The sequence below is a fragment of the Patiria miniata genome, unplaced genomic scaffold, assembly GCF_015706575.1.
Source record: "Patiria miniata isolate m_02_andy unplaced genomic scaffold, ASM1570657v1 HiC_scaffold_1, whole genome shotgun sequence".
NCBI classification, from domain to species: domain Eukaryota; kingdom Metazoa; phylum Echinodermata; class Asteroidea; order Valvatida; family Asterinidae; genus Patiria; species Patiria miniata.
The window spans coordinates 12,106,224-12,247,609 of NW_024037047.1; the positions used below are offsets into that span (position 1 = coordinate 12,106,224).

The 141,386-nt window shown below is 40.0% G+C and overlaps 6 protein-coding genes and 1 long non-coding RNA gene across 11 annotated transcripts; 2 read left to right on the top strand and 5 right to left on the bottom strand.

The window, feature by feature from the left end:
* Nucleotides 1-4,535: 4,535 nt before the first annotated feature.
* LOC119723417 lies at nt 4,536-16,412 on the top strand. The gene is made up of 5 exons (XR_005270545.1): nt 4,536-4,547; nt 7,289-7,290; nt 13,653-13,702; nt 14,785-14,863; nt 15,369-16,412. It is a non-coding gene; the product is annotated as an uncharacterized LOC119723417 (long non-coding RNA).
* Nucleotides 16,413-21,386: 4,974 nt separating this feature from the next.
* On the bottom strand, nt 21,387-32,618 carry LOC119723423 (adenosine deaminase-like). The gene is made up of 9 exons (XM_038194049.1): nt 32,453-32,618; nt 29,761-29,822; nt 28,360-28,482; nt 28,006-28,259; nt 26,629-26,762; nt 25,423-25,566; nt 24,523-24,620; nt 23,642-23,771; nt 21,387-22,658 (listed from the first exon to the last, which is right to left on the bottom strand). Exons 1-9 carry the CDS (start codon nt 32,489-32,491, stop codon nt 22,569-22,571), a joined length of 1,074 nt encoding a protein of 357 aa, XP_038049977.1. The 5' UTR covers nt 32,492-32,618; the 3' UTR covers nt 21,387-22,568.
* Nucleotides 32,619-37,787: 5,169 nt separating this feature from the next.
* LOC119723425 (F-box/WD repeat-containing protein 7-like) lies at nt 37,788-44,805 on the bottom strand. Its single transcript, XM_038194065.1, has 3 exons — nt 44,716-44,805; nt 42,171-42,214; nt 37,788-40,763 (listed from the first exon to the last, which is right to left on the bottom strand). Exon 3 carries the CDS (start codon nt 40,754-40,756, stop codon nt 39,209-39,211), a length of 1,548 nt encoding a protein of 515 aa, XP_038049993.1. The 5' UTR covers nt 40,757-40,763; nt 42,171-42,214; nt 44,716-44,805; the 3' UTR covers nt 37,788-39,208.
* A 3,110-nt stretch (nt 44,806-47,915) lies between these two features.
* LOC119723430 (nucleosome assembly protein 1-like 1) lies at nt 47,916-68,139 on the top strand. Of its 3 annotated transcripts, none has more exons than XM_038194088.1 (14): nt 47,916-48,050; nt 51,832-51,877; nt 53,190-53,296; nt 54,434-54,533; nt 55,376-55,517; nt 57,872-57,979; nt 58,749-58,794; nt 60,009-60,151; nt 61,236-61,375; nt 62,008-62,176; nt 63,276-63,392; nt 63,888-63,911; nt 66,672-66,734; nt 67,933-68,139. In XM_038194088.1, exons 2-14 carry the CDS (start codon nt 51,852-51,854, stop codon nt 67,966-67,968), a joined length of 1,221 nt encoding a protein of 406 aa, XP_038050016.1. In that variant the 5' UTR covers nt 47,916-48,050; nt 51,832-51,851; the 3' UTR covers nt 67,969-68,139. The 3 variants fall into 3 exon arrangements, with proteins under 3 accessions (XP_038050016.1, XP_038050024.1, XP_038050006.1); XM_038194096.1 differs by having other exon boundaries at nt 47,925-48,105; nt 57,872-57,964; XM_038194078.1 differs by having other exon boundaries at nt 47,926-48,105.
* Nucleotides 68,140-72,835: 4,696 nt separating this feature from the next.
* LOC119723445 (rho guanine nucleotide exchange factor 39-like) lies at nt 72,836-89,852 on the bottom strand. 3 transcript variants are annotated; one of them, XM_038194125.1, is made up of 11 exons: nt 89,785-89,852; nt 87,075-87,182; nt 84,595-84,788; nt 84,100-84,315; nt 81,900-82,018; nt 80,703-80,773; nt 79,527-79,690; nt 78,274-78,474; nt 77,171-77,425; nt 76,253-76,399; nt 72,836-75,317 (listed from the first exon to the last, which is right to left on the bottom strand). In XM_038194125.1, the coding sequence occupies exons 2-11, from the start codon at nt 87,136-87,138 to the stop codon at nt 75,171-75,173; spliced, it is 1,578 nt and encodes a 525-aa protein (XP_038050053.1). In that variant the 5' UTR covers nt 87,139-87,182; nt 89,785-89,852; the 3' UTR covers nt 72,836-75,170. The 3 variants fall into 3 exon arrangements, with proteins under 3 accessions (XP_038050053.1, XP_038050037.1, XP_038050045.1); XM_038194109.1 differs by having other exon boundaries at nt 87,075-87,198; XM_038194117.1 differs by lacking the exon at nt 89,785-89,852 and adding an exon at nt 89,696-89,715 and having other exon boundaries at nt 87,075-87,198.
* A 4,131-nt stretch (nt 89,853-93,983) lies between these two features.
* Nucleotides 93,984-107,784, bottom strand: LOC119733713. The gene is made up of 4 exons (XM_038207390.1): nt 107,624-107,784; nt 104,301-104,540; nt 97,659-97,985; nt 93,984-94,292 (listed from the first exon to the last, which is right to left on the bottom strand). Exons 1-4 carry the CDS (start codon nt 107,697-107,699, stop codon nt 94,054-94,056), a joined length of 882 nt encoding a protein of 293 aa, XP_038063318.1. The 5' UTR covers nt 107,700-107,784; the 3' UTR covers nt 93,984-94,053.
* A 10,968-nt stretch (nt 107,785-118,752) lies between these two features.
* Nucleotides 118,753-133,852, bottom strand: LOC119723466 (macrophage mannose receptor 1-like). The gene is made up of 8 exons (XM_038194137.1): nt 133,727-133,852; nt 127,458-127,540; nt 127,132-127,161; nt 124,950-125,114; nt 124,558-124,643; nt 121,820-121,970; nt 121,509-121,640; nt 118,753-120,850 (listed from the first exon to the last, which is right to left on the bottom strand). The coding sequence occupies exons 1-8, from the start codon at nt 133,834-133,836 to the stop codon at nt 120,774-120,776; spliced, it is 834 nt and encodes a 277-aa protein (XP_038050065.1). The 5' UTR covers nt 133,837-133,852; the 3' UTR covers nt 118,753-120,773.
* Between the last annotated feature and the right edge of the window lie 7,534 nt (nt 133,853-141,386).

The window sequence follows — 141,386 nt, forward strand, 5'->3', positions numbered from 1 at the left end:
CAAGGTTCACAACCTTCTGCACACTATTAATTTAAACCTCCCCAAAATTTAAACTCCTCTCCGCAAATATCACCAAAATTACTAAGTTCTCTGTAACTCCACTCCCCGCAGGGTCTGTGTGAATAAAGTCACAAATTTAAATTAAATAATTTCTCCAACCTTTGGTGACGTTTCATGTCCTCACGTTACTTCAAATTCATACTACACTCTTCAGTAGCAGGTTCACTAAGTTATCTAGCACATCAAAATTATTATTACAATACTACCAATGAACAATTACATAAATACGGCATAAAAACAACTGACTTCTTCCTGGTAGTTCTCCCCACCCACTCTACGGAGACACTGGAAATACTGTAAGCTTAAGCTGCCTTCAGTCCTTCTGCTGACTTCAGTGCCGGTGGCGTCACCTTCGTGCGTCCATCCTCGTAAGTTAGCATCAGAGTAGGCCGTCTGTAAATTCATAATTTTAATAAACTCTCACAATAATTTTGAGTCACTATACAAAATACACGCCGAATCACCAATCAAATGTTCTTTAAAGCTTTTCCTAAAAAAGGTTACCAAACTGTACTTCGATCTCATGTCACTTAAACTTTTCTTATTCTTAAATAAACACAATTAAAGCGACATCTGATATACACATCAGGTATGCAACAATCCTCATAATATATAGCCAATCTACATTATCTCAAACGGTTCAAAATTCTAGATTCAATCTTCACCCCGGTGAATCTCATAACGACAAATATAATGAAGATAAAACAATATCTTCTTCTTTGGTAATTAAAGCAAGTAAATAAATAAAGCTTCAACTTACGGTTGCTGGTCAATGTTGCAGACTTGTCTCCCTCACGCCGAAGTAAAAAAACAATCAAGCAGAAATTTGCTTGAAAAGCACTCTGAAGATATATATATTGGTTGCACTGCTAATTTCACAAGCCAAATTGCTTGGAAAAGAAAATATCTCAGGGCCTGGATTGCCTTAAAGAATCAAAATATGTCGCTAGCAGCAGAGCAGAGTGATGGCGCAAATACATGTACATGTACACAGCTCAGAATCATGGAGACAACTACCTCACTTTCCCTTCACATTCCAGCAACCTTCCACCAATTACCATCTCTTTCCTCACACTCATTCAAACTTAACTTCATTCCCATTCTTATTTAAACCAAAACTCATGAATATGCAAAATATCTACCTTACCAGAGTGGAGATACCAGGGATGTGTGTGGGTGCATGGGTGTGTGTGTGCTGGAATTTACTACCTTACGGAGACATGAACACAATAGGGAACAAAAGATTGTATACGTCTCCAGAAGAACATTTCTATAGATGAATACGTCTCCACAAGAATTTCACGAAATAGATATATAGATTTTACTCAAAAACTAGGAATTTCCAAGGTAGGTTGATCTGTCGCAAATGGAAGAGTTTTAGAAAAGGGATATTTAGTCCAAATTTCAGCCAGCCGTGGTTGACTGATCAAGGTAACAATAAGAACACATTCCACACACAATACCTCTAGGAGCATCTTCCACGTCTCCACAGGAATACAAATTCCTGGGTGGGTGTGTGGACGTGGAAGATGCTCCTAGAGGTATTGTGTGTGGAATGTGTTCTTATTGTTACCTTGATCAGTCAACCACGGCTGGCTAGGTTTGGGCTCTGACAGAATTATTCACACTACCTATTAAATAGTCACAGATACAAGAAAAGGGTGGTTTTATTGTGACAGTGGTCCGGCAACAGAGGTCGCTGTTGTAACTTCCGCGGAAAATGTGAAGGAAAAAAAGATTGACGCGCATGATCTAAATCGACGCGCGCGCTGACCAGAGACCGACTATTTTGTTTTGGCCTAAACATATTTGGTACACAAAAGCATCATTTTTATATTGAACTCGTCATGTTGCCATAACCGATTACCTTTACAAAAATTTTGTCTATACAATATTTGTACATCCTTTTTATAAACCTTTTTCCAAAGTCATGTTGTCTAATAGACTTTGTTGGCTTCCAACTAATCTTAAAGTTTTGTAGCAATTGTTAGTTTTATTACAAGACGCGTCACAATCAGACCATTAACAAGCCAATTTTATTGAAAATTTTGTTATTTGTGTACATTTAGCACGGGTGCTTTAGGTGAACGTTTACTGGTTGAGGTTTCTCAAACATTCGGAACAGATAAGACTGGATATTGGCCAGTGCTTCATAGCTGGCTGTATTCATCACTCAGAACGTGACGGATGGCATTTGAAAAAAAATTCCCACGGATAAATGAATTGATGAAAAAAAAATCTAAAATGACCGTTGATAAGAACTAGACTGTAATCAAGCAAGCCCGATTAAATCTAGAATCCAACAGATGTAGGTAGGCAAATCTTCGCAAACGAGTGTCTTATACTCAGACGTGCACATCAGCTCAAAGGCGCTTCCTCCAGGAATTTAGCTTCAGTAAATAGTTATTTAATGACTCCTTACAGCGGTGGAAAAGATAACAACGGACACCTCCACAGTGGTTGAGAGGCTCACAACGGACACCGCTTCAGGTCCAATTCGATACCCTGCACAAGGCAATTTCAACTCCCCAGTTAAGAAGTTGGATTTTCACATTGAATCTTCGGGAACCGCTTACATAAACTTCTACGGTGAAACTGGGAAGCTGCTCTTTGAACTAAGTAAGTTTATTTAACCAAGCTCTCCTATTGCGAACGGCTCGTCGTGATCTTATTATGTATGGCAAAATGCAAAGACTGTTTTACTTTTATTTTGTGCAGTTTTAACAGATTCATCAGATGTTCTCGAAAACGTGTTTAAAAACATGAAACAAAATATCTGACGCATATCGCGATTTGCAAGAAAAACTAGCTCGCAGTGGAATAGTGTCTAGTTCGACATTTCAATTGTAACTTTCAAGAGAAATTATAATTTCTGTGATGTATAGTTTACTTATAAAATAACATGCATCGTTTGAATATTTTCTCTTTTATTAAATTATTAATAAAAATGGCCGAGAAAAGACAATTCTTTTGCTGCGATGACCCAAAGAGGCGTCGTTACATTTTACGTTTTTAAAGTCGTTGGCGTTCTAGTTGCTTAAGATGCGTTCCATCCGTCTTACGTTTTGTGAAATGCGTCGTATACATACACAGTGGCGTAAATCTGTGCCGGCGAGTGGGGGGAGGGGGGGGGGGGGGGCTGGTGGTGTAAACCACAATTGCTGTTTAAATTCGAAAGTGGGGGGGGGGGGGGGGGGGGGGAGGGGGGCTGAACACCGCATTACACTAGGAGCGCTGCTCAGGATGATGTATATCAGTACACATACTCGCGCTTACATCACAACGGCGCATTTTAAAAGCTTTGGTATTTTTCTCCACTTTTCAGTGCTATTATGAATACATTTTGGTTGTTGGGATTTTCGAAAAAACCTCGAAATCCGCATTTTTTTCTTAACACGAAAAAAGTGTGTGTGTGTTGACAAGTTTGTTTATGGTGTAAATCGGGGACACACACGTGCAACATCAGCGGTGAATAGAGGACATGGAACCAAATCAAGGACGACCTCGATTCGAAAACGTGTACAAAAGCAATGAGAGCTGTTGCGAAAAAGTACAAACAAAGGTAAAAAGAGGAAGAGGAACATAAGAAATCCTCGATTTACATCATAAACAAACGTAGGTGTGTATGTGTTCATCTTTTCAAACCGTGGACGAAAAATACCAGAGAACAAAAGAACAATACCGCAAACTAAACAAGCTGCGGTAAAATTCATACAGGCCGAAAGTGGTGAAAAAAATAATGTTTTAAATTCCTCTAAAACACCAGTTGAACTCGATTCAGTGTAAGTTTCTTGCTAAAACGGTGGAAGATCTTGGTGTTGATTGGTCAATGATGCAATGTTAATATCAAGTGTATTTTCACGTGACTGACATGTTGTGCGGGCCACTTGATGCGGTAAACCTTCAGTGAAATCTGTTCCATGACGTGTGGTTTCGAACACCGGTTTTCGAACTGACTTTTCAGAAAAGGTTTTATGTTGTGGTGCCCTTTTCAACTTTGACCTTATGCTAATGAGCGTGCTCGTTCAGCCATTTTTCTTGTTCTCGTGTCACCGCGTGGTGAAAGTCATTCGCAGTTATCGGAATTAAACTTTCTCCGTGATTTTTCCAGCTCGGAACTTGCTGAAAGTATCAGCATTTGTACAGTTGTATCCAGTTTTTATTCTACTTTATTTTGGATCGTGCAGTTGACGATCTTTGAGCGAACTCACCTCGTTTGAGGGAGACTTATTCTCGCGAAATCGAGAGGCACTTTTCGCGGGCCAACTCGCCCCCACGGACTCCGCGTGTGCTTACCCCCCATTGGACAGCTACTACACGCGTATTACCTTGCTCGCTTGGACTTCGACGTCGGTCCAAAAGACGAACTATAGGGTGGGTTGTTGTGTTCATATTTTGAAAAGTACAGAAAATAGCCCCCAAAATGTAAACACAAATGGTGTAATGCCGACGTACGATACTTCCAAAAAAATGGGGAAATCGCCGCGGTGGACTCGTGACTGTGGATGTCCGAAGGTTATACCGGTATTTGGTGGTATATAAGCAAGCACCAGTCAATTTATGGGGGGGGGGGACCAAGGGCGGATCCGGAAGCAAATATTCAGAGAGACGACTAGCAAGCCGGCTACTTCAAATTCGAAAAGCGTCTACACTACTCTGCGGGTATTCTGAAACGACCAAGACAATTCTTGGTTGGTGGAATCTTGTGTTATGATATTAATGTCCTATAGGTTTCTAATACTGTTTCCTGCCTTTTATATGAAACAAAACATGAATTAATAATACCAAGGTTTTAGATAATTATATTATTTAATAATATTTCATTATTGTTATAATCAGTGTTGGATGTCTCGAGGCCGGCCTTGGCCTCGAGGCCGAGGCCAACGAATGCGCTGCACTTGGCCCCCCAGCTGACACGGTGGACCTCGCCATTGTCAGCGAACAAACAAGAACATGGCTTAGACAACTGGACGGAATAGCCTGACCTTCTGCTGCCTCAAACGAAAGAAGAAGAGGCCGATTTTCATGGCCTCGGCCTTGGCCTTGGCCTCGGAGTGCAAAGCCTCGGCCTTGGCCTCGGCCTCGGAGCCTTCCGGCCTCGGCGAATCGGTCGAGGCCGGCTCGAGGCCGCCCATTTTGATTACGAATGACTAATTCGTTCCTGCGAACGAATTACTAATTCGTTCGAACGAATTACTAATTCGTTCCCACGAATTAGTAATTCGTGCGAACGAATTAGGAATTCGTGCGCGAACGAAATAGCGATTCCTGCGAACGAATTCCTAATTCGTGCGAACGAAATAGCAATTCGTGCGAATGAATAGGAATTCGTGCGAACGAAATAGGAATTCGTGCGAACGAAATAGTAATTCGTGCGAACGAAATAGTAATTCGTGCGAACGAATTAGGAAATTCAAAAAAAAATTCCACCCTGTCCCTTCCCGGGCTTCATACATATACAATGTACGCACGAATGAACTGGAAATGGTACGTAGACTAGCATCTTCGCCTAGCCTGCGCTTCAGCTTTCCACGTGCGTGCAGGCGTTATAACTGTTACCGCGTGCCAGACTACATAAGTCTGGCACCAATCCCATCTGCGTACAATAACATGTGGTAGTAGACTAGTCTGGTTGCAGTGTTGTACAAAATTTTCTCGTTTCGCCTCTGTACCCCGATCTTTAAAAATGATTTGCGGCAAGGTGCGGCAAGGTGCGGCAAGCTTAATCATTTCTTTTTATAGGCCACTGTTTCAGTAAAAGTCTGAACTTTCTGGGTACGATCGAGTGTACTAGTCCGTACCATTTTTTTTCTCATAAAGATATGATAAAAACAGTTACGATTTATCAAGTAGATTTTATTTTTACACGGTATTTTAAATGAAAGTTCCGGCTCACATGGTAATGTTTGGCGCAAATGGTCGATATGGAAAGCGCGATTTCAGAATTCGTTTTTCCATCCAAATGAATGCAAAGTTCTGAATGAATGTTTTAATAATAGGAGTCAGTATTCCTCGTGGTACCAGGATACTTTTTTGTATTTTTAGAGCCATGTTGATACTTATTACATGTATAAGCACTGTTTGAAATTGAATAATTTTGCGTGGTTACAGATATACGGCCAAAAAACTCTGGACTCCCTACCTCTTGCCATGATCTTAAAATTCTTCGAAGCCATTGGATTCAAATCAGATGATCCGAGAATTCATGGTCATGTTGATGAACTGAGTGATATCATGCACGCATGTTCTGTGTTGCCGTGTTGTTTGGAGCGGGATTGGCCATTGCCAGGCTTTGTCTGGTACCGCGGTATTAACAGTGATAATGCGTGGACACTTATCCCGTTGTGTGGAGCGGGATTGGAACTATGCTTTGCCAGTGCGCAACGGCGGGCCGTCTGGCATTGTCCGGTTGCATCGCGGTGTTTGCTCGGCGCGCGCCTGGACAGTGCGAAGGTCGGGGGATCGTAACTTTTTGTTATGAGTGGTAAAAACCTGATTCAAAAATCAAGTTGTTGTTTATTTAATGGGGATTCCTATGATCTGAAATATTTTGATAGATTTTGAAAATAAGATTTATAAAACATGCTTAAAGTAAATAATGTAAATCTTACAGAAACTCAAAATTTGGCCATTTAAATTGTTGTATCTCCAAAGGGCAAACACCTATGAGCCTGATTCAAACGCCATTGATTGTTGTTGTAAATTTGCTTTACAGTGATACAAAACTTGAGATTTCTTTCTTTAAAAAATAAAATTCGCCGGACTCCCTACAAGAGGAAACCCATTGCAAGCTGTAAATTTGTAAGCCAGGCACTCCAAAACTCAGTGAATTCAACTAAAAAGATGTTAAAACTCCAACATAATCTTAGCCTTGTTTTAGTGATTTATATTTTATTACGTGTTTTGATAGCTGGCCTCGGCCTTGGCCTCGGAGGTGGTGGCCTCGGCCTTGGCCTTGGCCTCGCGGTTGTGGCCTCGGCCTTGGCCTCGGCCTCGGAGGTTGTAGCCTCGACTACAACACTGGCTATAATTGTACAAGTTTTGTGAATAAGATTAATTTCAGTCAATTCCGATATCTTGCCCAATTGTCCCACGTTGACCAATGGCATTCCAAATAACTAATCAACATCTCAGTCCACATTTCTGAAATGACATAACAATTGTTACAATCCATTCCGATTGGCTGGCGGGCGGGGTCGCATACAATGTGCATATTAGTATACATCAGACGTTTGACCGTGGCTCTGCACACGTCTTATCCTCAGACTATAGCTATTTGTTTCGAGGAGATCTTTATCGATATGACTAAATCCAACTAAATGAGTCCTATGTCACCAGAGCTACTTTGGAGTAATAGTAATACATGTAATATTTTGTGCAAATTGTACACAACGGAAATCAGTCGGACCAGTCAACATTTTCACCCATATCATCAATCCGAGTGATATATAACTAAAGAGCAAAGTATGTTTTCTCTTTATACATGCATATGAAAAATTGTAAATGAAAAATGTCCCCACGACTGTTTTCGTACCCCCCGCGAGAATTCCTTAGGCTGTTTATATATGTTAAACATGATACCTGCAGGTACAAAAACAAGCGATCGAATTTCTGTGGCAATTTGTTCAAATTCATGGCACATACTGTACTTAAAGGGAATATACATCATTTGCTTTTGCTGTAATTTTCAGAAATGGATGGAATTGGGGGGTTGGAAATATATAGCAAATATAGTAAAACTGACTTTTTTGAGCTTTTGGGTTCGGAAATGCTATAAAAACCAAGAAAAACAATCATTTTCCTGTAGTCTGGTTCCCTGACCATTTAAGAGAGAAACAGAGCAGTTTACATATATTGGGGAATTGTAAGGTCAGGGAACCAGTCTAGCTGGCTTGTACCCGTTCATAGGTGTGTAATCGATTGCAAACAGGTGCCAGTAGGCCTATTTGAAAAACGCTGATCGGCCGATCAGCGTTGGAAATTGCTACAAAAATACCACTTTTCTTGAAAATGACAGTATACCAGGTGCCATGATTTTACAGGATGCTTTACACTGTCATTCACTAACAGTCCAGCAAGGTATTTCAAAATGATTTGGTAGTTTTATTTTTTGATGGTTGCAAATGTTGTATTTTCCCTTAAAGAAGAGATACAACATTTGCAAACATAAAAAAAAAATGATGAAATTACCACGAAATTCATTACTGGACTGTTAGGGAATGACAGTCTAAAGCATCCCGTACAATTATGGGTCCTGGTGTGCTGACATTATTAAGTAAAGTGGTACTTTGTATCAATTTCCAACGCTGTTCGGCCAATCAGCGTTGGAGAAAACTATTTTTCTTCTAGTCCAAAACTGCTCCTAATTTTTCATATTTAGTTATTGCAATTGATTACACACCTGTGAAGGGGTACAAGCCAGCTATACTGATTCTCTGACCTTATAATTCCCCACGTCTATATATTGCTGCGTTAGATCTTAAGTGGGGTCAGGGAACCAGACTACAAGAACATGGTTGGTGTTATTGTTTTTCCAGCATCTACGAACCTAAAAAGTAAAACAAGTCAGTGTAACAATATTTGCTTTAACATACTACTTCTCCGCTTTGGAAATCAAAACATGCTCTCAATTTTACAAAACTTCATGTTTATTTCTTTATGTCATATCTCAATATAGGGCTGGCCACAGATCACACTCAAATTAGTAAGCCATTTGCTTCTTCGAACTTCATTCAGGATGTCATTCCTGGAAACTTCTGGATAACTTTCGATGACACCAACGATAATGTAATTGCGGGAAAAGAAGGAGCCGTGGACACTGCGACAATACGCAACGTTGGCAACCCGGGCGTTTTCAGCATGCAGGTATCTTCGGAAACATCTGCTGACTGGGATATTTACTTTCCAACTAATTAGCGATTAAAAAAGAAAAATCTGCGATCGCTGATGTTTGAAATTGATGAATGAACAACTAAATTTTAAAATCCGTTTATCATCAAAAATGCGAATTATGTAGTATATTACCAATGAGTCGAGGAAGCACTAAATGGGTATACATAGTGAGTCAGAATGATCTGGACCTAAGTTCACCATTTTGTGGTGGCAAATAGAGTATATTGAGAAAAACTGAGTGTTTCATGTAAATGGTTATTACCTTGTCTTCCACAGGAATTTTGAATTTTTCAAATTAGTGACTGTGGTGAGGAGTTATGCCATTTTCATTGAAGTGGCTCATTGTCCAGTCTGCACACGGAATTGGTTTTGCCTTTTGTAAATGTGTCAATAACTTCAAGTGAGTCAGTCACCATGTTAGGTTTTTATTTGTTATTACTCTGATTCCACCAGCACGCGATTTCAATCAATTTGTTGGACCATGGAACCGTGGTCAGAGTGTTTTTAGCGTGTGTTCTTTGCTGACGCTTTTCTTCAAAATGGTACAATAGATATACGTGAAACTTTCACCAAATATGTCCAAAATACCAGCCTATATATTAAATTATCTCATGTGCACTTGTCTTGATAACTGCTACATATTTTAATATGTTGTTTAATTTGGGTCCAGATCATTGTGACTCACCCTGTACATCGAGATGGAAGAGTTTGTTCACATTTTCAATTTCGCCCCTCGTGGTATTTTGAGGTTCATTGCAAAAAAGTCCTTTTCTACATTGCTATACATTTCTTTAGAAATACAAAAGTACGAAAGATGCTCACTTTTGACTTTTGCCCCAGTTACCATATTACCTTAATTGATTTGTACCATACCTTGTAAAATTATTCATGATATCATAAAAATCAAACAATTCGATATGTCTTCTATACTGATGCAGACAAAACGATGTACAATATTTGACACGTATCAGTAAGGTCAAGACAAATTTATCTTTACACATATCAGTGCCTTAATGTTTGAGTAAAATAACTTGTGATTTAAGCGTTATCATTGTATAATGAGTCTTGTTTTAAATATGAGAGAAGCTGTACATATAAAACTTTATCTTAAATTGCTTAAAACTTTGTTTGACTTTATTTCACTTTCAAAAGTTGTTTTTTTTTCCTGAGTAATAATTTATAATTGAATACCGTAAACCAGTGTTGTAGTACTCGTACTCGAGTACTACTGGAGTACTTTTTTAAGTATTCGTACTCGTACTCGAATGTCAAAGTACTCGTACTCGATACGACGGTACTCGTACTCGAGCAGCAAAGTTCTCGTATACTCGCACTTGTCGAAATTGTACTCGATCATCAAAGTACTCGTACTCGAATAACAGTACTCGATAAAACAAAGTACTCGTACTCGAATAGCAGTACTCGATAAAAAACCCCGAACGGTATAGACACCGGCGGCGGAACCGGGGGGGTAGAGGGGGCAGTTGCCCCCCCACTTTTGAAAAGGTAGCTATTTTGCCCCCCCCCCCACTTTTTACCAGAAGCGATTTTAAAAAACGAGGTTAATTAAAATGATACATTCATTAACAGGTAAAAAAGATTTTTGAACACGTGTCTCATTTACAGGGCCCTATTAATAGTATTATGTACTACAATGTATCTTTTGCTCAGAAAATATTGGTTAAAGACTTGTGGTCAGAAATTGCCTCAGATCGCACCACAGAGCATCTAGAATCCTTTTTTTTTTTTCGGGGCCCTTAAGCGGGCCCCGAACCCCACGCCTTAAGGGCTTCGCGCTCGCATCAGTTCTGATCAAGGTATGTTCCCCCACTTTTGAGAAGCGATTGACACCCCTGATTGGGGTTGCAATTTGACAGTAGGCCTTATACCTAAGTGAGTATGGCCACACAAAATTAGAAAAATGATATGAAAAATAGGGATATACCGCGCGAAGAGAAAATAGTCCACATGCATAGGTTAACAGACACTACGTAAGTCACACTTTCGTTTCGGACCAACTTCACACTTTTCCATTTGCTTTCATTTTGCTTTAATCCTGCTCCGGGAAGTAACTGGACCTTGCCCCACCACTTTCAAAAGTGTTCCGCCGCCGATGGGTATAGATCGTATCGAATACCCCCATGTTGGCATAGCAACAGCGCGGCGACGTACGCACCGCAAGCTAGTCTAGCTAGCTAGCTAGTCGTATGGTCGTACGTACGTACGTGTAGTGTACCGTACCGCACGTTGTACGTTTCATTGCCGTTCAAGGTTCAAGGTTCCTTTATTGTTGTTGTTGGACCACGGAGACCTGTTCTTGTACTCGGAAGCACAAGTACTCGTACTCGCACTCGGCAACCTAGGTACTCGGCAGCACTCGGTACTCGGAATAAAGTACTCGACTACAACACTGCCGTAAACTGGGGTAAGTTAGGCACCCTGGGTAACTTTGGCAGAAGCCTAACCACGTACAGCATTTTTGTTGCGCGGTATTTCTGACAATTTTATATAAAATTGATACTGTAAAAGTTATTTTCTAACAACAGTATAAATATCATTATTGTTATAATTGTACAGGTTTTGTGAATAATTATATCATTCAATTCCGATATACTGCCACAGTTGCCCCAATATACGTGGAAACTTTGGCAGCACTTTAGGAGGCTCTATTCAAAGGAACGAACATAAATATTTGTTGTTACTAGGTTACAGATTAGGGCCCAGCTGCAAAAAAAACCCACAAAAGGAAAAACAGACATGCAATATTAGAGGAGGAAAACCTGCCAAAGTTACTCCAGTTGACGATAGTTTGTAAACATTTTACGTTATAAAAGCTTCAACTTCATGTAGTGCACAATAGTCTCATGTATCCATCGATTCATCTGCCGAGTTAATGAATACATGTAACGATGTATTTGCCAAAAAGTTGCTATATTAACTTTGGTGACATATACAATTGATGTAATTTTTGTACCCTTTAAGAGCCAAGTTATCATCAAAAAGGTTTACCATATGGAGACAAGGTAGATTAGGGAGACATTTGAATATCTTCCTAATTTTACCGTCGCAAATAGGCAAAATCGATTCCTCGATTGATGCAAATCCAATACTCAGTTTGGTGAGGGTAGGATAAGTGATTTACAGTGCAGGGTAAGGCGGGCAGGCTAAATACCCCTGGTTCATTTACCGGGAGACGGTATTGAGTACCGAAGTGTGACGTCATTTAAAATAACAAAGCGTAGTGCCAGCTTCGATTCCATGGGCGCGTGCGCGTTCCTTACACTAACCCCTGGCCGTGATGATGACATAAATGACGCTGATTGGCTATTCACAGCGTACTGCGCGCGCATTTCGAAGATTGCACGCCGGGCGCGCCCATAATGCGCTCGCGTGCTTTGCACGTAACGTCACGTACGAAAAAAAAAATTATGGGTGCGTTCGATTAGCTTACACGTGTAAGTTTCCCTTACACGAGAGCGTTCGTTTAGCCATCACGTGATTCGGATAAACTGCAGCCTAATTATAATGGCACATTATAATTAGGCTGCAGTTTATCCGTTTTACGTGCCGCCACCATCTTTAAAATGTTAAAAGTTGTGATTTTGAAGAATCAATCCTTTCAAACATAACATTTGGACGTTGCGTTATTAAGCAAAGATTTGTATTAAATGTACGTACCCCTTTCGTCCCTGTACAAGTAAAGATACAGGGCTTTTTTAGCGAAAAACGAGGCTGCCATAATTTATATTGTACAGGCATCGCGACTTTTGAATAACAATTTTTTTTTTCGTGCGTTCGATTAGCTTACACGTGTAAGTTTCCCTTACACGAGAGCGTTCGTTTAGCCATCACGTGATTCTCGTGTCTGCTCCGGTGTCATACACGAGTACCCGATGGTTCAGTATATAGGCCTCAAGTATTATTTGTATTTAAAAAGATTTAATTGTCTTCGTTGTAATTGTAATCAGTGGCTTGGGAGGATGTTTTAAGGGAGAGATAGAGCCTTAGAACCATTCGGTTGATATATCATTGTAGTCTATTTCCAACAGTTAAAAATCCTTATGTTATTACTGCCTTGTAATGATAGCAGTTGAAAATTGCATTACGACTGCAGTAATGATAGCCAAAACATATTTTTAAAGGCACGGGGAGGGGGGTATTGCCCTACAAATTATGGTGAAGTTATAGTAGTTTTAAATATTTGACCTTAAACCTGTTCCAGAATTTTTCATTCTTGAAGTTAAAATTTGAATATTTTTTTTTTTCATATTTAAATATGATTGTTCACACATACACACTAGTGTTTACAATTAAGGCCATTTATTTTCGAAAAATTTAGTATTTGATTATTTGAAACTGCATTTGACCTATTTGAACATTCAAAACTTGGCTTCAATTTTACACAAGTGGCCATTTGCCTGCAGAAAGCACACTGTACCTGTCCAACATTTGCATGCCACACGAGTGTTTTGCAATAAATAATTTACAATAACTAGTCATTTGCTTTAACCTAGGATGGAAACAATGAAATGATGTCAACAAAAAAGTTACTGTCAACAAAATGTGGCATCTGACAATAGGCCTAAAGTTTTTCTGTTGACAGCCTGGGAAAATACTGAATAGTCAGCTATGCTATTCCAATTACCGTTGAAAAGTAGAGCTCTAAATGTTTCTTGTTTTATTGCTTTGTTTTCTTTCAGATTCAGTGTGCGAAACTTGTTTTATGAAACATCATGAAGAGCTGCTTCAGGTAAACACTTATTAATCTCCATTTTTTTGAAAAAAGGTACATCTTTGTATTTTGGGTCATTTTTGCCCCCAAAAAGCAAACATTTTACCACATGACTTGAAATACATTTTTACCAGTGTTGTAGTCGAGTACTTTTTTCCGAGTACCGAGTACTTGCGTTGCCGAGTATGAGTACTTGAACTTCCGAGTACAAGTACAGGTCTCCGAGCACTTGAACTTGTACTTCCGAGTACGAGTACGAGTATGAGTACTTCCGAGTACGAGTACGAGTACTTCTATTTCCAAATACCACCATAGGGCAATACAAACCTACTCACGGGTTGCTGTTAAATGTGTTTGTCCGGACGTGCACAGAGGAAAATCAGGAAACTTCGATTACTCCACAAACGCAGCCAATCCACCATTTCAAACTGTAAGTATCGATAAGATAAGGCTGCTATTCGAGTACGAATACTTTGATGATCGAGTACAATTTCGACATGTCGAGTACGAGCACTTTGCTGCCTGAGTACGAGTACCGTCATTTCGAGTTCGAGTAATTTGACATGCGAGTACCAGTTCAAGTACAAGTACACTTAAAAATGTACTCGAGAAGTACTCAAGTACCGAGTAGGAGTACTACAACACTGGTTTTTACCAAAAATCCAAAGAATCCAAATATATGTCACATTAGAACATCAATCACGTTGGACCTTTTCAAGTTTCCCTAATCAACAGTAGTTTTTTTTTCCACAGGAAATCTAAGTAGACTCTCTCTTAATCAGAAGGTGCTCTGTCACCCGCAATAGTACCTTGTGCTACAGATACTTGCATTTTAAATTTGGAGCGATTTTGACTCTTTATGAATTGATTTTCTTGTCAATATCTCTAAATAGGATAAATGGTTGGAAAATAACTGATAGTCAACTGACATTTAATATTCTCCTTAGAATTTGCATAATGTAGAATTTTGTGGTCCATAATTATCTATATACATTCAGTTTTAAAAAATGTGTCCAGTTGGTTGTTTTAGTGCATGAAAGTGAATTTTAGTCAATGTGATTTTATGACCCTTGCATCGCTTGTAATTTCCTCGATTTCAGGATAACAAACCACGTCGTCTGCTACCACACATGAATGATGGGATGGTGAACCATGACAACTGATCAAAATAATGGCAAGGTATGAAGGCAGACTGAAAGAGTCAAAGTAAAGAAGCCGGTGTGAAAACTAAAATTGAAAAAGAAATTGGCATTTCAGCAGAAAACTGTGAGGATAAACTGAAAAGCTTAAAGAGATCTGTAGTAATCATTGTTTTTCGCTTTGTGTGAAAGGCATTCCATTTGTAGCAAGATCACTTGTGATATTTTGTAGTACAAGGCGCTCCATAAACAAAGTCACTTGAAAGGTCAAATAGAGCATGTTTGCATTGCATGCACCCCAAGTGTGTGCAGTTGTGTAGCTTAAATGGTCTGACAAAATGTTAAAGTTATTACACTTCAAATATCAGATGATCCAAGTGGAGGTTCTAATAGAAGCCATCCAGAAAACAGTCTCTGAACCGAGGTGAATGTTCACAACAAACTGTCAGTAAATTATTCTTTTCCCACAATTGCATTGTAAAACATAGTCATATTCCTTTAATCCCTGAGAAATATCACCCATTTCCTCTTTTTTATTTTTGCAGATTTCAAGAGACATCTCGTCTATTGGAGGTGTTCAAGGAAACGAAGCCCTCACCGGTGAAAAAGAAAGCGGTCAAAGAGTCAAAAGAGGTCCAGCCCGCCCCCCCCCCCCCTCCCGCCCTGCTTTTCGAATTTGCAGCACTTGCAGTGGCCTGAAATTTAGGGGAAAATGTTCTTGGGTCCAACCTTGGTGTCCCCTAAAAACAAGATGGTGCCTTCCCCTGCCCTCCAACCCCAACACTGAACAAATCCTGGCTCAGGCTATCCACGGCATTTCAAGTGGCTGTGTGAGTTGCCTTTTCTTGTGCAAGCCTGGATGAAATTCCTATATGATCTTTTCAAGCTTTTGGGTTTATCCTCACACGTACTTTGCTGCTGGAATGCCTATTTCTTTTTAAAAAAAATTACTCACAGGCTTCTTGAACTTTGACTCTTTCAGTTTACAATTAAGAGATTGCATCGACTAAAATTCATTTTCATGCACTAAAAACAACTAACTGGACACCTTTCAGTAGACGGAGTTTTGTGACTTGAGTCTAGTTGAGTCCTTATCAGAAAGTTACTCCTGTTGAGTTGAGTCATTAATTAGTCAAGAAGGCCGAGTTGAGTCACAGTTTGTGGTCAAGTTGAGTCAAATTTATGTTCGAGTCAATTTGATTTTATGATATTTCAACACCTTATAATAAATTTATAAATAATTTTTGACTGGAAGAACATACACAAGACACCCATTTATTATGAAGATCCAAAGACGTGAGTCCCATCCATGTCAATACAATGTATGTGCATTTTTTTCTTCTAAGCCCTCGAACACACAATACAATGTTTGTTCAGATATTTTGTAAATAATGTGTTCATATAATTATTAAAGAAGTATTTATTTGTCGGCTATATACACACATCTTTAAACAGTTGCTTTTTTGTTTCCCTGAACAGAAAATTTACTTATTGTTTTTATGAATAAAGGAGGTATTAATTACTAATAAATGAATCTTTATCATGTACCGACATAATCTTGTAAGCACTAAATAAGTTTAGAGTGTCAATGAAAAATGAAATAATAGTTATAATCCATGGATGATGCACAGACAATTTTTTTATTTTCAATTTCGAGAAGCACGATATGCAAGAAAAAACGTTTTTCAAGTTATGAAATGTCCAATGATTGTAGGCTGAAGCAATAAGTTATATACTTCAATAGGCAAATGGAAGTTTTTTTTCCTAAATGTATTTCTTGAAAGTGTGTCAATAAATATATAAAAAAAAGACACTGTGGCAATATTTTTGACGGGTTTTGTCTGCAATTTGTTGTCATGGACTCGACTCTCGATATTATGGCCTAAGTTCAATTTATCAATAACAAGCTTATGAAATGAACTTCTTTCAAGCCGAAAATGCCTCAACTTTTGGAACGAATTCCAAACGATTTAGGATGAAATTTACGTTTACATCGGTCTTTATGACATACTTGTTGATAATTTAGAGCAAACCTATTGATTCTCTCATTAATTTATCGTATTACAATGATCTAGAGCTAATTAAATTAGCCGGATCGCCGCATCTCTATTTTCCCGGTGAGCAGACGACGCTGTGTGTACATTCACATTTGGCCCCGCCCCTTAACACCTTTGACCTTCATTTTCCCAGCATGCCAGGCGAATACACCGCAGCGTTTGATTAGCCTCATTGCGTGGCTTTCCCTGAGTGTAACCCCGCGTATACACGTGTAAGCTAATCGAACGCACCCATTTTGACACATTTAAATTACACAATTCCAGGTGTTAAGATCGCGCAAGGCATGATGGGAAACAACATGGCGCAGCAAGATCGTACCCATGGGGAACGAGGTTGGTGTAGTGCAAACATTGATCTCCATGTACTGTGTATATGGAGATCAATGAGTGCAAACGAACGGAGTACGCGCGCGTGTTGGTTGGATAGGACATCGGGAAGTGTTTGTGCATGAATGCGCGGCCGAACAATGGCGGCGCGTTTACTGTCAGACGGGTAAACGCGCATTGTGCTTTCACTTTGTTTACTTTGGAAAATGGATTATTGAGTGAAATTTTTCTTACAGGAGGGAGTTCAAGCGCTCCTCCAAAACAATCTTTAAAAAAATAATAACTGAACGATGAAGAGTTACCCTCAATCCCTCCAAACAATTTTTCCACACTTTCTTGATATACACTTTCTTATTATGCATTTTCGAAATTCAAGAACCCCCCCCTTTCCTTTTCCCTTATTTTTTTTTTAATCCCTCTTCCTCCCAAAAATGATTGCAAGTAAATTGCCATTTCATTTTTGGCACATTGGTCATTAGAGCACACTGAATTACTCCATCAACGAAATTAATAAGTGAATTAATAATATGCTGAAATGACATCATATTTTTTTAACTGAACGCTCACACGAGAAATTGTATGGAGATCAAATGATTGATATATTTATTAAAAAACCTGAACATAAACCAATTACAATCTAAAAGGTAAAAAAACCCTTAATTTTACAAAGTAATCAGTAAAAACTTCTTCCCGTCCCTAGATTGATCATGGAATGACATCGTTTACCTCTTGTGATATTGTGTGAAAGGAGATGAATCACAAACCAAAATAGTACTATACTAATTTTGTCAAAGAATAATTCCAGCTATGCACGGTCTTGTTTACAATTAAATGTTTAGCTATACTTCTGAAAATAAATATAATTACTTGTAAGTGTAATGGGAATCGTTTTTGTGAGCGAATGACGGTGTATATGGCTATAGCTAGTAATCTTATATAACGGCGTACACAACATAATTTCAAACCGTAAAAGTACTCATTGCTTTCTTCACCATACAAACTGTCAATAATGTGACAGTCATCTTGGGAGCTCATAAAAATACTTGCGTTGAACTCCACAACTTCTTTCCAAAACCAAAACCAATCAATGTTAACAGTTCCACATCGTAAAAATTGATTAAGTCAAACGCTCAGATGCCTATCACATCGCATGTTCCATTCAGTGGATGATACAGTCGATTCCATCCCTAGCCCTCCGTGAAGTTCTCCATTTTCGTCCGGCTCAGTCCTGCAGCTGGTGGGTTTTGCTATATGGCTTTGCTGAATTTCTTTGTTTGATATGAAGGTCAATCGGCCAGTTGTGCAGTAAGTTAGCATAAACCATCTCCTCGGTTTCTCTTTATAAAAAAAAATAATACATGTAGAAACATTTCGGTGGGCGTTAAGCCAAGGTAGCTCTACTGAGTGGAGCGCTGGAACTTCGCCCGTGCAAGCTTGTACGGAGGGTACCGAAGTTCCAGCGCTCCACTGAGTAGAGCTAAAGCCAAGGCAGACATAATTCAATCAGATTTTGCATAAAAAAGTTATAAAGGTCATTCGAATAAACTATTTTAAACAAGTCAACTTTTGTTCATTGCCATTGCCGGATCAGTCATGCACGTTTAGGCCTATGTCTTAAAAAAACATGGATGGCGACCAGCATGACAGGTCTAGATCGCATGGAATTTAAACAAAATATCTCGCTAGCTACCACACAGGCCTCCATTCTCCTCAAACTCAGAGCGACAACATTAACGATATTAATAATAATTTGCTTTGTCATTGCCATGTTCATATTCCTCCATGTTGTATTGTTGATGTACCCTAACGTGGTGCGGCCCCCAACGTGGCGCACTTTGATTTTTCGCCTGTAGCGCCTAGCTAGAGCAAAAGTTTTAACTGAAATTTCACAGAAAGTGACATTTCATCAAGTTTTAAACACTCCCGTTCATAAATCGCGAGTTTATTTACCCGTTACAAAGTTAGAAGATAAACTTATTTTGGCGTGATTTTCCGATTTTATTTTCAAGTGCAAAGTGAACACTTTGAAAGTGCCCCGAAAAAATAAGAAAATAATTTTCTGACAAACATCTGGCTGTGTATTAAAGTAGAGATAATAATGATTTATCAGAATTTATCAAGTTAACAGAACTTCTTAAATGTTAATTTGGAATTTTCCGAGATTTATTTAAGTGCGCCACGTTAGGGAACACTCCGCGAATTTGTGCCCAATTTCCGGACGCCACCGTTTTTGAATTTCGGATTAAATTTTATGAAACCGAAATTGTTCACAGAGGTTAAATAGCACGCATTAATAAGGTAAAAGTACCAGTATGTTTATACTGCATGAATTTGAGGTTTGTCAACAAATAGGTTTGTCAACACTACTCGAGGAAAGTTGGGTAAGCTTCGAAGTGCGCCACGTTAGGGAACACGACTATATAGGCCTCGTTTAAAAAACAACTTACTTGCGAATAATTGTCCTATTCTTCAACGCTCCTTACTTCCCGACTCCAGCAATCTAATGCTGCGCACACCTTGACTATACTCTTCATCGATTTTGATCAATTTAGATCTCTGTTTCTTTTATTCTTTCAAAAATGACAAAGAAACCGAAGAAAACCCAACTTCATTTTTTAATCCTCCGTTCGAAAGTGTACACAACTCGAATGCGAAAATTGTGTTCTTTACCCTTTTCAAAAAACGCGCGCACGAACGCACGTTCGTACGCGATGTCCTATCCAGTCTGTGTATATGGAGATCAATGGTTCTCGGGCTGAAACACGCGCTAATGTCTTACACCATTGATCTCCTGTGTATATGGAGATCAATGTTTTACACACATTTTGTGCGTGTGACGTATTCACTTCGGTACTCCATAAGGTCCCATTTCCCGCAAGTTACTCGTGTTATCATAATATCACTATGTTGATAGGACACCGAGCAATGCAGAGATAGAGATGTATAATATTTGACATTTTGAATTTAATATCAGTAAAGACGAGGCAGCATTTCTTATTACACTTCTGTATTTTGATACAAAAGAAGACACTATTGGTCCTTAAAGCTATAGTCCATCATTTGCAGCAATCCGAAAAGTAACTGGCGTAATTATTGTTGAAAAACACACTTGGTTGAAAGATAGTAAGTGGACTAAACTCCCTGTGAAATTCTTTCTGGCAAGCTGTCATTTGAAGTAATCAACGAAAGAAGGCCTTTCCAACGGTGCGTCTTATTTAAAGACGCACCCGTAGGAAAATTTAAATTAGTAGTTCGTTTTGTTATTCGGCGAAGCGCGCGCAAGCATTGGCACGACGCACGCTCGCGCGCGGTTGCTATGATTCGTCCATAAATAGAATAAAAAGACTAGATCGGCAGCGCGTGCATAGCGCATACGCACGGCCTTGCCTGGAGGGTCACGTGCTGGAGGAAAGATACAAATTATTGCGCGCTAGACGTGACGAACGCAACGCCGTTTACGCGCACATTGCGAGTTTATTTTCTGTTACTTGAGACCTTCAATGCTAATAATAATTTTATACACAAGAAAATAAATAAGATAACATCGTTCCCATAATGTTGAAACCCCAGTCTACTCTTGTTTATTTCAATTATATCTCTTGAGCATGGATGCTTATGATTATGACTAGGGCCTACTTAGCAAAATTGGTTGTCTTAAAACAGGTTTACTTTGCAGAAAATAAACTGATTATCCCGTAGCCGAAATGAAAAGCGGCACGCTAATGTGTAAGCGTGCGTGAGCGCAGCGCGTAAATACTCGGTGCGCATTTCTAGCTTCGCGTTGAGCTAGGTCACGTGCTAGAGGAAATATCATACATTTAGCTCCATTACTTTACGTTAGTTTGTTGCGCGTCCACGAGAGACAACAAAAATGGCGGAGATTTATCGCACTGTGAACGGGCGCGTGTGGACGCGCTGCCGATCTAGTCTTTTTATTCTATATCTATGGATTCGTCGGATCGGTGCGCGACATCGTGTAGCTGCAATCAGCTCAGTGAGAACGTGCATGTCTCGGACGCTGAATTCAGGCCCAATTCAAAACATGATTCAGCAACTTTTGATTTGGAATTGAGATCCTAAAATGCTGTTTTTCTCGGAATATACAGCTGAAGCTGAGCTGAAACTTCATCAGGTTAGTTGTTCAGTATCCTTCATAAGATTCTGAACACTTTTGTTGCTTCAAACGAACAAAATGCACAAATTACAAATGATGGACTATATCTTTAAATCTGGAATAAACAAAAACAAATCGATTAACAATTTTTCAATCTAAAAATGTCTTGGCTTAAATTTAAGAGATGCTGACAATTACATATTACAATACCTCTTGTTTTTTTTCATTATGAATTGTTAATGTTTCCTGAATAACATTCAGTTTAATAGTTTGTAAGTATTTTGATGTCACATAAAATCTTGGGCCGCATGTAGTATCAAATAGTCCCACTTATCCAATGTTTTAGCTGCACAGAATTAGCAGAACATGTGCTGTGCTTGCTCCAAAGGTTACCATAGTACATTGTGTAACTTCATTGAATTAGACAATGTAAAATATCACTCATTATAATTACTCTTAAGAATTAAAAATGTTGCACTACATATAAGCAAATAATCTATTATTATAGTAGTAAAGAAAAGACAAGATTTCTTTATACATTTCTTTAATTTGATATAAAAAGAGATGCTTTTGGTCCATACATTTAGAGTATTACAAATTTTGGTCTAAGCGTTATCATACACTGTATAATGAGTCTCCGTCTGAAATGTTACATGTTTTCGTCCAACACAGTTAAAATCCCTAAAAACTGTTTTTGACTTTTTCATTATTATATATCTAGTTAATATAGTTTCTATATTAACCGTATAGTTTATTTCACTTCTTTAGCCTGTGGCTTACAAGACATATTGTTTTCAGCACCCATATTCTCAAACTGAAACTCTTGCAACCATTCATTTTATCAAGAAGCAGGTCAGCGAAGTATCAAGGCATACCAAATCGTATGCACTTCTTAATGCAAATTACAACTAACCTATACTTTTTATTCGTGACAGCACGTGTCACATTCAATCTTTATATTTTAGAACAATGATATTAATTCCCATTATTTTGCAACAATGGAGGATGTTTGATTTTTGTTTGTTTGACTATCCTGATGCTTGAAAGCGGAGTTAAATACGAAGTACATTTTGGAAGTATTTTTTGAATTTCCAAATGAAAACTTTCAGTAAATCGTTTAGTCTAAAATCAGGATCATCTTCACTTTTTATATATTTAGCACTAAAACAGCAGCAATTTTTTTTTTTAATGAGCGCAAGCGTGTGAGTTTCTGCGGCTCAGTCTATAACATCGCCTGCAAGTAAATATTAAATCAATCGGTATGCTGCCCTCAAGTGTTGAATAAGCTCCAGTTTTTCCTGCTTCGGCAGGAAGGACGCACGTGCTGCGTTCAGAGTCTGGAAAAAAATAAAACGATTTAAGAGACTTTATTTGAGTACTAAACAAGACAAATAAGGGGAATTCTTCTCAATAAAGAATAGCTTGTTTGTTTTTGTTTTGCGTATGTCCAATAGCTACAGGCTCAAAAGACTACTAGACTGCTGTGTAAACCTAAAAGTTTTGACCCAAGAAATCATGAAATTTACTTTTAACCATGAGATACTTTCAATTTGTAGTTAGTTTAAGATTTCCTTCTTAAAGTTAATAAAATGTGTTGAAAAAGTAAAGCAGATAAAAAGATCGATCATTATTTTGTTTTGTACATTGATGTTTATCCAGTGGAACAATGAAGAGTATTCTCCCATGTTTGACATTGGGTAGTCGGTGCAAAGATGCCATATAGTTCGCGACGTATTACTCGAAAGTCTGACAGCTAACATGTAAGTGAGAGGTGTGCAGCAAAAGCTAGGATGTTGTAGCGTTTTCCAGCAATACATTTCTTTTGAAGATTCTTTTTATGCGCTGAAGATTTCCGGTATTTGTTTTGTTTCTCCATCACCCTAGGCTTTGACATGGGTTACGCCCACGGCTTTTAAATAGGCAATTTTCAAAAACTTTTGATCATGGTACACGGGAGATTATTGGCTCCATTTAGGGGTACTACTACAATAAAAACTGTGAACTTATTTCTGACATTATAATGCGCTGCAAAATTGCTGGTTTGGGTTGGACATCTTAATTCTTATGTCAAGCTCCATGAGCGCCCATACAGCTCCATGTGGCGGGTACAGCGTGAGTTTAGGATAATGTGAAATACGGACTCATTGGTAGTATTGCGCATGCCTAAGTATGATAATTAGGAGAGTGATTGGTCACATGAGAGGTTGTCACCAATAATAGGGTAATGGAGTCCGATTCATTTATCCATGCCATGCCATGCCATGTCATTCCATTCCATTCCATGATTCATTTATTCATTGATTGTATGAAGACTACGAACCGCTTGTACAGCCTGCTCCTCAGACAGTGGAAAGTACTTCTTAGCAATCTGGAACTCGTCATTGATGGTGTTTGCAAAGACCGTTGGATCGTCAGTGTTCAGTGAAAAGTCCATTTTATCCTGAACAAACCTAGAAATAAACCAGCAAGTGATCATATTAAACTGCCTTCTATTAAGCCCCCTATTTCAAATAATAGAAAAAAATTTGCTGCATTGTTTATAAACAATACGTTTCATTTGACTTTAGTGTTCCATTTAAAATTGTACCCCAAGGGCGGATCGGGGGGGGGGCAAAAGGGGGCCATGCCCCCCCCCCCCAAAAAAAAACGAAACCAATTTTTTGTATGTGACGTCGCAATAAAGGCAGGCAATGAGTACACCACCATCTTTTCTTCCAAAAAACATTGGTTAAAGTGGTCAGAAATTGCCGCAGATTGCACCACAGAGCATCTAGAATCCCCCCCAAATTTTGACCCACTTTTCGGGGGACCAAATATTTTTTGCTCCCCCCCAAAAAAAATTGTGTTCTGGATCCACCCTTGTTGTACCCCATGCCCAATACGTTTGACGCTATATAAGCCGCTGACTACAACATGCCACACACCTTCCAAGTCTGTAAAATTAGAAGAAAAAAAACGAACGAAAAACAACAACTGACACTACAAGTATTTTGTTTGAAGGAATTGAATGATAGATTCGATTGCGCTTTCCAGCGGTATTGGGTCGATAAGTTACGTAACAAGTTCAACAGTGAAGGATGTGCACCGGAGGCGTTGTAAATTCATATCGAGTTGGGTTTTCAACCGAGTACCAACATTCACAGTGCCTGTAGAAGATCCGTGGTCCCATTGAGATGCGAATAGGAGGATTTAGCTAATTACCTTACACATGGATGCTTCGTGAAGTCGGGGTCGCATGACCCAGTGTAGACGCTGGATGTTGGGCAAATTTCGAGGTGGATGCCCTTATCTTTCACCATCTGAAAAAGGCAGAAGCACATTTTTTTCCGCAGCCAAGTATATCATTTAGTATCATAATACGCATGCGTGGAAACTATCACGTGATTGAAATAATATATGGCATGATTTGACTTAGATTTAGATTTCGAGCGAGGTTGGGAGCGACGCCATTGCCCGGTTCCTTCCTTTTTTTACTCGGATGTAAACTCCACAGGTATAGTGTCCCATTGGCCCCGGTATTTCCCTTTCTTTAATCGTGTTTAATCAAATCCTATTTTACGATGATATAATTGGCACCCATTATTTTCTGGTTCATCGCTCATGAGTAACTTTTTAAAGGAAATGAAAGTCCGAAAAATCACACCATTTAATCAACTGATGCATGCGCATTATGGTAGGTGAATAGTCTTTGCTGTAAAAAAAAAATGCTTATTGGAGCCTCGGCCTATTTCCTTTTTTTAATTGCTGAAATAGCCAAAATCTCAATACTTAGATTTAAGATGCGAATTGCCTACAGTTTGTTCGATGAAATAACCATGCAGAATGGCGATGTAGGCTTTAGGCAGTTTTATGTTTCCCTTACGCGCATCATTTCCAATGCTCTCCATTAGTAATGATCGATGCGCGTATGGGGAAATGCGGATGAGAAATGTCGGATACGTCACTGTTCGTGGTTATTTTATTGAGCATGCACGTTATTTGTGATTTCTACGGTCATTCCTGTGTCATCGTCCAACGCGTTGGTGTTCAAGTCTCTCATCCACAACTACGCATCATCATTAATGTCTACAATTCACATCTATGTCAGACATAATGATGTACCTGATAGACGTCATCATCGTCCACACTGTGGTAGCCATGTCCAATCCTCTCAGCCTTCAGTAACTCTATGGCTTTCTTGACATTACTGGCTGGACCATCTTCCCCTGCATGCACAGTGCGATGAATGCCACAACGCTCAGCTTCCTGTAATAATAAAAACAAAAGACGACTTGAAAAAAATACATTGGTTTACAAAACCATAGGTAGACCCAATAATGTAGATTTGGTCCGGGGTGATGATGCTTGTTGGGAATATACTGGTTCTCTTTGTGTAAACACGCAAACAGGCAAAAGTTTTGCGGTATTCGGAACGGATGACAGATAAACACGCAGGGATCGAGGCCCGAAATATAGGTGTGCTGCCCAAGGGTGATGGCTGTAACCCGCTTGGCTTGGGGTCGAGTGGAAAAGTAATCCCGCACCTCGTTCCGTTCTTGTCAAAATAATCCCGGCATGAATTGGCTAAATACATACAAATATTGGAGTTTGACTCTCATTCTCTAACCAATCATCTTGACACCTATGATAAGTTTGAAGCCGAGTCGGTCATATCAAACTTGACGAAGCAACAAAAAGAAAATACACCAAATAACAACCGAGAGTGGGGAAGTGTGCGACCTCCTTTGGTGCTGTGGATCAATTTTCGTGATCCTTCCCCAATTTCCATTGAGGACATTTTAAGTAGATACTTATGTGTAGAAAATCATTGACGGAAAGCATCGACTTGGTATGTGCGTAATCACGTGTTCACTGATAACTTCCAGTCACATGACAGAATTTCATGTCACATGATGAATTTTTTTCCAATGTCTTTTTTGTCGACGCAATTGCCTTTTACCAGACACCAGTTTGTTATAAAGACTTCTAATGAAAATCAAATTACTGACACGATGGCGTCATGCCACATTTTGTGTGTAAACACTTTTTATAGCTCCATGGTAAATCTAGCAATATTGCACTGTATGGTGAGTGGCATCTAAGAGGGATAAAACTTTGTTTCTATTGAATGTCCAAAAGTACAATACTGGTTTGCTAAATAAACAACACAAAAATCTCCTTATAGTACATGCCAGCGAGTCTTAACATTATGTACCTTAGCCTCCGTTAGACCACAAAATATCTCCAGCAGTACCGTGAAGGGCAAATATAACACGTGATGTAAGTACATGTACATGGTTCTTTATAAATCCATTTTGGTTCAAATACCTGGAAAACTCTAACGATTTCTGGATGAAAAACGTGGCCTTCTGTTTCGTCTGCACGTCCACAGTCAGCTATATCAATGCCAACTACGGATGGACTGTATTCCCGGCATAGCTGCAGACATTCTGCCGCCCATCCTGCAAGGCAATAGAAATAGCGCCATCAATCAACAACTCCATGCTATTCCCGCCTTGGAGAACAGAAGGTGAAGCTTATCATTGCAATAATAGCTGTCCTAAAATTAAAGAATATAATAATAAAGAACAACCTCCAATTGAGGGCAAATTATACGAAACTGTATAGGAAAGGGGTCTGCAACTCTAAATCAATATCAAAAAGCGCTCCGTAGGGTTTTATGAAATCCAGCACCCCTCGGTTTTAAAATTCGTCACGGCTGTTTGAATTCGTCGAGGCTGAATGAGTCCCCCTACCCCACGCTAACTCCCACCCCATCCCAACCACTACCTTACCTAAGACGAGTCATGTGTGTGCCATCGCATCGGGTGGAAAAGGGTCAATGGGTAATAAAGGGGGAATTGGATGTGGCTAGGAAATATGTAGAGAGAATGTAAACTAGGGAAAGACGGAACAAAATAAAGCATTTAAATTCATTCGATTTGGGAAGCATTTTGTTACCATATAATGCGAGCCAAAAAGAAAGCGACCAGGAGTAATCAATTTTTTCCTGAAAACATTTAAATTTGATAGAAATGAAGTATTTCTTAAAAGCGCATGTTCTTCCACGCATCCCCCCCCCCCCCCCCAAAAAAATTAGTGAAATTGATCCATGCTATCAGAAATTATGCACGTTTTACTAAAAGAACCATTATAGCTGTCCACGGAATGCCATTGGAAGCTATTGAGCAAAGTTACAAGCAGATTACAAGCATTTAAATACGAATGAGATTTTCATCATTTAATCAGGACTTAGTTCAAGGTTATTTTTTTCCTGTCCGATACATCTGACAGGAAATAATAGCCTTTGTGTTTTGAATATGAGTAAAGTCAACCCTTTTCCCCGAAATATTAATGGGGATTTGTTTGTTGTTTTCCTTTGCAATTTCTTGTTCATCTATGGAGGTTTAAAAACGTCCATGTTTCATTGTATTTAATGGGTATTCATCAGTTCGTAGAACGGTAAATGATCAGTGATATATGGACAGCTGAATTTTGTGATCTTTTTGTTAAAAAAGACATTATTTGGGAATAGAGTACATGTAAAATACGTGAAAATACGCGAGCCACTTATTGTGTTTAACTATTTTATTATAATTCAATCACTTTTTTGATTCACCCTGTGTTTTTCTTTCTCTGAGGAGGAGATTATACACGACGATTTGAAAAAAGAAATAGGAAAGTTAGAAAAGAGAGATAGCTTACCGGGCGTTTCTCTTGCAGTGCATATGATGAGTCTGGCCTTGACATTGAAGTCCTTCTGTCCTTTGTCTAATCCCTCTACAATGCTCTGCATTACCTCGCGTGTTGATAGCGCCTTCTCCTCAACATGGCCACTGTCTGGCCCTGAGTAGACCAATAACTGGGGGCTGAATCGCGTCTCAAAGTACACAACCCCTTCCCTTGCCTTGTCTTCGCAAAGTTCGTAGGAAATACGACGAAGAGCTTCCTTGTCACCTCTAAAAATAATAACACACATTACACAATACAGGCACTTCATAAACTTTAACCAGCTTTCACTGGACCCAAAGTTGCATTAGCTAAAACTTTAAGACTCACATTAGAGGTGGCAAAAAAATCTCGAACTTCTCCAGAAACTTAGGTAGGCTTCCCAATTCAATGTGGCGTATGATACTTGTCATCTCTTCAGCTGTTGAGCCCGGCACGTCGATTCCTCGCTTCCTGTACAACAAGGACAACAATTGCTAAAGTAATACAGGACACTTTGCAACCAAACTAATAGAAAATAATAGCACCTTGGATGGAATGTCATTCTATACACTCTTCTACTTAAAGTTTCGTCATTACACTAAGTATAACACATATCAATACAAATTCACAAATATCTAAGAAAGTTTACCCACTCCTATTTGTCGAGGGCCCATCACGTGGCCGATTTTAAACAGTTAATAAAGACCGGGGCCCAATTTCTTGGCTCTTAAAGCCAGCAAAAAATCCCTGCTTACTATAGCAGAAAAATCGGTGCTTACGGTAGGTGTATTTCACGTGTTAGCGAGGATTTTGGCTTTTGCGCATTCGTGCATCCCGCATGACCGGATCCAGAACACAATTTTTTGGGGGGGGGGGTCAAAAAATTTGTGTCTCCCAAAAAGTGGGTCAAAAAATTACCGCGTGGGGTTCGGGACCCGAATTTTTTTTGGATTCTCGATGCTCTGTGGTGCGATCCGAGGCAATTTCTGACCACTTTAGCCAATGTTTTTTGAGGAGAAGATGGTGGTGTACTCATTGCCTGCCTTTATTGCGACGTCACATACAAAAAAAAAAAATCAATTGGTTTCGGGGTTTTTTTTGGGGGGGGGGGCATGGCCCCCTTTGGCCCCCCCCCCGGATCCGCCCTTGGCATCCCGTAACTAAGGATTCTATACAGGGTAAGCACAGAAATTTTCTGCTGGCGCTGCTTGCACAAAATGGTGATCGTAAGCGTGGAATTCTGTGGCCCGGCTGGCTGGTCTTAAACAACTTTCCAGTGTCACATGAAATTTGGACTCCAGTGAAATCCGGTGCCTTTTCTCATTTTATTGGTTAAACGTTCACAAATAACAATTCTCACGTAAACATGCGCAATACTACCAGAGAGTCAGTATACAATACACTATACAATACACCGGAACAGCTGCGTTCTCCGCCACGCGCGCACTACGCGCGACGGGCGTGCCAATCTCCATAGAAGGAGTTGTTTACGACTACTGGCGCGGAAATGCCATAATATATCTATAGGGGTGTTTCGAAAAACATGAAGTAAACAAAATCATAGGACATTTATAATTTTTGACTTGTTTTGAGTTTTGGACCGAAAGGTTCTGATTTTTTGACCGCTCGGGTAATTATCAGCATCCAGACGCCGACCGGAATAGTGTTTAAAAACGGCCAAGCACACATTCATTCCCTCACGATAATACCGAACACCATATTCAGGAAAGCAAATGTGACGGAACTCACTTTGCAAGTTCCCAGATAGTAGATGGTCGGACGGCGCCATCCAGATGGAGATGGAGCTCCACCTGGAACAGGAAAGGAAGGACATTTGGTGAATTGTTTCCATGATCCTACAATGTACAGAGTAAAAACGGCTCCATTCTTTGAAACCACGTGCTTATATATGAATGTGGGTAATTCAAGGGGACAATTTTGCTATTTGCATCAAATCTGTATAATTACATGCATTTCATCAAATAGTCTCGTTGAGTTACGAAATTGGTCGGGGAAAAACTGTTTTTTGAAAACACTTTTTTCCCGACCAATTTTGTAACTTGTTCATTCAATCAAAAATAGTGTTCATTCCATTATTTCATGCGGTTTCTGAATCGCAGTTTAGAGTATTCGATTTCGTTTCAATGTGTGGGTTAACATTTTTTCGTGCAAGAGAATTTCATCCGGGGTGGTTACTTTTCAATTTCGCACCGACTAGGCGAATTTGCACAATAGAAGTAGACCTATTCATTGTCAACGAAGCTTCTATTGTTTTGATCTTTTCTTTTCGCTAGACGTCATTCGTATTGGCGATAGGAAAATCAGTTTCGTTCAAGGACATTTCTATGGTTTTCAAAACCAAATTCAAAACTCACGAAATTATATGCGCAAGTATATGGTTGCTGCCTGCTTCTTACGCATGAATGAAGTATAGTCAACTTTCGCTAAACTGAACCCCGTGTGCAAAAGCTTTATGCGAATTGAACAAGTTGCGAGAAAACCCATGACTTGCTGTATCTTGGCACATGATTTCTTTAAAGTAAACAATTCCAAATTCCAACTAGTCAATGAATAACTGCTTTCAAGATAGCATGAATCCACTAACAAAATAACGACGGACAGCCAGACTTAATTGCGCGTAGCCTAAGTGAAGGCAATATTTTTCAAGTCCACTTAAACTTCGTTATATCTCGCCAGGACTTATCTATAAACAGATATTAATTGTTTATATAAATAAATTTAAGGGTTCGCTGATTTCGGTACTATGGTTCGATCTTTTGAACGTTGTTTTGGTTAGAACAGCCTGGACGGTCTCTGACGGTTTCCAGCCCGTCTCTGGTCGAATGTGCAAGGTTCGGATAATTTAAAATTATCGATTTCTGCAATGTTCTCCGGGTCCTTAAAGTAGTCCATACAAACGTTTGGTACATTTATTCTTCTCATTAGGCTCCCCGTGCGCGTCGGCAAAACGAAAAAGTTCTTTTTCAATATAAGATGATGTCTCAAAACCGCCAAACTCACTTTTTTGACTGGAATCCTGCTGCTGCACAATTCTAACGTGTTTTTTTGATGGGGTTGCTTTCGAGTATAAGCTTTATATGGCCTCTCTGGGCTTCAATATATTTGGCACTGATTTTAGTCGGGCACAATTTACAGACGGTGTTGTAATTTTATAATTGTGCGTCTGGATGCCAGAATGAGGGAGCAATGGTTGTATATCTGGAATCTGTAAATAATAACAGTAATAAAGAATCTGTAAACACTTTTTATTAGCGCAATTATGTAAGGGAGCAGACTAATGACCAGCCTGGCAGCTCATGCACGATTTCAATGCCGCTGTATGGTCTAACGTTAATACTGTCACTGATTTTTGGTCTAGACTATCAACTTTCCCGAAGAATGTTCGTGTCGGTCAAGATCGTAAGTGGGTGCAGAATTCTCAAGCCTTATGGCTTTAATTACTGAGGTCACCACAAGCTCCACTCTGAATGATATTTTTGAGCGCTTTAAAGGGATTGAAGCTTCATCTGCAACATCAGCCGACATTTGATGAAAAAATTAAGAGGAAAAAAAACCGCGTCGCCGCACCACTTTTGGGCAAGTTCCACACCAAAAACCGGAGAATTTTTTGGCCTTACCTCAAATTTTACATTATATTCAGTCAACTCCATTCCATAAATGAAATTTGTGAGAGAAAGGTTAACCCAGCGGCCGTGTCATCAGCGACGCGTAACGGGAGGGGAGGCATGGCGGCCGGGCACGCACCTATTTTGTAGAATGAACTTGAACCCCACTCAAAACGTACTTCTTTGACCTTTTTACGTTTAGAATCACACTGAAAACAGAATTACAACAAGGTGTAATCAATGACGTAACATGAACTGTTTCTATAATTGTGTCGTTGTTGTGTTCTAAACACTTTGCAAACTGTAGCTCTTAATTGTATCGTGCAGCGGCATCGGATACTCGGGTACATGTATTGATTTCATACCGGTATTTCGCAGGTATTAGCCAAGCTCACGTTGGCACAATACGTCATTGTGCATTGAGCAAAATAATTCCCTCATGTCAAAACCGTCTGTCCTTTTATAGCGCCATGGTCGAAGACTTACGGTGCCCCTGACAAAGCCACCGACAACGCACCAAAGTAATGAGAGTCGTTCTTCTATTCTATGTGTACAATGTATTTGGCCATTAGAAAATCATCACGCACACACTGTACAGAAAAGCGCATCGTATCCTAACGTTCTCATGGATGATCATCAACTGAACAATTGGCTTGTTATTACTCGAACCCGTGCTTCGTTCGCCACGATACAAACACTTGCCTTGTCCCAAGTCCAATGGTGTAGCTGCTGATACTGAAACAATTAACAGTTCAGTACACAAGGCATACTGCTTTGAACAATATATAACCGCCATATCGTGATTATATACGAACCTTTGGAGCTAGTTGTTGAGATTTCGATTCATCCGCCATTATGCACTCTGTACAAACCTGCACACGGAAGCTTTTATTCACATGAATGTGCGGCAGTTATTACATACAGCTTTCCTGCCGACACCGCGCTTACAATTGTCCCCAGAGGCCCACCTTTGACATACTATGTCACATACTTAATCGGCCGTTTAAAGGCGCACTTGATTGTCAAAATCATGCCACAAAATCAGAAGATATTTGTGTCGTAATTTTCAAGTTTGAATGATCAAATTAAATTCTATAAAGGCCCTATAGACCTTTATCATGCTGCCACCATTTCCGTCATGTTATCAATGTATCAAAAAAAAAGAAGAAAAAATTTACTGAATGATAGTATTGGAATCAGACTATTTTTCCATCCAGCCTCGCTTTGGTAATGTTGATTTGAATGGAAAAAATGCAAATGGCCGCACAATGATAATGGTCTATTGACAGAGATGTGAACGCCACATACAGTGCATGCTCTAAAGACAATCACGTGATCCCGGAAGCTAAATACACGTGACGACGTCGGTAGGGTACCGGGTACCGTGCATGGCGTGATACCGAAATTCCTTCTTGAAACTTGGAGATATTGTGCAAGCATTCATCCGATTTCGTATTACAAACTTCCAGATAAATTGCACGTTACCTGTCTGTTATGCGTTGTTTTGATTTGCAGTCAGTGGTACATGTAGAATATCACTTCAAGGTATTGTCATTTGATTGAACCTGTCATAATCTTATGGATCCGACTTTCATTTATGTGAACCACTGTAAAAGGTAACCTAAGTCAAATTATGCATTGGGCATGGGTCGCATGTGGAGTGGGAAAATACAGTCGGTTAGTTCCGGACATGGGCGTCGCGAGGGGGGGGGGGGCAAGGGGGGCACTCCCCCCCCCGGAAAAGCAAAAAAAAAAAAAAAAAAAAAAAGGAAGAAAAAAAAACCAAAAAGAAAAAAAGAGGCGCGAAGACAAAGTGTTGTAAATTTAATGGATTTGGGGGGGGGGGGGGCAAAATGTCCCTGCCCCCCTCTAAAACTGATACATCGAGAATGTGTTGAGAAATACAAGCATTTTTTGGCAAACATTTTTCTGCCCCCCTCTAGAAAAAATCCTGGCGACGCCCATGGTTCCGGATAGTGAAAATCATTCAGTCTGTACTCGGGCTGCTCTCGGTTTAACACTTTACCCTAAGTGAGGCAGATATACTACAAAATAATTTTCCAAATTTAAGCTCCTTGGGTCATATTTTGAATATGCGACGTCTACAGTACCGATGCCGCAATAGTTCCGAGTAAACACTTCAGGATCGGGTTGAAATGCTGCTTCGCACTTCAAAACTAATCACTTCTAACATTTGTTTTGCAGCCAGACCCACTGAGAATCAAACAGATTTTATTTTTTGAAATGCGGCTCATTTAAAAGACTTCAATGATATTTTAAAAGAGAACTTGCATAAAATGAATGTTTACGAAACTTTCGTCTGCAGCGCGACATCAAACACGCATGGACTGAGAAAACCTTTGACCCATCACACAGATCAACACGTCACACAGAATCGACGTACGTATCATTTAGATTTTGGAAACAGTTCTTTCCAATTTTTTTTCCATAGAAATTCCTGGAAAAAAATAGCGAACCCCCACAGGCCTGCTCCGACACCCAATTTTTGATTAGGAGGTATGTACTTATTCTGTGATATAGTGTTAATAATCGTCGGATTTGAACAGCACCCCCTTTGAAATTATGGTACAAGCCCCGCCCCCTCCCCTGCTTTTTGAACTTATGGAGGACAAGTTTCAGGAGGAAAAAACGTGTCTACATTTCAGAATTTTTTGCCGTTAAAACCCCACTCTGCGAAAGTTCCTAGATCCGCCCCTGACGGTCCGTGACTACACTCGCAATCCGGAACTGGGCAAAAATATACATTCAGTTGTTGGCGATTTTGTACTTATTGGAGACTCTTCAAATTGTTTTGTTTAAAAAAAAATCGATGCAAGAGTTCATACGACTGTATAGTATAGAACATTTTCGAAGTCTAAAAAACCACAATGTCCTATTTTGATCTTAAATAACTCTGTTGTTTACCAATGGAATTGACCCAAATTTCAGATCATGTAAACAAGGCATGACAAATTTTATGGAGCGAGTTTCATCAGCTTTGTGCAAGAGGTTGAGATTTACACGCCAAACGAAAAGTACTAACATTCAGAATCTACAAATTTCGCATTAGCGTCCACTTTCGACTTGTCGATACAGCGCTGGAGACGGTAATGGAAGGCACGTGATCAGATGTACCTTTGGAACGCTCTATGTGTTGTGCCAAACGATCAAGTTGTGCAATGACATCAGGGGTGGTCCTGCATTCCTTCAGAAGATTTTGCCAACAGCACGCGCCTTCCGCCACCGTCTCTCAGGGCTATTTCGACAATGGTGGAAGCCAAGTCGAAAGTGACATATTTTCAAAGTGAATTTTTATTTCATATGGCGTTTAAATCTGTCTAAGTCCCTACATTCGAAGTCCAAAGGACAATGGAGGGACCGGGAACCAGTCTAGGTTGAACACCGTTCAATGGGTCGACTCCGAACATCGGAATGCACCCTTTGCACGCTCCGCCATAAGAATGCAGAGCCTCGATCTGGCAACTTTACACAATGAATATAGACGGTTCAGTGATTCTCGTGTCGGGGTTCAGTGATTCCCCTGTACACACGAGAAACACTGAACCGGCTATATTTATTGTGTAAAGTTGCCAGATCGAGGCTCTGCATGCTTATGGCGGAGCGTGCAAAAAGCAAATTGCTTCGTCTGTTAGACCCCCTTAACACAGGGTTGTGACATTTTCGCCTCCCTTGTGCAACCATAAAACTGACCAGGTCGCCGTTGGAGGCTCAAAAGGGGCCGAATGGTTGCCTAGGTCGTTCAAAGGTGGTACACAGGATGTTCAGACATCGCCATGGACGCCATGGTAGCCGTAAATGTTTGAACATGTTCAAAACAGTCGCACAAAGGTCGCCAAGGAGGTTGGTTGCTCAAAGTTGGCTCAAATGAGCCATAAGGAAGGCACAAGCATTGCCGTGGTTGCAGAATGGATGCACAATGGTTTGCCGATGGTCGCCACTTAATTATAGATCAGTCAAGGGCGGATCCGGGGGGGGGGGGGAGCGGGGCAAAGGGGGCCATGACCCCCTTAAAACGAAACTATTTTTTTTAATGTGAAGTCGCAATAAAGGCAGGCAATGAGTACACCACCATCTTTTCCTCAAAAAACATTGGTTAAAGTGGTCAGAAATTGCTTCAGATCGCACCACAGAGCATCTAGAATCCAAACAATTTTCGGGGCCCCTTAAGCGGGCGCCCCGAACCCCACACCGTAATTTTTTTGACCCACTTTTATGGGGGACCAAAATTTATTTAGCCCCCCAAAATTGGGTTCTGGATCCGCCCTTGAGATCAGTTCTGTTGCACATTTTCCGTCCATCTCGGCGATGCTTCTGCCTCCCTTGTGCCTCCTTTGGCCGACCGATTGAACGATGACTTTGGCCACTGCTGTGCCGCAATTCGGCGTTGGTTGCCTTAGGTTGCACAAGGGGAGCACAGGGGAGGCAGGCAAGTGGCTCAGTGGACACACAGGTCGCTCGTAGCTCGACATGAAAATGCCCGAATATTGCAGTTTTGGTGTTTCAAGGGAGGCACAAGGATCGCTGGAGCAGTTACATAGAAACAGGATTTTCTGGGTTTAGGCGACCATTGAGCGTCCTGGCCATTTTTGGTCGTTCATAGGTGGTACAAAGGTCGCAGCCAGTCTGTGTAAAGGGGGCGTTATTAGACGACGCCGAATTGAGAAGGATCGAAGTCGATGCGGCGGGATCATTTATGATAAATCTTACGCCATAACTTGCTGGAGTAAAGCGCCTGCTCACACGTTAACCAACCAGTGGCGGTGGAACAGTTTTGACAGGGATTGCCGGCCGCGATTTTTTTTACCGTAGGTAGGTGCATAATTCAGTGTTCCTTTGAATCGTTGCAAGACGCTTGGGCTCTCGTTCACTTTTTTCCCCTTAAAATAAAATTATCTCAACGATAAATTTAGAGAGGCAAAATAGTCGATGAAAATGAGCAGCAACGACTTGGATTCGAACCAGGGATCTTTGTATCCATAGCTCATCTCGCTATCCACTAGGCTACTGTGGTAACTCGACGACGTCCGTACTTTAAAGTGTTTTAAAGGTATAACTGCACAGTGCAACAATGCCCTTGATATCATTGTTCTGTTTCATGAATAAATATACTGGGCCCGATCCAAACTATTGAAATATTCGTGACTTTGGAAAAGAAATCGGCGGAGGGGAGGCGCTAAACTTCATTATCTCCAGAGACAGTAGGCTGCACAACTTATTGTTTTATGTTTACCCATCATTCGATTATTCGTGACCTTGCCAAGAGGAGGGCATTCCCCCATTTGAACAAGTTTCCGTTTCCGCCGCTAGTAGAACCAACCGTATACAAAAAATCGACTGCCTTTCGTCTTTATTTATCCAAGATTAAGTATATACAAATGTGAAAATGTCAGTATGTCTCAAACCAGTGAAACGTTTGTTACACGCACACACAAAATTGTTGTCACAGTTGGGAGCTTTATATGAAACTGACTGTCAAAACGCCCTATGGGGGGGGCGTTTTCGAAACGACTGGCTTTGGCTTTGGCTTCGTCTTCGGCTTAATGACATTTTAGGCCCCGACTTCGGCGACTCCAGCTACTTTTTGGTGCCTGCAGTGGCGTAGCCAGGAATTTTTCAGGGGGGGGGTTGCTGGGGGGCTGGAACATTTCATGGGGGCGTCATGTAGATCAATCTCAGTGGGGGCGACAAGGTTTCAGGGGGGGGGGGGGGCTGTCGCCCCCACGCCCGCCCGTGGCTACGCCACTTGGTGCCTTTTATGCTTCAGGAACATTCAATAGGTTGATATGAAGACAAAAGTTGGAATATTTTCGTTTAGTTTGCCTCTCAGTGGTTCAGAAGTAGCAGGCGAAGCCGAAGCCGAAGCTAAAGCAAAGGTTTCGAAAACCCCCTATACGCAAAACTTTCAAAGGGATTCGGGTTTAGCGCAGTGGGCCAGAATTCCTGCAGGCCTGGGCAATGTGTGGATTGGGTTTCCTACCTGTAATTTCTTCTCTCTCTCTACAGCTAGTTTCATCAGGATTTCCATCTACAGTTCCCAAAGCACTTTTGAGGAACCTTGGTTTCATTACCAGAAATAAATGATAAATTGAAAGTCATTATTACATTAAGTAAACATTTGCACAAACGGGAAACTCTGCATTTGGTCATCACCCTTTATTTTAACGCAAATGAATGAACAAATGACGACAGTATACATGCATTGAAGGGAATGTGACCAGGGAAAAAAGGGAACACAAACAAATGAACCAACCCTGCTTTTTACTGGCGTTAATTACATTTTAGGAAAGCACTATTTCAAATTAGTTTCTGTGGCTGCAGTCAAAGAAATGCCTATCTTGTTTTCGCTCTTTCTGAAATATCACTATTCCATTTTGGTAAACCGTTATACAATTCCAACTTCACTATTTCAAATTAGTTTCTGTGGCTTCAGTCAAAGAAATGCCTATCTTGTTTTCGCTCTTTCTGAAATATCACTATTCCATTTTGGTAAACCGTTATACAATTTCAACTTCTGATATATCTTAATATAATACTTTCGATCACGGTGCTATTGAGGTCGATATTGTTCAATGTTGCAGCTTTGTCTCTTCCCCCAAACATAAATAGTGAGGACAGAGACATGTCTTGATTCCTATTTGGTAACCAATTGACATCGAGATTACCAAGCTTATTACAGACTATTCCAACCAACTAAGAATCGAATTCACGCTTTTTGAATTCACTTTTTTCCAATGTTCATTTTCAACACTTGTGTAGTTAAAAAGATCACTTATGTGTTAAAGTTTTACTCTATGTTGTAGCATAATACACATTTTGTTTAAAGTTCATTAAATGACTGAAATAAAGCAAACTTAGAATTGCTTTGGGAAAAAGACAAAATTCTGAAGGAGTCTTGGATTCAGCATTGGATTAACGCCCATTCCACTGCACGATTGGTGCAAGTACAATGTCATTGTTTTTGTTTTAACATACCAGTTGCTGATCATCCGAGGGGTATTAGTAAATGGTTATATTGTCGTAAAATATCAAATAATATATTTTGGATAAATTTTACACCTACCTCCTCTCCACTACCGTTTTGTTTTTTATACCTGGTAATTTTTCTAGGCCAACATGCCTCTTTGTTGTATTCTATAATAATTGACCACATCCTTGCTGTTTATATTTGTTCGTGTTTAACTCAAAAATCTTTGTTTTCTCATCTTTTTACCAAAAAAGATGACTTTTTATTAAAGAAACAATTGGTAGAAAATCAATGCGTATAAGCAAAGGAGCTGTGTTATTAAAATATTCTTGGAAACAAAATTGAGATGTGCCAACCCTTGGCTAACTGTACATGTAGGTTGCAAACATTAGCCGATGTTCTGGCTAATGCTGTGGGCACGGATCACGATACACCACATAATGCTGTGAACATATTGAATTAGCTGACCAAACACTGAGCAACCATATTCAGCAAATTATGTCACAGTCTGCCCAAAATATCAACACGCTGTAGAGTCTTTCTTGTAGCAATGAGAATCCAGATGTCCAACTCACCCCTCATCCCTTCACCAATAGTGGTGAACTACGATGTGTGGTACCTGGTCCAGGCCCTCTTCCAACGTTTCATCGAAGTAATGAGCGAAAGCTAGTTTAGTGTCACTCATCCAAAATCCTAGCAATTTAGTCCCCACAAGATCATGAAACATAATCCCTCTCAAATCTTTCACAGCCTGGAGGCCATTCGCTCTGTCAATCATCCACAATGAGCTGGCACCTGTCATCTCATCGCAGACAATCAATTTATTGCCGCGGACACAACTTGAGTTCAGTACACCTTTACAATCTCCAGAAGTCTTGATCTTCCCAATGTACTTGCCGTCTAGGGTATAGACACTAACATCAGTACCCCACATTGATTGTGGACCAAAGATTGCGAGAAACTCACCAGAGAACTCATATGACGATGTTTTCTTATCGCTTTTGTCATCGTCACGATCAAAACGAATGTGGTATGTCTTGTAGCACTCCCCTGATTTCACATCAAACAATTCTACTGTGTTGGTCTCATCACCAATGATGAGAGTTCCGTTGCTGAGATGGCAATAAGTAAACCTGTCTACAAAGTTACACATTAAAATCGTTATTATGACATGCATGCATACACCGCTCTGTGCATTCCAAAACCGAATTGATCGGTCAACATAAACAGCGGCCACCGTTTTATCCGCATAATCCATGAGTTCCATCTTAGATCTGGAATTGTCCTCTCTGCGAAAAAGAAAACGAAGGTCACCATTTGCTGAACTCCAAACTCGGATGTCACTGTCCATAATTGTGTGCTGTCGGCCTGTAGGCTGAGCGACACTGACAATTGTGTCATCGTCAATAAACAATTTGGATACTGGAAGTCGATGACGAGACATAGCCTGCAGTTGTTGCCCTGTTTTGGCAGAGTATGTACGAATCATCCCATCTCTACAACCTACAGCTATGATGCCATTTTTAATTTTCAAGCATTCGCTTTTGTCACAGATGTCTACGTGTATGGTGTGCTGTAGTTTCCCACTGTACATATCCCACACCATGACTGTGCCATTCGAAACTCCTGCTGCTAGGTAGGTACCCTCTCCATGTAGATTATATATCCGCAAATGAGTGGGAGAATCCCATATTGTTGGACTGAACCGACCAGCACATCCCTCCGAGCCAAACTCGAAAGAGACAACGTGGTGACTGTTATCCCTCCATTTCCTTGCGAGATGATGTGCTTTCATGTAGACCGTCTTCCATTTGCACGTGTCCATCAGTCCAGGCCAGTCAGTACCACTAACAACGGTATCGAACGAGAAGTTCACATCTTTACCATTGCTCTGCTTGTCCACAGGAATGAATGCAGTGCTTTCGTCAAGGTCTTCAGCTCTACCAATGTGCCTCCATCCTTCTGCTTGACAAAGAGGGCGCCACAGAGCATCATGATTGGTTGTTTCTCTCAAAGATTTATTGCACAATGCAACATGACAAAGATCTTTGGGTGTTAAATATTGCAGAACTTGAAGCAGCATCTCATTAGGAAGACTACCAAATTCCACTCGCTGAAGGGAGGATGCCATCATTCACTCACTTTGAAAGAAAGAAAAGGTAAGAAACAGATGCTTGAGGATATGAAGAGTTTATTTCCAATACAAAAGAAAAAGGGGAACATTTGGCACGGTTATGACACTATAAAGAACAAAAACAGTTTAACAGCTATTTCTAGACTTCGCATTGCTTTATTGTAATCTTAACTTGTGCTTAAGTATACAGTATGTTCCTTAAAAGTGTCCATCTGACTATAAACCATGAAGTCATATTGGAAATTGTTAATTGTTCAAATAATTTTTTCCCTCATGCCTCACTGCACAATGGTCAATTGATCACAACAGCACTGAACACTGTGACCAAAATCAGTTTCAGTGCTTTGTTATGTAAGATGTGTAAAATCCTGCATGTTGTGAAAAGGGCTGCAGTTGGGATTGGAATCATGCATCAGTTTAATGCTCAAGGGCAAATGATTCCCGATCCCCAACAACATCAGCCCTTTTCACAACATTTTACACAGTACATGTACATAACACGGCACTGAAATCGATTCGGGCATGGAACTTGGGCACAGTGTCCAAAAATGTTGCTGCGATCAATTGACCATTGTGCAGCGAGGCATGATGGACATTAAATTAAATCAACAGGAGTTTGGGCATAGGATAAAGGGTACAATTAACAATTTACAATTTTTTTTATTATGGTTAAATTAAATTGTAGTTATTTTTTAAAATAGTCAGACGGACACTGTTTTGGGGACATACTGTATAACAGCCATCGAAATTGATTTTTGGCAGCAAAAGGAGAGAACAGGATTCTAAAAGGAAACGCAATGGCATAGATCGCGGTTTGGCAATAATGAAGTCTTCAACTTTTTGTAATTATTCGAGAGTAGGGTATGTTTCTAAGGTATGCACAGAATATGCGTACATGAGGCTAGCAGGAAGTGAGTACACAACTAACAGTTCTAACCTGTTGCTGATCTCCTTTGCATACCTGATTCTGATGTTCATACCAACATCACGAGTGCGATCATTCTATTGCGGGTCGTACCTTTAACATTAATGCTATATCAGCTTTTTATTGTCGGGTGTACACTTTGGATTTGTTCCTAGATACATCGTGTATTCGTGTAATGTGAACATTGTCAAAGAGAAGGTTTGTTCGATCAGAAATGAATCACATGTAAATGCCTCAAATTATCCTAAAGATGATATGGCAAATTTACACAATGAACTCAAAAGAAATAATACCTTATTATCGTAACTTCATCAAAACGTATGCAATTCCGAATTGTTTTTGACAAATATCGCATTGCGGCGATATTATCGTATCGTCCAGCACTATCGTGTAATGTGAAAAATTCTTAAAGAGAAGGTCTGTCTGATCAGAGATGAATCATATTAATGCCTCAAATTATCCTAAAGATTTGCACAATGAACTCAATACCTTATTTTGTAACTTCACTTGAAATCAGCCAGTGACTAACGAACCTGAAGATGAAAAACACAAACAATTTAATTAACTCCGAATAGAACATTGTTTCTATTTAAACCCACTCCAAAGGGGAGCTACGTGCTGAGCTAAAAAGATTAACCAGCCAATGAAATCACGCAAAGTGCACTCGTGATTAGGCCTATGTGTCCAAATCTTCTATAGCCTGCTGGCGTTTGTCCCCATTTTATTTTAAAATCACTAGACCGACAAAGAAGAACAATGTGCTTTCATTGACTATAGTGAATCTGTTTAGCTCAGCTCGCAGCTCAATCCTCCGGCCCCCGCGAATGGGAGCTACGCGCTAAATGCGGAGCCAAAAAAATTCTCGGCGATATTTTCGCCTCGCGAGGCAAAAGAAATCAAACAGGGGAGGAGGAGCCCCATAAATGTGGCCTATTTGCCGTAAATAAAGGCAACACTTGGAACATGTACCCGAACATTTAGAACTTTGTAAATTTTCGATTTTTACATTGATGCTCTGTTTGTAGAGTTTGTTTTGCTTTAAAGCATACTGCCGGACACTATTTATAGGATAAAAAATTTGCTGCATTTGTCAGACGTCTATTATTCGTGTAGTTTCCAGATTCGTTTGCACAAAATAAATATTGCGTATCAAAATTGCAAAATGAAATTACACGCAAAAATGACATCTGAAAAAGGCAGCACTTTTTTTACTATCCTATAATGGGGTGAGTATGCTTCTAAAGAAAAAAAATCTACGAACAAAGCCTAAATGTGAAAATAAATGTGGCCTTTATTTCGCTTAGTAAATTTCAGTCCAGTAAATTGGCCACATTTATGGGGCTAGGGGGGGGGGAAAGATAGGCTCCAAGCAAACTTTTAAGAAAAATTGGATCCGCCTACTTATAAGCCAGTGGATATTTTGCTGTCACTGACTTTATACTTCCTAACGCTAGTTTGCCGTCAGTGCGCTCTGAGAACCCATGTCAGTATAGTTTCGGTGGAATCACTGCAAGACACTAAGGTTCTTGGACTCTTCTTTTCCGTTAAATTAAAACTCAACTATAAATTTGGGGAAGTAAATAGTAGATGAAAAATGTGCATTTGTGGATTCGTACCAGGGATAATTCGATCACCAGACTATACAAGCTCGATGACAGCCGTTTCTATTAATGTACCGTCACAGCAACCTAGTTGACTTAATACCAACAATATACCTGGCCCCATAAATACGACCAATTTACTGGACTACCTCCGTAAATATAGGCCACACTTGGATATGAATCCGAACATGTAGAACTTTGTCAACTTTTTATTTTCACATTTAGACTTTGTAGTTTATTTATGCTTTAGAAACACACGTTCCCTCTTGAAAGCGATATAATTATTTCCTCCTTCTTCAGGCGTCTATTTTTCTTATAATTTCATGTTGGAATTTAGATACGCTAATGTGAGCAAAAGGAACCTAGAAATTACACGAAATTTAGACGTCTACAAAGGGGGGAGGGGAATAATTTGTATCGCTCAGTTAAAGAGGGTGCGTGTGCTTTTAAAGCGTAAATAAACTACAAACAAATGTGAAACATAAACTTGCCAAAGTTCTACATATTTGCGTACATGTTCCAAGTGTGGCCTTTCTAGGAAGGTACGCTGATGGTAAAATAGAGTAAGGAGGTATATACTCCCGGTTACGGCAAAATATCCACTATCTTCTTGTTGCAACTTTTCATCACTACTTATACGGGGCGAGTTAGGACAGCAGTTCAAATAAACTAATTAATTTATACAGGAATTTGTTGTACAAAATACAAGGAAAGGGAAAGAATTTTGCAACCTGACGCTAGTATAGCCCCATAAATATGGCTAATTTACTGGACTACCTCGATCCGTAAACATAGGCCACACGGCCACGTGTACAAAAACGTGTCGAACTTTGTCAAATTTCGATTTTCACATTTAAGCTTAGTTTGTAGTTTTTTTGCTTTAGAAGCAAAGCTCACCCTCTTTATATGCTAATCAGAAGGTGCTGCCTTTCAGATGTCTAATTTTTGTGAAATTTTATGTTGAAATTTTGATACGCAAACGTGTGCCAATGAATCTGGAAATTTCACGAAAAATAGACATCTGAAAAAGGCAGCACTTTCTGATTAGCATATAAAGGGGTTGAGTGTGCTTCTAAAGCAAAAAAACTACAAACTAAGCCTAAATGTGAAAATCTAAATTTGACAAAGTTCGACACGTTTTTGTACATGTGGACGTGTGACCTATGTTTACGGAGGTAGTCCAGTAAATTGGCCACATCTAAGGGGCTACTACAGTGGTTGTGTACAAAGTCTATGGAGAGTCTAGAAATGTTTTAAGCATTTCCTAAACATTGAAAATATACGTTTCTCAGACCCACTCTTATCATCATTCTTGCAATAACCGACCTTTGCTGAGATGATATATGAAATGATAAATCCGGTAAAAACACCATAACTCTACTCCCAACCAAGGGGGAATTTAACTAAGTTGCCCTGCACTACATACAACTTACGCGGTGCAATGCTTTCCCTGTTGCCACGCCCAGGCAAACCCTGCACTGGTCTTCACAGCCCTCCACAGACAACCTGTACCCAAGCGCACTTGTTTTCAGTCTGCACAGCACCTAGCAGACTGCACTGAAGTGCACATGGCTATTTCAAATTCCTGGCTGGCCTGATCCACACACAGCTAAGGGGTGTGATGGGTGAGGACTGAGGGCTAAACTAAGTAGACGGCAGGGAGGAAGGTAATGATGAGGGACTATTTTCGTTACATGTGTGTCCTTTTGGCACTTGTTTTCCTTCCCACAACTATATTTCACAACCAAGGAATGCAACAAGGACGTCAACGAATTAAATTTCTGGATCCACCCCTGCTAGCCCCAACTATAGGCTCTTGAACCGTGCCAGAACCGCGCCTGGACGTTATACAGGAGCTCGTCCAGAGTGACCGTTTTAGCCGATTTTCGGCTAACTTTGACAGATTTTTGTTAAAAATGAGTTTTACAGAAAAATTGACAGAATGGATTTTTTGGCAGATTTCTGGCAGAATTCTGCAAAAATGGTTATTTAACAGAAAAAAATAACAAATTTGAAAAAAAGGGTAGATTTGTTTAGAAAAAAAGTCAATGTTTTCAAACAAACCCTTGCAAAATAGGACAGGTTGCCTTGTCTATGTGCTGAGGTTCACTGGGAATCAGATTTCGTCGTGACGCAACCTAGCTTGTTTTAACTTAAATTTACGCAATTTCGTAACACCTTTATATGACTATAGATTGTTTATAATGTAATTTGAATCTTAATTAAGGCAATATTACAACATGTCAATGTGATTTTAAGTGCTAGCCGAATCTTGAATGGATGAGGAGGTTTACACCCCTAGAACTCAAAATCACAATGGTAATGTTTGCGTGTAAACCAGCCTAATGCAAATTGGCAAAAAGGCTAGCTGCAAATGTGAGAGCAGTTTCTGTGATGATGCGGACGAATTTTCCACATATTTTAATCTGCATTTCCACATTAGATCATGTCATTATTGTTTCCCGTTCTTCTTAGAAGAATACTGGGTTACCTGGATATGATAAATGATTTTCCCTTAATTATAATTCAGACAAAGCGCATCAGACGAACACGTTTAATTCTTCCACGCACTCATGAAAATTTGTGAAATTGATGATCCATGCTATCAGATTAGACTGAGAGCTGGATAGGGGTTTGATCAAAACTCGGGAACAAATCCCTGTATGGTCTCATAGCATAGTATCATCGACCCTGATCACAAAATGGCAAGTCTTAAATTTTGCTTACTTACTTACTTACTTACTTAGGTTGATGGGAATAGAATAGGCTAAGCCTTTGTGACCCCATATCCAATTTCTTTCCACTAGGCATCAAGATGGTTCTTAAACAGGTTTGTTGAGGTTGCATTCACCACATGTGATGGGAGGTTGTTCCATTCAGAAATAACTCGGATGGAAACGAAGTTTTTTCTGCAGTTCAACCCCAACCTCGTCCCCAGTGCTTACTTTATTTCCAACCGCGTTTCCAATAGTAAACCCTGCATGGATAGGAAACTTTCTTCCTGTATCCTGATTGGATAGCGCAATTGGCTAGTAATGGATTTTTATCGTGTACTTTCTGCTATTATTCACAATTAACGTGCAGTACGTGTTTTCGCGATCATTCGTCCACGCCTTCTCAAAAATACTAATTTCCTTTCCAATTTGCTCATATTAGTATGGAATATGATACTGCATGTTGTCTCGATAAGATCGTAACAGTTTGATTTCAAAAATCGTGTTTTCGTAACTCACGCCGTGCTCGCGCTGCTACGAATTGACTCTGTTTTTACCCCAGACAACGCATACAAAAACAAACGCTAATGTGTAACGCATATCCAGGCACCAGACTGTTCCTCATTTGCATACGTGTTCAAAAATCTTGCACATGCAAATGATCCAATACCAGGGTGAGAGAGCAGGTAGTGGTGGGCGCGTGCTGCTCGACACCCTGGGGACGAGGTTGGTTCAATCCTTTCTTTAATCCTGGTTTGTAGATCGAGCTTTAGGTTGTGACCTCTGACTTGGAATGGGTTGTCGTGTCTCTGAAAAGCTTGCTTTCCTCAATGCCTTCCAAGCCGTTTAGGATCTTATAAACCTCGATCAGGTCACCTCGTTGTCTTCTTGCTTCCAAACTGTACAGGTCCAACTCCAATAATCTCTCTGTATAAGTTTTGTTTTTCAAGCTTGGAATGATCTAGGTTGCCATGCGCTGTACCTTTTCTAACACCGTCACATCTTTCTTGAGACTTGGGCTCCATGCTTGGATACAATATTCAAGGTGTGGACGAATGTATGTCTTGTAGAGGGTGGTGAAGCATTTTTTGTCGTAGTGTGTGAATGTCCTCTTGATTATTCTTAAATTAGCCATTGCCTTACTTGCTGCTGTTGCACACTGCTTGGTGGTCTTACAGTCCTCTGTTATTTTTTTTATAGACTCCTAGATCTTTCTCTTCACTGTCGTGAGGTATCTCTAGATCGCTAGTATTGCTAGATCAGATCTCTCCGTCAGATCTCTCCGTCATTGGCCCTTATGCCAAAATGGGTCGTAATTATCAAAATTTTTGAGGTAAGAACGAATAGGTTTCGTTCGATAGCTGGAGATTTGTGGATAATGGAAAAATAGTTTGTTCCCGACAATTTTGGCTATTGCTTTCAGGAAGCTAGAGGGCGCCCTCTAGATACTGCCAAAAGGCGCATGGGGAATTTTCGGGTATTGGGGGGGGGGGGGGGGGGGGGCTTGTTTTCAATAGTTAGTTTGGGGACAAATGTTTCTGATTTTTTATTAAAAAAAAAGCAAACTTGCAGGATCCATTTTGAAGGCACTATACACCCCTCCCCCAACAAATTCAGGTGCTAATTAGTTTTGTTTTCTTGTTTGTAAAATTGTTTTGAAATCAAAGATAACGATTCTGTAGTTCGATCAATCAACTCATCCCCCGGCCCTATATTCCGTTTAAGTTTTCGAATTTGTGACGCAACATAAACCAGGATACTATAGAACTATTACATGATAGAGTGCGCAAAAATAGTATGTAAGCAAATAAACAAACAAACCCAAAATAAACAGAAGGTAAACATGTAAGCTATAAATTATTTTATTGTAATCATAAATGATGCGCATCGCATGCGTGTGAATTGTGCAGAAAGGCAGCCGCGGCGCGCCACAAACTCACGATACACGAAAAATCGCGGGAAATTTCCTTCTCCTTAGCCATTTTGTTTCGTCTCCTTTCATTGGCTGAATGTCACCCTTGACGCTCTCTTAAACCAATCACGTTGCAATTTACGTAAGTACAGCGCCATATTGGCAAACCAGATCGGAACGTGAGTTTTGCACAACAGGTAAAAGTAAATCCATTAAAATTGTGATTTATCATAATAACCACGAAATTGTTTTCGTATTTGTACTAGTTTAGTAATTTTAAAGTGAACACACACCATTATCCTTCTGAATGGTATTTTAATAGCATGCCAAGATGTTATTATTTTCTCTTTTAAATAATGGAGCATGACCACGATGTCGCCGCGCCTAAGCTACGTGAATTTGTGTTATTTCGAAATGTCATCCATTTTGGACATGCTTGTCCTGTCGATGTCCGACCACACGAGTAGCGGCCAATCGGATTTTGTTCACGTCAAAATCACCCCATCAATTGTGTCCTGATACTACTTTTTACTAGACTACTTCTGTTCGTTTGGGGGTGATATTCGAGTTGAACACTGGATGGCACTGCAGTTTTTAGAACAATTTCGGTGTCGAGCATGAACATGATGAATGAACAGATGAAACTTGAAATGAAAGTCTGTTTCGGAAAGAATGTTGCAACCTGACCCTGCTTTTGTTGCTTTGGCGATCGTGTAGTGTAGGGCCCCAGTTTTGTTTTGATCAAATTAAAGTCAAAGATATTTTTATTGCTCAAAAATTACCTTTTCAATCAAAAGCAGACTTCTGTCAATTCTAACATGTCTAATGACAGCTGTTTTTGAATTTTGGACAGTTTCTTGGGATAGAAATCACGATTTTCCTGCGAGGTTTACTGCCGGTTGGTGCCTGGCGATTCAGCGCGCGGTGATTGCAATCTTCATTTTGGGGTTACGTGTAGTCTCCGCGCTGTCATCATGGTCATTGTCATTTTACCCCCAAATTTCACTCAAAAAATCATAACCATGCCCTTTTCTATGACATACCTGTTTATTCAGAATGTCAATTTGTTGTGTCATTTTTCTTCTTTTTCAATGCCTTGAAATAAACTTGGATATGACATAATCATTCTCAGTGGAATAGCATGGTCATTTTTATTGGGGGGGGGGGGTAAAAGTTTTTGAAAAGGGCACTGGCACATCCGTTGTGAAATGTAGACAGATTTTTTTCTCCGGACACTTATCCTCCATAAAATCAAAAAGCGGGGGTTGGGGGGGGGGGGGGGGCTGGTACCATCTGTCCATGGGGGCGCTGTTCAAAACCAACGATTATGCATACCAACGGCCAATATATGGTGCTTTTCAGGGTGATACATGTGCGAAATTCAGAAAAGGGCACCCAAAACGGCAGATGCTACACAAAAACGTCTTTTAAAAAGAGGCACTTGTTCAAAAAGAAAGGGCACTTCTTAAAAAAAACAGGGCACTCTTTACAAATTATTGGGGGGGGGGGGGTGAGCCCGTTAAAAAGAGGGCATTTGAATGGAAAAGGGCAGTCTTTACAAAATATTGGGGGGGGGGTAAATATGCCTATGATTCTAGCATTTTAAAAGTCATCTTTTACACCCAATTCGTGGGCGTGGTCTCAATGTGTAAAGGGGTGGCGTATTCAAGTGGTCTGATCCATTTGTGACAAATATCGTGCATTTTCGTGACAAAACCATGAAAATTGGCAGGCCTGGTTGAACCTAAAAAGGGTTTAACATATTTTTATGGGATGGATCCCCTTTGTAATTTGCCTATTGTGGGGCGGAGCTTTATTTGAAAAGGGGTGCACAAAATCCCAAAAAACTGTTTGATTGAACTTAAAGGGAATACACAACATTTTCAAACATTGGAAAACAAACTACCAAATTTTTACGAAATAGCTAGGATGTTGGTAAATGAAAGTCTGAAGCATCCTGTAAAATTATGGCACCTGGTGTGAAGTCATTTCCAAGAAAAGTGGTATTTTGTATAAATTTCCAACGGTGGTCGGCCGACCACCGTTGGAAAAACCTAACTATTTTTCAACTACTGCTCCAAATTTACCCTTTTTTCAGTCCAAATTTTGTTTGCTATCGGTTCCATGTTCATGAACGGGTGCAGACCAGCTAGATTGGTTTCCTTACCTTACAATTTCCGGCATCTATAAATTGATGCATTTTATCTTAAGTGGAGTCAGGGAACCAGACTACTTGAACATTTTTGTTTTTCCTGGTTTTTCCAGCATTTTTTGAACACAAAACTTCAAACTTGTCAGTGTAACAATATTTGATCTATTATACTTACCCCTCAAATAGTTCATTTCTGTAAATTACAGCAAAAGCCAATGATGTACGTTCCCTTGAACCATTGTTGAAGAGTTGGCGTTAATTTGTTTGCATGTTTGCATCATTATAAATGTACATGTAATGGTCATGAGTAGTATAAATACACTTGTACTGAGTAGCACGAATTGCAGCGTTTTTATTTAGGACTTGGGGTTGTATGATATATTGCAGAGAAGTCTCAAAGAACATCTTCCAAACGTCTTCTCAAAGCTTTACATGTATGCACATGTAAAATGTACCTGATTAGACTGAAATTTCATGATATATGTACAAGTACATATATGTACACATGTTCCACCACGTACATGTCTGACTGACATGACCACATATAGTGTACATGTACTTGTGCCATGCTTCCAGAGACATTTTGTACTCCCTATCATCATGGTCATGTGACAGAGGACTTGGGTGAAAGTGTCTGTGATAGCAGTTACATTGAAGGAAATCATCCTGCATGTACATGGACATGCTTATTAAACCATGGAGGAAGGACAACACATGAGCAGTGTATCAGTATTCATATCATATACATGTACGTGTACATGTACATGTATGTGATATCTTGATGACATTTTTGTGTCCAGTTGTTGATGGAAGCAGCTTCTGAAATAATAATCATTATGTAATGTCATTACAAGGAACCCTCCTATCCTTTTGCACTTCCAAAATCTTACAGTTTTTAAAAAAGTGTACAACCCATGTTTTGACTGTGCCTGAAGTATACACACTATGACTCGAACAACAGGTGCAGTGAGCGTCTGTTCCCGACAATTACATCCGTTTGTTTCATATGTCTGTCAGCTGATTTTGACCGAGGTAGTCTGATTACATATATGTCTGACCCATTAGTTTTGACGGGAAACATTGTCTTTCCCATGATGTCTGACGGACAATGGTGTCTGACCGATTGGTTGGAAACAACTGGCTGTTGGACAAAATGGGTCAGACAGGATCATCATGAAAACATGCCACTTCCCTCCCTGTGACATACATGTACATGTACCCAGGTTGTGATGTCACCTAATGGTACATGGACATATGACCTCATAACGGTCCTCCCCCGTACTGATCAGTACGTCTGCCCACCTCAACTGAGAACTATGACAGATATGCTTTCTTTATCTGACATCATATCCTGTTGTCCCTGAAGGTTCATTCTCTGAAACTCTATAAAAATGTCCCCATTTTTCTACTTCTGTCATCTCTCCTCCTGAACACAGTGGTGAGCTGTAAACTGCTTCAGCCCTATGTTCTGTGGTTCAGAACTTTCTTCTAATTTTGTACACTCTCGCTACACTCTTCATACTTTGCTGTCTGGTACCCAGAGGTAGACCGAGAAGCCCCAACTGAATGTATTCTTGTTTTGTAAGCCCAGCCCTCCAACATTTATTATGTTTGTCTTTCATTTTTGAGATTGATTCCTACGTTGTAGAAAATCACTTCAATTTGCAGATTCAGCATACTGTATTCTGTTCATTTTTACTACAGACCAGAGTGAATACATGTGTGTACCAATTGTAGTAACTGTTATACTTGTATCTGATTGTTTTTGCAGAATCCTGAGGAAGTTCTATTATGACGGATCAAGGTGGAGCTGACAGGTAAAGTGATAGACTTTGGATTAGGGCGTTCCTTTTTAATTCTATGGTTTAATTCTATGTTTGCCTTGGTCGGTTGATTGATCGGTCGAAAAAACAAATCTGGGGTAAAAAAAATGAATGCACAAAAGGCATAATAAAATGACGCAAACTGTTGCATATATGACTGTGCACGACCAGTAACACGTTTGCGCAATTTTTAGAGGTGGATGGATTTGATATTAGATTATATAACCACCTCACTTTGACTTAGGAAAGTTGTTTATTACTTTACTTGTAACTTTTATCGATGATTACATGTAATAAAGTGATGTAAGGACTTGAACAAGTTGAATACACATTACCCCCAATGCGGCATGTAGTCTGGTTCCCAGACCGAATATTGACTATATATATAACGGCACGTGACCAAAATGGGAGGAATGCCTCCCATTTCTGAAAATGTCTGAAGTTTGCAGAATGCATATCTTGTGCTGATGATTACCCTCGCCTTCGGCTCTGATGATAATCAGCATCCAGACTCCAACCAGTCTTAAACAGAGTGTTTAAAACCTCCGAAGCACACATTCATTCCCTTATTCATGGTAGAGTTCGTGAATACTTGGACCAACAAACGGATGATAAAAAAAGCACATGCAATACTTCCCCCCCAAACTTGACACTTTTGATGTTAACTATTTCCATTTTATGTAGAAGTGTTGAATGAATAGCCGCTTTGTAAGATTGATCCTAAGCACCGTTGATATATTGATGTGAATCGATTATTCCATATTATTTTGGTATCGATATCGCCGATAGCAAGTTTTTAATCACATCGAAATATCAAAATCGTCCATATTGAGGAAAGATTTACAAAATTTTGAAACTGTGTCAGATTATCGTCAAAATACATCTCCCATTTGTGCTTTTACTTTGTGTTTAACGTTTGTATAATGAAATAACACTCGGCGGCAACTTGTGCTTGTGACTCAAAAATAAAAACATGGCGAAATGCCAAGTGGCGTTGCATTGTGCTCTGCGTTCGCTGGAATTTGCAGTCTCTCCCAGTGTGCCTCGAAAGAAACCACCCCTTCTGGACAAACACTCAGTGCTGAGATTTGTTTTTGACAGTTTGAGCAATATGCTCCAGAGAAAGGTGTGGAAAATTGGGACTTAATATTATTTTTTTAATCAAAGTGTCATCTTTATGGTCTTTAACTTTTTACATGGGTTAATCGATATATCAAATATTCTGGATATTGGATTTCCGATATATCGATTATTGAAACTTCTGATATCGATGGTTCTTAATTGATCCTGTGTTTGCTTTTTCCAGCATGGATACCGGTGATACAGTGCTGACCATTGATGCCGGTGCTCAGGGTGATTCTGTGGACGTGGATGGAGTAGAAGTAATTGATCCATTAGCTGAGAAGGCTACAAGTATGTAAACAACATTGTCAAGATGTCACACCATTCCCAACAAACGCAAATTGGCGATGTCACTGCATATTTTCGAGAAAACAAAAGCAAATTAGTGATGTCATAGCAAGTTTTCGAGCTGCGAATATATTGAAGTTGAATGTAATATGGACCGCTGTGGTCCAATGGTTAAGGTGTTTGACTCGCGTTTAGATTTTTGGTATAAAGCACCATATAACCACCGCATTATTATTATTTTCCCTATTAATTTTGCTGTAATTATTCATGATGGTCAAATGACTTGGCGTGTAGTATGAAGCGGCCTGTATGCCTATAAACCTGAGACATAATGACGCCATGCTTTGTTTACAGGGGCGCTTCCTAATGGGAAGTAGATTATGTTGAGGGGATGCCATGCCCATCTGACTTCTGTAAGAAAGCAAACCAGTAAACAAAGTGTGATGTCATTATTTTGTAGGGCTATAGCTGCATGTTGCTAGAGGGTTCAGTGTACTGATGTGTTCAGTCAGAGTTAGAGGCAATGGGTTTATATCGCAAGGTTGGGCTGTCATTGTTAACCCTAACCCCCTAAGCATTTTTGCAGGGATGCAACCACAATCCTACAAAATACTCCAACTTCCTCCATGTGAAAACTGCATACAGCCTCAATCCTGCAAAATCCTCTGTTATTTCTTTTATGTAGTCCTTGGAGGGTGACCACTACCTCAATCTTGCAAAATCCTCTGTTATTTCTTTTATGTGGTCCTTGGAGGGTGACCACTACCTCAATCTTGCAAAATCCTCCGTTATGTCTTTTATGTAGTCCTTGGAGGGTGACCACTACCTCAATCCTGCAAAATCTCTACAGACGAATGTATGTGTTGCACGTTCATTGTCAACACACGTAACACCCACGTGTGGTATTGCTGTGTGAGCGTGTATGATGTACTTCGATTGCGTCAAATTTATCCGGCCCTGAATCAAGACAAACTGGAATCCCTGTATTGTCAATCACAAAATCAATCTAGAGAACTATCAGTTTGGTGTGTTTCGACAAGTTTGTGAATTTTCCTCTTGTAGAGTTGAGTGAATATATTAGATGTACACAGGTGATTATTTTTGAGTGATATAATTGCTTTAATTATTTTTATTTTGTAGTGGAACTGAAAACAAAAGCATTGCAGGACCCACAGGTACTAGCAGCACTTCAAGATCATCTAGATAACTTGGTTGGACAGCGAAGTGGATATATTGAAAGGTAGGTCATAAAGGAGTAGTATTCAGCAGTTTTGTCTGCTAGTCAGATTGTTGGACTGCGTTACAAGTAGTGTCGGGCGGTTCCAGCAGGTACCTAGTTCTACCTGAGTCCATAATGAGAACCGGAACTGCAAGTTCCTTTCAGGAACCGGCTACCCACTTTGCTCTGTTCTGACTCTAAAAGAATCGGTTCCATAATGAATTACCCATTCTCTTTACAAAAAGTCTGGAGTCGAGAACTCTCTCCATAAATAAGGCTGGGATCCGTCACTGCGGTAAGTCAAAACTTAAGAGGGGAAAACCACACAGACTCACACACAGCACTAGAAACAAGCCACATGGGCAAGCCCTTTGCGGACATGAGGCATAGAACCATAAACCGTTTGTGGATCACTACATTGGCCCTGTAGACTCGGGCCCAAGGGTGGGGACTTCGTTCGAACTTGAGTTCAAATGATGATCCCTGACCCTGTTAAAAGTATCTATTTTGCCGGTCCGCCAAGGTTGCCTTGGTCCGGTGTATGTATCATGTTGCTGTCAAGGACCTTTTATATTCAGAACCAAAGCGCCCAGTATTTTATTCATACTTTTGCAAGAGCCTGGTAGATCCGTGACTCGTTTGGAGCTGAATACCCAGGGTCCATCAGAGTTGATTCTGGCACCCAGAGCCAGCTCCTAGCCCCCACACCCACAGAGAGTGCCGCCCGACATGTCTGTATTTTCAAGCTTATTTTCACCCCCTTTTATTAGTTTACAGATCATGCACTGTAACAAAGCAGCAGGATATGTACATGCTATTTTTTTTGGAAAATAATGTGACTTTTTTTCCTGTGACTTTCCTAGTTTACCAAAAGTTGTGAAGAGACGAGTGAAAGCTCTGAAGAATTACCAAGTCAAGTACACACAAATGGAAGCCAAATTCTATGAAGAAGTTCATCAACTAGAGTGCAAATATGCCAAGATGTATGAGGCACTCTTTGAAAAGGTGAGTACAGTCTCTGCATCCCAGATCATCTTCAAGTAAACTTGAATCCTCGATCTTGATGGGTCAATCCATTGCAACAACAGTGTGTTGTTATTCTCCATATTAACCCTAACTCCCTAGCATGATTTACTAGGAAAATCCTGGCGAATTCCAACACCATATGGAAAACTGCAAACACATTTTTCTGACTTTGATTCTGGAGGTGTGCCAACCCAATGTAAAAGACTGTCAGTTTAGGAGAACTGTACCCATCCTGACAGATTCCAACAGAACATGCTGTTGGTGTTTGAAGGGTTGAGTTCTGTTGGGGTTAAGTTCAATAGTGCACTCTGTGTATTGCGCAATTCCAAGATGGGCGCGACATTCCTGCTGAATGCACAAGTAGTAGGATAACTGCTGAAATGTTTGTGCAGGACATGCATGTTCCATCTTTACTGTGCGTTATGTTTGCTTGAAGATGACTTTGTTATCGCACTCGCAATCATGGAACATTGAAAATGCAGTGTGTCTGTGTCCAGTCCTTCATTTTTAAGGAGTGCGATCGCGCAGGCGCTCCTACTGCGCTCCTCGACTGTCTCGAAGGAGCGCTAAAAATAGCGCTCCTCAGAAATACAAAAGAGGGCTCGTCAAACACGGGAAGTTTAAAAATAAGAAGTGATAAAAACGCAAAGGATTTTAAGTCTTAAGCTTCACGTATTTTTCGTTGGTATAATGCCCAAACTCACGTTAATATGCCGCTGGACATCGCTAAAAATGAACGAACACCGAGCTCGTACGTACTGTATAAGATCGTGTGTGTACAGCGGTTGTATACTGTGCGTGCACAATCTGCATATCGCGTAGAGCTGCATGAAAACACGTGGGCCCGTACGTGCAAGTGCAGCAATGACTGGTTCCCGCTGCGCCGCGCACTAAGTCCCAATGAAGGCATGATGAAAATGCGGTAACCAGTCAATGTAATAGTCCTGCGCGGTGCAATGCACTGCCTGCCGTACAGTGTTTTGCGTGCAGGCTGGACGGAATAGACGTCGTAAAAATGCCAAGAAAACAACGATTGAGAAGGACGATCTTTGCAAGCTTATTCACAAAACTTGATCTCTCTTGTCTGTGTATGTATTTCCCGTGTTCATGAATTTATTTTGAGGAAGTTTTACTGGTATGTGAAGTGAAACGATGCAGCGTGTTTCACCGAAATCCTATACCGTGAAACGAGTCTCATTGCCGGCCCACCACACACAGTGCATCACAAACGCTCGTACTAGTGTGAAGTTCAGATGTTGTTAGCCAGTTTCTCGTCGTGACTAGCATTGTGTATATGGCATACTTGACCTGCATTTTCCGTTATTTTTAAGATTATCGACGGCAGATATTTTCGATAAAACTTAAGGCAAGTTTGTGTCATTTTGAGGCCCTTTTTGTGAAGCTTTCGTAGAGCAATTGAAATAGTTCAGGCTGAAAATTTCATATAATTTTAACGAATCTGAAAGCAATTTTTCAGTTGCTTTATGTGCCGTTTATTAACTCTCCATTTTCCAAGTATAATCAAGTGATGAACCAACTGACACCTGTATTAAAAAATGAAAGCCTGAGCAGTAGTCAAACCTTTTATTAATCTCCATTTAGTTAGTTTTTTTAAATAAATTTTACCTTGTCTTACAGTTACAAAAACGAAAAAAGTAACGCAACTTGAGCATATGTTATTATGCAAAAACTAATAATAATGCAGCCCTTGAATAAATCCTTATATTCAAAATAAAACAAAAACAATGGTAACCCGTCGTTTTACCGCTGTTTATCCGTAGATTTTAAGGAGAGCGATTTGCTCTCCTCGAATATTTGAGGAGAGCGATTTATAGCTCTCCTGGATTTTCTTTAAATGAAGGACTGTGTGTCCCATATGCAACTCAGCCTTTGGCCTCATAAAATGAAAATACATGAATTGTAATACTTTAATAGCACTGTCCATCGTATTCACAATCGCAAAGCGCTTTAATAATAATAATACCGGAGTCTTGCGCTTTACAATTATTCCCCCGTTCATCAGACCATGAGACCACGCGGCAGCCGATATCAGCGGACATTTAGCGTCCAGTACCCTCACAGGTACCCATTTATACTTCTGGGTGGAGAGAGGCAATTGTAGTAAAGTGTCTTGCCCAAGGGCACAAACACCATGTTCCTGGCACAGCATATGGGACACATATGGGTTGCACTGTCTTCTACATATGCTCATGGGATAACTAATATTTTCCTGAAATATACCAGCAGAGCATGTTACATTACTGCAAGGAGCACTTTCAGGTATGTACATGTATAGGATTTGATAGTACTCTGTGTTTTTTTTCTGTTGCCAGAGGAAAGATGTCGTGACTGGTGCGGTTGAGCCAACAGATTCAGATTGTGAATGGGACAGCAGTGATGACGAAGAAGAGGAAACAGATGAAAAAGTAAACGCTTTGGCTGTAAGTACCAGCAGCCAATCCATTCACTTTGTCACATTGTTTTAAATCATAATTATCCTATTAACATATTGACGTCATGAATATTGATATGGAAATAAGCAAAATGTATCTCTGGTTTTCTTAAAATAAAATGACTGAGAATATTTCTATTCCCCCTGAATTGGATGCTAGTCCATTGCAGGTTACTCCCCAGCCAATGCTGGTACCCATCTATACTCCTAGATGGGATAAGCAAGTTGTAGTGAAGTGGCTTGCCAAAGGACACAACATATGGCCAGCAGCTGGATTCGAACCCCTGGCCATCCTATCGTGATTCACAAACACTAAACCACTAGGCTGCACTCCCCCAGAATTCAGAAGCGTACTTGAGTATTTCTGAAACAAGCAGTTAAATTTGGTCTTTCATGTTAAGCATAAAATATGTAGAATTGTGTTGAAACATGTGAAGGAATGACATTGAATTAACCAGTTCGCAACGGAGGCTGTGATAACATGCACTGGCTGTTTTTTTAACCCAGGCACGGCTAACAGATTAAGACGTCACAATTGCCTTGACTTGCCTCCGGGTGACGTCGAGACACGCTCATTTCTTATGCCTTTTGTACACACACACAAAGTCCATGCTGTCTGTGGAGGCGGACCGTGTGCTGACCGTTGTATAAAATGGTTAATTGAAAGAACGCTTGTTTCCATGGTATTACAGAGAGACATTTGTTGGCCATAACAATTTTACTTCCTAATAGTGACTGTATTTTATAATTGATTACAGGGTGATTTGAAAGAAAAGGCCAAGTTAGAGGAAGACAAAGATGAAGGTAATGACACTAGAGTAGTATTCATGAAAGCTATCAAATGTCATGAAGGTTAATATAAAACTGGTTGTGCCCAACACACTGTGTCATTTCCATATTTAACCCCAACTCCCTAGGCCTTTTTTTGCTAAGATGTAGCCTCAATCCTGCAAAACTCTCAAATTGGCCTCATGGAAAAATAGCATATACATGTAGCCTCAATCCTGCAAATTCCTCCATTTATTCTTGAATATGGTCCGTGGAGGGGTGACCACTGCCTGAGTCCTGCAAAATCCTGCGGCAGTGACTGTCAAAATGTCGAGGCTTGGTCACTGGTCAGTGACATCCTGGAGCAGTACGGAGGATTTCAAGCATAATCCAGGCCTATATTTATGCATGGCTGAGCAAAAACAACACAAGGTCTGGCCCAGGACCTTGACAAAGTGCATCCCACGAAATGTAACCTCAATCCTCCAAATTCCTCCACTTTAGCAAAGAGGATTTTGAAAGGTTCAGGGCGGTTAGGGTTAATCTGATACCTATATTAACCCCCAGTTTGGTGGATTTTGGGGGACTTGGTCCTGCAGGCCTGGCGTGACTAAATATTGATGGAATATGATAGACTTGGGCCTAATGGCCTGAAGCAGTGCTAGGGGTATCCGATTGATTTTGCCTAGCTTCCTGTACTGCTATTGTGATAAAAGCCATGTGTAGCCATGGATGTCAACCAGTGCGTCAGTGGTGGATTCCATTATGTCATCTGCAGTTTGTATTAGAAGCACACTGATGGATTTTGATGGAAATGGTCCAGTTCCTAGTAAAAGATGCTAGGGAGTTAGGGTTAAGCGAGATCCCCAGAACCAGACATGTAGTAATGGGTATGATGCAAATTTTTTTTCAAATGACTCATTGTTATTCTGCTTAATTCAAAAATATCGCATAAGGATTTGTTTTATTGTAAATTTTTAAATTTTTTTTCATTAGATTAAAAAATTGCTTAAATACCATTGTATGCGCATTAGATGTAACGAAGTCCTTGCTGAAATTAAGATTTGTTTCATTTCAACAGTATGTTGCCGAGGGAGAATGGGTGAAGGTAAACAATAAATTAATTGCAGTGGTTCAGTGAAAGTTGTAATGATTTTCCTCTGTATTTGACATCACTGAAAAAAACTAACAATTTGAATTAGCAATTCTGATGTAATGGGTCAAGCCATGTTGTGTTATCTTTGCTGCAGAATCACCAAGTGGTATCCCTGATTTCTGGCTAACTATCTTGAGAAACGTAGAGATCTTGTCAGATATGATCCAGGATCATGATGAGCCTATTCTCAATCACCTTGAAGACGTCAGAGTCAAGTTTCATGAGGGATCACAAATGGTAAAGTTACTTTCAGTTTCTCTTTCTCTTTTCTTTTTGCCTCAAAAACAAATACTTTTTGTAACATACATGTAAGTAGGTTTCTGGTAAGTTTGAAGGTTTGTATTGTAAAGTCGGCAATAAGTAAAAGTAGTGCTGCATCTTAATTGTTGAACATAAAACCAAAAAGTTGCAGGAAATAGCACTTTGGAAACAAACTGAAATCAATTGTTCAGATCAGATGTTGGGAATCACACAGTTCTCCAGCTACAGCGGGAATTTTGGGGTTTTCGTGTTTTGGAAAGAAAAAAACTCCAGTATCCCATCCCATTCACTTGGCCGGAAAATAAAACTTGTGTTTTATGCATGGAAAAAAAACCCTCTAAGGCCAAAAAAAAAAAGTCTCCGGTTTCTGGTATGCGCGCACGTCGCCGTAGCCATGCGCGTCGGCAAAATGAAAAAGTTTTTTTTTCAATGAAAGATGATGTCTCAAAACCGCCAAACTCACTGGTTTGACTGGAATCCTGCTGCTGCACAATTTTAACGTGTTTTAGATGGGGTTGTGGTAGAGAACAAGCTTTATGTGGCCTCTCTGGACTCCCATATATTTGCACTAAGTTTAGTCGGGCACCATTTGCAGTCATCAGCCGACATTTGAAGCGAAAAAAATCAGGTAAAAAAAAAAAAAACGCGTTGTCGCACAAAAAAACAAGTTTAGTCGGGCACCATTTGCAGTCATCAGCCGACATTTGAAGCGAAAAAAATCAGGTAAAAAAAAAAAAAAAACGCGTTGTCGCACCACTTTTGGGCAAGATCCATACCAGAAACCGGAGACTTTTTTTTTTGGCCTAAAGACAAGGTATATAATTGTTCAGGCTCTGCAGCAAAGACTTCTGGCATACATGTACCTGTCAATCTGGTTAAATACAGGTTTTTCAAATCAAATCAGATTGAACACATTCTGTAATGTGACTTAACCTTGTGTAATTTTGTGTAACTGTTGGTAGTGTCTTTCTTTGAAGATGGCATTAGTTTACTGTGTAATGTGGTGATTTGTTTAACTCTCATTTTTATCACTATGTTTTTTCCTGTTATTTGGTTGTAGGGTTTCACATTAGAGTTTCACTTTTCAGCGAATGATTTCTTCACTAATGCCGTCCTGACCAAGAGTTATCAGATGAGGTCAGAACCCGATGAGAATGATCCATTCAGCTTTGAAGGACCAGAGATCATCAGCTCCTCAGGGTAAGCACTCATATCTGCTCTCATTTGAAAAGAGTAGGGTCTTGTATGTAAATGAGGTAGGCTTGTGCAGTATTGGATTGTGAAACTCCATGGTATGTCGTCACAAACGAACAATGGTATCTGATGCTATCGGCATTTTTCTGGATGGACTTTGATGTCATTAAAATAAAGTGTAAACACATGGTGATAGGGAAACCGCAAGCAGGTAGCGTCAGCAGCATTTCAAAGACTCTGCTGGATGACTAGTAAGCAAATTAGTGTTTACGAGTCTAACTCAACCATTGTCAACTTACCTATGTACCATGAGCCAAAGAATTAAACAATTAGCCGGGGGGGGGGGGGATTTCCCCCCCTCAGATCTTGGTCATTGAGTGACAGTAAAATTGTGTGTTAACATGAAAATCGATGCTGTTTATCCTACCTTGCCACTTGTGTTTGGGGGCTGGCAATAGCAACATCAACAGTTTAAAATAATGGGCAGATTCAATCTGGGATCCAGCAGGTACATTGGTACAGACACGCTAAAACCAAATTCCCAGTGGTATTCTGGAAAAAGGACCGTCTTTTAATTGGAATCTTGTAATGATCCCATGACATATAGTACTGAAGTGATTTCAATGATTTGTTTACAGCTGTACAATTGATTGGAAGAAGGGCAAGAATGTGACCATGAAAGTCATCAAGAAGAAACAGAAGCACAAAGGCAAAGGAACAACACGTATGATCACCAAGACGGTGCAGAATGATTCCTTCTTCAACTTCTTCAGTCCACCGAAAGGTCCTGAGGAAGGAGCAGAGGTGGTAAGCTGGCCTCCTCAAACTACGCTTGCCTAGAGCCTTTGAACTTTGAAATGTCGGATGGAACACAGAATTAGCTTTTCAATTCAATCAATTATTGGATATTTTACAGAATGACCAAGTGTAATTCATCTAATTTAAGTGCTATGAAATAACCTGTCATTATCAACCAAAGTATTGTTTTGAGGCTTGTTAGATGGCTTCGTAGAAAAAAGATTCCCCAATTTCAGCTGAAAAGTTTGTGGAGTGCAAACATGCCACCTTGTAACTGTCAGAATTTTCAGAACCAATGGACAAGATTTTCTGATCTTTTTAGACAATAGAGAGATTTACAAGTGTTGTGCATTTACAGGTAATACAGGAACTGGGTACCATATTGAAGTAAAGCATGGGCACCTGGGTATCTGTAAAAGAAACCAAGCCGCAAAATCAGATTCCAGAAGTTGTCTAAAGGGCTTTATAGCAGTTTGGCATTTTAAAACCCTAACCCTGCTGAATCCAACAGGATCCAACCATGTCACATACCCGATGGAACCTGTTGGATTGAGCAGTTAACCCCTTTGCGTACATTCCTGATGCAAAATGTTGGATTCAGCAGGCAACTGAACCGCATTATAACGCATTGTTGGATTCCGTTGGATTCCGTTGGATTCAGCAGACAACTGAAAATAAGGCACAGTGGATTGGGCAGGAAACTCCGGTTGGACTCTGTTGGATTTAGCAGGGTAGTCCTGAGGAACTACTAGGGGGTTTAACCTACAACTTTGGCAAGCTCATCTGTCACATGTTAAAATGCACATGACTGTGAAGTCTGTTTGGGTTTTCCATGTAGCCTGGTTTTCATTTTACAATTCTCCACAAATGCCATTGAAAACCTTTTTTTTCGTTGTCTGGGAAGTTACATACTTGTTACATACTAAAGTTGGTTATGGGTACCCGATCACATTATCTGGAGCTGGTTCCTGACATCAGCATTCGGGTACTCGAGTAACCGGTTCCGATGCACAGCCCTAACGTATACATTTAGCAATCTAAACTGTTGTCGACAATTCAGTTGTATTGTCTGTTGTTATAATCAGACTGACTGATAATTTCTTGGTAGGATGAAGAAACAGAGAGCCTACTGAGTGCAGATTTTGAGATTGGTCATTTTATCCGGGAACGCATTATACCAAGAGCTGTGCTGTACTTCACAGGAGAAGCCATTGAAGATGATGAGGTAAAGACACTCATATGGATCAACAAGACAGTGTTGGCTACAACCATGTGGTCATTGACCTGACAACCTCTATGAACACAGAATATGTGGGAAAAAAAAGAAATCTGGTCCTGTATCACCGGGGCGCAATTTAATGACACTATGAAACAAATTCTTTCTTTGTTTGTGAGAGCAATGTCTCCAAAAAGCACAGTTTTTGCTATTGGAGAATTTGATGCAAATTAAATTTCCTTGAGGATTCAAATCTAAATATGTTTGTCTCATGTGCTTATAGTTCTGGCATACATTATTAAACCAATAGTCCCCATAATGCCCCAATCTGCGTGGCCTGTTGTTTCTTACATGTATACTGCTGCCCAAACCGCCCAGCACTCGCGGTTGAACTGCTTCATCAGGGAATATATACAATGTAATACAATGTACTACAGGTGCTTGTGGATTAGGCCCATCTGTTAATACATCTGTGTCATGATTTGTTGGTTTGATTTGTTTCAGTATGAAGAGGAAGGGGAGGAAGAGGTAAGTGATGCTTAGTCTGGATCAGAATAATAATAGTCATCACTCACAGGGTAGAATTAGAAAGTATCAATTCTAATCATGGATTGCCCCCCCCCCCCAACTGATACTCGGATAGGTTGCAGGAATGGGTGATCAATTTGTCACAAATGTCATGAACTTTCAACATTGGCTGTTACGGATGATACCGTAATCATCAGTCTTGCGTAGGAAAGTTATCTTGAACTTCTCACCTATCTAAAAATACTGCGGAAACGTACTTTCAAAAATATATTTATCATTGCAAGATATGTCTTATGAGATCAAAATACATGTTGGACTAGCTCCCCGTACAATGCTACAAATGCAAAGCATCAATATCAACGCGGACATTGATTCTTGAATGTGATAATAACACTGGCGGTCAGCGAGGAACAGCCTTCAATTTCAGGCTGGTTTCAAAGTCTAGAATAAAATTGATTGCTTGGATTGGGTTTGGCAAAACCCTACGTGTACTTCCCTGTCATGTGATTTCCCTATACCATGTTGCTAGGCAATTGGCTCTGTGAACAAATATTCCCTTAACGGTAAGAAAGGGAGAGTTGCAGGGGACCAGTGGGAGGGGCATTCGAAGGCACTGCCAACTATGCCTGTTGCCACTTGAAGATGTTACAGCTTTGTGCACATTCAGAATAAAATTAGTTGTGTGTACTTTGCTCTGTACGTATGCAAACCAGTATGTGCATGCGGTGTGTCCCATCCACGGGGCTGTTAAAAGTGGTAAAAAAGCGCCCTCTCTTGTTCATGCACGAATCCCATACAGTGCCCTCTGGAGTTCGTACAGTCTGTAGCAGATGACTCTTGGTTGTTGATTCCATAGCTGATGATTTTTGATTCTATACCTGATTATTGTTTGTTGTTATGCCCCGCGGCGAAGCCGAAGGGGCATACTGTTTCCGCCTTGTCCTTCCGTGGGTGGGTGTGTGGGTGGGTGAGCTTGTCTTACATACGCAGTGTGGACTTCCGAACAAAAGACGTCCACATAATGTAGGTAGCACCGACGTTGTGTGGACTTGCCCCACGTCCACACAGTGTTTCCCCATTTCTGGAAAACAGGTTTAGAGGCATTTTTGGGTTAGGTTTATCCGTAGCAGAATGAAGAGAAACACTAAAGGGAATCATAGAAAAAAAATTGGGTTGAAAGAGTTTTCACAGTTTGAGAAAAATGAGTTTTTTCACTGGTTTTTCTTAACTACACGAAAGCAATGGAAAGTCCACACTAGTCATGTGAAACAAGTATGGGTGTGTGGGTGGGTGTGTGGGTGAGCTTGTCTTACATACGCAGTGTGGACTTCCGAACAAAAGACGTCCACATAATGTAGGTAGCACCGACGTTGTGTGGACTTGCCCATGTCCACACAGTGTTTCCCCATTTCTGGAAAACAGGTTTAGAGGCATTTTTGGGTTAGGTTTATCTGTAGCAGAATGAAGAGAAACACTAAAGGGAATCATAGAAAAAAAATTGGGTTGAAAGAGTTTTCACAGTTTGAGAAAAATGAGTTTTTTCACTGGTTTTTCTTAACTACACGAAAGCAATGGAAAGTCCACACTAGTCATGTGAAACAAGTGTGGGTGGGTGTGTGGGTGGGTGAGCTTGTCTTACATACGCAGTGTGGATTTCCGAACAAAAGACGTCCACATAATGTAGGTAGCACCGACGTTGTGTGGACTTGCCCACGTCCACACAGTGTTTCCCCATTTCTGGAAAACAGGTTTAGAGGCATTTTTGGGTTAGGTTTATCTGTAGCAGAATGAAGAGAAACACTAAAGGGAATCATAGAAAAAAAATTGGGTTGAAAGAGTTTTCACAGTTTGAGAAAAATGATTTTTTTCACTGGTTTTTCTTAACTACACGAAAGCAATGGAAAGTCCACACTAGTCATGTGAAACAAGTATGGGTGGGTGTGTGTGTGTGTCCGGACAAATCTTGTCAGCGCGATAACTTGAGAAATACTTAACATATGAACTTCAAATTTGGTTTGTGGATTGTTCTTGGTAATCCTAAGAAGCCTTTTGCATTTGGGGCCAAAAGGCCAAAGGTCAAGTTCACAGTGGCTAAAACAATAGAAATCTTGTCAGCGCGATAACTTGAAAAATACTTAACATATGAACTTCAAATTTGGTTTGTGGATTGTTCTTGGTAATCCTAAGAAGCCTTTTGCATTTGGGGCCAAAAGGCCAAAGGTCAAGTTCACAGTCGCTAAAACAATAGAAATCTTGTCAGCGCGATAACTTGAGAAATACTTTACATGTGAACTTCAAATTTGGTTTGTGGATTGTTTTTGGCAATCCTAAGAAGCCTTTTGCATTTGGGGCCAAAAGGTCAAGGGTCAAGTTCACAGTGGCTAAAACAATAGAAATCATGTATTTATTCTGAGATTATAGGGATTAGGGATTAATTCATATAAAACCTACAGAAGACACTAATGCTGTCAATGAATGTTCCATGTGACCAAGGTACATGTAAGTTGATGTTAAAAGAGTGGTGTTATGTCATGGGAACTGTCACCGTTGCGGGGCATTTGTGTTTGTAAACACACCTGACTTGTTGATTCTGTAGCTGATGATTGTTTGTTGTTGATTCTATAGCTGATGATTATTGATTCTACAGCTGATGATTGTTTGTTGATTTTATAGCTGACAATTGTTTGCTGTTGATTCTATAGCTGACGATTGTTTGTTGTTGATTCTATAGCTGACGATTGTTTGTTGTTGATGTTACAGGATGCAGAAGGTGAAGAAGGTGATGAGGAAGATGAGAATGATCCTGATTTTGATCCTAGCAAGGTATGTACAGCCAAGACGTCGTCATGGTTCTTGTATCTTTTTTGGCTTAACCAGTTCGCGCTGGAGGCCTTGTATACACACAAAAGTTTTGCGGTATTAGGACAGATGACAGATAATCACACAGAGAGCGAGGCCGGAAATATCTGTCAGCGACTTGCTCGCAGTGAGTGAGGCCAGAAATATGAATGTGCTGCCCGAGGGTGATGGCTTCAACCCGCCTGGCTTGAGGTCGAGTGAAACGTAATCCCTCTCCTCATTCTGTTCTTGTCAAAATAATCCCGGCGTGAACTGGTTAAGGCATGCTATATCAATGATTTGATGGATGAGAATTTAACTTTATCTTTATAGTGGGGTTGCAATGACTATAAATGACTACTTGATTTATACTTGATCAGTTCAATTACTCAAAAAGTCTTCCTTCTAAAGGCACAAAAGCACACACCAAAATTCCCTGACAAACTTAAAAATGCTGGGGATGAACATATTGGACAAGAAACTTTGAATGCACACAAACACAAAGTACTTGCTGAAAATAATAGCAAGATACTTGAAACCTTTCCTGGCAGCACCATTATACATGTAGCAATAGACTGGTAGCCTGACATGCATTATGTCACATGCATAAAAACATCGGTATCCTTGACAGTATGCACCTTTTTTGGCTTATGAATTAAGGACTACTGAATTTGTTGGGAACAGACCTTTTTTTAGGAGGCACAAGCCTTTTTTTTCAGTACATGTGCGTATATTTTGAACCTTAAGCCACAAGCGTCTTCAGATGACGTTGGCCATTGACGTTGTTGAATTTTTTAGGGTTATTTTCTTAAAAAATAAAGTTACCCAAAATAATTGCGAATTTTGCACATTGATTTTCCTAAATGTCTCTCTCAAATGACGTCATTTCCTACAGACCAGCCACATGCATCGGCATTTTGAGCGTCAACTTGCATAACGTCCATTGGTTGCGTCGTAGTTCGAACATATTTCAAGCAACAAGCGCGTGTGCTTGGAACATTTTCAACACTGCGCAATGTGTGCGCAGTACGCAGTTGCAGTTCTCCTACAGAGATGGCCGTCTTTGAGAGAGACCTATTCCAGGGGTCCGGAAGTGCAGCACTAGGGGTGAACTTTCAGGCTGTATTGCCAGCCAGCCAGTGATATGATGATGTAATGTTACTGTTATTTGTCTGATCCACAGGATGGCGGCAAACCTCAAGAGTGCAAGACACAATAGATGAGCTACCCTTCAAGTCCTGTCATGACATATGCTACAATCATGTAGAGTATACACAACTGCCTTCATATCACCCCACCCTATAGTCAACTCGGTTAATTTTGAGATTACATCCATTTTAACATTGTTTCTCCATTACAAATGGGGTACATTACACATGTCATAAATGTACATAATACCAAAACAAAGTAGATACTTTTGTGACGTCCAGTCATTGCTGACAGTGACGTACATGTAAGGCTTTCTTGATTTGCAGTTTTTGCCAAGCTACCGGAGGCCAACTGGCAAATCCAAACTATATTTTGGGCCAAGAGTTGTCTTTTCTATAATAAGATGTATGCATTTTGTTTTTATAAAGCATGCCGTGCTCACTTTGAAGAGCATGATGAGTGAATGAGTAAGCTTTTTAAGTTGTCTGATTTGCTGGAGGCGTTGATGTCTGTGACTGTTACATTGTGTGTATCATGTAGCCTACCATTGTCCCTAACACTGTACATGTACCCATCACCATCTAGTCGTGTAGTTTATTATATCAACAACTTTAACTCTAGAGTCCACTTGTCAGTCACATCCCTTCATTTTTTGCTGGTCTGTTTGAGCTTAAAAGCCTGTGTTTTGTACTTAAGTAAAGAAATGTAAAATTCATCAAACAAGTGTATGAAGTTTGCAGCGTATTGTGGCTGTTCGCTTGACTACCAATGTAATTATGACTGTTGACACGCTTTATAGTGAGAATTACTTGCAATTTTTGCCCATTTTTTAATGAATTCATGCACAGCAATATTCAATTGTTCCGGTAAGAACCAAGTCAATAACTTAACAGGGTTACTTGAGAAAATTACTAGGAAAGGCCAAAAACAAATGTTTGGAGCTGGCATTGATCTCCAATTGAGAGTTTGGTTTTAGCAGGGATGAGATTGTCAATTTAAAAAAGTCTGAAAATTGGATGGGAGGTTTGGTGATGAAAGATGCGTTTCTTTTATACTGATAATGTCTTTCTCTCAGATTCAAAAAGTCATATTCAAAGTCTGAAAAATCTAATGCCTGGGTTTTAGGCCTACTAGCAGTTCCATATTGGTAATGTTTGACTATCTATGTGCAGTTTGTTTGTCCATTTACCGGCACAATTGCTCATAGTAAATAAGTTTGAACAAAACGCAGTCCAAAAGGTGAATGTCAAATATAACATGGATGGGTGATCTTCACACCACTTTAATAAACCTCTGCACTGATGACATCACACTTTATATAAATAATGAAAGGTTTGCGGAAACACCATGTGCGAATGATTTCTCCACTATAAAGAGAATGGTTCTGAAAAGAACCAGAGGTATAAAATTGACGTTCCGGTCAGTATGCTCTGACCGTCTTCAGGAGAGGGTCAGAGCATACTGACCGGAACGTCGAGGTTATACCTCTGGTTCTTTTCAGAAGCATTCTCTTAGTTGAGAAATTATTCGCACATGGTGTTTCCGTAAACCTTTCATTATTTAGTATCTCCACCATGCAAAGCCTCAAATCTTACGTCACACTTTATTTACATGTGTGCTTTCTTATGGGAGCGAAGGTTTTGAAGCCCATAGAAAAACGCACATGTAAATAAAGTGTGACGTCATCAGAACAGAGGCTTATTGGAAATATCCCTTGCATGTCTACCTGTACGGATTGTCTCAGAACCACACAGAGATGACCTCATAATATATCCTTTCTGTCATACCTATATTAGCTTTGCTTGGAGCTGTGTTCACAATTTCAGTGTCAAATAAGTGCTAGTGCAAGTAACCTATGGCAACAGTCAGTAAACATGTTTCCAATGTTTGCAGTGTGCTGGACATTGGCTGTGGATTTGTATCATAAATTCTTAAAGATGTGACAAATATGTACATAACTTACAAAAGAAAATGAATTCAGTGTTGTAGATTTGCCACTGGCAGTGTTTGCTGTTTTTGAGTTTCACAGATTCATTCTGTATAAGTTAGGAATCACAATACTGTTCCACACAGCTGTTTCAGAGAAATGGCAGTAATGTGGATGTTATCGTTTGGTTGACGAACCAAAAAGGAAACGGGGAACAATAAACTGAAGAAGTTCATGGTTGAAGTGAAGATGCAGTAACAAAGGAAAATTTGATGAGGACTTGCCAAGCCAGCATTTACAGCTGGATGCTGATAACAAAAACAATTGTCCAAGGTTTTGTTTTCATGTCCTTATTTGTAGGGATGCATTTGTGTTGTTTCCCTAGAGCTAAATTGTATCACTAGAAAGCTAACTCAGCATACAAAATGTAGCATACTTGGGACATCCATGTTTGCAAACCTTGGGAAAGCTCCAAACTTGTTATGGCTGTTGGCATACATATCTATGTTTAAATTTGAAACAATTCACAAATGAAGCCGATGTCTTACGCCAAAATGCACCATTAGTCACAGCTTTTTATGTCACTCTGCGCAAAACAATGCACACATGTGCATATTCACTTCAAGTTCAGTTGATTGTTTTGAAAACCCTGCCTGTGCATCTGTGTGTGTTGCACTGTTGCGTTGCATATGGAGCTCTTGGTGGAATGGAATTCAAAACGTGCTTACATTCTTGCGTGTCTGTGCTGGTTTTATGCTATGATTTGTGTATTGATTCTCAAATGAAACGGAATGCATTGTGTTCTAATTCGATAAAAAGACAAGTTTGGACTATTGGGTGAAGTACATTTCCTAATTATGATAAGAATCTAGCTTATCAGTGTTGTGCTTATCCGATAGCATGTAGTCTAGATGTCAGCGTCTGTAATCTCTCCTGACATTCGGTCTGCTTTTGTATAAAATGTAAACATCTACAAACAGTGCTTTTATGATCAGTGGAAAATATCATTTAAGATGTGTGTTAGCAGTTGGCATTGCTATGACTGCATGATTGCCTTAAAATGCTGCAACTCATTAAAAATAGATTTCTTAGTCTGATTTTTACCCGTACCATGAATCAGGAAAACTGGTTTGCCTGTGTATACACAATGTATGTTACATTGATCTTTGTTAAGCACATGTATCATTGGCATACATAACCAAATCAGCAAAGAAACTTGATCTGGTACAGGATACCCTTTGGAGACGTGCACCATATGGATTGTAGAGCAATTTCCTTAGGTGAATACGTCTCCAAAAGGTTATCACAAAATAGACACATGGATTTTACTCAAAAACTGGGAATTTTCAAGGTGTGTTGATCAATCACAAATTGAAGTATTTTATGTAAGGGATATTAAGTCTGAATTTCAGCCCAGGAAATTAATTCTGGTTAAAATAGCATTTTGAAAGTACACTTTCAAACTCGAAAACTTTAGGACACAGAAATGACTCCACAAGGATACAAATTCCAGAATGTGTTTCAGCACACTTGTGACTGTGCTGTTATATTTATCTAGGTACATGTATTAGCCTGCACCCCCTTCCCCCGGTAGTGCCATAATGCTTCGTAACAGCCAACATTTAACCTGTCCGTTACCAATGATCAGTGTTCTCTTAATTGTCCTCTGGTCACGTGCAATAACCTGTTCAGATCCAAGTCTTCAGAATTCTAGTTGTTCCCATTTAGGCAGCACGGCTTATTCTTTGAAGGTAGATTGTATGGTTTGTTAATACGAAGTGAAGATTATCTTCAAGCGTTTTGTATTCTTTGTGTGTCCTGGTTCAGTGCTGCTGTTATAATTAATTCGTAACATGGAGGAAGATTAAAAATGAAAAGACTTCTTCAGCCGTGTGTTTTGTCAATAGTTTTGTTCACTGTGTTTTGGAGGGGTACAATGTTGTTCATGTGGTGTATTTTTATGGCCAAGTATGGACCACAATATTGTGTACTTTTAGCAATTGTCTGAAGTTTATGGATACCAGTGCATAGTGATGCGAATGGTTGCATCGGATACACACCTATGTTCTGACTGCTCATACATTGTATTCCTATCCCTAACCCTAACCGGGAGTAACCAACGCAATCTTATGTGCGGGTTGTCGAAACATAGAGCAGTCACCGTTGCATCATGGCGTCATTATCATTCTTGTGCAGTGATTTATGTATATTTATTTTCAGTGGCACACATCTGCCGGATCATTGTTACTAAATCCCGTAATGATGGAAGAGACACGTGTATTTTGTGGCTAATGAAAGAAAAATGGCAATTACTAAAACAAAAGGTGAACTGCCAAGCATTAAGGCACGATATCGCGATGACATAATTTTTGTGTGTCCTCCCCCAACCCCAAAGCATTTCAATTAAGATCCTTATTCAAAGTGCACGCTATCAGATCTATGAATGAGCACCATTTCCCATCGTCAGTGAAAATAATCTCCATCCTGCATTTAAGAATGTTGTCACATAGTAAGAAAATGATACGTGTAGGTCCCAATTTTTAAGTGGTGTAAAAAAGCTCCCAAGACAGACAAACACATGTACATGCAGAGAATCCCTCGGTTCCCTAATGCTGCTTATACTTAAAGCGTTTATTTCTATAGAGAAAGCATTCACCATAAAACTTAAAGGGTGAGATGAATTTTCTGATGAGGGACACATTTTTGCAAGTTTTTACTCCTCTTAAAATGTTTGAAAACTACTTGACATTTCCTTTCGGTTATTTGTATTGTAAAGTACACTTGTTTTAAACATGAACAAAATGTCCATGCTTTTCGAGACAACTGAGGGCACTGTTGCTGTGATGTCATTTCAGGAAGACACCGTTCAGTTCAGGGGTTTTCTGTTCAAATTGTTGACTCAAAACGTTTTTTCATTGAAAACATTTGTGAGAAAAGTTTGCTCATTGACTCACTGCCATGTACCGACACAACGAATCACCAAAGAAAAGAAAATTTACAACAGCAAATATATCCAAAATTCTGACAACTTTAGTGCTTAAGTAGCTGTAACATTGAGGGTTTCTGCCTGATCATCACACAGTTGTCATGAATATGGAAATTAGTATTGGCATAAAAACGAAAGTTGAACATTATGGTAAAATGGGACACAAAGCATTTTCAAGAATTACATTTACAAAAGTACATTGCGTGGGCCCTTTAAAGTGTGATGGAACTTGACAAATTACACCATGGCCCCACTATACAAATTATTTTCTTGACAAGAAAAAAAAAAATCACAAAAAAAAAAATCACAAAATTAGGAACCTGAATTTGTCACAAATCTGTCAAACAAACCCTTCATACAAACAGCTTGATCTGCAAACAAAGGCGAACAAGACAAGCCAAGCTTATTAACCAGTTCGCGCTGGAGGCCGTATTTTCACACACAAAAGTTTTGCAGTAGTCGGAACGGATGACGGATAAACACGCAACTAGCGAGGCCAGAAACATCTGTCGGCGACCGGCTTGCAGCGAGTGAGGCCGGAAATACAACTGTGCTGACCGAGGGTGATGGCTTCAACCCACCTGGCTTGAGGTCCAGCAAAAAGTACATGTAATCCCGCACCTCGTTCGGTTCTTGTCAAAATAATCCTGGCGTGAACTGGTTAAAACTGCCCCCAGAACACACAACATTCTATTTGATTCACCCATGACTTATTTATTCTGAATGTGGACAAATAGTGGCATCTTCGCGTGAGTGTCAGGCGCCATCAGCAATACTAATGACCCTTCGACTCTTGAGGGGGTAACTGCGCACAAAGTCTATTGCAAAATTTTATCTTCCCATAAGTTTATAATTCAGGTTGTCATTAAATGAAGGGTAACTCCTGATGACATCAAAGTGTACTTTGACATTGCATTAATTTACAAAACTCTTCATCGTTTTACCCTTAACTAGTCTTTTGACGTACTCATTTAATATTTCAGCCTATTTACATTTACAATGGCAAAGCTAATAATGACAGATGCAGATGACAGATGCAGATGAGAGTATACAGTGTAATACATGTATGTTGAAGTACATTTTCTCAAGGTCTGTATCGCCAAACTGTCACACTAAATGGAGTACATTACAATTACAGTACCGATTATAAAGCCAAATTTATCATTAAAATCCTCTTAAGCCCCACGAAATTTCAAAAACACTAGGTAAAGAAAGACTCGAAAAAGGAATACTTGGGAAAAAATATCACAGTATATATACAGACATAAAAGATATAAAAGCGACTTGTACATGAAGCATCAGATGCAATCGTTTCTGTGTAATATGAGGGAACTGACTGAAACAGGCTTGACTATGCATAATTTACATTTCACTTGTTTTAGATTTAATCATCTTGCAGAATAAACACAATACTTAACAGCTCTCTTGCGTACTTAAAAAAAGAATTTAAAACAAAGGATGAAGTCTATCACCACTTCAATTCTACCTATAATAGACAATGATAAACATCTAATCCCTTTTTATTACAAATCCTGCACAAAAGCAAGCAGTCAACATTTCCAAAATATCTGCATATATTATTAAGATTCTGAGTGATGCATGTATATAAAAATAAAGAGCACAGTATGCTCCGTCCGCTGCACATGAAAAACTAACAAAAAAAAAAACAAACATGTACGGCACAGTCATTTTGTGGGATCTGCAGCTGATTTCACGAAACTTTATTGCGCCACAATTTATTGTGCAAGTTGCGCAACATTTCGCGCTGCGCAACATTTTAGTTATGACATTTCACGAAAGTTTGAAAGTGCATAAGTCGGTGACTTGTGCAACAAATTATGGTGTACTTGCGTAATCATTTTAGGTGGCCTAAGTTGTGGCGTAACGACCAAAAATGACCTATTGTACCAGTAAATTGTGATTATCGGGAAGCCTGGTATTGCACAACTTACCAAGTTTGATACAATTAGGCGCTCACAGCTTTGTGTTGGAAGTAAATGAATTGCTATTTTATTTGTGACAAGAGTTTTCAGAGTTGCCACGTGATTCCGAAAAAAAGTCGGACAAAACTGTTTTAAAAAATGGCAGGTGGAGGTGATTCAACGACTGTTTTCCTCGTCCAACATATTTAGATTATTTTAAACGTGGCGCACCTATGCCCCGTTTTGTGAAAGCGATTGTAAGCTTATCAGCTGCGCGATACATTTGTTGCACAAGTCCTATGCATAGAGTAAGTTACGCACTGTTTCATGCAATCGGTTGCTGGTCACATATGTACCTGATTCCATTACAAAATGTATCATCATAAAAATACAGGATACTGTACTTGGCCACTGTAGGCCATACGTGAGTGATGTGTTTACAGGATGGTGCAGAATGCTTGCTGGGCAGTCTCCTGGTCCAGTAATGTGGTATAAGGAGATTGTATGCAGCCATGTGGGTCCTCAGTGTTCTCTGGGTAGCCAGTCACGTCTACCATGGAAAGACTGGTATCCTGACTCTCCTCCTGTCAAGTACATAGAAAAATAAAACAAACTAATAGGGTGCAGACCTGTAAATGGGCCCAGAATTCCCCGCAACGCCGGCCACATCACAATCTGTATGCCCTCAAATTCTTTGATATTAGAGCATTTTGTGGACCCTGAACTGGGAGGTTTGTAGACAAAAGATGAGTGAAAGCCATGCACAGGAGTGTGAGCTATGTCTGTGAAATTCAGATGAAATAGGCCTGAATGGAAACGAACTTTCATGCTCGATGAAATGAGTTTTAAAGGGACACTGCGTCCTGGAATGAGCCTAGTTGGGCTACAAAACACACTTTGAACGAAATGCTGCTAATCAGTAAGAACATTTAAAAGTAGGATATAAACATCCACACAACTATCCTTTAACATCTGGGTGTTCTTGTTTTATTTTTGTGCTATGTGAGCGAGAACGACTTTCGGGGTCCACTTTTGTAACCCCCAAAGGTGGGACTGTTCATGCTAGTTGGTGCTGTGTGTAATTTTATGTGACATACGCAATGTGTATCGTACATTGACTGAAGGGACAGGAAAAAAGCATGCGTACTCGTTGTGTCCGATGTAAACAACCGTTTTTTCCCCATCTTTTCTAGGGAACAGTAAGACATTAGATTGTTTCCTTTCAACCAGATGTTTGAAATTGGATAAGTAAACAATCCAAAACATGAAAATTTCCTGGATTTCAGGATGCAGTGCCCCTTTAATTTGATGGGTGTCTCAAACACCTTGGACAGTTGTATTTCAAATATTTGGAAGTACGTGTAATTATACCGAGGTCTATAGGAGTCAATTTACAGGTTTGCACCCAAAGGTAATATTCTGACTTGTACCACTTCAAATAGCATGTTATGTCTGTGTTTCTCAAGGTTCATGTTGAAAATATGAATTGTTTTTCAAATTGTTAGCTGAATGGCATTACCTGTTTGTTATTTCTGACTTGTAGTGGTCCTCGTTGTAGCCTGCGAGGGCGCCCTTTCCTGAGGGGTGTATTACCAGGTCCATGTAGCTTCTTAGCATGTAGCTGCACCCTCAATGGATGCAGGCTGTCTTTACTATGGTTACCGTCCTGAGGAACATTATAACAACCAAGAATCATTACACTGTCACTCCTTGTTTTATTCGAATTTTTTTTTTTATAATAGATGAATTACGCAAGGACCAAAGGAAGCCATATAGAAGAGGTATGATTAAAAGCAGCCGATCTTTGACACTATCAGACAATAGGTGGCGGTATTTGTAGTGGCATATTTCGCAACTGACACAAGATTTTGCTGACCGGTGATTTCACTCACACACATCGTCAATGTTTTCATGAACTAACACTCAGGCGTTAGTGGGTGTTACTTCGTAAAAACCGCGTAATCAACAATTTCGGTTTTGAGCGCACATTGTACACTGACGCAAAACAAAATGATCTTGGTTTTCACAAACTAACACTCAAGCATACTGCAGAAATACTATTCGGAGAAAAAAAAGTTTGAAAGGTTTGACACAAATTCAATCCATCCATATACACTGTGTACTTGTGGGCTTACAAAAATAAATTAATTAAAAACCTTTATACTGGTGAAATTAAGATCAGCGTTACTTCGTGAGAACGATAATGTACGGAGTGCATCCATGCAGTACGTGCCACACTGTTTCGGGTGTTAGTTCTTGAAAACAGAATATCGTGATTCTGTAAAATATGCACGCGTGCCGGGCACACACGCTCAACTGAGTGTTAATTACTTCGTGGTTTTGGTGAAAAATTGTAAATTGGGGGGAAGGGGGAGAAGGAGGTGACACCCTGCAACACCCCATTCTACCGACGCCCTAAAAATGGATGTCAACGCACCTCAGGTTCAGGGTAGTTCCTCATGTTCTTGAGTCTGTCGCTGGTCCTCAGTCCAATGTGCCTGACCCTCTTGCCCAGTGGTACATTACGGGTAGGACCACGAGTCTTGGTACCAGACACTGAATGCTGAGTATATCTGCTTGATTGCTGTCGCTGTTGGAGTTGTTGTATGGCTCCTTGTAGCGCATCTATCCAGGATAACGCTATGTTGTGATTGGTGGAGTACAGCAACAAACTTTGGTCGCCGTGCACAACCTACATGTACAGTCAATAGCAAACACAACCAAATAAGATATCAGCATATGTTGGCAATGGCAATTTGGTCTATCCCTGCATTTGGTTAAAGGAGTCTTTTTTTTCACAACATGTTTTTGTCTCTGCCATACAGACATATATGACCCTGATGTACCCTGTATTTTAAGTGCAGAGAAGTACATGTAGTACAATAACTTTGTTACCAATTGCACCACTTTTATACTTTCATGGAAGAAATTTTCTATAAAATTTTGTCGACTTATGAAACTAATATGCAAAAGGTTTAATGAAACAAACACATGTTACTCTAATCTTCCCAAATCCTCTCTGCAAAATGAAGGATTTTGCAAGATTGCGGCTGTATGGCAAAAGTGTGTGGCTGATTTTAGAGGATGCACTGTGTCAAGGTATTAGGTTGCACGTTGTTTGTTTATGCTCAGCCATGCATAAATTTGGGCCTATATTTCAAAATCCTTGGCAATGCTCCAGGATGTCACTGGCTTTGCCTCAGCAGTGACTGCAGCAGGATTTTGCAGGATTGAGGCTGTATGCAATTTTTACACTGAGGCAGTTGGAGGATTTTGCAGGATTGAGGTTACATCTTCGCAAAAATGCCTAGGTTGTTAGGGTTTTAATGGCGGACTTTGGCTGCATTGGCAGCAGGGGTAGTCAAATCACTCAGTATGAATGTTGCTGCATGTATTGAACCTGTTAGCAACTGTATTACATTGTATTACATTGTGTTTATTCACTGATGAATCCATAACACCATGGATGGCACTTTTGAGCATCACAGGGAGCAGTAAGCAAGGTGGTTGGGGCAGTACCGGGACTAATGGGTCATTTACCTTGAAGAGAGCTCCAGTACCTGATGTCTTGAGTTCTCCTAGTACACACTGTACCTCACATCGCTCCAAGGGAATGACACCACGACAGCAATAGCTACGTGTAGATACTAACGGATCCAGTAGGTTGGGCTTGGCATATATCAGCATGTCATTGAACAGGAAAAACATGCGTTCATGAGCGCTGGAGCCTTTCTTGCTGACCTATATAATGCGACAACAGCAATGAGGGTGAAGCAAAATGCAAACTTAAACAAGTGATACTTGAGGTTGAAACTTGAGGTACGGGGTGAAACCCTGTAACGTAAAACCCCTTAAAACCTTGTAAGACCCGTAACAGTTGTTAACACCTTGTTTAACCCTGTAACACCGTGTAAAATCCTAATAACCTGTAACACCTCACAAACCTCGTAACACCTCATAAGACCTGTCACAGTCGTTAACACCTTGTTTAACCTTGTAACACCTTGTTAAAACCTTACAACCTGTAACACCTCACAAGCCTCGTAACACCTCACAAGCCCCGTAACACCTTGTAAAACCCCAAGCACATTGTAAAAACCCATAACAGTCCGTGAACACCCGTAAGACCTGTAAAAACCTGTAAAACCTGCAACACCTTGATAAATCTGTAACACCTTGTAAAATTCCAAGCACCTCATAAAACCCGAAACACCCTGTGAAAACCCATAAGACTTCGTGTAATCCTGTAAGACCTTCTGAAACCCATTAACACCTTGTGAAACCCTGTAACACCTCGAGCTGGAATGAAAACCGGTCAATGCAGCTTGTTGATTCAGAGAAGTGGTACTCAAGCACAGCTATGTTGCCCATGTATTTCACTGGTGCACATGGCTCGACGCCATACATTTTTATTCATGCTTGGTCTCGGTCGTCTTGGTCTCGGTCTCGGTCTCGGTCTCGGGCCTGCAAGGTATCGGTCTCGGTCGTCTTGGACTCGGTCTCGGTCATCTTGGACTCGGTCTCGGGCCTGCAAGGTATCGGTCTCGGAAATCTTGGTCTCAAAAGAGATGGTCTCGGTCTTGAATGCATTCGTTTTGGTTTCGGTCTTGAATGACTTTGTTTGGGTCTCGGTCTTGTTCTCAGACATGAAGGTCTTGACCGCAATATATTGTATTGTATTTTTGATGTTCAAAGGTTTCTACTCTCTTATAGGATGGTTTTGGATATTGGTCTCAAACACTTGGGTCTGATCCAATTCTTGAACACCTGACAGTAAGACTTGGACTACATACCTTCATGAGTGTTCCTTCTCGGATGAATTTTCGGCCTGGTGCAATGATTCTCGGCGCTCCTCCAGTCAAACTTGTCTGAATCAACAGCATCTTCTGAAAGTTCTCGTGTTCACGGATGTATTCATTGATTCCATATGTCACTTCAGTCATTCGGGCTGCAGCCTCTGTAATACAAATACATACACACAGGTCCAAAATAAGGTACAAAAAATGTATGCTCCAAGCTTTTCATCAGTAGAAGTACACACATCTCTTTTAGAATTATCACTTGAATGAAATTGAAAGAGAAATTGTAATAGAGATGAAACTGGCCTATGGGAAAACAATAAGAAAAAAGGCTGAATTAAAATACGGGTCAGAAATCTGGGCCGCACCCCAGTTACACATGTAGTATGCACACACACATGTACAACACATGTCATGCCCAGTGTTTGTTTATCGATATCAACGCACCACGCTTGGGGTTTCACGATGTGCGGCGCCGTCACATGGCCTGTCCTATTCAATTAATAGAGGGTGCAACACTTGCATCTGGGCTAGCGGTAGCGGTCAGGCTATCTCCTGCGCATACTTGGTGGTTTCTAATGCGGTCACATGGCCACCCAGAAAGAGCTATTGATTGGACTGCTGGTGTGTGGGCCACAATTGGGCCAGTGGTAGCTCAAAAGGCTAGCTCAAAAGCCAGGATTTGTCGCGGGTATGGGCTGGATGGCTGATTACAATGCTGCATGCAAGCTGCATCCCTACAGAAGTCCTTTGGACAGTAGCGAGTCATGAATAAAGTTACGCCATGTTGTTCACACTTCTTTGTGACTATTTTGGCAGCATTTTCTATGGGTCGAACAAAAGTTGAAGATAAACATTGTTGTGATGTTGTTTACACTTCTTTGTGACTGGCCAAACAAAAGTTTGAGGTAACGGGGGCATTGGTTTGGGTATTTCGAGGTATGGGGGCATTTATGTACATAAAATCCTATTCTCTTGATGGGAATGGGGTATTACTTTGAGGTAAACAGTTTTGAGGTAACCAAATTTGTGTTAACGAGATTTTACTGTATTTGATTGAGTTTCAAGGAATCACCTTATTGGGACTGTGGGGAGTGAGTATTTCCTCATGTTGGGATTGAGCTCAATATCAACACGACCGAGCCCTGAAATCATTGAAAGACTTGTCACCTTGTAATTGCTCATATTCTTCATGATTCTCATCAGTACTACTCAGCAACTCCTCCAGCAGTAGTTTGTATCTGCATGGACACGGGACAAAGTATTAGGCAATATGAGAGGTGGCATATGAGAAGATTTTTGAAATTTGGTTTGAAATCCACTATTCGAGTTTCAATTTTGGAAACTGGATATGCGAACCCAACCTTATAATAATAATAATAATAATCGGCATTTAAGAACGCTCTTATTAGTAAACTAAATCACAGCGCTTACAGTATTATTATTACCCCTGATCATTGGGCCAATTAAATATTCCAAATACCATCTCAGCTCCCTCGGGAGTATATGGCTCGATGCTGCCTGAATTAGGCGCAAGCAAGCTTATTCAATCACAATAACCATAGCCCTCACAGGTACCCATTTACTCCTGGGTGGAGAGGAGCAATGAGTGACAAAGTGCCTTGCCCAAGGGCACACGCACCATGACCCCGGCTGGACTCGAACCCACAACCCGCAGCTTTACCCACAGACCACAAATCCAGTGCCCTTAACCACCAGGTTTAAAAAATTAAGCCTTTGATTGTTTGTGACACAGGTTAAGGAAAACAACTGGAACATCCCCAATTTGCTCCATGGTCGCTGATTGTAAAGTTCTGCATTCACTTGCTTGTGGTCTTCTTGGTAGAGTTCCCTTCTATTTTGTCAGCATTACAGCTCTGGAGTGTTTTTGTAAAGGCCCAGTGGCCGTGGAATTTTGCAAACTATACCCATAGGCTATCATGTGGCACCTCACTTGTCACTTTTTGTTCAAACCTGGCAAGCTGAGCCTGGCAAGCTCCGTGGTTGAGTAGTTTAGATATCTGCACTAGAAAAGAGGCTGTTGGTTCGAGTCCCACCATGGCTAGCTTGGGATTGTATTCTTTGAAGTTCACACACAACACTGAGAATATAGAGCTTTTAAAAGTATGCTGGAGTGGGGCTCAAATGGGAATGTATGTGGAATATAGGAATGTACGTGAATTTCTGCATTGAATTTGAGGTACATGTATACAGGTTTTCATGCACACACATGTATGGCGCCAATGTGTTATTGACAATTTCAAAAAAGCTTGAAATCAGGGAATTGAAGGACTATGTTATATCCCTGCAAGTATTAAAATGTACACTTCTGTGATGCAACGTGTCCAAGATAAGAGACACACCTACCTTGGTATTCTCTGTATGGGTGTTATGAGCAGAGCGTGTAGAGTCAGGTTGGCACATTCAGGTTTGGCTTCTTGTTCTCTCAGAAACTGCACAAATGCAGCACGCTTATGCTCCCAATCCTGAAAATAGACAAAGTGTGTGTATCCACAAGGGCGGATCCAGAATACAATTTGTTGGGGGGGGGGCCCAAAAAAATTTGGTCTTCCAAAAAAGTGGGTCCAAAAAATTACGGCGTGGGGTTCGGGGCCCGCTTAAGGGCCCCAAATTTTTTTTTTGAATTCTAGATGCTCTGTGGTGCGATCTGAGGCAATTTCTGACCACTTTAACCAATGTTTTTTGAGGGAAAGATGGTGGTGTACTCATTGCCTGCCTTTTTTGCGATGTCACATAAAAAAAAAAAAAAAAATTGGTTTCGTTTGGGGGGGGGGGGGCCATGGCCCCCTTTGGCCCCCCCCCCCCTGGATCTGCCCTTGTGTATCCACATCCCATGAACAAACCAACATTTCTTCTTGGAACTTCAGATCTACTGTTTCTTCTCTAATAATAACTTGTGTTAAAGGCATAGTCAATTATTTGTCATTTGTGCATTTTGTTCGTTTGAAGCAACAAAAGTGTTCAAAATCTGAAGAAGGGTACTGAACAACCTGATGAAGTTTCAGCACAGCTTCAGCTGTACATTTCGAAAAAAAAAAAAGGCATTCTAGGATCTTGATTTTAAATCAAAAGTTGCTGAATCATGTTTTGAATTGGGCCTGAATTCAGCGATCTCACTAGCTGATTGCAGCTACGTGATGTCACGCACTGATCCGACAAATTATAGCAACCGCGGGCGCGTGTGCGTCGTGTCAACGCCTCGCTGAATAAAACAACAAACTACTAACGGACATTTCCAACGGTGCTTCTTAAGAAGCACCGTTGGAAAGGCTTTCTTTCGTTGAATTCTTCAAACTGACAGCTTGCCAGAAAGAATAATTTCACAGGAAGTTTAGTCCCCTTACTATCTTTCAACCAAGTATGTTTTTCAACAGTAATTACGCCAGTTACTTTTCGGATGGCTGCAAATAATGGACTCTGCCTTAATTCTTATGTCTGCAAATTGAATTGAGTTCCCCACTGCCAGGCTTGATACTATTTTTGCATAAAGATGAAGGCAATGCATCAAACAAAATAACATAAATAGTTAACAGTATACAATCATTGGACTGAATTTTGCCCATTCATCATGCACAAAACATTAATGTGTTTATTTCTCACCCTATTGTTAATTCTAGGTATGACATATGGAAAAAACAATACAAATACATGTACTTGCAAATACCATTTTACACAAGTTGTTAAATGATTAAGATACATGTACACATGTACATGTAAAATATTCTCACTAATAAGCAACTTGTCATGTAACATACTCAAATCTTTTCTAACAAAAAAAGTAAATTGTTCTGCAATGTCTTTATGTTGCGATGTCAAGAAGGTTGAATATATGCTTAGGCCATCCTCTAGCACCATAAATGTGTCTCAAATAAATGAGTTGCGAGCCATATAGCAATGCATGCTAATTTCAACTGAGCCTATCATGAACCTGCCGGTATATGTAATTTTTTTTTCTAGCATTCTCTACCTCTAGAGGGCACGTGTGGTCTAGCGGTAGAACACAGGATTCATAACTGTGAGGTTGTGGGTTCGAGCCCCGCCATGGCCAAGCGTGTTGTGCCCTTGAGTAAGGCACTTTACCTCAATTACTCCTCTCAACCCAGGTGTTAAGTGGGTACCGGCATTATTCAGTGCAGGGAAGGTAAGAGACTCGCTGTGGAGGAGGTGTGGCGATCCCCCCACAGCAGCATATGAGTCTGGCCCAATCGCTAATGAAAGAGAGATGGGCACTCCGTTCCTGTGAACACAGGTTCGTCCCCTTTTACTTCTTCCTCTAGATGCTAGATATCAACACGTAGGCTTTCCTGTGTTTTTGATGGGAACTTTGGAGAAAGTTTGTCTCAAATGAAAGCAGGATTTTTACTGGGTAACTAAACATCTAGAGATAGGGACTTTGAACTAAGAGGCTTCCATAGTGAAAATCAATTAAAAAACACTCCAGATTTCAAATTAAGTCAATTTAGCACTTATCCCTCTGTCACTCACAATATGGAGGAAGTCCAGTATTTGAGACACATTTATGGGGCTAGGATCCTTCATGACTTACCTGGAGTTTCTGTGAAGCTTTTTCAAAGTTATTGGCGTATGCACAATACACCTTCATGAATGGAGCCAGCTGAATGAATGCCTGGGCTATGCCTTGTTCTTCCATGTGTGCTAGGAGCTCCCGATTGACTGCTTGAATTGCTGTGATGTTCTCAAAGATGATGCGATGATCATCTGCTGGGATGAGTCCTAATGACTCCAACGGAGTCAGGAAATGCTAGGAGCAAGATGTACAGACATACACACGATGAACGTGACTGATGATGTAAAACTTGATCAGTGAGTTTCAAATATTCGGTCCAGTGCAGTTTGGAATAATCGACTACCAAATCACTTGAAAATGGACAGCCCTATGACCAAGACATTGATTGCACAGCTGAATGACTGAACGCCTAAATTTATTACATAATGGACAGTTTTCATGCCTGCAGCGATGGCTATCATTAGATTTTCCAACTAAATACTGCACCATGTACATACACATCTTACATCTCACCTGTACAATGATGGCTAGGTGGCTTTGATACTTTCTCTCCGTAGCAAATATCTCACAGATGATGCGTTCTCGCTTGCGAGCCATTTTGACGGCATGGTTACCAGTAAACTTGTCCCGAAACAGGTGTTCCAAGTCACCCTTGAATGTCTCCTTGCTTTTGGATAACCGCTCCCGCCAGCTGATGGAATGATTCACTGTATCAACACATGCAATCATTAATAAACATCATTATAAATATTAGAATGCTACTGAAAGGTGTACATGTATACATGTACTGTGAAATCTGGATAAGTCAAACCTCAAGGGAACAGGTTCAAAATTTGACCTAAGCAGAGTTTTGACTTAAACAGGGTTGTATCATTGTTATACTACTGAAGGCAATTGATTCTTTTTGACTTAACAGTTGTTTTGAGTTATCAGTGTTTGATTTATCCAGATTGGTACTGTGCACGCCTTTCAGAATGGCTAAATTTGACTCAATCAAAACAATTATTTGACTTTGACAATTATCCTACACTATAGGTCTTAGTAGTTGTACACAGTGTGCTGCCTGCATGTGCTTGTTGACCATAAAGGTAGCATACAACATTTGCAAACATCAAAAAAAAAACCAAACAAATACCAAATTATTATGAAATACCCTTACTTGACTGTAAGTGAATAATAATCTCAAGCATCCTGCGAAATTATAGTGCCCGGCCCTGGTGCAATCTCATTTTTAAGAACTTTCAGTGTAATTTCCAACAATGGTCAGCCGACCATCACTGGAAAAAAACTGACTTTCTTCAAATACTGCCCCCAAATTCATTTAGTCCACTTTTTGTTTGCAATTGATTACACATAAACGGATGCACGCCCTCTAGTCTGGTTCCCAGACCTGACAATTCCCTGAAGTTTATAAATTGCTCCGTCTTGGCTGAAGTAGGGTCAGGGAACCAGAGTACAAGAACAGCATTTTTTTTTCAACAGGCATGTGTAACAATTATTTTCTATAAAATACTAACCCCAAATCCATCCTTTTCATGAACATTTCAGCTAAAGCAAATCACTTTTTGTTGGTCTTCTTTTTACTTCACTGACTCATCACTCACGCATTGCCTGTCACTTGTGAATTTGACCAGCACAAATCTCCCCTTGGCCCAAAACAGTCACTCGCTTGAATACATGTACGTGGTCCGGCTTAGGGTCGTCTCAAGTCATATCAGGGACGAGTTCTCAAACAAGAAGCGGGCATTGTATCGGGTATAAGTTGCAGGATTCTGAACAACTTTCCTGCCATCTTCCCGCAATGAAGTTATCAATATTGATGAGTCAAGCAGTTGCTGATGAAAACTTCCCCGGAACATGTCCGGGACAAATGCAGAGCTTCTTCCAGTCAAAGTGAATGATTCTACCCGCAACTTGTCCAGAACTCGTCCTGGATATGACTTGAGACGAGCCCTTTGACCAACTTGATGTGGGCGGACTGGACTCGAGTGGCGTATTGACTTGAGGGTAATCCTTATCTTTAGGACACCTCTATTTTTTACGAGTTCTGTTCAAAACTGACTTTTGCAGATGACTGTCCAGTACCAAAGTGACTTTTGCAGGCTAAAGCAGTCTTTTTTCTTCATATAAACTCATGTTAGGCCAAAAAAAAAATAAATATTCGGTCTCTGGTCAGACCAAAGTTCCGGAATTGACGCGGCCACGCGGCTTTTTTTTTTTTTCCTTTTTTTTTCTTTTCTTCAGCTTGGATTGTACAGACAAGGTGGGTACTGTTTTGCTTTTTTGGTGTCCTCATGTACATTGGTGGCCTCCATAATTTGCCTTGGTGCTTTCGATCATTTGCCTTGGTGCAATTTCCCATTCCTTGGTGCTCTTTGGTAAAAAAAATTGAGGAGGTGCGGAAATAGAGGGCACTGTTGGAGCTACCGCGGAACATTATTTTTTTTTTGGCCTTAGTTGTAATTTTGAAAGCGCTTTCACAGAAAATGTGACTTTCCTACCTTTTTTTTCAGCCAGATGCATGTCGCAGTTTTCACAACACGAGTGAAAGCCCTACATGTACATAATCAAAGCTTGATGCTGATTGGCTGCTAAAAAAATTAATAAGATGTTTATTTTTTTATCAGCCAATCAGCATCAAGCTTTCATTGCATCGAGCTTTCATGTTTGCCATCTTGGTTTAATTTGATTCAATTTTCTGGTTGTCACCGTCGTCTTTTACCCCTGAATTTCCCTCATAAATCAAAGCCCTGCCCTCTTTCCACAAAATTAAACCTGCTGATATTCAAGAAGGTGTCATTGCCAATTGTTCAGATGTGTCAAGAAATATCAGAGTGTTAATTTTGAGTGTCATTTAGTCAACTGTTTTGGTGAGTCTTTCCCTTCCTACATGTATATAGGAACGGGGTCCTAAAAGTAAGGATTACCGACTTGAGTAATACAACTTTCTTCCTTATGAAAATGAAATACAGTGTCATTGAATGAAACCTCACATTTCTTCTTTCGATTGCTGAGAGGGCGATACGTTGCCCTTGCCAAAGGCTGATTTTCCTCCATTGTTGATGTCTTGGCAGATTTGGATCAAATCACTTTTCACTGGTCTGAAACAAAAAGGACCTGCAAGTGCCAAATTGTAAGCTCAAGATGTTCATCATTACAACAGAAAAAAAAATGGCAATAATACATGTACCGTAGATGCAAAACCTTAAGATCAAAATTTGGAGAGGATATTGGGAAACAAGTGGGCTAGTTTTCAAAGAACCTGAAACTCATTGTGCATGGAACTTAACATGATTCATCATCGACTCTGATGGCATGCATCAAATAAGGAGGAATTTATGAGGTGCTTCACGGTAACATGCGCCATGTCTTGTTCACGGGGCAAAAAGAACGTGTTGCTAGATACGGGTGCATTTTGGAATGACCGCATGATGACTTGGAAGCACTAAAGTATTCTACTGACGATGTGTACACAGCAACATGTGTTATATTGCCCTGCGAGCAAGATGGCGCATATTAGTACCGTGAAACATCTTAGTTTTGGTAAGGCGAAGTAAAAAAAAAAACATGTTTAGCGTCCCCGCCCGCTTCCTTTTTAGAGGCCGCCTCCTTTTTTTTTTTTTTTTTTTTTTTTTTTAAATATGGTGCAATTGCGCAGAAGAGATGTTCGGTTCTGCATAGTTACATCATTTTGGTCTCATTTTCTGTTGCATCTTGCCCATAAGAAGCCAATATGTCATTTCCGGAGTCCAAGTGGCGGCCATTTTGAAAAAAGCTGGTAACCATCTTGAAAAATAGCCAGGCCGCGTTGTCTTGAAAAATGTGTCGGGCGGCCATTTTGAAAAAAAAAAAAAAAAAAAAAAAAGGGCCTCCTCCTTCCTTTTTGTCAAAGAGGCAGGACGCTAAACATGTTTTTTTTTTATTTTGCCTAGTGTGAGTATATAATTAACTCTTGATTTACCCTAGGCATAGCCCCACTAATGTGGCCGTTGGTATGCTGCGCTGAACCTAAGGCCACACACCGTGGTCTGCGCACTACTGAGGACGTTTTCATAAAATTTGCAGGGAATTTCTTACATATGATTGTATTCTACGATGTCCCATCTATCACTTCTGGGATGCTTAGGTGTAATGATGTTCAATTTTACAAGGTATTCTTGAATCTTTCTGGAGCCCATATGCACTCGTGAAACGTCTGGTGATGGCAGCCATTTTGAATGTGACAAGAGATCACCTCAAGCTGTGACGTCGCATTTATGCAAATTGCTTGTCGAGCGAGGGCGCGAGTTGCAAATGCGACGGCTGTTTCCTGTGCCGTAGATCCTGAACAGAGATCAGTGCACGTGGCCCCCAGACGATAAATGCATGGTTTTATGAAAACGTCCTCAGTAGTGCGCGGACCATGGTGTGTGGCCTTAGGTTCAGCGCAGCATACCGACGGCCACACTAGTAGTGGGGCTACCCTAGGCATAGCTCTACTGAGTGGAGCGTTGAATTACGGGTACCCCTCCATAGTTGGTATGGAGGGGTACCCGTAATTCAACGCTCCACTCAGTAGAGCTACCCTAGGCAGTGCTAGGCTATGCTAAACAGGAAAAAGGTTAGCGATTTGCGATATTGCCACAAAAACTATAGAGAGTAGCACACGGCCTAATTGCAGAATACCCCGCCCCGCCACTTGAAGATCAGCCCCTTAAAATTAAAAAACAAACTGATAGTGATACAATTTGATAGGCCTAGGCACAAATAGGGTCTAAACGTTTACAAAAATGGTAAACATAAGTTAATTAATTGTTTTGGCTGACAATTGACATGACTGACAACATCAACATGATCAACATGTTCATGATCAACAGTAGCCCCATAAATGTGGCCTATTTACTGGACTGGCTCCGTAAACATAGGCCACACATCCACATGTACAAAAATCGTGTCGACTTTGCCAAATTTTGATTTTCACATTTAGGCTTAGTTTGTAGGATTTTTTTGCTTTAGAAGCATACTCACCCTCTTTATAGGCTAATCAGAAAGTGCTGCCTTTTTCAGATGTATATTTTTCGTGAAATTTCCAGATTCTTTTTTACACGTTTGCGTATCAAAATTTCAACATGAAATTTCACAAAAATTAGACATCTGAAAAAGGCAGCACTTTCTGACAAGCCTATAAAGAGGGTGAGTATGCTTCTAAAGCAAAAAAATCCTACAAACTAAGCCTAAATGTGAAAATCAAAATTTGGCAAAGTCGACACGATTTTTGTACATGTGGATGTGTGGCCTATGTTTACGGAGCCAGTCCAGTAAATAGGCCACATTTATGGGGCTAGATCAACAGATCAATGTAATAATGTGAGGTAAGTTGGGTACTAGTACACCTATACCAAGGACTTTTGTTTGAGCTGACCTAACGACATGTACGAACACTGTTGTGCTGTATGTACGGTACTGTACTGTAGGGAAAAAAAAACAACAACTGGGGTTCGAACTTCGATGATTCAAAATTACGCGCGCCGGGCAACCGGGACGGACAGTGAGGAATACAAAAATAGTTCACCAACCCCTTTTTTCAATCATGGAAAATAGAGGCTATTATTGATCATAGATAACGTGAATTTACTTATATCATGTTAGTAGAGTCCTGCAAACTAGAGTCTATGCTTAATGGCTTATTTATTTTTTTAAATTTGGCCTAACACATAAACTTACCGAACCGTACACCGCGATCCGTCCAATAAAATCCGGATTAAGCAAACCCGTCGACAGAGGGCGGTAGTTATGACATAGCGCCCCCTGTACTGACGCTTAAAACAAGTAGCACTAGCAGACCAGTAAATAAACTTCCATTGATCCCAATGGTAAATGCTCCCACTTCAGAAATTCGGGAAAAATATCCACAACTCTTCAAGGTGTTCGAGACACACATCAAATTAAAGCTTATTTCATTATCTTTCATTTTCTTTTCAATTTTTTTTTTTGGGGGGGGGGGGGGGGGACAACAGATGACTTTTAGGAGAAACTTCCATCCGAAGATCATCCCTGGAAATAGTCCTGCGAAGCCCATCGCCATTTTGAAAAAAAAACCCGATTCCTACACTCCATTGCAAAAAAAGAGCGCTTTAAGCGCCCCAATTTCATTGCAATTGAACGGAACTACAAGGTCAAGGTCCTGTACACGGCTTCCACCCATATTTTTTTTACAAACCCTCAAGTTTATGGCCCACAGCATGCTCAAATACTGAAGATTTTGAGGACATGCAAATCGCGATTTGGCCGGCGTAGGCAATTTCGGACCGATTTACTGGTCTGCAACCTTAGAGCTAGAGGCATAACTACGTTTTCGCTCGTACCCCCCCCCCCCACCCTGCAGGGCGGGGGTACGAGCGAAAACAACGTTACAAGAACGGGGTCGTAAGAGGCCCGATATCCCGGACCGTATATCCCCAGTGCATAACAAAAACGGTCCATTTTCCCCATATTATCCCATCCCAGATTTCACATCATACGATGACATTTACTGATTGATTTGACAAATTCGATCTCTGAATGCTGCATTTGGCCAGAGCTTAGACGAATTCGATCTGTAATGACGAATATTCCTAACACGGTACATAATTAAAAAGGGTGGCCAAACTTTGACACGAATGGTAAATGATTATTTGTTTTTATGTTGGTAAAAGCATGTACAATTTTCTCGGACGAAATGGAATATTAGAGTTAGCGACATTGAATTGACGGGAAAACCTATACTACAGGGTAAGCCAAAAAACCGGAACCCACCCCCCCCAAATATATATTTCGATGATATTTAAAATATGAAATGTATTTTTTTCGGGTTTTGGTTCCGCACATGATGAAAGTTTTCAATACTCTACATTTATGGACCAAAAGCATTCCTTTTTACCAAATCAATGTATAAAGAAATCTTGCCTTGTCTTTACTGATGAGAACAATTATCTCATTCTGCCGTCAAATGTACACGTAGTGCAACATTCTGCTTCCTGTCGAACAGTTTTGTCAAATGGTTGAGTTTTACGTTAACATGAATAATTCGATACATTGTCTAATTCAATGAAGTTACTACGGTAACTTTTGTGTCAAGCAATTTTTTTTTAATTATCGACAGCTACAATATTAGATAAGCGGCATATTTAAAACTACATAGGCCTAAAGTCCAAGGTTTTCTATATTAACATTGAAATATTTACAGACTATAAAATTGAATATAGTTCAAGAAACAGCAACATTTAAAATGAAAAAGTCAAGGGTGTCTTTCAGGCTCTCTAAAATTAAAGACAAGATATTTTTGGAGTGACAAAATTTAAATCAAAAATTGTTTTACTGCCAAGTTTAGGGACCAATAGTGTCCCAGTGTATCCAGCGGCGTAGCCAGGGTACTCATCCTGGAGGGGGGGGGGGGGGGGGGGCGACTGGGGGACTGGATGTTACAGTGGAGGGGTGCCCAATTTCATCGGGATGAAAGATAATTATTCAGATTTCTTTCAACTAACACTTGGCCTCCGTAAAATAAAAAAATAGGGGAGGGGGGCGGGGCGGAGCGGGGACACCATCTTTCCATAGAGGCACTTTTCAAAACTGAAATCATGGTCATTGTCAGACAATATGTTGCACTACTCGCTTTCCACGGGACAATAAAATTAACAGTCAATCTCGAAAAATAAGTAAAAAATAAAACTTTTTATGTTACACACGCTACTCATGCTTCAATCAAAATAACAGGTTGCCGAATTTCCGGGGGGGAGGAGGAAAGGGGGTGACCGGGGGGGGGGGGGGGGGTTATGGGGGGGGGGGGGGGCTGCTGCGCCCACGCCCCCCCCCCCCGTAGCTATGCCGCTGCCTGTATCAAAATACAGAAATGTATAAAGAGATCCTGCTTGGTCTTTACTGATATCAAAATATATCTTCTGTCAAATATTGGACACCATTTTCACTGCACAACTCGATTTGCTATCCAATTAGTGTTTTTGATTTTACGATATCATGAAAAAATTACCTATTCTGCGTAATTACATTTAGTGCACAGTTGCACACACACACAAATATAACCTTAATGACCCATACCCGAACCTAACATTAACCTACCCTGACCAAACTTTGTAAATTTGGGTTTGAATCACGAGAAATCGATTGCGCATATTTGCAACTTTACAATTTTGCCTAGAAAAAGGAATCAAAACTTTAGAAATGTCTCCCTATATAATGTACATAACAATATGGTATAACTTTTGATGAAGATCCCTAAGAGTATATTACGTAAATTATATACAATGCATATTTCACTACAGTAATTGATATAGCAACTTTCGGCAAATATATAGTAATTCCTTATCTCAGCAGATAAAATAGTGGATACATGAGACTATGGTGCACTACGTGAAGTTGAAGCTTTTATGACATCGAAATAGTTACAAACTGCTGTCAACTGGAGTAACTTTGGCAGGTTTCTTTCTTCTAATAGTACATGCAAATTTTCCTTTTGTGCTTTTTTTGCAGCTGGGCCCTAATCTGTAATCTAGTAACAACAAATAGTTAATCTGTTTGTTTGAATAGAGCCTCCTAATGTGCTACAACTTCCTCGTGTATTGGGGCAACTGTGGAAGGATATCGGAATTGAATGAAATTCACAAAACTTGTACAGTTATAACAATATCATTCACGGTAAATCAATATTAGGTTTTGCACTTCACCGACATATAAACACTGCACATGTATATCCAGTGTGTTACCTCCCGAGTGAAAGTTGGAAAAAAATCACTCGGGTGGTATTCGAACCCAAGACCTCTTGCTTCCTCGTGCAGACGTTTTACCACTCAATCACCGAGCGATATCAATGCCACCTATATCTAATGACATTCATATCAATAATGGTATTTATGATCTTAAAGATCGAACATATTCTTTTAAGGACATGACTTTATAGAATCAATTTTATTATAAAAGTGTCAGTATGACCGCGCAATAACATGCACTACGGGTATAAGGCTTCTGCCAAACTTACCCAATTCACGGTATTTAATTAAATATTATTATTCAGGAAAAAGAGCAACATTTAAAAATGAAATAAAGTCAAACAAAGTATAAAGCAATTTAAGGTGAGTTTTTATGTAATTTTTTTGGCTTCTCTAAAATGTTAACAGTGATAACTCTTAAATCACAAGTTGTTTACTCCAAATTCAAGGTACTGGTATGATGAAGAAATGTTGATGTCTTTACTTATTTTTTTCTTCAAATATTGTACATCATTTTCTTTACACAAATAGGTAACTCATCAAATTGTTTGATTTTGATATGAACATTTGAACTTGGTACCGGTATTGTATAAATCAATTAAATCATTCTGGCAATTTTTGAGGCAAATTTAGTTATTCCTTTATAAATATCATGGAAGATACAATGATTGATAATCGAATCATTTCTCATGACATTGAAGTTGCGTTCCCCGTGAACTTAAACAAATTAGCTGTTTTTTTCCGATTAAAATGTTTCCTCTTGTATGTTTTTATTCCAAACAAACAACTGTTTGTTTCCTTTTAGGGACGTCTCAACCCTGAAGAAGCCAGGCCGTTATTGATACTGATTGTGATGCTGGAACCAGCCAAACCGGAATTATTGTCCGGCAGACACCAATTCGAAACATTGTACAGTAGTAATTCAATAACTAAACATGGACCGATTTGTTTCCGGTTGCCATGTCTCATTCAACAGAAAATAACCTTTGTATTGCTAGAAAAATAGCGATGTAGAGAAGGACTCTTATTAGGGATAAACCTCATAAATAGCAAGGGGAATGCAACCTTAAAATATTAACAAACTCTTTGATCTCGATGTATACCCACCCATTTAGTGCCTCCTCGACTCATTGGAAATACACTACATAATTCGCATTTTTGATGATAAATTTGGTTGTTCCTTTATCAATTAATAACATCAGTGATCACCGATTTCTTTTTTTAATTGCTAATTAGTTGGAAAGTTAATATCCCAGTCAGCAGATGTTTCAGAAGATATCTGTATGCTGAAAACGCCCGGGTTGCCAACGTAGCGTATTGTCGCAGTTTCCACGGCTCCTTCTTTTCCCACAATTACAGCATCGTTGGTGTCATCGAAAATTACCCAGAAGTTTCCAGGAATGGCATCCTGAATGTGGTCCGAAGAAGCAAATGGCTTACTAATTTGGGTGTGATATGTGGCCAGCCCTATATTGAGATATGACATAAAGAAATAAACATGAAGTTTTGTAAAATTGAATGGCTGAGCAATTGCACATGATCTGTGGCAAGCTCTATAATGAGATAAGAAATAAACATGCAATATTGCACAATGTCGATTGTGATTTGATTTTCGAAACGGTCCTGCTTTTTGCACCTGCGCAGCTGAGCTGGAGTTATTAGATTGACACCATTACAGTACAGTATCAGGGGCGGATCCAGGAATTTTCGCAGGGAGGGTGGGTTTCATCAGCCAAAAAATCTGAAAATGTACACAGGTTTTTTCTCCGGACACTTCATTTGGCCTCCGTAAAATAAAAAATATGGGGTGGGGGGGGGGGGGGGGGGGGGGGGGGCTGGTACCATATTTCAATAGGGGCGCTGTTCAAATTCGACAATTATTAATACTAGATTACAGAATGGTGTACCGTATTTTGAACAGGAGGACATTATACCAGTATAATTTTTTTTGGGATGCCACAGCAGGGGGGGGGGGGGGAATTATTTTGAATTTGTATGATAATTGTTTTTTGGGACAGAGCTGGGGGGGGGGGGAGAATGACCCCCCCCCCTCTGGATCCGCGCCCGAGTATGAACAAATTACAACAGTTTGCTCGCATATTTTGTACCATGGACGTATCCTGTTTAACATAGTCTACGAAAAGGCCTGAAAGTCTACGAAATGAGTCTTGGAGACAGTTTCACTTATTTATTAGTTCATATGCATGTAGAACAACATACTTTGTTCTTCATTTATATGGTCACTCGGATTGATGTCTAAATAGTTGCATATTATATAATGGCTGAAAATGTTGACCGCTCCTGCTCCATTGTGTACAGGTTGAGTTGAGTAAACAAAAGCGGGACAAAAACCTCCAAATTATATTTCAGTTTTAAAAATACATGTAGCACCAAAAATAAAAGCCAATTTCATAAACTACTTTTACATGAATAAAATTACTTATTGCTCAATCCGTTCAAACACATTTAAACACAATGACCCTGAGACCTCTTTCGTCCAAAATGCGATTTCAAGAATCGTCGTCACAATTGTCTTCAACATCACGAGCGATAAAACCTCAGCTGAAAAGTTAAAACTATTTAACAAAGTCCTTTTGAAGTCCGGTTTTTTTAAAGAGGATTTCATAAATCATATTGTTCGCCAAACAAGGGTTGTTAATAAAGATTAAAGAAACTGTGTACTACACTTGTTGACAGTTGCTGAAACAAGTATTCTGTGTCATTTTCTTTGTTGTTCCACACAGTCAGAATTGTACAATTATTTGTTTTTGGTTGGACAAAACAGAATTTAGGCTTGTTGCATTTAAATGGTGATATTCCTGGAACGGATCTGAAATTGGCTCTCAGTCATTATTATTTTTGGTGCTACATATCTTTTTTTTTAAATGAAATATATTTTGTAGGGTTTGGGTTCCACTTTTTGACTCACCTTGTACAATAATTTTGTATCAGGGCCAATTACTCAAAATGAGCTCTTGTGACTTGGATGTGCCTGTGCACAACTGACAATCCATAAATATTCAAAACACTGCAAACAGCCAGAAGTATCCCAAATTAAGCAAATTATGAAATTATGGAATTGCGGACTTTTCCTTTTCAACCACGGGATAAGTCAGCTATTTCGTTTTATGTTTAAAACACGTTTTGAGAGAAGATCAGATGAGTCTTTACGGAATATCAGTCGACTGTTAAATGTGCACAAAAATAAATTTACACTAGAGGTTCGCATTTGTTGTTACAAACACAGAGTGGTCTGGTAGACGACTTTATTATAAGACATTGTCCAGTTCAGTTATGAATATGTTCATGTCAGAAAAAAAATGATCACGAACTTTAACATTTCCAAAACCAATTATTTTGTTCAAAAATGCGTCTCTTAGGGTATTATCAATTCCAGTAAACATTTGGGTACACGTTCAAGTTATATTCGGTTTAATGACGTCATCAGTCAAAAAAAGGGAAGGGAGGACACTTGTTTATCATTTAGTAAAAATAACGCATGGAAATACGGAAACTAAGTGTCTATCATAATAACAGCCAACTTCCGGTTTGATGAAATCACCGTATTTGGAAGCAAAGGGTCAATATTAAGTGTAACAGATGCATTTTTGGGGGGCAAAAATCAATGTCATGTGATAGGGATCAAATGATGGATTCGTGAGATGACGTCAAAATTATGTTTTTGTGATTGGCATTCCTCGCTTAACACTTGCATAATGTATTTGTCTGTAGTAGAATGCTTCCGTTTTAGATTCAATTTCTATTGTAATTCCGGTAGCACCGGAAGTAAAGGTCAAGCAGTTTTGTGCCCGGGAATAAGAAATAACAAACATGATACTCTAGTTAGTTCAAAAGATATAGGTCAAACTATTTTGTCAAAACATGCCATCAAATCGCTTGTAATTTGACACCTGATGACATCATGATGACGTAACAACATTTATAACATCTTCATAACATGGTACAAGTTCAAACTAGGTTTTATGATCATACCGTAAACCATTTGGAAGAAATTGTGCTTTGTTTCGATTTCAGGCTAATGTCTTCATTTTGAATTCACCTAACTTTGACCTTCCGGATAGAACCAGAAGTAAATGTCAAGCGAGTTCACGTACACGACAAAAATGTTTATCAACTAATGGTCTATCTGATCACAAAGTTCCAATATAATTGATCATTTTGTTCAAGAGTGATAGATGAACGAAGATCGTCATTGTTTTAAAGAAAGTTGCTTGTAATTTGACACCCGATGAAGTCATAATGACGTCAGAGTAATATGCACCACTTAGGATGTGGGTCGAAAAATATTGAAGTTACAAGGTCTTATCATAAACCGTTTAGGAGAAAACCCGCGGAAACGTGCTGTACGGAAAAAAAAATTAAAGATAGGAGAAAACCCGCGGAAACGTGCTGTACGGAAAAAAGAAAGAAAGATAGAAAGATTAATCGTAGCAACTCGAATGAGTGCCCGACCTCTCAAAAACAGTCTCCGCACCTTGCTTTTGTGCTTACGACGAATTGCACTTACGACGAGTTTCATGAAATGGTTCGCAGGACCCAGCGATGCGACGCAGCGGGATAGTCGACATGAAGGACTCCAAAATATTGCGTTATCGTATTTTGCGACGTGTTGAATGAAATCGGGCCTGCCTGCGTCGCTGCAGGTTCCATGAAGTGAGCAGTGCAGATCCTGACAGACTCTGCTCAGACGCCCGGGAGGCTGCCAAGCTTCCTTAAACACTGACCTAGATTGACCTACAAGCGATATTTTCACTGCTGTTCAAATCGGACTATTATGGACAGTATCGGAATTTTGACAGTATTTTGACTTACTAAGTTCGAAGAGCAGCTTCCCAGTTTCACCGTAGAACTTCATGTAAGAGGTGTCCGAAGATTCAATGTGAAACTCCAACTTCTTAACTGGGGAGTTGAAATTGCCTTGTGCAGGGTATCGAATTGGACCTGAAGCGGTGTCCGTTGTGAACCTCTCAACCACTGTAGAGGTGTCCGTTGTGAACCTCTCAACCACTGTAGAGGTGTCCGTTGTGAACCTCTCAACCACTGTGGAGGTGTCCGTTGTGAACCTCTCAACCACTGTGGAGGTGTCCGGTGTGAACCTTTGAATCACTGTAGAGGTGTCCGTTGTTATCTTTTCCACCGCTGTAGGGAATCAAGAAATAATTGATTTACTGCAGCTAAACTCCTGGGGAAAACGCCTTGAACTATGTGCACGCACGTACCGGGCAGAGTTACAAGTACTAACTACTATGTCTTCCTTCCGATCTCACAACTCAGTCATTCGGCTGGGGAAAACTTGCATTCGCATTTGCGTAAAAATTTACAAGCTCAGTTCAAATTATTACAGGGTATCTACATCCACGTAGAACAAGGAGGAAGCAGATGACGGCATTTTAGCGTTCAATCTCGTAACCATTGGATTTCACTCCCGATCAGGAATTCAATTGGTTATTCATAATGTTTGTTTGGATATTGGAATTCGATATTCGAACATTCGAATTTGTTTCTACATGGAATGTCCATTTTGTTTTTGATATTGGATATTGGATGTGCACATATAGCTTTGTTCAGTGAATATCCACATTTAATGAGAATATTAGACATTGTATATTCACCTAGATTTGTGCAGCGAATGTCCAATTTTAATTTGGATATTGGACATTGTATATTCACCTAGATTTGTGCAGCGAATGTCCGGAAGGAGGCGTGATTCAGAGACAACCCTGCCGTAAATCACGCCGACGACTCCCACGAGAGAAACGCGATTACGATGACTTTGGTAATGCAAAATATTGTATATCCACATAGGTTGTGCAGCAAATGTCCATTTTATTTGGTTATTTGACAGTCAAATAGCTTCGTACAGCGAATATCCATATTCTATTTGGATATTAGACGCTGTATATTTACATAGGTTTGTGCAGCAAATTATCACATTTTTCTTTAAGTCCGGGAGCAGGCGTGATTGAGATGCAGCCCTGCTATGAATCATGGCGACGGCTCCCACGAAATGCGGCTGCTAAGTTTGTCTGGTAAATACTCGGAAATTGTATATGCACATATGTTTCTGCAGCGAATGTCCATATTTTTAAAGTCCTGTGGGAGGCGTGATTGAGAGGCACCCCTGCGCAGACGGTAAACCCGAATGACTCGACTCGAGTCCGACTCAAGTCACATTTTTTGGCAACTCGACTCGACTCGAGTCCCGACGGGTAAATGACTCGACTCGACTCGAGTCACTGCGAGCAAATGACTCGACTCTACTCGACTCTAGGAAGGCTAATAATTCTCGAGTCTTAAAAATAAAAGCAAAACTTATTTGCGAAAAATATTTGCAATGACTTACGCCGCGCCGTTTGCTTTGCCAGTTTTTGTTCACGTCACGTTATGTTCGCGAATAATGTACGTTCGTGTACAGCGGCCGTCTGTGTTCCTTCCTCCATAACAAAGATACTAGTATCTTTGTCCATAATGATACAACAAACATACACCGTGTCGCGGACTCCCACCTTGTGGTTCTATAACATGTAATGCTAAACCCTGAACCAGACTTAAAACGCATTTCTGAATTAGTGGTTTCATCATTTGTTTCGGGCGATTTCATATTAAGCTCTTGGTGGAACGCTGGCTAAATTTATGTCCCGATTTCACACAAAAAATGGATACGGACGGGCCCACCTTTAAATAATCAGAAACAGTTTTGTATAATGCAATTAGGTTTTGACGTTGTCAGTGATCAGCGAACAACAAAATCTAGACCCGAAGCCAAACCAGTTATAAGACCGAAGTTTCTCATCTGTGACGTGAGCTAGCAATGGAAACTGTTGGTTGGGTACCATATAGCATACTTTATGTCTGTGGAGTTTCGTTATAGACTGGTGCACTGTATTCCTTCGTCCATTAAAGCGCATAGCAGCCGAGTTCGCTTTTCACGTACGTTTTTTATACACGTTCATGTCGGCAACTTGTTTTCACAATCATTATCTTTTGTGAGTAATCTGACCCGGAGAATTAAGAAATAAATCGCGTACAGCTGTTCACAATGAAACCAGCTATAGTATCGTTTGGATTCGCCAACTACAAAGTAGACAAACAGAAAAATAAGCATTCGGCGTCGTGCACATTTTGCAAATCAAACATAAGCGAGCGGTGGGCCGGGGGACATCGTCGAACTTTTCCAGACATTTAAAAGCAAAACATGCAAGACAGTAAGTAATAAGCCAAGTTGTGCATTGTCCAAGAACATGAATTAAGGGCTTAGTCCAAACGTTTCATACTTTAGCATAAAAAAAGTTGTAACTTGAACGGTCATGATGGTCAGGGAGCCCCGTATTCCCGTAATGTCAAATGTGGTGTCACCACATGTAGTAGCCCGAATTTAAAATTAATAAAAAAATGACTTTCTCTCTTGTGTTTGTTGCTTGTTATTGTATTTATTGTATAGTGTTCAAATATTTGTGACTCAAATTGACTCGAGCTAAATAGTTGACTCGACTCGACTCGACCACACACTGTAACTCGACTCGACCTGACTCGACCTTGTTGACCTAATGACTCGACTCGACTGGAGTCATTTCTTTAAAATGACTCGACTCGACTCGAATCACAAAAATCAGTGACTCGTTACAACTCTGCCATGAGTCGGGCAAGTATCTACTTAATAATTCAAAGATACCATTCGGTTCTCGAACACCATCACAAAAGAAGATATTTTCACCTCACCGACACACGTAATACATCGTGCTTATATCATCACAAAAGAAGATATTTTCACTACACTGACACATGTACCACATCATGCTTATCATCCTCAAAAGAAGATATTTTCACCCCACTGACACATGTACCACATCGTGCTTATCATCCTCAAAAGAAGATATTTCCACTTCACTGACACATGTACCACATCGTGCTTATCATCCTCAAAAGAAGATATTTCCACCTCACTGACACATGTACCACATCGTGCTTATCATCCCCAAAAGAAGATATTTTCACCTCACTGACACATGTACCACATCGTGCTTATCATCCCCAAAAGAAGATATTTTCACCTCACTGACACATGTACCACATCGTGCTTATCATCCTCAAAAGAAGATATTTCCACCTCACTGACACATGTACCACATCGTGCTTATCATCCTCAAAAGAAGATATTTTCACCCCACTGACACATTTACCACATCGTGCTTATCATCCTCAAAAGAAGATATTTCCACCTCAAAGATCATGTACCACATCGTGCTTATTAGACAAGCTAAGGGGATTAGACAAAAAGGGATTGTTACGTAGTTTTTTTGAACATCAGATCCTTGAAAAAGGGTAAAAAGCGGTTTTCCCGAGCCGCATACGGTCCTGCATTTGCATCATTTCTCACGGTCCATACTACCAAAGTGCGCGTGCGCATATCATGACAGAGTGTGTTCGAGCACGTTGATCCTAATGCAAGCCATCTGTTCAGTGACAGATTTGAAGGAAAGTGACAGGGATTCGTAAAATGTATTGTGATGAATTAAAACATCACAAACAAAAGGTTTTGATAGCTTTCATTGCACTCTCTTTATCGAAAATATTACAAAACTTTTGCTTTTCCAGCACGTTTGAAAACTTTTATTTTTATGAAAATGGTTGTTGCAAGATTGAATTTTTTTTTCCGTTAGTCATTAGTGACAGAAAGCAAGATACCTAAGGCGTCGTCTACCACAGAATACAATATTAACATTTTGTTGCGTAGCACTTGAAAGAGAAAGAAAATGGTCAAAGAGACCCAGAAATGGCCTATCCAGCACGCACCAAACGGTAGTCATTAGTAGCATCAACCTTGTGCACAATTATGTACCGAAGTTGCCATGGTAATCGTAAATATTTGTTTCTAACCGATGTACGTAGCTGCTTCGTAGAAAGATCTGATCGGTATAATTTCGAGACATATTAATAAAAATTTACATTTACATAAAAAATGGATGAGTAAATCCAATTCGTGAGAATACTGGGACGCATGGAATAAACGTTTCCTTCTGAAATGTTACGGTTAATACGTTTGTTCCTATTGTTTATTTTCAGTTTACTGCAAAATTCGTTTTTGCGGAATAGCTTTTTAAAAAGTGTATGTAATTTCTAATTTTGGTAGTAAATAAATACCTTAAAATATGCAATATTTAATTGAACTGAGTTATAAACAAAACAAAACAATGTTAGAGATAAAAATTGTAATCTACAGGATGTCCCCACATAAAGTTGTGCGAGCAGATATCCTTCAATTTCTCAAAACTAGTTAACATGAGTATTTCATTTTGATGGAGCATAATAATCATATAGGCCTTCTCTTGTGCATATTCAGTACAATGGAAATCCGTTCATGCGACAGAAGATCTAACAGATTATAATAGGCTATGAGTATTTCACCCGTTCCAATGGAATGGGTTAACTTAATAAATCAGAATGAAAAGGCCCATGACAATCTGATGCACTGATACCATTAACTGCGTATAGCCCATTGGAATGCGTGAACAATCCATAGCCTTTTACAATTTGTTAGGTGGTTTGCATGGATGGAACTCCATGGCATTTTCACTTACTACATGCAAGACTATAATTAATATGCTCCATCTAGACGAAATACCTATGTTAAGTAGGTTTTGAGAAATTAAAGGATTTTTGCAAGCACTACTTTTTGGGAATACCTTGTAATTTTAAGGATCATTAAAACTATTATCATTTCGTGGGAGAACAGAAAAAGGCGTATTTCGGCCAAAATGACCAGAACAGAAGGTCAAAACCACGAATCGAAAAGATTAATCAGGGATAAAAACTTCGAAAACGTAAAATAATTATGGTTAAAGAGTAATAAAAGGAAGCTTTTATTGTATTTTTAAACATTAAACTGAAACGTTGATAAGGACTTGCATTCTCAGAGAATAGAAGGCAGGCTTTTCCAGCTGTGTCCGTGTGAATATTGGAAATTCATTTACCAGAGATAGAGTCAACAGTACCAAAAGCGATGCCATGTTTCAAAAGCAGTGACAAATCGAATCTCCCAGAAATAAAAAAAAATAACATAAGGCCAAAAAAAAAGTCTCCGGTTTCTGGTATGCGCGCGCGTCGCCGTAGCCATGCGCGTCGGCAAAATGAAAGATGATCTCAAAACCGCCAAACTCACTGGTTTGACTGGAATCCTGCTGCTGCACAATTTTAACGTGTTTTTAGGTTGGGTTATGGTCGAGAATAAGCTTTATGTGGCCTCTCTGGACCCCCATATATTTGCACTAAGTTTAGTCGTGCACCATTTGCAGTCATCAGCTGACATTTGAAGCAACAAAATCAGGTTAAAAAAAAAAAAGCCGCGTCGCCGCACCACTTTTTGGGCAAACTCCATACCAGAAACCGGAGACTTTTTTTTGGCCTAAGCCGTTTGAATTCGACATTCTTCTAGAATTAATATCTACTTTTAACGTTGATTTGAAATTCCTCTAAATGCCTGTATGCAAATTAGTTATACGCAATTCTATACAGGGTGAGTCCAAAAGAAGGTGACCGATTTAGAAATGTTATTATATGGCTCATAGGGATAACATAGGGATGATAATTAAATATTATTATATAATACAAACAACAATGTGGTGCTAATAGCGCCACGTGAGTCGAACACCGTACCATTGGACCACATCGATCCACCTATTGACTATAGTAACTGTGAAACGTAATTTGCATACTGTATTTCCAAATTATGGCTATTTTAAGAAAAGGATCAAACAAATTCAGCTGTCCACCACTGATCATTTGTTCGACGGATGAATACTTATTAGATACAATAGAACATTGAAGAATGAATGGACGTTTTCCAACCTTCATAAATGAATGAGAACTTGAAAAGCAAAACCTCCAAAAATTGCCATCAATATTTCCGGGAAAAAATAGTTGAATGGACTCATATTACAGGTATAAAATCTGACAGTAAACAAATACGTTTCGGTCTTGATTTAAATGATTAAAATCTCGTTGGTATTCGACTGTGTGCAATTTGTAATTCCCACTCAGCTCAATAGCTTAGAATAGCATTCCGTGGACAGCTATAAAAATGGGATCTTTTACACGTGCATAACGTATGATAGCGTGGATTAATTTCAGTAATTCTATTTTTTTTTGGAAGAAAGGAAGAACATGCTGTTTAAGACATGCTTCATTGCTTCAAATTTAACTGCTTTTTAAGAAAAAGTATGATTAGTTTGGGTCACTTTCTTTTTGACTCCTGTTGTATAACAGGAAGGCGCAGTTCAAGTACCTTATTGTTATGGTGAATTTTTTTTAATAAATACACCTTTTTAAACTTATTCCCCATAGGTAAATTTCTGCAAATAAACAGCAAATCTAAACACTGCGGAAATTGAGAGCTGCTGGAAATTAATATTCAATTATAGGAAAACACATAAACATTTAAAAGACCCACAAATTTACCTGAAATGCCTTTACAAGTGAAGAATGTCTGTATTTCAGCAGGGTCCTCACTGACGATCAGCTGCTCCAGATACCGAGGCGCTCCTTGGCGGTACGACGAGGCAGGGATGCGCATCCCGCCCAGACGCATAGCGGTGCATTCGCACGGATCTTTGTTCGGTAAGAACCAACGGAGTGGGATACCAGATTGTGGGCTGTACTCCCGGCCGATGAAACAGACTTGATGGCATGACACAAGCACTGAACAATATGGGGAAAAACAGACATTTTAATATATCATTGACATTGCTTTCCATGGTGCAGGAACGGTTACTTTTCAATCAAAAAAATACATCCTTGTTCATTATTTCGTAAATTCAAGTAAATAGGCTAGTACCTCGAATTGACTCTTTATAGTAGTATGAAAAACACACATTTTACCGGGTTATTTTACTACCCGATAAACAGAGACTAAAACGATATTAATTGCATGTCTTTGTTTTGCAACTTTGGAGAAAAGAACATAGTTATTTTTATATGCCATCTACATAAATGCGTCAGGTTGATGACTATAATGGTTGTTAAGTGTTGTTTGCTGTATCTATTTTTATTCAACCAAAACATGATATTTAGTGTTTGAGGTCAGTTTTCTTGTCTAGATGTACGTTTGTGGACAAACGTATGGTTGTTTCGGCAATTTATTGCATGTCATGTATAGACTGAGAGGACATACATGTGCAGTAGAAAGAGACAGATTGATGAGGATCAATGTAGGTATAGGGCTTAGAAAATTGCACCTTTAATGTGACGTCACTTCTTGTGTGATTTCATCCACCATGACGTCACTTCAATTTCCATCAATAATACCAAGTTACGACCAATTAGGACCTATGCAGATATAGATTATAGAAAAATGCGCATTTAATGTGACGTCACATGATGTGTGATGACGTCACTTTAAATGAATTAACAATTCATACTTAACACGTCCCTATGTAGTACACACCAAGTTACACCAAAAGTTGGGCCTATAGTTCTGTCGATATAGGCCTTAGAAAAAAGCATTTTAGTGTGACGTCATCATGACGTCACATCAACTTTTATCTACAACACACCCCGGTCTACGTACATACGAGCTTTCAACCCAATCAGACCTGAAGTTCAATTACAATGCACTTCCAGTTTCAACCGGAAGGAAGGGTCACGTGATTTTGCACGTAATAAGCAGTGCGTTCGATTACTTTCCCCAGCTTACTCGCGCCTGGCTCCTCACGTAATGACACACATGCGCATTGGAGCTAAATAAACGAATAGTTTCGGGTAAAGTTTCGTATAACAAGAGCTGGAAACATGGGCGCCTTCAAGATTTTTTTCTAGAGGGGGCAAAACATACTTTTAGAAAAAGATCCTGTCTTTCTCAACACATTCTCGACTTATCAGTTTTAGAGGGGGGGGGGGGGGGGGTTAGGGACTTTTTGCCCCCCCCCCATTAAATTTACACCAATATGACTTCTTGCCTCTTTTCTTTTCCCTTTTTTCTCTCTTTCTTATCCTTCCTTTTTTTTCCAGGGGGTGTGAATGTTGCAACCTGACGCCATTATTTTCTTCATATATCATCTCAATAAAGGTCCATCATTGCAAAAATGATGATAAGACATGAATCTTGGGCTGAGAAATATTTCCAATTTTGTTCGGAAAAAAGATTTCTTGACTCATAGGCTTTGTTCACAATTGCGGAAGTGGCGTCAGGTTGCAACATTTTCCCCAGTGAAAATACGCGGGGACGCGCTGACAATAATTCGAGCCGAAGTTCCGTGCATAGAGCTACATAGAGTTTTTAGCTCAATGCTCCGTGCACGTGGAAGCCCGTTTCGGACTAGGCATGAGGCACCAACCGGACGTTACACAGTGACGTAGCCATGGCATTATTATATCTTGCACTCTATTGTTCTCATGGTATGACGTAAGGAATAATTGATGAGGTAATTTTGTTGTTCGGGTACAACGACAATCTCTAGTTTTTTTCAATGGTTAATATTTGTAACTGCTTGTTGTTGCTATTTGTATTTAAAAGGTGACTGAAATGTCATCAGAAAAGCCAGACAATGTCTTGCCAGTTGCCTTCGCATTCGCATACGAAGTATAAAGGGCCCAAATGGGCCTTACCTTGCTAATACGTTTGAAAAAAGTTTGAACAGGTAAATCTATATTGTGTTCGATTACTTCCTCGCGCATACTTGTGTAAGCGCGACTGCTTTCAATTTAACTCTCCGTGACTTCTTACGCTTACTCGAGCCTAGCCTGGCCCAAGTAACCGACCCGCTTAGCCGGTTATTTGGGTAACTTATAATGCCATGCTAAAAGATGGCTGCCAGCGTACAGTGACGGCCACGTCCAGCTATGCGCAAACGGTGGGAAGTTCAAAAACGATTTTCCAAAAAAAAATATTCCAGGAGATGGGAGGAAAATTGACACATTGTGATGACAGTTTGTCTGAAGCAACATGGGTTCAGTCAAGCATATCACCTTCAATATAATTATTTAAAACCAATCCACTTTAAAAAGAGGCTCCAATATTTAATGCTTATTATTGATTGTGGCCGTACGTCGTCGAGTGACCCGAGAATATTCGTTTACTCTCACGTACTGCGCAAGTGCAAAGTTCCCCGAGTTAGAGGCACGAGTAAGCACGGGGTGGGTGGGGGGGGGGGGGAGGGAGTAATCGAACACGCTCCTATGAATTTATTATTCATCTGATTCTTATTTATTATAAACGTAACTATAGGTTTTCCCGGCTATTTACAAACAAATCATTCAAATGTACAAACTCTGTCATTCAATTTTGTCCACAAAATGTTCACTCGCTTTTAACAAAACCAATTTAGTCATGTTCCATTCAACTATAAAGTTTGGTCTTATTTACTGGGTCGAGAATATTCGTCTTTACAAATCAAATTCGTCTAATAATAATAATAAGATGTTGCCGATGGGCAGCATTCAGAGAATTTCAGACGAATTTGATTTCTGAATCACACGATTCGGCGTAGACGAGAAGAAATCGAATACTCCGGGTCGAAAACGTGTGTTCATTGTTTGAATTTGTTTGGACTAAATTTGAAATTTTGTGACAAAAGATGAAATTAAACATTGGAATTGCACTATTAAATCGATAGTTTGAATATAAGAATCGGTGAATTCGAACGATAAAAAAACCCCAAATAGTGGGGAAAACCTTCATTTTGTAATATAACATCAAAAGGTGCTTTTGTCTATATATGACTGGCAGAAGAAATGATTTGTAGGAAGTTTTGCCAGCAGGCCATGATGATACGAATGTAACTCACCTTCAGCAATTTCTAGTAGTATCAGCAAAGCCCAATGAATGAAGGATCGACGCATTTTCGTATATTCCCAGAGCATGCAGTGAGTCTTAGTTCGTTCGTATAGCGGCTCGTTTGAAGCACACCGTTAAACAACGTTTAGATCAGCAACACCTATCTGACCCGAAAACCAGACACGCAGGTACTCATAAATGCCTACATAGGTTTGTTCAAGTTGTTCTTGTTTTGGCAATAATTTCGACAATTTCGTACACGTGATGCTTTCCACCATTGCGCATGTTCAATAAAGGCTCTAGGTACCGCCTTTGAAAGATACAGTTGTTTACAATGTGCGCTCTCGCTGTCCTGGATTATTAAGGCAACACGCCACTCCAACCTCGTCCCAATGACATCGAGCAGTACGCTACCATTAGTTGCCCTCTCGCCCTGGTACTTAATTTGGCAAATCAGAAACTCTTGGATATCATAAGGACGGTGCAGAATGGTTGGATGCCTTTTCCAGCACTTCTCGTCAATACTAAAAACAAATCTTCTAAGTTGCAAGGTTGCAGTCTGTTTTGTTTGTTTGTTTGTTTTGACCTACTGAGTGCCCCCCTCCACCCATCCCAATAAGTCGCCACCGTTTTGAAGAAAATAGGCCGCCTTGTCAGTCCCTTCAGATTTGACCCCTGGCCTAGACAATCTAAAAAACTCTCAAATTTCTCGAGGACTAATTAAGACCTTAAACACCAATAACACTGAATTCGGGTTTGTTCCCATTAAAGTATACTATTTATCAAATACGTAAAGGAGTGGAAGGGATGACATCGCTTTGTCAGCGCATTGAAGTTGCATTGCCTATATCTATCATGTAGCAGTCATGGGAAGTGACGACTGACTAGCAGGGCCGGAACGGGAGGAAATAGAACGATTCTGCAACCAGCAATTGAGGCCCAATTTGCATGGCCTGCATATTGGCCTATTTGTCCACACACTTGAAACAGTCAGTATTATGAATAACACGGTCTCAGTGTGACAATAACGTCCCAATAATAACCGAGGTATCAAAAGGCGCAAGCGCAGTTCATTTCGCCACTAATGTCTTCGACAAAATTACCTTGGCCGTGAAAGAAAGTCTGGCTATATGACCACGCAATATTGCAATGGCTTTTCGTTTCAAATATAGAACACAAGAGTTATCTGCGCGCACGTTTCCTTTGAAATAGGCCTACGTCTTCTTCGAAGAGCAAGATGTTGGGTTTTTATTTTTGCATGGCTTTGGCAAATACATTGATCGGCAATTTAGTAAGCCACGTTTTGTCTTAATAGCCTTGAGAAGATATAAAAGGTTTATGTTACATTGGCCCTCCCGTTGCTTTTGTTTTTGCTCCCATAGCGAACTTAACTAAATCCATAATATTTTCACTGTTGACTAACAGTTAATATGATGACACGTCTTCCATGCATTTTATCGGACAGATTTATTGAACGAACAGTTCTCACATATCCTTACACCAACTTTGCGCGCAGTTTGCATGAAGCGTAAGTCCTTTTGATAATTATTTCTATGCATAAGCTGCAATATTGAAATTAAAGCGCCTGCCTTTCAAATGTATAAATTTACATTGAAAACGAAATTTTCCATGAAAATATGCATAAACTGTTTGGAGGCTTGTCCTTCATCTTTGACGGGTTAAAATTATAAATTAGTAAGTACATTAACTGGTTTTTATTTTAACCTTCTATGAGTCAACTACAACTTTTGATGATCAATTTAAATAATGAATAAAGAACGACATGAACGATATTCTTTTTAGGCATAGATGCGCTGGATGAAAAGAAGTAGGCGACCAAAACTGGTGATAGGCTGGAAATGGGTTTTATTGGCTCCGGTTATGGTAGGAATAGATGTGTGTGTGTGGTTCTAAAAGGAAGAATAAACACAAAGGGAACTTAATCACTGTGTGCACAGGCCTAGGAAACCCTACTCATACAATAAACATTAACAATGTACATGTAAACACATGTGTGCCAATAACTAGGCTGGCAATAACATGTACATAACTTGTTAAACACTGACCACAAATATGGAGGAAAATGGCCCAAAATACTTTTTAACAACCCCAAAAATTGGTATAATAGCACACGGATTCATGGAAAGACCCTAAATATTATAACCCCCCCCCCCACAGCCCCCATTAGTCAGTTTTGTCGGCAAAATCATGGTGCTGTCGGCAAATGGAAAATAAAGAATGGAGAAGGAAGGGGAAAGGAAGAGGGAAGGAGAACAAATGGAGAATGAAAATAATAAACACCGCTGCTCAAAACCCTGCCAAGCTAAAATCCGGTTCTGCAACCAAAGACAAAAAAAGTCTTACATTTTGTCATGTCGGCACGAGCTGCCGCACGAGGGCGCTTCATATTCGGCATTTGACAGCTACAGCTACTGTGCAAAAAAAAACCAAGCACGTGCTCGCTCGCAGGCAGTTACAAATTCAGCTGATTGTTAGTGACGACTACAATATCATGGATCCAGCTAAAGAGGGTAAATCTCGAAAGAGAGTCAAGCTACAATGTGATGTGATGTTTGTGATGTAATTATTTCAATTCTGATGACCCTGCCCTACCTCTCTAAACACGAGCATATTTTATTCAAAAAGTCAGGGGAAAGTGGCCAGGAAATGCCTCAGACTCTACCACAGAATATCCAAACTTTTCCGGGGCCATTCAGCAGGCCCCGGACTCCACGCCTCAGGGTTTCGCGCTCGCTTATAAAAAGTCAACTTTGGGATTTAAAGAACTACGCAGTCTGAGATCAGGGAACGGGCCTGAACAAGGCATGCACACACGTACAGAACTTGTCAATATGATGGGGCAAATTCTGACGATTTACTTTTGAAGTTGAACTTGTCCCATTGAAAAATCCATTCAAAATAATCAACATAATTATCAATTCATATTATTTGTAAAACAAGTTGAATTGGAGTTTAGGGGATGATTTTGAGCGGAAACCATCAATAGCATTCATTTTCCGTGACGGTCCGTCGGCAAATTTGATGATGGCATGGCAGGTTGAGACTTTTTAAGATTGTTTTTCAATAAAAAACAGTATTCAAAAACGTATTCAAAATCTAGACCGTCACGGTCAGAGTGTTAATTTATTGTGTTGAAAGCGTCTTTGTATTACTAAGATAGGTAAACTAGGGAGCTGGTATAAATGGCCATCGAGAAGATATCGCGATGGATTGTGTTTTCGAACTCATGCTGCCACTTTAAGCGTATCCGAAGCGTTGAAAGATTTAGATATATGAAACGGCGCCCGAATAATTCATCAAAGACATGGATGTGGAACTAGCCTTGACCAAGGCTATCAGCTTGTTCCCATACGAGCTTGTTCCCGCTACCGCACACCGCGCTCGCCGCGACACAATCACTAGTTGTACTATACCGTTAGCCTCAACGACCCTTGCGTGTGCTTTGTGTGCATGTACGTACGCACCACACACACTTCCGCAAACAGCCGTACAGTATTAAGTCGAGGCGGAAGATAGCCTTGACGCAACCGTAGCGAATTCTTATGTGTTTCTTTATAGTTTCGACCGAAATCGGCCGAAAATTTCTGATGCGCATATATTACACGATATCCAATCAAAGCCCGTAAACTTTGACCCGCGACATACATATTCATGATCCCGCAAATTACTACACCACGTACATGTACCGTGTACATGTATGTTCACTCAAACCATGGTATGTCCAGGTATTTTAAACCCATTTTAAACCATTTCTCCAGTTTTATTACAAACAAATGAAATATGCCGCTATTTGAGTGAACAATTGTTCAAAATGATACTGTTTCCAATGTATTGAGAATTGGACAGTTCAAGACAGTCCGCCGACGTTTTGTCGGTGCAACAGCGTTCATTATCATGCCGCTACTTGCCCGTGCTATTCTGACAGCGAATGTAGGGAACAGGTCAACTCGGACCCAGGTCAAATCGTACCCATTTAATCGAATGCAGGTTAACTCGTATCTATAAGCACCCGTATGAATTAACTGCAAGAAACGAGCTATTGACTTTGGGATGGAAATATACGAAACTGTCAGGTACATGGTGAAAAAAAAACTCTCCCTGAATTCGTACCATGTGCAACATACATCTCATACGTACGACACATGTATTTTAACGCGTACGTATGAATCGTATGTCGTACCTACGACATACGTACGACATGTAAGTCGTTGATGTAAATCGCATGAGATACAAGTCGTTCTCACAAGATATGTTGTATGTACGACATAATTGACAAACAAGTCGAACATACGACTGGTTACAATTCATATTTGTACACACGAGATATTAAGTCATACTTACATACGACTTTGTCGTATGCGCGACATATATCGTACCCTGTCGACTCGACTTATGCACGACATATATGTCGTACCGGCACCTGTCGACATTATGTCATATGTTTGATAGTTCATACCCTATCGACATATATGTCGTACCCTGTCAATGATATTAGTCGTACCCTGTCGAAATATGTCGTACCCTGTCGATGATATTAGTGGTACATACAACATATAACTTATAAGTTGTTCATACAAGTTAAAATCAGTCTTACAGAATAAGTTTGCTGAAGGTGAGATATTTTTCCCATATCCCCTTGATAGCTTAGAAGAAATCCCCCCCCCCCAAAAAAAGTCAACGGTAGATATACTGAATAGTGTGAGCGCTTTTTTTGCCGCTGAACGTGAAAGCGCAGCGTGTCTGACTGCATGGCGCCAGCCGGGCCGGTGCCTACAGTGGACGGCCCCCACCGTGGCCTCTGTGCATGGTGACATCGTTTTTGCCGGCGTGCGGTTTTGTACCGTTTGCCGTTTTTTGAAGGTCTAATTTTTCATCCTTTTTCATTTCATTTTCGACCCAAACTATGTGTAACTTTATAAATATTATTCTACTATTATTTAAGATTTTAAGGGGGTGTTTTACAATAATTATTGTTTCCACAGGCCGTCTGGTTGGGTTTATAAACCTTTCGTCGTATTATGCAATTAATAAATATTCATTTTTTTGTCAGCCGTTATCCAATGAGAGAAGACTATTTACCATAGCGCGTACTAATTATCATATTCAGCACACACGGTTGCGTCAAGGCTATCTTCCGCCTCGACTTAATACTGTACGGCTGTTTGCAGAAGTGTGTGTGGTGCGTACGTACATGCACACAAAGCACACGCAAGGGTCGTTGAGGCTAACGGTATAGTACAACTAGTGATTGTGTCGCGGCGAGCGCGGTGTGCGGTAGCGGGAACAAGCTCGTATGGGAACAAGCTAATATCTTCCGCCTCGACTTAATACTGTACGGCTGTTTGCGGAAGTGTGTGTGGTGCGTACGTACATGCACACAAAGCACACGCAAGGGTCGTTGAGGCTAACGGTATAGTACAACTAGTGATTGTGTCGCGGCGAGCGCGGTGTGCGGTAGCGGGAACAAGCTCGTATGGGAACAAGCTGATAGCCTTGGTCAAGGCTAATGTGGAACCGGTCTCGTGAACCTTTCAACTCAGCTGCGTCGTAAATGGCCATCGCGATACCTGGGTCCGGCCGCAACGACAACTGCACAGCATATTTGGCGTTCCTGGGTCTTGTTATTAAAGTGCATGTACATTTGGTCGAGTAAACATATATGTCGGACACTAATTTTGACAACAAACTATCCTGATAAACAGAGGTAGTAGCTAAGGAAACTTACGGATCTTACGTTGTCAAGGGCATGAAACAAATGATATGTAAGCTGCTAACTGCACTATTATTTTGAGCAAGGATTTTCTAACGTTACGTGCATCACATGGATTAAAAAAAAAACGCTGGATAAGTATAAAAATCAATAACACCAGAGGGCGCTTCACGAGTGAGCCAACAGTCTCGAGGGCAAAATAATGTTTTTTTGAAACACCCCTCTAGCTATGTGACGGTATGTGCCTGTCGTGAATAGTTGGAAACAACTCCTCATATGGAGATTGGCCCGCAGCTGTGCCGATGCAGTGTGAATTTAGGACAATGAAACTTACGGACTCATTGGTAGTATTGCGAATGCCTAATCGATGATTTTGAACGCTGAACCAATGAAAGGGTATACAAATGATTGGATTCTAAATTTTATGTAACTCTGGAAAAGTGTTTAAGACCAGCCAGCCGGTGTTTTAACAAACGTGACGGGCTAGTTTGGAAGGAGCTATTCCATATTAATAAATACCTTGGAGAGTTGATGGTTTCTGATTGGTCGAGACTCGATCACGTGGCCGGTCATTAACGGTGATAATGGACCGGCTTCAAAGATCAAGCGAATAAATGGCCCCTGAACCAGCATTGATCCAGCCCCGTTCAGCCCCATGCAAGCCAATGATTGGTCAAAATATAGTAACAGTCCTGCGGTAGCTTTTAACAATTAAGCACTGCACATGCGCTCAACCCCCATCGCGTGAGACTGACGCGCGCGTACGCAACACAGTTGCTAGGGATGCGTGCGTGCGCGCGCGTAAGGAAGTTTTGAAACGACATCGTACAGCAGTGCAGTATATACTGAGGATGTTTACGACGAAAGCGTAGATCTACGATTTATTTTCTTTGAAACACTACACCCACCGACATATTTAACTTTCCTAAACCAAGCATCTTTGTAATTCCGGACACAAGGAATGTGTAAACGAGATTTCAGCTTCCTCCATCAGGTAAAGATATGAAAACATTGTTGAAATTTGTTTCGCTACGGCAGCAGTTTCTGTTGAGTTTACGTCGTTATAGCTGTTAAGCTTAAATATGGCCCATGAACATGAACACAAAAAAGTCTGGAAATATCGCCGGAAAAAAGTCACAAAATTGGAGCATTTTAACTGTTTATTTCGTAATAAAGGTATTTATTAATGGGAATAACAGTGTGAGGATCCGGTCTTCACTGCGTGATAATGACCGGGTGTGGGGGTGACCGCTGTTAATGGACCTCGACTTCGTCTCGGTCCATTAACAGCGGTCACCCCCACACCCGGTCATTATCACGCAGTGAAGACCGGCTCCCCACACTGTTATTCCCTTATGAATGACATGAGGCTGCTTCCTAGTCCCGCAATCATCGATTCTCACTTCGAATGTTTGGGTTTGGAACGCAATTCTTTTGTTCTCCTTCCAGGTATACTCAAGGGTCATGATGCGCATGTGTCATTTGGCAGGAGATTGTATCTTGGACTTTACTTTAAAAAATCCTCCAGAGCCACGAATCAGAAAAAGAAGAAAAAATGTAAGTTCATCAATTATTAGGAATTGATTAAAGGCTAAAAAGTTCACTTCTGGGCTCGAACCCAAACCTGCACCATTGTAACCAGTGACTTTTAGCGCAGCTGGCCACATTATCTGCAACGATCTCCCTCGAGAGGCTAGGAGATGCTATTCAAATCACATGATATTTTAAATTAATCAATGTGATATGTTTCACGCACGGGTATTAAGATACTTGACTTGACTAGCCTGCAGCAGAAAAAAAGCGCGACCGGAATTGCCTTAATTACGACAGAGGGTCATGGACTCTGTGCTCGAGGCAAGAAAGAAGACTCAACTCCTACCTTATGGGCTGCCTGTAGCGCATTTTGGGGATCTCTTGGAGGGATAAAATACCCCAGAACTCCTTGCTCTGAGAGGGTCGGGACAATCTCCATGTACACGTATTACCCAAGCAGAGGCGTTTCCGTTGTCTCGGTCATGTAGTCTGCATCGAGGAAGGCCATTTACCTGAGGACCTTCTGTATGCAGAACTGGCAACTGGAAAGAGGCCAATTGGGAGACCCAAGCGGCGCCTTTAATGACATCTGCAAGCGCGACCTCAAGGCGCTGGCTACCAATATTAACACATGTGAAGGACTCGCATGTGATAGATGTGCTTGGAGACAGGAGGTGGTAGGGGATTCTCTGCATTGGAAACACAGGCAGAGGAAAAGAGAGCCTGCAGAAAATCCTACCCAAAGACAGACACACCAGCTTCGACGTTCGGCTGCGCAGTGCGGTAGACTGCATATTCCGCATTGTTCCTATACAGCCACATCAGACCCTGTTCCCGGTGTCACGGTTTCACTTTTCCGGCGTGCTAGCTTCTCCAAGTTGGAAATTTCGCTTCAACACGCATGCACAAAATTGCGCAGCAGTGTTCACTTTCGCCAACTTTATGTGTGTGCTGAGTTCTTTGGGGTTGTACTGGTTCACGTAAGACGTTAGGATGTTTGTATGTATACGTCACAGGGTACCATCGAATCCAGACCTAGGCATGGTGGGGCGCGCAATTAACTCCCAACATCATAATAACCAAAAAGACTTGAAGGATGCACATTTATTTTAAACCGAGGTTGAACGTGGTTGCAAATTGGACATGCATGTGATGGACCACGACCGCTCGAACACACTTCTTAATTTTTCCTCAACGCAAACACAATGACGATGGGAACACAACTTCAGAATGCTTGCAATATGACTTGACCCACAGGAAGTGTTACATAACGCACTCTTGGGTGTCCCTCACTGTCTGTATGGACCGGTAGACTTTACAGCAACAACAACACAGCCCGAGGAAAAGTTAGCACAGCGGACACGAGCATGGATAGTGCTCATGTAACGTGCACTGTAACGTGCTCAATTATCCGCCAAATCCACCCGGAGAAGCTAGCACGCCGGAAAAGTGAGACCGTGACACCGGCTCGGCTTGTTACTAGTCACACAGACTCTATAGCATCTATAGCCTCTATAGTCTAATATGCCGCACCGTCCAAACTCGCCGACAGAGGGCGTTATTTATACCGTCACAAAGACAGCGCCATTTGTATACCCTGTAAAAACACCTTGTTAGATTTGACTAGTAAACGGTCACACTTGCCTACTAAAGCTAGGATAAACTGAGTGCAAGTGTGACTAGTTTTTAGTCAAGTGTCATCATCATCATTGGGCGGCCGCAGCGGAGATGGATGCAACCAAACTCTTCCAGACTCTCTTGTCAGCCATGGCCATGGTGATGTCATCAACGTGCTGGCTCACATCATTGCATACAGTCAGTAGCGTATCCAGGGTTGGATGTCGGGGGGGGGGGGCAACCGCACATCCGCGCCGAAATGTAGACATGTTTTTTATCTTCCGCACACTTATTAGCCTCCGTAAAATAAAAAAGGGGGGGGGGGGACCCACGGTACCCACCTTCCAAATGGAGGCGCTTTTCAACGCCTCCAGTGTTAACGTAGTTGAGGGGTCTACTCCCTCTGTTGGGGCAAGGCAATCTCCAGCAGATGAGGTCGGAGACAACTTGGTCTTTGGCTGTATAGCAGTGGCCGGCACGGCGGGTTCTGCGCCTTGCAACTGTAGTTGAGATAGGTGGGATGCTGCCGTATATTTTCACCTTTGTCTTATGTTCCTTCCAGGAAGTATTTTGCGCTTTCATGAGGAGGCGAGTGTAGGTGGCATTTAGTCTTTGTTTAAATTGCTCTTTCATAGACCATGTCTTGGCGCCGTAAAGTCAATTGTAACTGGAGTAATTTCAGAGCATAGCGATTAGGAGAATAATGCTTATATAAGTTGTGTAATTTTTTGTGTAGTGTGGAGAACTTAAAGGGAAAATACAACATTTGCAAACAGCAAAAAATAAAACTACCGAATCATTTTGAAATACCTTGCTGGACTGTTAGTGAATGACAGTGTAAAGCATCCTGTAAAATCATGGCACCTGGTATACTGTCATTTTCAAGAAAAGTGGTATTTTTGTATCAATTTCCAACGCTGATCGGCCGATCAGCGTTGGAAACAACTGGCTTTTTTTCAAATACTGGCCCCAATTGACCATCGCACTTGTTTGCAATCGATTACAAACCTATGAACGGGTACGAGCCAGCTAGACTGGATCCCTGACCTTACAATTCCCCAATGTATGTAAACTGCTCTGTTTCTTCTTATATGGAGTCAGGGAACCAGACTACAGGAAAATGATCGTTTTTCTTGGTTTTTATAGCATTTTCGTACCTAAAACCTCAAGAAAGTCAGTGTAACTATATTCGCTATATATTTCCAACCCCCCAATTCCTTCCATTTCTGAAAATTACAGCAAAAGCAAATAATGTATATTCCCTTTAAAAAGGGACTATTTTTTTTTGGATTTTTTGCATCAAATTACCTGGTCAATCTATCCTTTCGCAAGTGTTTATTAACAGATAATCGTATGTGGCCCTTTCTCCTGTTGGATTACTACTGCTATAGCGCGCTACGGTCCTAATCCGATTGAAGCATAATACAAGAGAAGAACTTTCTTTTTACCCTTCATATTTTCCCACTCCAAAAAAGTATGAGAACCGGTAGCCCGCCGCCCGCCAAATGCAAGAGCGCCCTCACAAAACTTTGAAAAATTCTCCATTCCGAAAAATTATCCATTCCAACTTACAAAAATAGATTCATGTACGTACAAAACTGCCAGTGTCCACACTTTAAAAAAGGTTTGATCGAAATCTGATGTCGTTTTGAAGCAAAAGCAACACACAAATGTGGTCTTAAAATAATGTGTCAAATTAAAGCTTAGACTTTGTTTTATTCACAGCAAACTGTTACTCCGTGCCTTATAAATATTACATCTTAAAAGATGTAAGGTTAAGACCTTACATCTCTTAAGATGTAATATTCATAAGGCACGGAGTAACAGTTTGCTGTGAATAAAACAAAGTCTAAGCATTAATTTGACACATTATTTTAAGACCATTATTTTAAGATCATTAGGTCTGAAAACAAAAGAAATATGTTGAAAGCGAATATTAGGTGCACGCTGGTGATAGTAAGTGTGAGGACGTTCGATTTTGTGGCTACGCGACCTGTTAAAAATGTAAATGATGTGCACGGTTCCCTCTGCATTATTCCGTTGAACCTTGCCCTCAAAGTTGGATCACCTCCGTCATCTTAAGCACGCTTCTCATGACCGCAATAGAATGAGTAGGGAACCAAAGAAAAATTAAATTTCAAGAGAGTTCCACTTTTTTGAACACAATTCTGACACCGGAAATTGTGCATTTTATAGGAATGAAACTTTATTGCATTTAGTCATAGTTATCACGCTTTTTCATAAACACGTTACGGAATGACAAAATATGTTTGTATGGAATGTCCCATACCCATTGTCCTCCAGTTCATGTTGAAGCCAACGTGGGCTTTATGGGTATACTGCTTCAATGTATACACGTGTCATATGCATGACTTGTATTCTTATCAGCATGATATCACTATTCGTGCGACTTTTACTAAGCTTTCTTACCACGCATGGGCTATAGGGGCTACTACTTTGCTACTATAGAGAAGCAATAGAAATATGTTAACTAAGAAGGTGAAAATTGCTGTAAAAAATAGATGTCCTTTATTTTGGACCATCCTGTATATTTTGAAACATTTTCTATTTATGGAAAATATATCACGACTGCGCACGGGCACTCAACTTCCGTATTTTAATTAGACTAATATTGATTTTCTGATTCCTTTTGTGTGGAAAACAAATCGTGCAATGTGAGTAAATAAATACAATTGAAAAGTTCAACAATATTACGACACTAAGAATATAACTACTATTTAACCTTCTAAAATGTATTCGAATCAGTTTCAGATTTATCTAAATCAAAACCATGAACCATCAAATAAATTTAACTTAAAAGATAGCAGAGAATGCTTGGGTGCAATCACAATGCCTTTCTGTTTTCTCTTTCTCGCTCCGATTTTTCATCCAACTAAACAAAGAAATGTTTAAATCAGCTCCAATCAGCAGACATCGTTCCACTAAACAGTTAAATGCCAGAAAATATAAACAAGCAAACATGCTTTTCGATTTCAAAAGTCAAAATGCAGCTTACCTAATTTCTCTTGTAATAAAACCCATTTGATTGTGATTTCACAGGTTCATCCGTCTGGTTGCGAAGGCTGATTTCTAATGGTTACAAAATACTTTATTTTGAATGAAACAACATGCACTCAGAAATGTTCACACTGGTGGGCGAAATCTTTGGAAATCAATTTCTCCCCCTTTGGAACACCGTTATCGTCATGCAAATTTCAGAGTTTGTTTCCTTATCAACGATCCAACTTTGTGCTAAAAATCGTTTTGATATGTCTAGTACTTTTCGTTGAAATTGGAAAAATAGGCCTAGCTACGTACATTTTAATAAGTTGTAACACTGGTGTTTGTAATATCTGTCAATCTTTTCAAGTCACACAAATATATTAATACACTTCCTATCCATTATGGTGTGCAGTAAAATTTTGCAGAATAGCCTCCTTTACAAGTTAATTAATAAATATCATCCTTTTTGCCGGCTTCTATTGGCCGAAACAATAGAGAATACAAAGACGACACGGAGATCCACGCGCACGCTTATGAATATGCTTATTATGTTGCGCCCAAATTAGCCAACCTGAAAACTATGCAAGTGAGTAAATATGGTTGAAAAAAACCGCAACATTTCGTCGAAATTTACCTTACCTTAATTTAACGACTTGAAGGTCAGCTTTACCAGTAACTAGTATTGACGTTTCAGCATCGAGGACGGTAATTTTTTTTTCGCTGACATGAAGTTTAGAATTTCTACTCGTTATTAATTTAACATTTCAATGACACGGAGCATAGGCTGCTTTCTGAGAACCACAACGTTCAAAAGGCATTTTTTTTTGGAGGGGGGTGCACAAATTGCATTGCTCTGTTATAGTGTCCAAGTACGTAATCGGTTTAATTTCGTTTCACAACGTCGACGCTTAAGGCTTCGCAGCCAGCCGGCTGGGTAGTGCAAGAATTCTCTAAATGTAGTATTTGTTCCAAACCAATATTATGGTAATTCCTCTTAATGACAGCATACCAACGAAGTTCACAGAATGCTTGAACCTATATTTACCCTCAGTGAATTAGGCCATTTTATAGTCAAGTTTTGAATGTTAGAATATGTACCATTTAGGGTACGGGTGATATACTGATGGAGTTTATTCTAAATGCGTCCTTACTTTGTGGCTTAATTAAGTCACTAAAGTTGAGACACTGCCTTTTCTTCGAACAAAACACAAAAACAAATACCGATACCGCAATATGTTTAGTGGATGAACTGAATATCAAGCCGGGTAGAATTGATTTACACGCATTCGTAGGAGCCACGACCATCCACACATTTGCCGGAGGCACACGATGCCGTTTTGCACTCGTCAACATCTGAAGAAAAACAATAAAAAGAGAGCTTTGAGGAATATAAGTGTCCTCTCAATTATCTGCGAGAAATCAATTGAGAACGGATGTGATTATATGAATGAAACAGGTGCAGCGAAATTTGGCAGCATTCAAATCTGATAAACTTTTCGAATTTGGCGGTAATTATGAACAAGACATACCCAGAATTTGAGTTGCAATATGACAGTATATCTTTAAAATATTCAGCTTCGTCAAAACCTGCAATTTCTTGCCTCAAAAACATTTCAACGTGAGACAATGGCTGCCGTAACCTCTCCTGAACTGTTCCAAGATTACACATTTTATGGCCAACGCTCCCTTATAATCGGTTAGTCAAGCTTCTTGGACATGTGGTGTTTTTTGTCAAAATTAACTCAGCATCTAACTAATTAGCAAGTAGTGATTATTAGTAGACATATCTCCAATATGCCTATCACTGCAAAAGCCAGGGGGCAACATTGTGGTTCGTTACCCGAGTGTTTCGCGTCATTTCACATACTGAACCCAGCCTACCTTATAAACTTGTCATCGCCGTGTGGCTTTTACTTCCGAGTCGGTGGAAGTCTGGTATTTGAGACACATTTGCTAAAACTTACCAAACTCATGCGTTCACAAGGAAAAAAAATGTAATGATTGTCATTACCTAACTCACAGTTCTTGCCACTGTAACCTTTTTGGCACGCGCAAGTGAAATCGGATGGCTCCTTTCCACCATTCCACCCTGGTTCCACGCAGTTTCCACCATTCAGACAACGGCTGGCTGCACATGGCAGTTCTGCGGTTAAAAAAGAAAGAATAATTTTTGGGGGGTTAGCTTTGTAAAATCAATTGAAGGTTAATAGTTAACCAAATGAAACTGGCATGTGGAAATTACACTGACGTGTTTAAATTTGTTTGTGATAAAAGAGTCATGTGAACGTTATGTGATTTGAGAAAGAAGGTATTATGACTTACTGGTTGATGGTTTTTTGCATACACTGCAGACTACGGGGTCATCACATTTAGAACCAACACGCCAGTAAAGATCCGAATCCTGCATGTTAGCGCAGACCCTGCGACCAGTGACGGTTACATGGCCTGGGCCCCAATTCGTGTATTCTGCCCGCTAAAAACAAGAGACAGTAGTCTTTAAACTTTGCATTTTATGTTGCAACATATGTTCTTTAAACACATCAAGAAAGTAAACCTTTATCGGTGGTCTGACAACATGCTATAAAAACATTCTGCAATTCTTCTGCCATTTTGTCATTTGCAGCATATGGAAAACTTTGTTTAGGGTAACGTGAGCACTTTGCGTTGTATGTATGAACAAATAGCATTCTGCTTATACTACACATTTTTAGCCTCCGCTTATAAGTTTGTTTACTTCCAGTTGTATAAATAACAATGCATCAAATGTTTTTACCGGAAGGCGTATGCTAACTTTTCATAAATATTTAGCTTTTGCTAAACTATAAATATTCCGTTCAATTGGTTTGAATAAAAAAGAGTAAATACTTTAGATTTTAGAGTACTGTATTAACTAATCACTTTTTAAAAGCTGGGTTTGGGCAACCTTCAAATTAATTCTTCTAATTAACGGTTTATCGTATTAATTTTAAACTTTGAGCTATTGCATTCACGCATAATCTCCAGCTGAAAATTGGTACACCTCTTGTATAAGGAACTCACTCACAAAGGACCTGCGAGTCCATTGCCTATCAATTCTTCCCCCCCGGCTGCCCCAGGTCCAATGTCGGAGTTTGGTCACGTTTTTCATGCCCCAGGGTGGGGATTTTGATCACTGAAATTACATCGTTACATTGGAGTACTACATGGTAAAAGCAATCACTAGTGCGCCCCACGTATGTACATCGGGGATCATAGTCACTTAAATTTTGGCCGAGGGGTGGGGATTTTGTGACTTCAAAAGTGACAATCCCCACGTCTTGGATGGGGCAACCTGGGGTGAGGGGCGGGGGAAACAGTTGATAGGTGCGTTACTGCTGCAGTCATCTGGTGAGTTTTATTATGAATACTATTTTATTATTGTATGGTCATATTTGGGGTTTTATTACATTTTTTTTGTATTGATATATGACTTTACCATGATAGGGTCAGTGATTTGGATTTTGTACAATTATGATTTTTTCCTTACCTTTTTGATATTTGAAGTCAGGACCGAGTACGGTTTTATACGAGTTAAGTTTTCTTAAACTTGTATTAAGGTTGGAAGAATGTATTTTATGAGTTTACATTTATCAATATTTATCAAATTAATCAATTTTGGTTCCTCTTTTAAAGATGACATGACCCGCTTAGAGAATTGATTTTTGTTGAGGACAATATTTACCCCTAGAACATGTAGATTGAATGAATTTTTGATTGTGTCTCTACCATTACGAGGTTTGAATTTCCCACAGATCTACTCCCAAGTGTATCCTTCTCAGAACCTTGAGGCTTACTTTGACTGTCTTAGACGTGGTAAAACCTAACTGCAATTTATGTGGAACTGATATGGCCATGGATTTGTACTCATTAGATATTCAGTAAGAAACTTGTGTTGCCATTGCATATGTTGGGTTTAGTGATCTTGTGTAACATGATGTACATAGAGTTAGACTGTACTATATAACCAATGTAACTTTCTTTGATGTTCGTTTTGAACACCTTCTTTTGATATATTTCTAAATTGTACTCTTTCTTTTTTGTCTTTTCTTGATTCTTAGGTTTCAGTCCAAAAGGTAACTGGCGAAATTATTGTTGAAAAACATACTTGGTTTATAGATAGTAATGACACTAAACTCCTGTGACATTATATTTTCTGGCAAGCTGTCATTTGAAGAACTGGAGGTAAGAAGGCACCTCCAACGATGCGTCTTAAGAAGCATCGTTGGAACTTCTACAAGAAGTTCGTTTATAATTCGGCGAAGCGCACACAAGCGTTGAAATGACGCATACGCGCGCGGGGTTGCTAAGATTCGTCGGTTCAGTGTGCGACATCACGTAGCTGCGATTGGCTGAATGAGAACGCTGAATTCGAGCCCTATTCAAAAATGACTCGGCATCTTTTGATTTGAAATCGAGGTCCTAGAACTGTTTTTCTTGAAGTACACAACATTCTATGAGCTGAAACTTCATCAAGTTAGCTGTTCAGCACCATTCTTTAGATTTTGAGCGCTTTTGTTGGTTCAAACGAACAAAATGCACAAATTACAAATGATGGACTGTACCCTTCAGATCAATTATTTTGACGCTCTGTGTTGGTTTTAGGTATACCTCGATTTTACAAAGTTTTAACTTTTGTTGTTTTCTAAGTTTTAACTTTTGTTGGTTTTTACCTTTGTTCTACGTAGTTTTAAACTTTTGTTGGTTTTTAAAAAGGTTTTATTTCAGTTTTAGGTTTGATTTGTGTTTTTCAAGGTTTTTGTCAAGCTTTGATCTCGAATTTGTTTTATTTCAAAATCCTTTTCTGAATAAGTAGTCCGCAACTGGATCTTATTCTTAGATCCCTGTCTCGTATCGTTAATTCTTCGAGTTAAATCCCCGTAGTGATTCAATTTTCCAGGTTAATGTGCGATTACTGTACCGTTCCAGTGTAATGTATAATGTTAGTCCCTTTTGACCGACCAAACCAATATAACCATTTTTTTTAACTAGAGTATTAAATGATTTCAACATTGAGGGCTCCACAGTACCCCATCATTACTTACTGATCCATCCAACCACTGGAAGGCCTTGCTGCCATCTTTGTCTTCGAAGCCGATCCGGCACACTGCTCCAAACTTACGTATGCTGTCTATATGGGATGGTACCAAAACAAATGCCAGAAAACTGGCAGTAAAGAATAAACCACTCCAGGAGCTCCTGATGTATATTGCTTGCGCCAAATGTTTGTCTTTGTTTTTCAATGAGTAATATTGATAAGAGAAGGCTTCTATTTCAATAAGAAAGAAAGTTACGTTTCAACTGGCCATTTCCATATGCAGCGCTTCTGCTGATCTTTTTTTCTGAAAATTTATCGCTGATATTGATTGACCGAGTCTGTAAGATGACGTCATTAAATGGATTAGACATTCAACCACAGTCGCACACTGATACTTACGCCAGATGTAATTATTCTCGTCATAATCGTGAATGCTGGCCAAGTTGCCGCCTATGCTTCTGCAACGTTTCTGATGTCCATCAAAAGAACGGTCGCCATCATTAAGATTATACCGGAAATGGTAACAATTGCCCTTGTAGTGTTTCCAGGCATTGTTGCAGGGCTCTGCACAGAATACAATAACATCAATCACACATTGAAGAGCTGTGAAAGAAAATATACCGGCCACCAAGCCTTCCGGGTACTCTCTTTGTTTTCTTTGTTTTAACAAATATTTCAAAACAAAAGGTGTTATTAAAATCGGTTAAATGTATTTTTTTCATTTTTTTGTGTAGAGGTTAACGTGGAAAAAGTTTCTGCCAAAGTTTAGCAACACCTTATCTTAGGCGATATGAAATTGAGCAGGCGTGTAGGCAATAACTAGCTCTTTTATTCGAGGGAAACAATTAAAAACGCTCAGGTCTGAAGAGTTGTCTGTTTTACGTCATTGCATGAGGGCATTAGATAAACTGCAGTGAGCAGACGTACGCTGGTGGGGCTGGTCAAACTCAACATAAAAATTGACTTGAATTAAGAAATGAATTGCCAATTCAGTGTCATAGCGTTCAATTACTGAAATGTTGAAATTAGGTTACACTGAAATGTTAAAGACAAAATAAGGATATCATTTGCGACATAACAATTATACAGCGGATCTCAACGGGATACATGGTGATAGTAAATGAAATTCGACATTTAAAATAACCCCACTAAAACTAAACAGCCTTGTGGTTGCAAAGGCCTAAGCGTCACCGTTGTTAAACAAAATCAATCTGCTACCATCAGAGCAGTGAAATTCATGCAGCCCAAAAATCATGGCTTTTTGAATGTGATTTTTTGTTTCAGAAAATATGTTCAGTATGATTGCAATGTTAAATAATAACAGAAGAAGAAATTCTTAATTTCTGTCAGTGAAAAAAATCGCCGTTATTGATGCCGAAACGTCATTCATGGTCAATGTTCAAGCTGACATAAAAGTCGTGGAAAAAATCGTTCGAAAAGGTCCCTCGATTCTATCAATTTATCTCAATTTCTAGATAAATGGAGTAGTCAACGAATAGTTGGACACTTATGTCATGTAAGTAAATACCGAGTTTCAACTTAATGTGGAGTGCTGTGGCTGATTTGCGGTCTGCGGGTCAAGCTGCAGGTTGTGGGTTCGAGTCCTGGCGGGGTCATGGTGCGTGTGCCCTTGGGCAAGGCACTTTGTCACTCATTGTTTCTCTCCACCCAGGAGTAAATGGGTACCTGTGAGGGCAAAGATGGCTATGTATTTGATTTAGCTTGATTGCGCCTAATAGGCAGCACCGAGCTGTATACTTCCCAGGGATCTGAGATGGTATTTGGAATGTTTTATTGGCCCAGTGATCAGGGGTAATAATAATACTGTAAGTGCCCTGATTTATTTTACTAAAAGGGCGTTCTTAAATGCCGATTATTATTAATATGTTGTTGCAAACTGAATCTGTTGTTACACCTTGACTACACCTTGACAATCTCCAAGGACATTTCGACGAGGATTTTTTTGGCCAACCGATGTTACGTGTATGGTTTTCAGGTTGGCCGATTTTGAGGAAACAACGACGAAGTGCATGTATTAGCATATTCATTAGCGTGATTCTCTGTGACTTTGTGTCGGTGTCAGTATCGACCAATGGAAGCCGGCAAAAAGGGTCATGTTTATTAATTAATAAATTGCGTAGGAGACGATACTGCAATTTTTTACTGCATACCTTAATGGATAGGAATCTTATTAATATTCACGAGACATGAAAAGATTGATAGATATTGCAAACACTATGAAGCTTTGAAAAGTGGATGTGCCCAAGCCTATTTTTCTATTTCAACGAAAAATATTAAACATATCAAAACGAGTTGTATTTTATAGTTGGATCTAGGAAACGAACCCTGAAAGTTGCATGACAATACGGTCTTCCAAACGGGAGAAATTAATTTTCAAAGATTTCGCTGGCGAACATCAACATGTCTGTGTGCATGTTGTTTCATTCAAAATAGAGTATTACGTTAGCTTTAGATATCGGCCTTCACAACATAGGGCTGTAAAGTAAGATGAAGAAAAAAAAGCCAAACATAACCATGCCTCAAACCAAACATAATTATACTTGATCAGTTTCTTACTTACGATAGTTATAGGCTTCAGCAGGGTTGCTAACTGCAATGGAAAAAAACCCGTAGAACACAAGATATTAACATAGGGGAGTGCAAAGATGGACCTGTAAGTAAAGACACTTAGTTCGGCATTTGTTTATCCTCGTGCACGTCTCACTGACTAACTCTCACAGGCAACTTTCCTAATTTCATTTTTCTAGTTGATTGAATGGCTCTTTCTAATCACAACAAAACATAAAACTTTATCACGTGGTCGGAAGAAGGGGAAAGCTGGTATTACAAACTGTATTTGTAATGTTACGTTCGCTGCCAAATTTCTTCGTTGAAACATTTACTTACCAATTGTCAAGAGACAGCCCAAGATGACAGCAAGAAGCAATGGCGCTTCCATGATGCTCGGGAGAGAGAGATTTGCAACAAATCTAGAAGCAGATTATCAAAACAAGGAATATAATACACATTGCAAACATGAACAGCGTGGTCGAAATCACGAGAAAGCTCGAATTGTCGCGAAACTTCTCGCACAACCGCTTGGACCGTTCCGCGAGCACTCCAAAGCTTATGTTGAACAGGCTCACTGAGCGATTGCCATTGCTCTGAGTGATCAGTGACCATGACATAAAGTTCCATAAGCGTAATTCCAGCGTTAGGAAAGGCAGAGTCATGTCCCGTAACAGAGCCAAATATGATATATAATTTAACGATATAGAGAAATGATCCAAAACGTCCAGCTTGTCTCCTTGAACGTTAGATAATGGATGTAGAAGATTAGAAAAATACATTTTCAGATTTATTCACTGAGCTCTTAAAAACTCTGCTAGGACATAGCCATGGAATTACCATTACGAACCAATTAGAATTTACTGCACAGTTTGGGAAAATAAAAAAGTGGGAACGCATGATGCCCATGAACCATGCTGACATGTGTAGGTGGACGGTTTGAAATGCTGTCATGTAATGATGTATGGTACTCGTTCTAAGTAGTCGTAAATGACCATGGCTTCGTGGTTTAGGGAAGACAACGATGGGTCTGGAGGTGGCTAATCAGCCAATCAGATCCCGGAAAGTCCTCCCACAAAATCATGTGGGACACGTGGGCTGGTAGTGTGTTGGTTAGGGCTGACGGTCTAGCCTTCCAAATGGCCCGCTTCTGCTCTGCTGCTGCACTGCGGTTGGTTCCAGCTGCAAGCGCTCCCTTGGTAAGCATGCTGCGCCGGGTTAGACGGTCGAGGGCAAGGGCTTCCCAGTTCCCTACATTGATGTTCAGTGATTTGAGGCTGGATTTGAGGGAGTCTTTGAACCTCCTCTTCTACCCCAACCCTCAATTTGATATTGAATTATCAGAATTCACGCAAGTTGAATGGAGAATTTGAAAGTAATCAGTTTTCCTTTAGGTCATTTCTTAATTTTTCACTTGAGAAAGCCCTTGGACCTAACGTCTCCGGCACACCCCCGGCAGTAACCCCTCTGGGTCCGCCCTTGAATTGGACTAATAAGGTCTATGCAAAGGGACCATTTTCCATCTCGAGAGGGGCAACATTTTATTATTGCGAGAGGGTTGTTTGTGCTATGGGGATAGTTTTTCATCTCGAGAAGGTTCACAATCTTGCTAATGCGCGAGGGTTTGTGTGTTTCTGGGGGGCACTTTTGCATTATAAAAAGAGGAGACAATTTTAAGCGCGATCATAATGCGTTCTCGTGTGCGTTTGAGGGGCAGTTTTGTTTTCATGACCGCCAGAGGGGCCTTTTTGTTGGCCTCGGAATATCTGCCCCTGTCCCCCCCCCCCTTCCGCCGCACATGGTGTTATCTATACGTACGATTAAACTTCATTTACTATGATGCTTTTTTCAGAGGTTCTTTTAATTGTATGATGAATATGCGTCTTCTCTGAAATTATAACTTGGGCGAATCCAGCATTTTTGGAATCGATTCCGATTCCGTTTGGGAATTGCGATTCCATTCGGAATCGATATCATATTTTTTGTAAAAAAATATAAAAAAAAGAATTAAAAAAAAAAAAAAATCAAAAAAAATAATAATTCAAAAACAGAAAAACCCAACAAAACAAACAAACAAACAAACAAACAAACAAACAAACAAACACATAACAATAAAAACGCAAATAATGAGGTCACTGTGGGTGTAATGGCTTTCTTATAGTCATTTAATTATAAAACGAAAGTCACGTTTTGGGCAGGAAATACAATAAAATAAATGTTCGACTGTCGACAACAAGTTTTGTTTCCCCTGCGGAAACACGCAAGATCAAAATCAGAGCTCACCTAAGTTCGGCACTATCAATCAAAACAGTTAAAAATATTGTGGAATCACCCTGAAAAACTGGCATTTTCCATCGAATTGGTCGCCAAACATATTAACATAATATTGTTGTTTACTCTTAGCGTGATAATCGTATCGGAATACATAGAATTTCTTCGCGCGATTTCATTTTTGATGGTCACGTGTTACAACTGATAATGTAGTAACCGACCGATAACGTATCACCAACCGATAATGTATCACAAATTGACCGATATTGTATCACTAACCGATAATGTAGCAAAAATTGACTGATAGTGTAGTAAAATTTGTATCCGATAATGTATCACGTGTCGACGGATAATGTAACTACAAAATTACTGTATCCGATAATGTATCACCACGGAACGGATAATGTATCAACCGATAATGTATCAAAAATCAACCGATAATGTATGGGGAAAGGGTGTACACGAATGTTTGTTTTATGTCCTATGTATCCCGCCCCACTTTTTGACCGGGGAGGGGGGTCTGGGCTATTGGATCACTTTCTCATTCAGAGAAAAAAAAAGGGCAGATTTTGAGGTATTTTTAAAACTTTCCAACCGCCGAAATATATTAAAAAGTACTGAGAAAGGGAGAAAAAACACAAAAAGCTTGAAATGCGCTGATACATCTGTTTCATGAACAGCGCCCCCAGTGTCATCTGCAGGTCTCCAGCCCCCCCTTCAGTTTTTGATTTTACCATGGAGCTATGGGCTCCGTGCACAAGTGCCCCTCCAACGGCCAGAAACGGAGAGTTGTGGAGGACCTAGACTGGTTCTCGGTCCATCCACTGCGTATTTTAAATGATGCAAAGTCATTGGGGGAGTGGGAGACCATCGCAAGTTAAATTGAACGTATGCGCGCGCTGACGTTCCCTGACGATCATGCGAAGACGCTGCGGCTAATAGCCTTGGCACATTCTGGAAGTGGTGTGTAACTGTGCGCGCGAACCAGTACAGTCCAGTACGCACATGCTGTGCTGTGTCCCGTCCATTGATCTCCGTAGTCGCGTACGTCCATGGTGCTCTCAAAATTGGTAAAACGCGCCCTCTTGATTGAAGCACGGAGCCCATACGAAGGCCAAGTGTCCGGAGAAAAGAACTTGTCCACATTTCGGCGCGGATGTTCGAGTGCGGTCACCCCCCCCCCCCACATCAAAAGCTGGATACGCCACTAGCCTAGGCCCACTTGGAAGTAGAGCGTCTCCAAACCAGAGCAACTCCCTCCCAAATTAAAATAAAATATTCTCAATGAGACTCATCATGGTAAAGGCACTTATTAGACTTTAATTAATTTGCAATATTTCCACCTTTTCCAAATATACTGATACATTATCGGTTGATTTTTGATACATTATCGGTTGGTACCGTATCCGTTCCGTGGTGATACATTATCAGATACAGTTATTTTGTAGTTACATTATCCGTCGACACGTGATACATTATCGGATACAAATTTTACTACACTATCAGTCAATTTTTGCTACATTATCGGTTAGTGATACAATATCGGTCAATTTGTGATACATTATCGGTTGATGATATGTTATCGGTTGGTTACTACATTATCAGTTGTAACACAGGCCCTCAGCACGTGCTCATCTACAAAGGGAATTCCCGAGATGAGAAATACAACTTGGTTGTCAAAACACGCGATGGCTCCACATTATACAGTACATGGGCGCCCCAGATTTTCCCCTCGCTTACGCTCGGCTGGTGTTTTATTCACAGCGGTTTTTAGGTATGAAATGCTTTTATGGGAATGATTTTTCACCCCGTATGCATGTAGAACTTTGCAGTTCATATTTGTCATATTGAATGCAGGGATTTGTTTTTCGAAAATAGCCTGCGATTCATAGCCACTTGCCGGTTGTTTCAAACAACGTAAGTGCAGGACTGTATTGGTTATTGACGGGGAAGGATAAAATAATCCGAGACAAACTTTTTTCTTCCTGGATTTTACAACAATCTTTTCAAATTTTCGGGAGCTGCATTCCGTTTCCAGTGGCAGTAAAAAAATCCTGTGATGATAGGAAACCTGATTTGCTGAGACAAATGAAAAGTTTTACGTCAAAGAAAGAAAATCATTTCGTGAGAAAATGTGTAGCAGCAGGCAGGCGCGGCCACGTCGACTTAATATGCCGTTCCGGCGCGGCGCCGGCTGCCTTTGTATTACAATAAAATAGCTCACTTTGTGATATTTAATATGCCGATGAGTTGTTAAAGCTTTTTGTAAGAGGACGGCTTCATCAGAGAGATGTACTATCAGTTTGTCTTTGACGCACTGCATACTTTTAAAACTGTAAAGGGGCCGTTTTGTTAAAGAATCGGATGTTCTTTGAAGGCGCGTTTGAGTTGGCCGGTCTTCAAAATCGTCGCGCGAAGACTGGAATCGACGCTCGGGGAACTGGAATCGGCTACATCGATTCCTCAAAGAGGGGAATCGCGATTCCGATTCCGAGGTCGGGGTCGATTCTATTCGATTCCGGCGTGGATTCGCCCAATAGTAGAAGATGGCATTAAATCGGATATAAGGTGTACGTGTAAGTAAAATGTATACTGAAATGTATTAAACTCCAAACCTGCATTGATATATTTTACTATTTTCAATTATTTTTGTCATTAAAGGGAAAATACAACATTTGCAAACATCAAAACATAAAACTCCCAAATCATTTTGAAATACCTTGCTGGACTGTTAGTAAATGACAGTGTAAAGCATCCTGTAAAATCATGGCACCTGGTATACTGTCATTTTCAAGAAAAGTGGTATTTTTGTATCAATTTCCAACGCTGGTCGGCCGACCAGCGTTGGAAAAAGCTGGCTTTTTTTCAAATACTGGCCCCAATTGACCATCGCACTTGTTTGCAATCGATTACACACCTATTAAAGGGTACAAGCCAGCTAGACTGGTTCCCTGACCTTACAATTCCCCAATGTATGTAAACTGCTCTGTTTCTTCTTATATGGAGTCAGGGAACCAGACTACAGGAAAATGATTGTTCTTCTTAGTTTTTATAGCATTTTCGAACCCAAAACCTCAAAAAAGTCAGTGTAACTATATATTTCCAACCCTCCAATTCCATCCAGTTCTGAAAATTACAGCAAAAGCAAATGATGTATATTCCCTTGAACAGAATGATCCTTTTTCTGTTCTGATATAAAAATAATTGGACACAATCCCATGAAATAGTTGCCCACTTGATCACCCTATGTTTGTATCCAAACGAAGGCGAATCTCTAGCTTATGGCGTTATTTTAACGGTTGTTTTTCTTTATAAAATCTCCACCGGCAGGGAATTATGATGCACTTTACAGCAGGTAAATCAGTGTTTCCCAAGATGGTGTGAAACCCGCCGAGGACTTCAGCTGTTTAAGTTGGTTTGTGAGTTGGTGGTTGGACACTTTACTCCGCCATATATTGTATTCATACAACACAAGTATTACAGCTTTGCATTCGAAGACCGGTTTTTGCAAACACCGTTGCGCATGTGCAATTTGCATAATTTTTGCTTATTAGATTACACCCCATTCCTGTTCGTTTTGTAAACTTTCGAGGTACTGGTACGGTTTATAATTTGTTCACAGCAAATTTTCCTTTTATTAACCTTTTTTTGGTGACATATTTATCGAATTTGTTATCTTGCTGTGTACCAGATATCTTTTATTTATTGATGTATTTCTCTAAAAGGAGTATGAAATAAATGTCTTCTAGAATTTAATTGAAAAATTCCACGGTACGGCCGCGACTTCTCTTTTCCCAAATACATCCATGTATACTTTGTTTTTGAGCGCCCTCTACGATACTTTTATGACACGTACGCAGGTTTATATTACCATGAATGTCCAGGATTTGTCGAGCAGTGCGATAGCTCAGTCGGTAGAGTCGTGCATTTGTACAGCGAGGGATCCTCGCGGTGTTGTGTGTTCTAGTCACCGTTTTGTATCCGAACTTTTTTCTTTTCTAATCTGAGGCTTAGGATGATATTTTAAAGGCAAAAATAGGTAATATTTGTCTCATGTTTTTAAGAGAAGTAAAGTTAAAAAAATTAAAGCGTACACCCCATGTGGATGTCGTTTGGGACAACAAAATTCGCAGTACGGCCCGGGTGCACGGACGGTGCCGTATAGCCACCGTCTTCACCCGTTACCCAGCCGCTGTCGGTTGTAACACCTATGTTATAAACACAAAGCGTATGTGCTAAAGAACATAACCAAACAAATGAACAGTGTTACCAGGACTCAACGATACAAACGCTATTTATTGCGGCAAAATTAACCGGCCTTACTTAGCCACTCTTACCTTAAAGTTTGTTTGAAATGACGACCACCTGCCTCAATAGGACAAGATAAAACAGTGCAGCTATCACGAGAAATACCAAACTGTGCAAGCGCGTGGTCTTTTATAACCATGATAAGGGGAAATGCACACGATCTAGTCGTGGTTCAATGTAGCCAATCATTGGGCGACAACGTAATAAAACGTGCTTTCCATTAACGCCTATTAAAATGCAGTGACACCTCCTTAGCCATTTCGGTGTTCTTATTGCGCATGCACATCACGATTTACTTTTTACAAGTCCCCCACTTTTTAAAGGTTTGTCCCCCACACTTTTTCGTCCATCTCTTAAAAATATTGCCTACATGATTCTATAGCTCAGAATAGCTGACTCAATTACTCAAACGTTAAAAATGATGTTTAAATTTTGATGTTTTGCTCAAAAATACGTTAAAATGATCAGAAATTGCCATAGATCGCATCACAGAGCGTCTACTCCAACATTTTTCGGGGCCCTTAAGCGCGCCCCAAACCCCATGCCGATAGGGCTTCGCGCTTTGCATTACTTCCGATCAACGAATGTCCCACCCACTTTTCAAAAGTGATTGACGCCCTTGATAAAGGACACTTGTAGATGGAATACAGATTTGTGCTGACTGTAAATATGCAAAAAAATAAGGTATCCATTGGAAACTCATTTAAAATGTACCCATTTAGCATTTGTACCCAAGAAGCATTTAGAAAAAAATATCATTGTCTTAGCTGCTCCTAAAGCTGGGATCTTAAATGTCACGTTAATGTATGATTTTCATTGCAATAAATTACTATTAATGAGTTATCAAACTAAATAATTGTAACGTCACTTCGTGAAAACTCAAAATTCAGATAACGCTGTGTTCGAGGTTTCACGAAGTGACGCTAACCACGTGTATTAGCTATAACGCCAGAAGTGAGTTGCGCATATCACGTGACATTTGTGTCACTTCGTGAAAACGCAAAACCCGTTTTTGACGCGTAGTGTGCAGGCACTTTACACGCGAAAGAATGGTATAGTACACTTCGTGAAAACGCATTTTCCGGTTTTGACCCATTAAGTTGTAAATGTTAACTAATGTTAATTAATGTTTTGACAAAACTAATTAACTATGTGCCAATAATTAGTAACTTCTTGAGGTGATAGATTATGTGTAATTAATCACATATCAGGAAAAAAACATCTAAATCGCAAAATATCGATTTTTCGAGATTAGTGTCACTCCGTGGTGACGGTGACGAATTGTTGAATGCAATTAGGACTCTTTTTGTTGGCCTGCATTTCCTTACTGTCAACATCAAATCAGAGATACGCCTTGTCCTGAGAGTCCGGTTGTCTGAGCTGTTCCTAACGTGGGTTGCAAAACACTGTTCATTATATTAAGTGCGTGGGGGAAATATTTGCAAATTCATAAGATGGGGTTTGGAAGGGTTGGAACATGTGGCTGATTATTGGCCATACCCGATATTTTCTATGCAACGTAATCCACGTGTCGAAAGTTAATGGTCTGGAATTTAGCAATACTTTGTTGAGGATCTACTCCTCGCATCCCGCCAATCATTTAATGCATTAAGTGGCAAGCCTTTTATTTTCCATACAAGCCCCGTTTCTCCTGCTAGGAAACATAAAGCAGATGTTAAGCTTTGTCCTAATGGAACTCGGAGGCAGGATGTCTGAGCAGATTAACGTACGGATTCCAAGTAGAATTCTGCAAGAAAAACTGGTTATCGCGAATCACTTATCAGAATTTCGAGTCCAAACCGTAGCAATTCTTAATTCTGATATGTACAATTACAGCTATACCATGGGCGTAGCCAGCCGGGGGGGGGGGGGGGGGGGTGTAGGGGGATATTTATCCCCCCGATTATTTTGTAAAGACTGCCCTTTTCCATTCAATTGCCCTTTTTTTCACCAGCAATTACCCCCCAATCTCTGTAATTTGCCTTTTTTAAAGAAGTGCCTTTTTTCTGAACAAGTGCCTTTTTTTTAAAGAAGGGGTGCCCTTTTTCGTGACATCGGTTTTAGACGTGCTTTAAGAAGCATTTAGAAAAGCATTCGGAAAAGACTCGGTTAGTTGTGAAACTTCACATTCCTATCAGTACACTCTGCTTGTCCTCTCATGAAGACGATCAGACGATCACACCTAACCGGTACATCTTCTCAAGATTTGTCCACATTGTGTTCCGTAAAGGAAAGTTAATTAAATACTTTGCATGGAGCCTAAAATTATAGTTTATAGTTTATTGGTCATTGTTCAATTTGATTAAAACGGAACATGACTTTTGTAACATATCAACCTCGCACGTCTTAAAGAGTATTTCCTGCCCTTGGAAAGAAAACTGTAGTATTTCCTGGGTACAAATTGTCTGCACAAAAATGGGGGGGGGGGGGGGGCAAGTGTTTGGAACCTCTTGGGCGACTTCTTTTTCTGACCAAACTCGTTTCTTTACTCCCTAATTGCATTTACAATGAAAACCGTCATGGTCAGATTTTACAACTTATTTTGCCAAAAGCCTTTTTTTTTTTAAAGGGAATTAGATTGGTAAAAGCTTGTGCGAGTGAATAAAGTATTGCTCTCTACCAGCACAAACTTAAAGATGATAAAGCCTGTTGCAATTATTGCTCCATTAGTCGATGAAAGCAGGTTATCTATCAGACAGTCATTTACCGTTATTGTATCTGAAGGCTTAAATGACTACTTAAACACGCGCTCATCACAGCAAACTTTGTCAACAGCTAATGGAATAGTTTTGGACTGTTATTAGTACCCTGCTAAAGGGTATACCCTGTTATTGCACCGGGACAATTGTTGAATGCATTTAGGACTCTTTTTGTTGTCCCGTATTTCTTTACGGTCAACATAAAACCAGAGATACGTCTTGTCCTGAGAGTTAATGGAGTCCGGTTGTCTGAGCTGTTCCTAACGTGGGTTTTGAAAATACTGTTCATTATTATTAAGTGCGTGGTGGAAATATTTGCAAATTCATTAGATGGGGTTTGGAAGGGTTGGAACATGTGGCTGATTATTGGCCATACCCGATATTTTCTATGCAACGTAATCCACGTGTCGAAAGTTAATGGTCTGGAATTTAGCAATACTTTGTTGAGGATCTACTCCTCGCATCCCGCCAATCATTTAATGCATTAAGTGGCAAGCCTTTTATTTTCCATACAAGCCCCGTTTCTCCCGCTAGGAAACATAAAACAGGTGTTCAGCTTTGTCCTAATGGAACTCGGAGGCAGGATGTCTGAGCAGATTAACGTACGCATTTCAAGTAGAATTCTTCAAGGAAAACTGGTTATCGCGAATCACTTATCAGAATTTCGAGCCCAAACCGTGGCAATTCTTATTTCTGATATGTACAATTACAGCTATACCATGGGAGTAGCCAGCCGGGGGGGGGGGGGGGGGGGGGGGGGTGTAGGGGGATATTCCCCCCTGATTATTTTGTAAAGACTGCCCTTTTCCATGCAATTGCCCCTTTTCACCAGCAATTACCCTCCAATATCTTGTAATTTGCCTTTTCTTAAGAAGTGCCTTTTTTTCTGAGCAAGTGCTTTTAAAAAAGAAGGGGTGCCCTTTTTCGGACATTGGTTTTAGACGTGCTTTAAGAAGCATTTAGAAAAAAAAATCAATTCGAAAACCAAATGAAATACCATGTGACATTTTACATGGCGGTATAGTGTAGGCAACAAGAAGTTCTTTTGACAAGATGTGTAGATCGGAAAAGACTCGGTTAGTTGTGAAACTTGACATTCCTATCAGTACACTCTGCTTGTCCTCTCATGAAGACGATCAGACGATCACACCTAACCGGCACATCTTCTCAAGACTGTCCACATTGTGTTACGTAAAGGAAAGTTAATGAAATACTTTGCATGGAGCCTAAAATTATAGTTTATAGTTTATTGGTCATTGTTCAATTTGATTAAAACGGAACATGACTTTTGTAACATATCAACCTCGCACGTCTGAAAGAGTATTTCTTGCGCTTGGAAAGGAAACTGTAGTATTTCCTGGGTACAAAATGTCTGCACAAAGTTGGGGGGGGGGGGGGGCAAGTGTTTGGAACCTCTTGGCGACCTCTTTTTCTGACCCAACTCGTTTCTTTACTCCCTAATTGCATTTACAATGAAAACCGTCATGGTCAGATTTCTAAACTTATTTTGCTAAAAGCCTTTTTTAAAGGGAATGAGATTGGTAAAAGCTTGTGTGATTGAATATAGTATAGCTCTCTACCAGCACAAACTTACAGATGATAAAGCCTGTTGCAATTATTGCTCCATTAGTCGATGAAAACAGTTTATTTATCAGACAGTCATTTACCGTTATTGTATCTGAAGGCTTAAATGACTACTTAAACACGCGCTCATCACAGCAAACTTTGTCAACAGCTAATGGAATAGTTTTAGGACTGTTATTAGTACCCTGCTAAAGGGTATACCCTGTAATTGCACCGGGACAATTGTTGAATGCATTTAGGACTCTTTTTGTTGTCCCGTATTTCTTTACGGTCAACATATAACCAGAGATACGTCTTGTCCTGAGAGTTAATGGAGTCCGGTTGTCTGAGCTGTTCCTAACGTGGGTTGGAAAATACTGTTCATTATTATTAAGTGCGTGGGGGAAATATTTGCAAATTCATTAGATGGGGTTTGGAAGGGTTGGAACATGTGGCTGATTATTGGCCATACCCGATGTTTTCTATGCAACGTAATCCACGTGTCGAAAGTTAATGGTCTGGAATTTAGCAATACTTTGTTGAGGATCTACTCCTCGCATCCCGCCAATCATGTAATGCATTAAGTGGCAAGCCTTTTATTTTCCATACAAGCCCCGTTTCTCCCGCTAGGAAACATAAAACAGGTGTTAAGCTTTGTCCTAATGGGACTCGGAGGCAGGATGTCTGAGCAGATTAACGTACGGATTCCAAGTAGAATTCTGCAAGAAAAACTGGTTATCGCGAATCACTTATCGGAATTTTGAGCCCAAACCGCAGCAATTCTTATTTCTGATATGGATAATTACAGCTATACTATGGGCGTAGCCAGCCGGGGGCGGGGGTGTAGGGGGATATTTACCCCCCCCCCGATTATTTTGTAAAGACTGCCCTTTTGAATTCAACTCCCTTTTTTCACCAGCAATTACCCCCCAATATCTTGTAATTTGCACTTGTTTAAGAAGTGCCTTTTTCTGAACAAGTGCCTTAAAAAAAAAGAAAAAAAAGAAGGGGTGCCCTTTTTCGTGACATCAGCCGTTCCGGTTGCGCTTTTTGGTATTTCACGCATGTATCGCCCTGAAAAGCACCATGTGCATAATCGTTCGTGTGCACAACGCCCCTATCGTCAGATGGTACCCCCCCTCCCCTCTTTTTAATTTTACGTAGGCGAGGTGTCCGGAGAAAAAAAACAAACGTGTCTACATTTCACCACGGATGTGCAAGTGCCCTTTTCAAGAAAATTTTACCCCCAATCAAAATGACCTTGCTGCGCCACTGTTTACCATTTTGTGCCACATGACATGACAGGTATTTTCCAAACACATGAGCATGCGCACCCGACCACGACATTTGCTGCGAGAAATTCCCCCACAAAACGCCCTTTTTTTTTAAAAAAAGCGTATAAGTTAAAGTTCTTGCTGCTTTAATGTTACCAAAGTAACGTTAGGTTAGCCTATGGGAATCAGGCATCGTTAGTACACTTAGTTTTTCGAATGATTACACAACGTTTATAACCCAAGAACACACGCACATCCTTGCATTAAAACAGGTAGAGATAGCGGGAAGGGTCGGAGACGACTATCTTCGTGTTGGAAGCAAAGTAACAGGAGCCTGTGTCATCAATTAACTGTTTATATCGACTAATGGAATACTAATATCAGCAGGCGTTTGGGTGAACCTGTAAGTGTTTGCTGGTACAGAGCCATATTCTGACTATACCTACAAAACTACTGCGCCTAAACCAAAAAGGCTTTTAACAAAATAATTAAAGAAAATGATCACAACGGTCTTCATTTTAAAAGCCATTAGGCAGTAGCGAAACTACAATTTGACCCTCATTTTTTAATAATTGTTTTATGTATCCCCAACTTTGTCCAGTAAATTGTTACCTAAATAATTACAACTTACCTCCCGCCCTGAGAAATGCTCCTTAAGGCATTTGTGGTTGAGTGGTTACAGAAATCTTGTTTGGTCTTAAAAAAGTACAGACAACTACGCTCCGGGTAATTATATTGCTAGATGTTCTTGCCTCTTCTTAAAGGGGTTTTCACAAGGGTTTAGTTGTATCCTTTTTGCATCTTTATAGTCTTGGATGATCCAGCACCATCAATTTGAATAAAAATTATCTTATTTAGCTTTTCGATTCAGTGGTGAATTTATATGTGAAAATAAATGCACTTTCACTGTGGATCGTGGGATGAAGTGAACGGCATACATGTGCAAGTTGTATGAGCATGACTAAAACATCATGGTAAGGTTTAAATCAATCATTTAAGGAAGTTGGTCTAACGTCATTACTCCAAAAAATTGAATAACGAAGGGCGCAGCTACAACGCGGTTGAGCTGAAGGCAAGTAAAGTCGCTTCATATGTAGTCATAATACAAACCATGCCTTACCACGCAGCACAGCCATTCCAAAAGTGCTGAGAATCAGCAAAGAGAATCAGTGGACAATTCTACTCACATATGACCCAAGCCGGGAATCGAACCCGCGCCATGCGGTGAGAGCCGAGCGCTGTACGCCATACAATAATGTACCCAAAACATTGCATGTCATCGCCCCACCTTGACAAGCCTGTTGGCTATGCCGATTTGCTTATGCCCAGCCAAATCTACGTTGGAAGGAATTTTGACATGTGGATCCAGGTTTGTGATGATAAACAAATCTTTTGATTATTAATTTTTCACGGACAATATCTTGTAGCGTTTTATGAAACAACTCCTTTAAACGCACATTACTTTCTTCGGACATCTTAACCCTATTAAAGGGCAGGGTTATTTTGACCATCTCTCAGCCGGGGAGGGGGGGGGGAGGGGTTCGCCCCCTCCTAAGATCTCGGCCATCGAGTGACGAAAAATTATGAAACTCTGCGCATGAATAGAACAACTATTCATGAACACACCCGAGACATTTCATGACTATGGGTCAAAGGGTTATTCATATTGGTAATTCTGCTCTGTGTACAATACGTATAAAGTGAAATTCAGTTTTCACGGCGCGTAGCACCGGGGTCCGAATTCTATGTTTTTGTATCAAAAGATGCTCGATGCTAAAAAGTCAGAACAGCTTGGGTCGAAGAATTTTTTTTAAGGCTATCGCGGAAAAAGTTGAGGGAGGGGGATTCCGCCCACTGGTCCCCTTAGGGTTAAGCCACCACTAGCCTGGAGAAAAGTGTTTTTTTTGTCATGGTCATCCTTTGCGTTTGGGATATAATTAACATACGTCATTTATTGAAAGTCTATGATCCACTCTTAAAGATCCCGATTCAATGCACCATGACCCGGAACATTCATACTTTTGCACTTGATTTTACATCAAATACTAATATGAAGTACGATCGTTAAAATATATTCTAGTGCTATCTTTAACTTATTGTTTCTCTGTTAGTGTATAATTTACAGGAGAAACGTCAGTGTTAAAAAATATTTT

What these genes read in the sequence shown, in the direction of transcription:
- LOC119723423 (XM_038194049.1), bottom strand. Translation starts at nt 32,491, where the DNA reads ATGGCGGATGAATCGAAATCTCAACAACTAGCTCCAAAG. An exon ending in CACTGCAAGAGAAACGCCCG is followed by an intron (nt 26,763 to 28,005) that starts GTAAGCTATCTC and finishes ATTGCCTTGCAG; the next exon opens with GATGGGCGGCAGAATGTCTG. An exon ending in ACGAAGCATCCATGTGTAAG is followed by an intron (nt 23,772 to 24,522) that starts GTAATTAGCTAA and finishes GTTTATTTCTAG; the next exon opens with GTTTGTTCAGGATAAAATGG.
- LOC119723425 (XM_038194065.1), bottom strand. Translation starts at nt 40,756, where the DNA reads ATGATGGCATCCTCCCTTCAGCGAGTGGAATTTGGTAGTCTTCCTAAT.
- LOC119723430 (XM_038194088.1), top strand. Translation starts at nt 51,852, where the DNA reads ATGACGGATCAAGGTGGAGCTGACAG. An exon ending in GATCAAGGTGGAGCTGACAG is followed by an intron (nt 51,878 to 53,189) that starts GTAAAGTGATAG and finishes TGCTTTTTCCAG; the next exon opens with CATGGATACCGGTGATACAG. An exon ending in AAGAGGAAGGGGAGGAAGAG is followed by an intron (nt 63,912 to 66,671) that starts GTAAGTGATGCT and finishes TTGATGTTACAG; the next exon opens with GATGCAGAAGGTGAAGAAGG.
- LOC119723445 (XM_038194125.1), bottom strand. Translation starts at nt 87,138, where the DNA reads ATGGAGGAAAATCAGCCTTTGGCAAGGGCAACGTATCGCCCTCTCAGC. An exon ending in GAGAAGGAACACTCATGAAG is followed by an intron (nt 78,475 to 79,526) that starts GTATGTAGTCCA and finishes CGCATTATATAG; the next exon opens with GTCAGCAAGAAAGGCTCCAG. An exon ending in GGAACTACCCTGAACCTGAG is followed by an intron (nt 76,400 to 77,170) that starts GTGCGTTGACAT and finishes AATGTTCCTCAG; the next exon opens with GACGGTAACCATAGTAAAGA.
- LOC119733713 (XM_038207390.1), bottom strand. Translation starts at nt 107,699, where the DNA reads ATGCTCTGGGAATATACGAAAATGCGTCGATCCTTCATTCATTGGGCT. An exon ending in ACTACTAGAAATTGCTGAAG is followed by an intron (nt 104,541 to 107,623) that starts GTGAGTTACATT and finishes CATATTGTTCAG; the next exon opens with TGCTTGTGTCATGCCATCAA. An exon ending in CACTTGTAAAGGCATTTCAG is followed by an intron (nt 97,986 to 104,300) that starts GTAAATTTGTGG and finishes GATTCCCTACAG; the next exon opens with CGGTGGAAAAGATAACAACG.
- LOC119723466 (XM_038194137.1), bottom strand. Translation starts at nt 133,836, where the DNA reads ATGGTTATAAAAGACCACGCGCTTGCACAGTTTGGTATTTCTCGTGAT. An exon ending in CATTTCAAACAAACTTTAAG is followed by an intron (nt 127,541 to 133,726) that starts GTAAGAGTGGCT and finishes ATCTGCTTCTAG; the next exon opens with ATTTGTTGCAAATCTCTCTC. An exon ending in TGCTGAAGCCTATAACTATC is followed by an intron (nt 125,115 to 127,131) that starts GTAAGTAAGAAA and finishes TATTCTGTGCAG; the next exon opens with AGCCCTGCAACAATGCCTGG.